The sequence below is a fragment of the Hemiscyllium ocellatum genome, chromosome 35 (assembly GCF_020745735.1).
Source record: "Hemiscyllium ocellatum isolate sHemOce1 chromosome 35, sHemOce1.pat.X.cur, whole genome shotgun sequence".
In the NCBI taxonomy this organism is placed as follows: Eukaryota; Metazoa; Chordata; class Chondrichthyes; order Orectolobiformes; family Hemiscylliidae; genus Hemiscyllium; species Hemiscyllium ocellatum.
The window spans coordinates 45,195,058-45,339,236 of record NC_083435.1 but is presented as its reverse complement, the minus strand read 5'-3'; the positions used below and the strand labels follow the sequence as shown (position 1 = coordinate 45,339,236).

Sequence of the window (144,179 nt, the reverse complement as noted above, 5' to 3'; positions counted from 1 at the left end):
CATACACTCGTCCAGATTCCTTTTAAATATTGTAATTGTATCACATTTTAGGGTTAATCAATATTTGATACAGAATCATGTATATATATTTGGATTCACTGCAAGAACCTCCAGATAACCAAAGAGCTAGATGATATTAATATGACGACGACTGGACTGAGAAGTTACATTTTTGGTATGCAAATGCCAGCAATGACCATCTCCAATAAGAGCATTCCAGCTATCCACATTTGCCGTTCAGTGTGTTACCATCACTGAATCCTTCACTACCAACATCTGGAGGTTATCATTAATCAGAAACTTAATTCACCTTATCAGCACAATGGCTACAAAGACAATTCAGAAACTCGGGAAAAAAGTCGAGTAACTAATCTCCTACTTCCAGAAAATGTATCCATTATCTACAAGTCGCAATCAGAGATATGATGCGGTACACCTTATTTGCCTGGATAGGTGCAGCTGCAACAGCAGCCAAGAAGCTTGACAATAGCCAGTGAAAAGCAACCAATTTGATTGGTACCACATCTCACCACAACCAACTTTCAGTAGCAGCAATGTATACTAGCTATTGCCAAACTTCAACAAAGACTGCACCTTCTAATCTCTGTCTCTTGATCTAGAAAGACAATGTCAGCACATCTTTAGGAAGATCAACACCCGCCAGATCTTTTCAAAGCCACATACCTTTCTTACTTGGAAATGCATCGCAATTCCTGCACGATCACCTGAAATACTCTCCCCAACTGGATAATTGGTAAACCTACAGCACATGGACAACAGCCCTTCAAGAAAGCAGATTTCAACACAACCTCAAAGTCACCGAGGGATAGGCCATAAATGCTGATCCAGACAGTTGTCCACGCGTCCCATGAATAAAGAAAATTAATAGTGGGAAGCGGCTGGAGAGAGACTTTAAAGTTATGAGCGGTCGAGAATGGGAGTGGGGAATACTAGCCTCAGCTTGAAAGATCATAACAAAGACTTCAGAATATTGCAATCAAATCGTATTAAGAAGCAGACCTTGGCAATGTCAAATGTGTTTGAAAAAATAACGATTCTGTGGGAAGCACAGTGTGACAGCTGACATGCTACATCTCGTCAATATTATTGGATGGATGTGGAAGCAATAGAACAAAGGGTAAATTTAAGAGAAAAGAGTTGTGCTGTCTGAATGTTATGATGAGCATTGATTGGAGAAAACACAGAAAATGAATCAAGGAGTATTGAGAAAAGTAGGACTGCAAGGGAAACTGCTGCAAGTAATCCCTGGTATTCCACATTATCTGCCACGAGACCAACGTCCCCCTGTTCCTCTATTTTACAAAAAACTTCATCTGTTAATAGACTCATGCCCCCCCATCCTCCAACATTCGAATAAAACACACCTCTCCCTAGATTAATATCGTCAGTTCTTTCACATTCCAATAAATCGTGTAAAATCTTTAATTCAGAAACTATTAAAGCAATGCCAGTTAAAGCAACGGTTTATTTAAATCCTTATTCATATAGAATATAATCTCTGGTACTAGTGCGTAAAGGCATTTTTTTCAGTGATTGTTGCCCTGTTCTAATATTGTTTACACTGTGATAGCAATATCAGGATTCTATTTCGCAGGTGAAGGAGGTCATGCTTAAGATCAATGAATATAGTTCTGATTTGAATGACTGAAGCCTGCAGATTCATGGCTCCTAGAGGTAGCTGACGTCAGGGTGATAAGGGAGTGAACTGGGAATATGTCTGATTGGGAGGGCGGAAGAGGCTGACGAATATCTCAGGTAGAGGTGCAGTGACATTCAGCACGCAGAATGTAGTTGAGATCCAGTGCGCAGATTGAGGTCTTCAGACTATTCAGTTTGTGCTGGTCCAAAGAAAGCATCAAAACTATCACAATCACATTTTATTGCATTTGGCCAATGCCTTGTATGTAAGTAATCAAGTACAGCAGTGAGGTAAAAACCAAATACTGTATCGTGTGATTTCCAGAAGTATCAAAATTCAGAACAGCAAATGCAACAGAAACAGAGTTAAATATTGTACACAGAATGAGCAGTTTGGATCTCGAGACTCACCAGGAACACCTACAACAGCGAGCAGGGGATAGTAGACAAATTGCACATCAAAAACGACATAGAGGACTCTAATTTCAAATGCATAATTGACACATCGACTCATTCTTGTTACGTTTGAAGGCATTTTCCAAAGATTTTGATCCATTCTCGCACTGCCCAGAGCTGATGTTCCCTGTATGCAAAAAGGCTTAGTCCCATTGATACTAAAGGCTGAGATGCTGAGAGCAACGCATTCTTTATTGCCGAGAGAAAACCTCCAGTGATACAATTAGTGCCAACGGAGACAGACATTAATTACAGTCACTGAACAAACACAGTTCGCTTCGCAGCTTTCATTCCTACATTTTATATCCAAAAAGATGTTTAATTAGATTATATATTTTATTCCAGAAAAAACAATGCTATTTTGTTTACAGTGCATCTGAAACCATTTTATCACTGAACTGGCTTGAGCTGAAGGCAATGTTATTTGTATATTTCACATTGGTCTCACAGTGTCAGAGTGAGACCCTGGAATATAGTTTGGAGATTACTGGTGAGATGGTACCCCAGGTGGAGTTGCCACCAGCAAAGTGGAGGGACAGGAAGGTTAAGACATCTGAGGGAGGTCTGCATACCTATCCTTGTTATAACACAAGAGGAGTAAAAGGAAATGCAGGGTTCTGCCAGTCTGAGTTGGCAGTAGGAAATAACAGCACAGTGGAACCCCCATTATACCAGCATTTAAGGAGCAAAGATGGTGTGAATATAGGTTAAATGCCTACCCAGGCAGAGCATGTGGAATCTAAATTCGACTGAGTAAAGCTGGGATGTAGCAGTAACAGTATAATAATTGCAAAATAAAACACTCATTCCCATTTAGGGAAGAGCCTACATTACAACAATCGTATGTGTCTTGCCTTTGAATTTCCCCAGAAATTGCATGGAGAGAATGCAGCGAAAGTTCATGAGGCTGATAGCTGGGGTGGTAAGATTGAAATAAGATCAGGAGTTGGGTCGGTTAGGGCTTTAATTGTTAGAGTGTAGAAGAATGAGGGTGAATCGCACAGGATCCTCTATAATTCTAATAGGACTAGCCAGGATAAATGCTGGAAGTAAATGTTCTTTTATTGGGGAATCCAGAAGTTGTTTAAGGATGTGGTGTAAACCATTTCGGATGGAGGTGAGTAGAAATTACTTCACCCAGATACTGATGAGTCTGTGGCATTCTCTGCTACTGAAAGTGGCTGAAGTCAAAACATTTAATGTTTTCAAAGAGTCACATCTAGTTTGTAGGGTAAAAGATGATGCGGAAGTGGTAGGGGGTAATTGGAAGCAAGGTATCGAGTTGGATGCATAAACAGAAATCGCTGGAGAAACGCAGCAGCGCCGGCAGCTTTTGTGGAGAGAAAGCGTCCTCTAATGAAGAGTCACTGGACTCAAGATGTTGACTATGCTTCCTCTCCACAGATATTACCATACTTGCTGAGTTTCACTAGCAATTTCTGTTTACGCTTTAGCTTTCCAGCCAATGTAATTCTTGGTTTTATGTCTTTTATTTTACCAATCTGGATGATCAAAGTGAATGGGAAAGTAGACTTGAAGGGCCAAATGACGTACTCCTGCTCCTATGTATTCTGCTTATACTTCAATGGCAGGATCATTGTTCCATTGGCCAACCAATAGTCAGTGGGAGATTATGGAGTACATCTGGAAGGAGTTCACAGACAGCTGCATGTGTAGTAGCGTTGTAATAAGTGGGAATATTAACTTCTCTGACATCGACTTCCTAAGATAGCGTTAAGGGCTTAGATGGAGAGACTGTTTTTAAAGTGTGTTCAGGAAGAATCTGTCCTGAGGTATGTAGGTGATACTATATCAGGGACAAACGTGACCTCCTCTTTAGAAATGAGACAGGGTAAGTGATGGAAGCATTAGTAAGGGATCTGTTTGGAATCAGTGACCATAATTGCATTAGTTTTTAAAGTAGTTATGGAAAACAAAAGTCTGGTCCATACTTTAAAGTTATAAATTGGGGCAAGGTTAACTTTGGTGGTCTCAGACCAAAACTTTCCAAAAAAAATTAGATTTCAGATTTTAGATTTTTTTTTGTCCTGCGCACTCAAGTGCAGTATAACAGTAAAAAGTGTATAATATCGCCAAACATGGCGCCATCGAAGGTACCAAAGTATCTAGTGTACGACATGGGGTAAACCCCTCTGCTAATTTAAAACCCACAAAACAGAAAAGGTTTATATAGTGCAGTAATATGTGAAAATTCGAGTGGCCAAGAACTATTTAAAGTAAAAATTAACAACTTTATTTCTTAAAGTATAACAGAGAAGAATTAACTAGCAACTATATTCCAAGTCATTCCTCTAACCTATCTTTTACCAGCCCCTTCTACAATACGAGCCCAAAACTGCTACAAAATCCCAATTAAGATTTACAAAACAAAATTTCTTATCCAAAAACCAGGCAGGTTTTAGTTTTCTCTGTATTCCTGTCTTCTTTTCTTCTTTTTGGTGATTCTGCTGCACACATTACTGATCGATAAAGGTACCTTTCAAGAAAGCAATTTTTCAGACAGTCTTCATATGCTGATAGATTGGCAGCTCTTCTTCCAACTGTTCACTTTTTCCTGTCTTCTCCCCCAAAGCATTGGATTGCGTCATTGACTTTTAAGATTGTCAATATACTAAATTCAAATGGGATTGACTTTTGGTACTTTTCGGGGTATATTCTAAACTGATTGGATTAATTCCAAACTGCTTTGTCATTTCCAGGCAACCAGCTACCCCAGATGCCCCAGTAGCTGGAGCACATGTTACAGTGTATCTTTTTACAGAACACTTGTTTCTGTCAGGTAGGTTTTGCTAGCTTTTGACTCTGTCAAAGGCACAGTACACCCACATATTCATAACTCCGTACCCCTTAAGAAAAAAAAAGAACTAGCATAATGAAGAGATGGTTTCTCTTATCTTCTTGTGTTTAAACATTACCCTAACATGCAGATAACCTTAATCTAAATTCTACTTAGCTTCTTCCCATCTAACTATATATGTATATGACATTAAATAAATACAAACCTTACCTAAACTCGATCAGCTAAATCCACGATAATGCATCTGTGGTTACATTCTTACAACCCACATAATGTATGATTTTTAAAATAAAAGTCTATAGCAGAAGACTCCAATGAAAGAGTTTTATGTTCTTGTCATTAAAGCGTTCTAAGAATGTAAGCAGATTGTGATCTGTGTGCACAACCGTCTCCGACACTTTGGTGGTGACAAACGCATTCTAATGTTGTAAAGCCAGTAGCAAACTCAATAGTTTCTTTTCATTGTAGAGTATTTCATCTGGTGGATGCTTATCTTCTTCACAAGGTAACCAACTGGCAGTTCAATCCCATCCTCATTTTCTAGTAGGAATACAGCTCCTACTCCTATTTCACTGGCATCGATGGCGACCTTGAAAGGTTTTTAGAAGCTTAGTGGAGCTAAAACTAGTTTAGTGGCCAATATGGCTTTCAAATGTTTGGGTGCCACCTGCCATTCTTCTGTTCACCAAAACTTTGTGTTATTCTTCAGCAAATCGGTTTACAGTGCTACTACACGCTGATGTTTGGAACAAAATTCTGACAGAATCTGCTGAGTCCTAAGAATTGAAGCACCTCTTTCTTCAAGGTTGGTTGTGGAAATTCCTCAATGGCCTTCGTCGTTGCGCTCAGTAGGGCCATAATCGATGTCATTTCCCAAGAACATCAACTCTTCCTTCACGAATTCAGTTTTATTTAAGTTTATCACCAGTTTTGCTTCACGTAGTTGTTTAATTGAACTCTGCCAACTGTGCCATGTGATCTTTCGAGGACAATCTATAATCACTACAACGTTCAAATAGACTGCACACTTTATTAACCCAGCCAGGACTCTGTTCATCAGTTTTAGGAATATGGCGGGTGCGTTCTTCATTCCAATGCGCATCACTTTAAACTGATATAGCCTGTTTGAGGTTACAAATGCAAAGAAACTTTCTTTCACCATTTCTGATAAAGGTACCTGTCAATAACCACGCCTTACGTCCACCTTGGTGATGTAACTGACTTGTCTGATTGAATCGTTCCAGTCTTCCAATCTAGGAATTGGATATGAGCCCAATTTTACAATGGTGTTGACCTTGTGATAATCCACTCTGAATCGTTGAGTCCTAGCCAGTTTGGGAACTAAGACGATCGGTGAATTCCACGCTCTCTGGTTTGGTTTGATAATGTCCTTGTCGAGCATGGCCTCCACCTCCGTCTGGACCTGTCTGGATTTGAAAGGATTAAGCCAATAGGGATGTTGTTTTAATGGAGCAATATTCCCTACGTTTACTTCATGTACAATAGCATTAACCCTCCCCATCTGATTCTTACACATGTCCTTACGCTGCAGTACTCTTTCAACTGTGTCCAACTGGAAGAATTTTGCAGGTTACAGGGGACTTGGATAAACTTCAGAATTGGACTGTGAGGTTGCAAATGGAGTTCACGCAGGTAAATATGGGTGATTCTCTTTGGTAAGAATAACAGAAAGGCATAATACTGGGTGAACAGAAAGATTCTTGGTAGAGTGGATGTGCAGAGGGATGTTGGAGTCCATGAAAGTTGCCACCCAGGTTGTTAATGTTTTTAAGAAGGTAGATAGTGTATTAGGTTTTATTAGTAGAGGGGTTGAGTTCCGGAGCTGTATTCCTGATGAAGGGCTCCGGCCCAAAACCTCGATTTTCCTGCTCTTCAGATACTGCTGGATCCACTGTACCTTTTCAGCAACACACTGTCGACTCTGAACTCTAGCATCTGCAGATCTTACTTACTCCTTCCGGAGCTGTAATGTCATGCTGCAACCATATAAAATGCTAGTGCAGCCACGTTTGGAACATTGTGCACAGTCCTGATCGCCGCATTAAAGGAAGGATGTGGAAGCATTGGAAAAGATGCAGAGGAGATTTGCCAGGATGTTGCCTGGTGTGGAGTGAAGGTCTTATGAGGAAAGTCTGATAGACTTGGTTCTGTTCTCATTGGAAAGATGAAGGCTAAGAGGGGATTCGATAGAGACATTCATGATAATCAGAGGATTAGCTAGGGTAGACAGTGAAAGCATTTTTCCTGAAATGATGCCGTCAGCTACAAATTGAGGGGTGATAGATTTAGGAGCGATGTCACAGTTAGTTTCTTTACTCAGAGAGTGATAAGGTCGTGGACTGCCCTATCTGCCAAGGTAGTTACCTCAGCCACGTTAGCGAGATTTAAACAAGCATTGTATAAGCACATGGATGATGAGGGCGTAGTATAGGGGATGGGCTTAGATTAGTTCACAGGTCCGGGCAACATCTAGGGCCAAAGGATCTGGTTTGAGCTGTATTGTTCTATGTCCTATGTTTTATGCTCCTGAGGCAGACGATGTCATGGAAAGATCACCCAATACTCTGAGAATTACCAGAAGACACAACCAATCCTTCAAGAAGTTAAACTTCTATTTGCAAAGAAAATCTGTGACAATCAGAAAATTGCTTCCCCTCTTTCAATCCTCTGCAGTTTATAGCTCCTACTTCCCCCGCTTATCTGATAGCATTAGCATAATCAATCATTCCAGCTTGCTTTTTCTTTCTAAACTGATCATCTTCTCCCACACCGGTCCACTATTGTACACTTAGCCTATCAAAATTCCCCATCATCGTCTTTAGCATTAGCTCATCTATCAGGGATTTAACTAGCCTATTACAGTGTGCTACCTTAATCTGTTACTGGGACCCTGTAATATGGCCCTGTGCATGCATCACACCACAAGGTTAATTACATAACTGCCAAATTAGCTTCCATATATTCCATACGCCCCCTGTGAGACCAGGGAAAGAGTACAATGAGTCTGTACATAGAAAGGCCAAATTGGTAGTTGCAGTTCCGAAAGCGGGAAAAAAAAACAATTTCCAGGGTCCAGTTCTCAAAGATTTCTCCATCTGCACCATGAGTCACCCAGACAAAAACACATCCAACAATACTAGTACAGGAAGAAAGAGACCCAATACTCCCACACACTCTAAGCACGCATGCAACACACAAAATTGAAGCGTCTTCATTTGGACAAGGCTTCAGCATTTCAGCAGATTTCAGCAGATATCAGATCATAGTAATAGAGTATTGGAACAGGAGCCGAATAGGGGTTGGTCCAGAATCCAGCAGAATTACAGGGAAGTGCCACGTAGCAGAATGCACTAAAAAAAACTTAATATGAGGTACAGCACAGCAAAAGAAATATGCAATGGTAAAAAGCACGATACCTGCAACAATCCCAATCTTGGTGAACCAAGGCCCTCATCTACCCAACACACTACCCAACCAGCCAACAAGCCAATGGCCATGCCCTGCATTCTCCTTAAGCTCCTTCTGTAAATTCCTCAGCTTATCCATCGCCTCAGTAAAAGATCCAACTGGGCTAGTATTATTGGGCATGAAAGTACAGCAATGTTCTCCAAATCTGTACAGGAGTAGAAAGGTTAAGGACTGGGGAGGAATCACTCGTGGCCTTCTGCAACACGTCCCCAGCCACACAATTGTGAGAAAACTCATCTCTCACAGACCCATCACTGATAGCCCTGGAGGCACCAGTATCCCCGAAGACCTCATTCACTGACTACTCAAAATCATGAAGGAGTATAGAGTTCCAGCGCGTCCCTTTTGGTCGTTGTTGCTCCTCCTTCATCCTCACTTACCTCCACTCTGGAGTCTGCCTGCATTTGCGGGACAGCTCTGATGCAATGATTGAGATGATACCATGTAGATCGCCCCTCCATTTGAACAGCAATGGGCGATGCCTTATTTTCTGTGAAGGGTCCTTCTCTTCTGTGCTCATGCCACTTTCTCTGGAAAACCCGGAGGTACACCTGATCTCTGGGTTTAATATTTTATGTTTCTTTGCCAGATGCCGGCTTACTCAGTTTTTCCTGTGTGGATAGGCTCGTGTCTCATGGTTAGCTGTTGCACATACTGCGTAAGTTCTAGCTCCAATTGTTCCAAGCCAGCTCCGTCATACAGACCCCTCCACCTGGGCACTGTCATGTGTCTACCAATAAGCATTTCAAGTTAATCATATGGTTAGTCTGCGTATGGCAGCTCATCGGTGCCAGTCATCAGCCCATTTAAAATTGGTACTTGCACAAATTTTATTCAAATTAGCCTTTAAAGTTCCATTAATACATTCCACCATATCTTGTGACTAGGGATGACACACACATTCAAATCTCTGCTTGATTCTCAATGTCTGCAGCACCAATCTAACCACTCTTTGGATAAAAGCAGACCCGTTAGCTGAACTTATCTCCAATGGTATGCCAAAGCTTAGAATAACTTCATTTGTTAAAAACTTCACTACTGTACTGTCCCAGAATCTTTCGCTGGAGTTGCATCTACCCATCTACTAAACCTGTCGATTACCATAAAATATATATATCTTCCTTCTCACTGCCTTTATCATGTCCACATAGTCGGGAAGCAAGTGCTTAAATGGGCCGTCACGTACTGGTACGTGTCCTATAGGGTTCGCTTCTCCCTTTCTGCATGATTTTGAGCACTGACATCACATTGTGACAATATATTTTCCATTGAGGCCTGCAAGTAAGATGACCTGAAGCCGTCCTTCTTTATCATTCTCAACACTTCCCCTCTCGCACAATGATAGAGCCCATGTGCCCCTGAGATAAGAATGGTCAATAAAGGAGTAAGTGCCACCAACAAACCTTCGTCTGTGCTCCACAGGCCTTCTTGATTTCGCCTAGCTCCCCTTTGTCTCCACAGTGTTTGGTCAGCTAAGGTCGCCTTACCCTGCATCTCAATGATGTCTACTTTGGTAGGCCACAGATCTAAACGCACCTGGGGCGAAATGATAGCTGAAATACACCCAGAGGCTATTCTAGCCGCCTCATCTCCTGGCTGATTACCCTTAACCACCATAGCATTACCTTTTTTATGTGTGCCTGATACTTTATATTAGCTAGTGCTTTTGATTTTATAATGCAGTCATCAACTCTGATGGCAATGTTGTATGTGTTGTCTGGGATCTCATTGCTCTTCCTGAAGTTCCTTCGCTTCTTAACCACCCCCTCCCCTCCAATAGATGGCAGACCCCATAAGCATCGGCTGAATCAGTATCTGCCTTCTCACCTTCGATCAATTTGCATGCTGCTGTTAGTACCTTAAGCTGTGATGAAGAAGGCAGTGGACAGATCTCCAATTTAACTGTCCGAAACTGAGTCTGCTTTTGTTGCACTCCTGGAAAGCCTGCATGATTCCCAAAGCAGTTTCTATAACGTAAGCCATCCATGAACAGAACCTTTTTATCCTCATCAGGCAGCAGCTCAGACAATCAATCAGTCCTCAATTTAGCAAATGTCGTCACTTCCCTTCTGCAATCATGGGGCTCTCCCATGTGCTAATGGAACACAATCTTAATTTCGAGAGCCCCAACTCCTTTTTATTAGCAGTGCCTTCAAATCCCCCATATCCAACAACCGTCCTTTGGTTTCATCTTTAACGGCTCCAATCCACTTCTCTGCTCACTTGTGTAAACTGGGCAACACATTTACCAGCCTTTCCAGATTTTGCATTCCAAAAGAATGCATTGCGGCTGTGTCCTCATTTTGATAAGCATTGGCAGCATCTTCTCCCATGAGGCCATCCTTCCCTTATTAAAATTGCGACATCGTGATTCCTCATCAGATTCCAATTCTGACCCTACCTCTATTTCCTCCCATTCTTTTCCTACTTGCTCTGCACAGGCAAATCATCCTGCCTGTGATACTGCATCCTCTGCTCTTCTCTCCTTTAATTTACCATCCAACTTATGGTTCTTTGAATCAGATACAGCCTCCGGCACTTTCTCTGTACTTTTGTGTTCCGAGGATCTCCCTTACTTGACAGAACAGAGTCCGAATTAACAGCAAAACGTTTACCTTTTTCGTGGTGGACAGCCCTTTATTCTGTCAGGCTCAGGAAACTCCTCAGTTTAACCGGGAAGTTCCCTGCACCTGCCACCACTTTTCAGATGCGGGGGAAGGAGGGTGGGCTGTATCTTTCCAACCTTTTTCACAGGGCCAAGTTTATTGTGCAGGGATCACACAGTACATTGAGAATTACCAGGAGACGCTGAAAATACTCCACGAAGTTAAACTTTTATTTGCAAAGAAAAGCTGTGACAATCAGAAAATGGCTTCCCGACTGCCCACCACCTCCTTCAATCCTAGTTCCTAGTTCCCACGCTTATCTGATAGCATTAGCTAACCAATCACACTAGTTTGCTTTCCTTTTCTAATTTATTCATCTTCTCCCACACTGGTCTACCATATCGCACTTAACTTATCACATTACACCACCATCGCCTTCAGCATTAGCTCATCTGCCAATGACTTAACTATCCTATCACAGTGTGGTACAGTTATCTGTTACTGCAGCCCTGCAATATGATCCTGTGCATGCATTATACACTAGCATAACGACATAACTGCCATGTTAACATCCATATATTTCGTAATAGGTTACTAACCAATCCCACTCCTCATGGGTTTCTTCATTTTCTAATCTATTTTGAGGCACATTAAAATCCACATCATCTAGATTTGATTTTTCACTCTGTGGGGCAGTAAATAACATTTCTTTATCTGGTTCTTTTTCTCTAGTATAATACAGTTTCAACATGTTCATATGACATACTCAAAACCTTTTTTTCCCATCTGGCATCTTTATTAGATCGTTCACCTGACTCAGCTTTTTGTCAATTTAATAGGATCTTTGAAGGGATCTCCTATCACTGGTAACAGTACTAACACATTCTTCCCTTGGGAAAATGTCCATGTCTTAGAGCTTTTATCTGCTGCCGGCTTCATTCTCTACTGTGCCTTATTGTTCAGCTAACTTACCTGCGTGATTTAGTCTCTTCCTCACCTCCAATACATAATGTAAATGTGAGATCTCCTACTTGTCAACTTCTTTTCATGAATTTCAAAGGGCCTCTCACTTCATGACTGAATATGAACTTAAAGGAAGTGAACTGGGTAGATTAATTTGTAGCATCCCTAATAGCGAGCAATATGAAAGAGATTCTTCCATCCCAATCATTCGGGTAATCCTGACAGTATACTCTCAACATGGTCTTCAGGGTATGATGCCACCTTTCTAAAGGTATTTGGAATGATACACATCGGATTTAAAGTGCTACGTACCAAAGCTATCCATCATCTCCTTAAACAGCCTAGCAGTAAAATTTTACCTTTTGTCCAACTGAATCTCTCTGGTTAGCTTATACCTGCTACATCTGCTGCTATCACCCTTTCTAAAAAAATAAAATGCATGTATAATTCTTGAAAAATATTCCCAAGGCCAGCCTCCATTTTCCTTCCAAGTACTTCATCATGTCACTGTATTCAAAATCCAATTTAGCGCTGGGACTCCTTAGATGTCTATTAATCAACCCAATCCCAGGGCCTGTCACGACAAGAATTACTTACAGCACAGACAATCCATTTTCATCCACTCATAATCTCCATTATCACCTGTCAGGGTTTTCTTCTTTTTTGTATGGCCAGATAGCTCACAGCCTGAAAACAAACGGGTAATCTTTGAGCAGCCAGATCTTTCAGAACGTATCACGCACAGCATCAGTACAAAAGAAAGGCAGACAGGAATAAGCCCTGAATTGCTCTGGTAACCGAGATTGTTTTGTGTATTGGAGTAAGGCAAGCAGACTCGCAGGGTTCCAGGTGGTCAATGTGACCGTGTATGGAAAGGTAGGAACATGCTCACAATACATCGGAGGACGGATGCTAAGGGCAACCCGATGTATGTCATCGGGGTTCAATTGGATGCCAATAAATTCAATTGAAAGACCGACTGGCTGAGGGCCAGCGAACATTCAGGAAGGATGCAGCAGGCAGAATAAGAAGGGACAGTTGCCACCTCATATGTTATTTCAGGGAGAGGTTTGCAGACCTCCAATCTGTGAGGGACCATGCCTCAAAGCCGTAAATCTGTATTTTCATCGGCTTTCTGCCCCTACGCAGAAGGTGGGAATTCTAACTGAATAATGTTAGACCAGTAACCTCCTCACCACATTCTAGGGACTCTACTAACTATATGGATAGTACTTCTGCTAGTGTGGTAGCTGATATTACTTTAGATAAGGGTTGTGACATAGACCCCATTGTAATTGATAAAGTATTTAATGTAAGAATTCAGTTTTATTTCAGAAGAGCACAGATTTAGGTAATATTTGAACAATGATATTTTATGTCTTTTTTTTGAATGAAACTGTTGAATCTCAAGTCGACTCAGATACTTTTGTTTGCCTTACAAGTATAGTACCCAATAATTCGACTTTATGTAATACGTGGTCGAAGTGTCCAAAGTATATGTAATATCTGGTTTACTATCAGTATTCTGTTTGTCTGTCTGACAGTTTTCTCTCACCCTGAGCTGCAGTTGCTCTATCCATCACGTTCTTTCTCCTGACCCCCAATCATCTGTATAAATGCTACATTTTTCCAGTTGGTATCCCGATGATTCGAGACTTCAGAGACTGTGTGAAATTTGCACGTTCTCCTCGTGTCTGTGAAGGTTTCCTCCGGGTGCTATGATGCCTTCCCACCGTTCAAAATGTGCAAACTGGGCGGATTGGCCATGTTAAATTGCCCAAAGTGTTCAAAACTGTGCAGGTTAGGAAGATTAGCGTTCAGAAATGCGGGATTATAGGGATAAAGTAGGGGAATCGGTCTTGGGGCTTGCCGTTCGGAGTGTTGCATGGACTCGATGGGAGGTGCATTAGTTAGCATTAAGACTTCACAGACATAGCTATGTTGCCTGGACCAAGGACATACTAAGTCTGTGAAGTACAATAATCTAGTGAATGCCAACCACAGAAAAACCTTTGTGCTCTGTCAATGCGAATGCCACCACTTTCTTCTAGTACCATATGCTCACTCTGTCTGCTAACTAATGCACCTCCCACCATGTCTCATGCTCCACATTACATCGATTACAGATACAGCATCTTATCTCACTCACAATCATCCACACCAACCACCTTTTCCTCCTCTTAACCTGCTGTGCTGTCTACTCACTAATTCGAGTCGCCTTTCCACCTCTCTGCATCAGCGTTCATAGATGTGGCAGACACTTTGTCTCACTGCAATCCTTTTCTTTTCTCTCATTCCAAGTTGTCCTAAAGAGCCAGAATCTGTGCTGGTGTGATTAACGCCTGTTTCTTCATCACCATCCCAAACCCCTCCCACTACCTGCCATGGCACTGGAAGCAAAGGACCGGGATCTCTCCGCAGTAAATGCCAAAATATCCCTGCCCTGCCTATCGAGGGTAAGACCTAATAGCCCTTGCAGTGCAATTCACTTTAACCCGAGTGTTAATGTAGCTTTCACCTACAATAACGTAAATAGCTTGAACATAACACCTCTCTTGCATGTTTGGCAGGCATAGATGTTGGCACCACAGTCTCAGAGGGAAAACAGGTAGTGACTGCAACACATCTCCTTCACCAGCCTCTCTGAGGAGGAAAACAAGGATTACTCTGAGGATGCACCAATCAGTCTTCCTCCTGCACCTCTGCCAACGCTAATGTCTCTAGATCAATGGCCAAGCTAGTTATGGTATGACCAGCTGATGAGCACTTCACTACTGTGTTTCTGCAGTTGATCGAGAAATAAACTTCCAGGTGATTCGTAGAGCCCTGGGACCCTATTCACCGCCATGCGTCTTAGTGTGAACAAGCTGGATACTGAGATTCCTTACTATCGAAGTCAGAGAGAGGGTTCCTGGCAAACCCAGCTCGTCACGCTCACCAACCAACAGTATCTCACGGTACAATCCATGGGCACCAGCCATACATCCCTCCCACCACAGCCGCAGGCGTGGTCCCCTTGTATTTTGCCAATCTGCCATGGCACCTTTCCATTCCACTTGAAGGACACTCTGGAATCACAGACGTGTATTTGCAAAATGCAACAGGAGCTAGTTTTGAGACGGTTCAGCAGGGACCCTTTGTGTGTAGAGACAGATACCCAGCTCACTGATTGGACTAGACTGCATCTAGGGCTGTATATGTGTCCTCTGAGCACTCACGCACTGTGCCGCATATGCTATACCATGCTGTGCTGTACCACGCTTAGCTATTCATTACCATGTCTCCTCGTGCCTATGCCACCTCAGACAGTGCCCGAAGGCTCTAAGTGCTGTCTTATTTACTGTGTGTGCACGGACAGGCTGCTTATCGTAAGGAATCTGTGCAACAGTAGCGGATATCTTATTTGTATAGCACACACGGAGGTGGCAATCGAACACTTGGAGCATGTGCAAGCTTCCTGTGCAGGCCTCACTCTGTTCGTTCATTCATCGAAAGGGCTTAATCAAAATTGAATGGAGGGTAGTTTTTATACTAATCAAAAGTTGGGGGATGGTGTCACAAGCTGATTCCTGGTACCTTCCATCTCTGTGTGCAGTCCAGAGGCTTGCCCATGATGCAGCATCCACTTAGAGCACTCACAATGAGGAAACTGTCGCAATACAGTCCGGGGAATGAGAATTGGATTGTCTGTAAGGCCAGCAGCAGCAGTCCAGGAGAAATGTGTATTGTCAGCCAAGTGTCTGTGAGGGCACCGATCAGAGATCTCTGAAATCATAGTCATGAGCAGCCTGTCAAAGCCAGTCAGAGGTGTGAGTTAGATAAAATCCTGGAGGCCAGAGTGGAGCAGTAGCGACAGTGCATGGTGGAGGTGGAGGAGTGGGGGGAATGTGAAAACGTAAGGGTGTTCAAACAGGTTGGAGCAATGAAGGGAGCTCAACGGTAACTTTTTCACATAGATGGTGGTGTTTCTGCAGATTGAGCTGCCTGAAGCAGAGGAAGCGGCGAGCAAAATTACAACATTAAAAATACAGCTGGTCAAGCACATGAATAAGGAAGGTTTCGAGGAATGTGACTGAACACTGGCAAATCGAACCGCTTCAAGATAAGTTGCCTGGTCTGCACGGACGAGTTGGACAGAAGAGTCTGCTTCTGCGCAGTATGGCTCTTCCGAATCTAAACCATGCTCCTTTCTAGTTTGGTTTTCTGAGTTAGTACAACAGTAGAGCTTCAGAGGGAACAGCAGGCTATGTGGTAATAGTATAGGTTATTATCAGTGACAACCATGCTGTCCCCACAGGGGAAGCATATAGGACCACACTGGGCTTCAGACGATGCATTGTAAGAGCTGGGAGTGAAGTTTGATGTAGTGGGTTTATGCATACTGGGAGATTATGGTAAATGTGCGATTTGGATAGTGCAACGTAAAGTGGGACATGGAAACATATGGGTGCATGTGGAGAAGCAGTACCGGATGATTGGTCATAGCCCCGATCTGACAGTGTTCATCACGATCTGCATTACTTGTCATTACGTGCAGTTAACCAACACAAACTGCAATAGGAAACTGACTGTGACAACGTACATGCAGGGCATAGTCTGTAAACAAAGCAAAATACTGCAGATTGTGGAAAGTTGAAACAAACATAGAGAACATTGGGGAAATTCAGCCAGTCTGGCAGCATCTGTGGAGAGAGAAACATGAATTAACGCTTCTAGTGAAGCTAAACCTAACTTTAACCCTTAAACCTCGCCCATCTCTAAACTGAAGCATGTTGTCCTGTGCACTTGAAGCAGGCATTAAGGTGGTGTTCTGGATGCTGAGAAACTGGAGGAACAGGATAACGAGGAGCAAATTAAGTGGACAAACTTCCCTTACCCAAAGACAGGAGCAGACTGACACTGGGTTTTCATTGATGCGAGCTGTCTGCAGAGGACGACCATGGACTTTGGGCTAGTCACTGAGCACAATGTCAACATTTTGCTTCCATTGTGCATGGGAAGTGGAGCGTTTATTCGTTTTATTTGCTGGTTGTTAATAAGAACACAGTTTTGGATCTGTCTGTTTCATTGTCTGGATATGATGCATCCCTAATGGATAACGACAAAATGTGTGTCTGTAATGGACATTGTGAATACAGTAATGCTAACTACAAAGTTAATTATCCTGGGAGGTAGCTTCAGACAGGTAAGCTGTGTGGCCTGGTGGCTAAATTGGACTGAGAATGATGTAATATCGGGGAGGGAATGGTAACTATGTACCATGAACAGTATAGCTTTGTGGATGTTGTGACATCATGTTCCTAGTGACTGGCAATGCCGGATCGTCCAGGTTTAAATTGGTCTTTCAAAAATGACATAGGAGCCAGTGATGATCATCTCATTGGGATATTCAGTTCTTCCAGGAATGAACAGAGGTGACATGACAATTGTATAAGAGGGAGACCAAAAGAAGAAGGTTAAGCAGTTAACGAGGTGTGTTGAGTCACATATAGAAAGGAAATTCGCAGGCTCTCATAAGCTCAACAACTGACACCAAAACAGAATAAAGAAAGATTCAGCTTGAAACGATGGCTTAAGGCCTGAGATAGCGACAGGGATCTAACCCACTGTTTTGTTCTTCCTCGGAATGTCAGAAACTGAGGTGTGACCTTGTAGAGATTAACAAGATCATGAAGGGCATGGATAGTGTAAATGTACATGGTCTTTTCCCAATCGTTGGGGAGCCCAGAACGAAACGACAAATGTTTAGGGTGAAAGGGGAAAGGTTTAAAAGAGGCTTACGTGGCAACTTGTTCATGCAAATGCTTGAAGCATGGATAGAATGAGCTCCCAGATGAAGTGGTGGAGAGTGTGTACAATTGTAATATTTTCAAGCATCTGAATGGATTTATGAATAGAGAGGGTTTAGAGGGATATGGCCGAAAGCCTGACGAACGGAACTAGACTATTCAGGATATCTGATTGGCAATGATGTGTTGAACCAAAGTGTCTGTTTCCATGCAGGAAATCGCCATGACTCAATGACTCTGGTAAAGTGAGTCGGTGTAACTTGTCAGTGATTGACTCATTTACCTTTTTATTGTGCATGAGGCAGTGATTGCAGACTGACAAGTTCAGTTGGACCAGTAGAAATTCTACCATTTGTCGTCTGTAGTAAGATCAGAAAGTCGCCTCAACTGTTGGTGTAAAATGGGTGACAGATTTTCACAGCACCTGAAGCTTAGTTCAGAGATAGATGAATTTCAACAGTATGAGCTGTATACAGAGGAACCTCGATTAACCAGATGGGATGGCCATGTAGTATTTCGTTTGGATAACTGATGATTCAGTTAATTGATTCAAAGCCTCTCCTCTGGGGTTCAGAGTTTTCTGAAGTTTTTTTTCCCCTCTGCCCACCTTGCACTGTCTCTCTGTCTCAGAGTTTTTTTTTGAGCAGACACACACTTGTTTGTAAGGGACCTGCAGCATTGTTGAAGCATACCGCCTGTCCCCGCCTCCCGCCCCCTCCCATCTGTTCAATGGGATTGACACTTGCTAAGACGGCTCCCATTCCGCAAGCTAGGCAGCAGCACACCACGCACTAGCCCCCGCCCTCCTCTGCCTCCACCCCGCCCCTAACCCCGTGCAACGCCGCATCAGACCCTCCACCCCGCAGCCCATCAGCATTTCCCAGCAGCATTTCAGGAAGGCAAGTTCACTTTTAATCATTGTAAACAAAAGACGCGATCAGTGTTGGTAGCATTTCTTTAATGTAATGTTTCTATTGTGACCTTGAGATCTTCTTTAGGTAATCCAACACTCAGATAATTGATATTCGGATAATCAAGGTTCCTCTGTATAGTGGATTTGCAATATTATGCATCCATCTTCATTGAAAGAATGAAGCCACTTTGTTTATTTTATCTGTTCTCACCAATAATGAGTGAGATATTCTCATCTCGCTTCTCCGTATTTGAAATGTAGCCATGCAGTATTTGACACTGAGTTGCATGTTCTGATACCTTTGAAACTAGTTGGGTCTTTGTTTCCACTGCCGTTTCAGGAAATTGGTTCCAGACTCTTAACATGTTGTGGATAAAAAAAGTATTTCTACATTTCCCCTATCATTTTCATCAATAGTTTAACAATTTGCCCATTAATTACTACCTCGTGTGAACAGATCGTTCCCATTCACTCTATCCTACATCTCCTCACAATGTTGCAGATCTCAATCAGTCAACTCTCAGGCTCCTCTGTTTCAAGGAAAAGAACCCCAAATGTCATTTTTTTTTCTTGATTGATGCAGTTTTCCAGTCTTGGCACGTTCACATATGAAGTCATCTGTCACCTCTCCAGTGCAATGACATGACCAGAACTGCACATGTACTTAACTTGTGGCCTCATGATTCTTGCAATTCCACCATGATCCCCGTGCTGTTAGTTAGTGCCATCTTCTGGGCAGAATTTCCACCCAAGAAGTTGGATTGCTCAGTTTTAAACATAATGGACAGACATATTTTGTATTCCTCAGTCCTACTAAGTTAGCTTTATGTCGGTTATGCGTCCAAACACATGTTCTTACTCTGCATTGAAGGAGAAACATCACAACAGAAGAAGGTGGACAGTTTGGGAAGCGTTGGCAACAGTAGGATTGTAGTTATGTGTTAGAAGAAATCCATCACAGTTTGATGGGTTTAATGCTGAGAGAAAACAAATGCTTTGGTACATTCTTCAACCGCTCTCTGAACTTAGTCTGGGTTATATCATAAATAAAGTTGTCGATACCACAACTCAGAAGCTCGAGCATGAATCCTAATTCTGGAAGGAACGGGGCTAATGTGGCAGAGTAATTTCTAGAATTCAGCAGTCGTCTCCATACTGAACACATTGTGAACACAGGCCATAAGAAAATGAAGTTCCCTGAAATAACAAACAATAAAATGGCAGATTTATTTCGACTCTCCATCTCGAGGTCTTTAGGGCTCTGAACATTGCTGTGACTCCGGAGTTTCTGACAAGATCTGCTGCTCACTAAAATCTGTCTGACAGTTAAAGCATTGAGCAGCAAAACCAGAATAAAACGGACAAGAGGAGTGAGGATATAATGAAGGAATTCCAATGATGTTAAAACCACTAACACCAGAGAACCAGATCATTCAAAAGAAAAATAGGGACTTAAAAAAAACACCTAATAGCGTAACGTACCAGAAAATGTCCTTTAAAGTAAACAATACTGTCATTGTTCCAAGAACAACACTTGCTGTTTTTTTCTCATTAGAATTGAAAATGTGTTGCTGGAAAAGCGCAGCAGGTCAGGCAGCATCCAAGGAACAGGAGATTTGACGTTTCGGGCATAAGCCCTTCTTCCTTTCTCATTAGAGTATTTAGTTTTTTTTAAAGTTTCTGGCAACAAATGGCAACAAATTGATCAAAGGTGAAAGTGTTGGTGAACTAGATAGAGCAGTCTGTGACTACGTAAAGCAGGACAGTGTGAATGACAAATACCTGAACGTGATCAAGAAATCAAAATAGTTTCATTTCCTGATGATAAGCAATAGGAAGTTTGCTCAGTTTCAAATCAATGACAATGACAAGTGGATCTGCCATTGCCATAGCAAGCTAGTAATGATGACACATTTGGAGACCAAATTTTCTTTGGGATAGGATGATAACCGTCAACATTTTAGCTGGAAGGATAGGAGATAAACAAGGAACTGTTACAATCTATTAAGTACAGAATTAGAAAGTACTCCCATCATCAAAACGCTAGTTTGCAGAAGACTAATAATGTAACAAGACAGTGACGGAAATGACACAAAGATTAGTGGAGGGACAGGTAGTGTTGAGGAAGTAGGGAGGTCGGAGAAGAATTTGGATATTCTAGGCAAGTGGTTAAGAAATGATACATAAAACATTGTGAGAAATTTTGAGGTTATGCGCTGACAGGAAAAGCAAAGGCACAGATGGTAATTCGAAAGGTTTCTTGGAATCCTTGAAATACACAGGGACTTGGAATTTATAGTTTAGGCTTCGCTTAAGGTAACATACAAGTTTGGTTGGCAGTTAAGCAGACAAGGGCAATTTTGAAATTTATTTCAAGATGCCTTGAATACAAAGGCATAAATGTACGATTTAGGCTGCATGAAGTTCTTGTCAGACTGTATTTGTAATATTACAAGCAGGTTTGCACCCCATACCTAAAGAATACTGGCATTGAAGGTGGTCCAGAAGAGGCTCACAAGAATGATCCCAGTTTGAAAGACTTGTCATATGTGGAATCATTGAGAACTTCGGGTCTCCAATCGATGATGTTTAGAAGTATGAGAACTTGTAGAACTTGTATTAAAACTTGTAGAACTCTGAGAGGCCTGAATAGACGGAATGTGGATAACATGTTCCCACTAGCAGGAGATTTTAAGACCTGAGGGATCAACCGCAGAGTGAAAGGACAATCCTTTACAACTGAGATTAGGAGGAAATTATTCAGTAAAAGGTGTTTAATCTGTGTAATTTAATGAATAATTAAGTGCATCAATGAAAGTGATAATTATATCTTTAATCAGGAAGGTTAAGTAGGGTTTGGATAGAAAGCATGAGAATGGGATGACGAGTCATATTAATTATGAAAGAATGGGCTACTTCTGCCCTGATATCTTATGGCCTCATAATGTTTTGGATATTAATGAATGGTTCATCAATCAGGACCAGAATACTTGACGATTATCAAGCGCTACTTTACATACCTATATTTTTATTCAGTGTTTGAATTCTACAGTGGTCAGTACACTAGACAAGACAGTTTTGAGGGCACACACATGCACACATATAGTTTTGCAGTGCTCATTGAATACAGAGTCACACACAATATGAAGAGATGCTAGTTTGGGGATCAGAAGACACCCTTTCACTCTGTCCCAGTAAAAGTCTATGTTTTCATGGGAGGAGGTAGAAAGGTGAATTAGCAAAGGGTTTGAGCGCACATATAAAATTTGCATATCTTTCAGAATGTAATGCTCAGAACAGGACACCACAGTTTCCTGAAGATAGACTTGGGATTTACACCTCGATAATATCGGGAAAAAATCCATGTGGACGGAATATATGTACAGAAGGGGGATGGAGGGGGAGTAATGGGATGGATTATTCTAGGATAGTTAGCATTGGTGTCTTAACAAGAAATCGTCTGGCAATTTTGATTTTTTTTTCGCAGGGGTAAGTTCTCAGGAGATTTGATGTGGTCTACGCTTACTTTACCAAAGCTTCAGATGATGAAGATCTGATATAAAATTGGAAATGTTGGAGAAACTCTGCAGACCTTGCAGCATTGGTGCAGAGAGAAACAGAGTTAACGTTTCGAGTTCAGTGCCCCTCCTTCAGAACTTCTGAATTCCTTTTAAAGTCTTGACAAGGTAAAATACCCCCTCACTTAATGCTTGAATTTTCTACAGCTGCTGACATGGGAATTTCATTTTTTGAAAGCCTCGCCTGATGGTGAAATACATCTCTTTACCTGTCAACTTGCCCTTCATGGGTAATGTGCAGTTTGCTTTTGGCGAATTCATTTGGCTTGCCATTTTCTCAAATGTCATGAAGAATGCCTCCACATTCATTTCCTCAAATTTCCATTGGGTCTGTACAAACGTAAGCATTTTCTTACTGGCCATTATTTCATGACTTGAATTTTCTTAATCAGTCTGCCGAATCAAATGGTTCATTTCTTTTTTTAACTGCATCAATTGAAGCATATTTTTCTTTCTCACTTTCCCTTTCAGATCTCTCGTTTAAGCCTGTTCTATCCTCTTTCTCATGCCTTCTCTTCAAACTGCAATCCTTTGAGTTACAATTTCCATACCCTGCATTACTTCCGTGTCCTGCTCTATTTTCATCTTTAATACATTTTTTCTGTTTTATACTACATCAACTGTACTAATTAATGTTAGCTGGAATACCTCAAATCTCGAATATTTCCATTATGCACAAATGCTATGCTAAGCTTTCAACTGCATCTACCTTTATAGTCCCCATAGGTAATCCCATTTCTGGTTTCTTTACAATTTGACGAACATGATTTATTTGGCCTTTTGCATATTTGTCATGGACAGTTCTCCAAGCTCAGGAATAAGCATCGTAGAATAGAATCGTACAATTTTACAATACAGAAGGAGGCAAAGTAACTCATCGTGTCTATATCTCCACCCAAAAGAACTACCTAGCTATTCCATTCTATAGCCCTTTCTCCCAATCCCTCTAAATTCATTAGTTTCAAATATATATCTGGCTCTCTTTTGAAACCTCAATGGAATGTGCTTCAATCATTCTTCTAGCAGTAGATTCCAAATCCTAAGAAGTTTCTTCTCATGTCACTTCTAGCTACTTGCTGGCAATCTTGAAATTGCGACCACTAATTATGGCATACCAATAGTAGAAACAGAAATGGTTCTTTATCGTGTCAAAATTGTTCATATTTATGAGTACCTCAATAAGATTATCTCTTAATGCTGTCTACTCCCAGAACAATAAGCTGAATCCATCTCATCCTTCGTTCTACATAAAATGCCTCATTTCTGGCGTCATTGTAGTAAGTGCCCTTCACACTCTTCTTCTGGACATTAACACCTTTCCTTAAATAAAGTGACCCGAACTGAACGCACTGTTCCATATGTGGTGTGCCCAATGATTTACAGAGGTTTTGCATCATTTTTTTCCCTTTTATACTATTTATAAACCCAAGAATCCTATAAGTCTTTTCACCAACTGTTTCCACTTGCACGGTCAACTTCAGAAAATTATGCACTTGAATCTCGAGGTCTCTCTGCTTCTATGCTCCCCTCAATGTCGCACCTTTCAGCCTGTATTGTTCACCCATATTTCTTCTACAAGTATGCATTAACTCACGGTTCACTGATTTGAAATTCATCTGCCAGGTGTGTCTGCCTATTTGGTCGACTTGTCAATGTCCCTCTGAAGTTGATGGGTATCAACTTCAAAATTCATTATTCTTCCTAACTCCTAACAGATTTTGCCTTCCATGCTCATCTCCAAATAATTTTTGGAAATCGGAAAAGGCAAGGGCTCCCACCACAGACCCCTGGGGAACTCTCCTGTCAAATCGTCTCCAATCTGCGAAGTTCTCATCTGTACCTACCTTCTGCTTCCAAGCTTTGAACCAAGTTCTAATCCATCTGCATAGGACTCATCAATTCCCGCCAACATTTCTAATTTGCAAACTAAGCTGTCATGTGACATCAGGTCTAATAGTGTCTGAAAGAGCAAATATAAAACATCCAAAGCACAACATTCATTCATTACCTAAATTTTCTTGTCAACTCAATCAAATTTGTCAGACATGACCCTTCTTGACAAAGCTGTATTAACTGTCTAGTAGTAATGTTTCTAATTAACCTAATTTTCTCTGCATCAACAGAGAACTGATGATTTGCCTGCAGGTAGAGCATCTTTGGACTGTAATGAATAAACATTGATTGTTGCAATGCTGCCTGTCACGTTTCTAGGCCAGGTCCAATTTGATTTCGCTGCCTGCCTTTCAAAATAAAAGCAACTTCACAGTCTTGTTATTAGATTAGAGTATGGAAACAGGCCCTTCGGCCGAACACGTCCACACTGACCGATTCCCCTAACTAATGCGCAGCATACAATGGGTAATTCAGCATGGCCAACTCACTTAACCTGCAAGGGTTCGGATTGTGGGAGGATTCCCACGCAGCCACATGGAGAATGTGAAAATTCCTCACAGAGGGTCGCCTGAAGTGGGAAATGAACCCAGGTACCTGGTGCTGTGAGGCAGCAGTGCAAACCACTCGCTGTTATTTCCCGGACTGTGCTACGAGGCAAAATCTCACCGTACCCACTGATTTGCTGGAGAGCTGAAATGCATGAGAAACACCCACTACTCAATTCAGTCTCCTTTCTAAAGCAAAGCAGAAGTTGGAATCCAGAGCCTTCAAGTGTGAGGTGATACATTGAGGCAAAACTAACTCTAGAGTGAATTATACAATGAATGGAAGAGCCTTGGGAAAAGTTGATGGGCAGAGAGATCTGGGAGTGCAAGACCATTGTACTCTGAAAGTTGCTACATAGGTGGATAGGGTGGTCAAGAAGGCATATAGTATGCTTGCCTTCATTGGACGGGGTATTGAGTATGGGAGCTGGCAAGTCATGTGAACATTGTACAAGGCATTGGATTGGCCGCATTTTGAATACTGTATGCAGTTATGGTCGCCACATTACTAAAATGATGTGGACGCTTTGGAGAGGGTGCAGAGAAGGTTTACGAGGATGTTGCCTGGTATGGAAGGTGCTAGCTATGAAGAAAGTTTGGGTTTATTTTCATTAGAAAAAACGAGATTGAGGGGGACCTGATTGAGGTTTTTGAAATCATGTTTTTGAAAGCTTGTCTCTATCCACCTTGTCTAGGGTGGATAGAGACAAGCTTTTTCCCAGGGTGAATGATTCAATAACCAGAGGTCACGCTTTAAAGGTGAGAGATGGAAAGTTGTATGGGGATATATGTGGCAAGTTCTTCACCCAGAGGGTGGTGGGCGTTTGGAATGCGTTGCCAGCAGAGGTGGTAGAGGCAGGCACGGTCGATGCATTTAAGATGCGTCTGGATAAATGCATGGGTAGGTGGGGAGTAGAGGGATACAGATGCTTAGGAATTGACCTACAGGTTTAGACACTATTTTTGGATTGACTGAGGCATGGACGGTCGAAGGGCCTATTCCTGGGCTGTAAATTTCCTTTGTTCTTTGTTCTTTGTACCTGCCATTCCCTAGAGCTGCTACAGCAGCAATCCAGACTATGGAACTCAAGAGACCCTGCAAAGGGAAGAACACATATTATGTTAAACAGGCTTGCAAAGGGAAGAACACATATTATGTTAACCAGGCATTGCCAAATTCATTTCTCAAAGAGCAAAGTAACAGCAAAAAATAAACGAGCAAGGATAGGAGGCAGCCAACAAGAAGACTGCACCATTGCACAACTTTTGACTGTGCATCATGACTTGCCATTAGATGATCTGCATAACATGAACAGAGGTAGAGTTAAGTATTGTGCACAGAATTGACACTTGGATCTGAAGAGTTCTCAGCAACACCAACAATAGCTAGCAGGGGATAGCAGAGCATTTGAATATCATAAAAGATGTGAGGAGTTTTTGAAGCTTGGGGTTATATAATCAATAATTGATCCACGGGTTGAGGTATCTCATTCATTGCTGTCAGATTGTGATTCATTCCCTTGCTGCTTTTCGAGCTGTCACATAATATGCCCAGAGTGATGTTCCTACTCAACCAGTGATCTAACATGTTTAGAGAAGCTCAGTATATATAATGGGGATTAAACCCTGGATGTAGGTTTCCACGCTGAGCTGGAAGGTTCATTTCCAGACATTTCGTTACGCAAGTAGGTAACAGCTTCAGTGGACCTCAGGTGAAACAATGCGGAAAATTCCTGCTTTCTGTTTATATTTTTGAATTTCTTTTCCTTGGTGATGTCATTTTCTGTGACAAGTTGGTGTTCATGTATCCTGGTGGCTAGTTTTCTGCCTGTTTGTCCAATGTAGTATAGTTACTGTCCTTGCACAGTACTTTGCTCGTTGTCTGTATAGGGTCTTTCAAGTTCATTAGCTGCTGCTTTAGTGTGTTGGTGGGTTTGTAGGCTGCCATGATGTCAAAGGGCCTGAGTAGTCTGGCAGTCATTTCCGAGATGTCTTTGATGTAGGGAAGAGTGGCTCGGGTTTCTGGGCGGGATTTCTCTGCTTGTTTGGGTTTGTTGCTGAGAAACCGGTGGATTGTGTTCATTGGGTACCAATTCTTTTTGAATACATGGTATAAGTGATTTTCCTTTGCTCTGTGCAGTTCCTCTGTGCTGCAGTGTGTGCTGGCTCGTTGAAATAATGTTCTGATGCAGCTTTGTTTGTGGGTGTTGGGATGATTGTTTCTGTAGTTCAGTATTTGGTCCGTATGTGTTGTTTTCCTGTAGACTCTGGTTTGAAGTTCCCCATTGACTGTTCTCTCTGCTGTGACATCTCGGAATGGCAGCTTCTTGTTGTTGTTTCCCTCCTCTTCAGTGAATTTTATACGAGTAATGGTATTGTCGATGGTCTTGAAGGTTTCCTCTAATTTGTTTAAACGCCAACTTGAGCTACAAATCTTCTCAGAACTCGCCAAGAGAGAAAATCCAGAATGATACAAGCATGGTCCATCGGGAAAAGCGTTGATGACAAGCACTGAACAAACAAGGTTCAGTTACCCTGTCTGCATGTACACTTCTTATAGTCCAACATATATTCATCACATAACTCACTGGATATCATCTTACTAAATATTCAAATTTACAATTGATCCAAATACAGTGCCCTGACTGAATTACATGAGGTCGTCACAGTCATCTTTCCATTGGTTCTTCAGTTCAAGGATAGGAATCTGCTGTTTGGATTGAACCCAGAGAAGCAATTGATCAGATGGGACAGTCATTACTGGTAATGTGCTGGTAGATCTGAGAACTTTTACAAACCGACACATGCCTACTCTCATTCGTGTACACACTGAGAGCATCTTTGTAAAAAAAATTGCTCTGTCCTTATAAATGATAAACCAAAAAACTGGCGAAATGCAACGGATCTGGTGATGTCTTTGGAGAGTCAGAGGGACAGAGCGGCAACGAGTTAACATATCATGTACAATATGAATTGAAATGTCAATTCTGCTTCTCTCTGTGTGTTTGTTTCAGATTTCCAGCAACCGCACTTTCTCTTTATTCTTATAGGAAACAAAATACCTCACTCCATCGCCATTCCTGTCAAAAGCCTTTGATCACCTCAAATCTTGTGCACTAACTTCTAGCAACTTCATGTGTGAATTTTTTCAAACAGATCTGCTTGCTCTCAATGGGACCAACAGCCCTTATTCGTGATGAAGGGCTCCTGTCCGAAACGTGGATTTTCCTACACATTGGATGCTGTCTGACCTGCTGTGCATTTTCAGCACCACTCTAATCTTAGCCCCTATCAGGGTTATAATTGGTTACTTGACTCATTGTTACAATGGTGGACTAACACACTTCAAGTTCATCTATCTGTCTGCAGCTAGCAGCAAAGGTTATTTCCATCCTCTTCCTCCTCCTTTAAGGCCTCTCCTCTGGCAGCCATTTGGGGGAGTTTGCATCATATGATTCCATTTCACCTTATCCATTCTTAGCCAAAGATGGAGTTGCAGTTCTTTATGCTTCTCTTCTTACGTTGCACTCCCGAAAGTTCAACAGTCAGCATATTACCAAATCTCAACTCAATTTAACTGTTCAGTAACATCAACAAAACCACAACACTAGTCTACAACATTGCTATTGTCAGTTTCACATCAGTGACATTTCTGCAGTCACTGGCACACTCCTCGCTTGATGTCAAGCTCTGAATAAAGGATATTTCCTTTGCCCACATTTTTTTGCAGGTTCAATCGGCTGTCTTGATTCTGAGGTTCCTCAGTACAACCCTGGAATATCACAAGTTGAGCTGGGCTAACGCCTGCCTGCTGCATTTGACCTTAAGCTGTCCACGTATTGGTTTCATCACCAAGTCTGCCTCCTTCCACCTCTGTCACAGATCACCATTGCCCTGGTCTTAGCTCATCACTTATGGAAACACTCATCTTTTGTTATCTGAGGGCAATCTTGACCATTCCAACGTTGCCTTCAGTAACTTCTCAAGCCAACTCAATCTCAACGTGCTGTATCTATCCTACCCCATACCAAATCATATTCCCCTCGAAGAGTTCACGGACCTAAGTTGGATTCCTGTGTTGCAATCGCAGAAATGATTGCTTAATTGATTGTGAATTACCCTTTTCGCTGTCTCCACATCTGTTTAAGCACTTCAATCCCACCAACTATTGCTTTCTTCATGCATTCTCTCAGAGACAGACTGTTGTGCCTCTTAATCACTCCAATAGTTGTGGCTATGCCTTGAAGTGGATAAGAAGGGCAGATTGCCTTCCCGAAAAGACACCAGTGCTTCTTTTTACTCATTTATCTGATGAAGGTGTCGCTGGTTATCCATTGCAGAGGGCAGTTAATAGTCAACCACACTGCTGTGGGTATGGAAGCAAATATAGACTAGTCCAGGTAAGGATGGCTGTTTCCTTCCCTAAAGGTCATTGGAGAGCGAATAGGTTTTTTTTGTCTCAATAATCAACAATAGTTTCATGCTTAATATGAGACCCCTAATTCCAGATTTTTGTTGAATTCAAACGGCAGCGACTGCCATGGTGGAGGTCCAGTCGGGGTCCCAGGAACATTACCAACATCTCTGGATTAACAGTCCGGCAATAATACCATAAGGCTATCACCTCCCCTTGTTCCCCTTACACCTGCGTACTGAAACTCCCTTCATAAATCTCAACATCTTTACATGGCTGTCTCGTACTTTAAGATTCTCATTCAACTCCTCCTGTATGAGGTTACTTTCCAATGGATTCGTACTTGGTGTCAAAAAGTGGTTATGCTAGGCATTAGCACACTCGTTTCTCAGATATTTGTCCTGAGAGAGATGGTTTCAAAACCCACCACAGCAGCTTTGGAAATTAATTTCAATTAATTAACCATTAATAGATTAACAAATGCTGGGGGTATATGAAGAGTACAATTAAAAGGTGTTCACGAATCTGTGTTTACTGGTCTCATAACTAATGACCACAAATTACAGCTGGATGAACATCAAATTTCAAATAAAAACAAAATTCTACTGATGCTGGAAACATGGAAAATATTCAGAAAGAAAAGTATGGTATCAGACCTCAAATGATTTGTTGAAGTTCATGGCATAGTCTTCTTTGATGTTTGAGAATTTTATTTTTCTTTATTCGTTCGTGGGATTGGATGTCTCTGGCTAGCCAGCAATTGATGCTCATTGCTAGTTGCCCGTGAGAAAGTGGTGATGAACTGCGTTCCAGAACCATTGTTGTCCCCATGCCATGAGTTGACCCACGATGTCATTTAGGACGGACTTCCAGGATTGTGAGCCTGTGAGAGTGAAGAAATGGCAGCATATTTGGAATCGGTGAACTGGGCAGTGCTCAAGTACTTGATGGAGAATCCAGATGAGTGCTCGACTTCTGTTACAGACTTCATTAAGAAATGTGGAGAGGTCTGTGTACCAAAGAAGTCAGTCTGAGTGCTCCCCAGTCGTAAACCTTGGATGAAGTTGGAAATCCCCGCCCTCCTAAAAGGCAGAAAGGTTGCATTCAAGTCGGACGACCAAAATCAATACATTAAATCTAGAAATGACCTCTACCAAGGCATCAAGGGTGCCAAGAGGCAATACCACACCAGGTTAGAGGCATGTAACTAACAAACTCCTGCCACCTATGGTAGTGTCTAAAAAAACATGACGGGATAAAAAATGAAGGATGCAAGTGCCAAGCAAAGACACGTCCCCCTCCCCCCACAACATCCCCCCCCCACCCCAAACACACTCATTGCTTTCCAAGCTCAGTTTGAGAAGAATGCTAGTAGCGTGGTGACACATTCCTGACAGCTCCAGATACACCTATTCCCAGTCACTGCTGCAGGTATTAGACCGGTCCTCCTAGGAGACAACCCAAGAAAAATGATGTGCCAATACAGCACACCATCTGGGCACTCAGACCCTGTGTGGACCAACTGGCGGAGGTACTCACTGACATCTTCAACCTTCCTCTCCCACAAGACTTAGTTCCCACCTGCTTTAAGAAGACTACCTTCATTCCTGCACCTAATAAAACACTCGCAATGTATCCGAACAACAATTGCCCAGTGGCTCTGACCTCAATAATAATGAAGTGCTTTGAGAGGCTTGTCATGGCCCATGTCAACTCCAGTCTCCCCACCTGCCTTGATCCCCTACAATTTGCCAACTAACTTAACATGTCCACATCGGATGCTCTATCCTCAGGCTTACACTATTCCTGGAGTATCTGGACAACAAGTAAACCTGCCCCAGTCTCCTGTTCTTTGACCACAGCTCTGCCGTCAATGCCATGACCCTATCGAGACTGATTTCAAATCTCTGTAACCTTGGTTACAGTCCATCTTCTACAGCTACACTGGCACCAAACCCGACCTTTTCCTCCGCTACATCGATGATTGTACTGGTGCTACCTCGTGCTCCCACGAGGAGGTTGAACAGTTCATCCACTTTACTAACACCTTCCACCCCGACCTCAAATTTACCTGGACGGTCTCAGACTCCTCCCTCCCCTTCCTAGACCTCTCCATTTCTATCTTGGGCAACCAACTCAACACAGAAGAGCACCCGATGTGGTCTCCTCTACACTGGGGAGACAGGCCGCCTACTTGCAGAACATTTCAGGGAACACCTCTGGAATACCCGCCCCAACCAACCCAACTGTCCCGTGGCTTTAACTCCCCCTACCACTCAGCCAAGGACATGCAGGTTTTTGGCCTCCTCCATTGCCAGATCCTGACCACACGATGCCTGGAGGAAGAGCGCCTCATCTTCTGCCTAGGAACCCTCTTCTATCAGGCAGAAGATGCAGAAGCCCGAACACAAGCAGCAGCATGTTCAGAACAGCAGTTTTTCCTGGGCGTTATTAGACAGATGAAGGGGCAACTGCAAATGTGTTGCTGGTCAAAGCACAGCAGGCCAGGCAGCATCTCAGGAATAGAGAATTCGACGTTTCGAGCATAAGCCCTTCATCAGGAATAAGAGAGAGAGAGCCAAGCAGGCTAAGATAAAAGGTAGGGAGGAGGGACTAGGGGGAGGGGCGATGGAGGTGGGATAGGTGGAAGGAGGTCAAGGTGAGGGTGATAGGCCGGAGTGGGGTGGGGGCGGAGAGGTCAGGAAGAGGATTGCAGGTTAGGAGGGCGGTGCTGAGTTGAGGGAACCGACTGAGACAAGGTGGGGGGAGGGGAAATGAGGAAGCTGGAGAAATCTGAATTCATACCTTGTGGTTGGAGGGTTCCCAGGTGGAAGATGAGGCGCTCCTCCTCCAGCCATCGTGTAGTTGTGTTCTGCCGGTGGAGGAGTCCAAGGACCTGCATGTCCTCGGTGGAGTGGGAGGGAGAGTTAAAGTGTTGAGCCACGGGGTGATTGGGTTGGTTGGTTCGGGCGGCCCGGAGGTGTTCTCTGAAGCGTTCCGCAAGTAAGCGGCCTGTCTCACCAATATAGAGGAGGCCACATCGGGTGCAGCGGATGCAATAGATGATGTGTGTGGAGGTACAGGTGAACTTGTGGTGGATATGGAAGGATCCCTTGGGGCCTTGGAGGGAAGTGAGTGTGGAGGTGTGGGCGCAAAGGGGCAATGTCGCCTCAAACAATGCTGATCTTGCTTACGTTCTTTTCTCTTATAGGGTGTTGTACACCATGTGAAATGTTGCCTGGATGCCTTTGTCTAAGTCTTTTGTTCTTTACATCCTTGCATATTGTGTTCTGCATGTGCTGCTTGGAAACATCGCTTTTCACTGTACTTTGCTTCAACAGTGCAAACATGATCAGTCAAGTGGGCTCCTTCTGTACTGTAAAGTTTATGAGTCTGTGACACTGACAGAGATCTGTACATGTCATTCTATTCACTCCTTAGTATATGTAGTTTTTACAGTGAGGTGGTTGTGATTTCAACTAGAGACATTTCCTTTGCTATATTTTTAAAAGATGCACACTTCTGAACTATCCTTTTTCCTGTGTATAGCCTTCCCCACTGAACTTTTGAAAATTTATTCATAATACCATCAAAATGAATCGAAATGACAGACCTCCAATTTTCATTTCCAGCTATCAATTTCCCCTGATAACTATTGACTCTCGTTTTGGTCGGTCTCTTTGATGCCGATTGGTCAGGTGCAGCTTTAATATCAAGGACAATCACTCTCACCTCGAGTAGTCACTTTTAACTTTGGTCTGTTTGAAGCTCAAAGACCAAGTGTCACAGGAGCCATTTTCATGTGAGTTGTGTTTAGTTCCAAAGCAGACACACGTGAAAACAGCTGATATTGACCAGAACTCCCACCGAAGCTATGTCAGCAGTTTGGTGAAGTCCTGTGGAATATAAGAATCATTACTTACTCCTGAAGTTTTGATAGTGTCTGAAAAGGCAGGACATGCCCAGGGATAATGATGCACAATGTACCCGAGAATGGTACTGACTGGATTGCCAAAAGGCATCCATCTATACTGTGATTATTCTTCATAATATTTGCCTTTTAATCATGTCATGAAGTATTAATTTTGCAGTCCAAATCTTCATATGTATTAGATACAGTTTGAAAGACTGGTGCATGAGGGGAGACTTTTCTACTCAAAGGGATTGGTCAAATGTGAAATGAACTGCTGGAGGAAGTGTTGGATGCAGGTACAGCTACAACATTTAAAAGACATGAATAGTGGTCCAGTATATGGGCCAAACGCGGGAAATGGAACTAGTTTGATTTGGAGATATGGTCGGCATGGGCCAGTTACTGTTCATTTGCCTAATTTAAGTCTGGATTGGGATAGATGGGTAGTCAAGAAATTATCTGCCATTGGAATGGATTCTGCTGGATTGTAAGATATAGCTTTGCCTATAATCACAGAAATCCTGAGTGAGTCTCAAGGGAAGGAACAGTTACAAGTACATGTTTCAAGTATTTTTATCTGGTGTGTAGCAATGGCTGAACAAACTTGATCAGCACAGGTCAATGTAATAAGGCAAAAAGACATTAGGATAAATGACATTCTTCTCATGAATGAGGTGGATTGAAAAGAAGAAATCATGATGTTTTTACTGATTCAGGCTCGGAATATAGATCCGGAGTTAATAAAGTCAGCACCGATAGTTCACACTGAGGCTGACACTGAAGGAGTTTTAGACTGCTGTTATAATTAAAACGGACTTCTGATGAGGGAATGGAAGCATCCTCATGAACCTGCAAATGAAAAATGAACAGTTCTTCAACAAATAGTAGTGTGGTCCAGTAAGGCATTATTGTGAGAAGCACACGAAATTCCTAATGTGGGACATAGAATGCAAGTGTTCATAAGGAGGTATTTTACAGGGCTAAATCATCATATCAATGTAATGCAATTCTGCAAGTATGTCATTTGTGTCAGGTAGTAATGAAACATTACGATATAATTAGTGCAGTTAATGCCCAGATCAATGTTTGAAGAATTTGGGTGTTATTGGATTATGTAAGACCATTACCACGGTAGCAATGCTGCTTCACTGCAAAAGGGATCCAACATCAATTCCATCCTTGGAATACTTTCTGTGCACGTTCTCCCATGTCTGCACGGGATTCCTCTGGGAGTTCTGACTTCCTCCCACCAGACACAAAGATGTTCGGGTGAGGTGGATTGGCCATGCCAAATTTCCAATATTGTCCGGGGTTGTGTAAGCTAGACATATTAGCCATGCAGTGATAGTATAGGTGATGGGTCTGGGTAGGTTTCAGAGTGGATCAATGGGCCGAATGGCTTCCTTCCAAACCGTAGAGATTAGTCTCTGATTAACAAAGACGAAAACAGGAAGTAGTGTCAGATTGGAAGGGCTGCTATTAGCCATGCTGTTAATGGCAACAACAGAGCAAGACAAGTTGTAAGTGTTTGCATTACTCAGGGAAGTCCAAAAGCAGGCGAATAGCTCAGCGTGTCTGGGGTTCAGGGAGCACATATGAGAAAGAGAGAGAGAGAGAGAGAGAGAAAGACAGAGAAAGATAGATAGATAGATAGAGAGAGAGAGAGAGAGATAGAGAGAAAGAGAGAGAAAAGCAAACTGGCTTTGTGCTTGTGAGAATGTTCAACAGTTATTTTCCTGGAACAGAGTGTGAGTACTCCCAGAAAAGGAAGATGGATCACAAGAGCATTATAATCATTGAGGCCATCTATGGTGAAGTAGATCCTGTGTGAGGTAACTGAAAGCGTTGAAGTATAACCTTTGAGTGATTTTAATAGGTTGATTGCCCACAGTGTCATGACCGTCTGCAGGGAATTGCTGAGAATGATAGGGGATTGTTAATTGCATTTACAATATGATCTGTTAATGGAGTGCTCATCTATCGTTTGTCTATCACCTAAATTTGCCTTATGCTGATGTATATGCTTTTGCCTTATGCTTAGAATATTAGAAAACACTTAATTTCTGTCTCTACATTGGGTTAATGTCACAATTCACTTGAAAAAGAGCCGTGATACTTAAGTCCTATTACTCCCAGGGTCATTGCCAAAGTAAAGGACTTGAACAAAAAGACTTAGAGTTACCTACTTTACCTGCCTGACGGATTCGAGTTAAAAGAAAATACTGAACATATTCATATGCTTGAAAAGGACTGTTATTTGTCTCAGGCTAGTCGAAATGTACCATCTCAACATCTAACTCTAAAGTTGATATTCTAAACCCTTTTAAAATCACATATATACCGACAGAATGAGACAACAAAATGAGCATAAACTGCGGAAATATTGTTCAATCGATATAATCCACAGGATTTGATGAGGTGTACTTTTTGCTCCATAAGGGTGGCAAAGTGTCCCAGGGGTTAGCACTGCTGCCTCACAGCACCAGGGTCCAATGTTCGATTCCAGCCTCGGGCGACTGTCTGTGTGAAGTTTACACATTCACCTCGTGTCTGTGTGGATTTCCTCTGGGTGCTCTGGTTTCCTCCCACAGTCCAAAGATGTGCAGATCAGATGAATTGGCCATGCTAAATTGCCATAGTGCTAGGTGCATTAGATAGAGGGAAATGGACCTGGGTAGGTTACTCTTCGGAGGGTTGGTGTGGACTTGTTGGGCCAAAGGACCTGTTTCCACACTTTGGAGAGTCTAATCTAAAAATCAAGACCTTGCATTCTCTGATTTCTAGATCCTTTCACATCTTTGCAGAAGACACAAGATGGGGGTGGTTGGGGTCAGGGATATTTTCACATACTAAGTAAAGTTTTTCATTTATCGGTTAGTGGCTACAACTGGTAGAGAGAGCTGCTTTTCAGGTGTTGGCTACTACACTGCAGACACACACAGACAGACACAGGCACATATAAATACATACAATGCTGGGGCAGCTTCTCTTTCTTCTCCGACTGCATGAACAATGTAATGGTGGAAACACAACAATCAATTAATTTGAGTAGCTTTTTAAATATAAGATTGTGGGATTCACAGGTGAGCAGGCAGGGAGTAGAGGCATACAGATAAAGGGCAGACAGGGAGTTCAACCTGGATAAGTGTGAGGTGATGCATTTTGGAAGGTCGAATTTGAAAGCTGAGTGCAGGATTAAGGATAGGATTCTTGGCAGTGTGGAGGAAACGAGGGATCTTGGTGTGCAGGCACATAGATCCCTTAAAATGGCCACCCAAGTGGACAGGGTTGTTAAGAAAGCATATGGTGTTTTGGCTTTCATTAACAGGGCAATTGATTTAAGAGTCATGAGATCTTGTTGCAGCTCGATAAAACTTTGGTTAGATTGCACTTCGAATACTGCGTCCAGTTTTGGTCGCCCTATTATAGGAAAGATATGGATGCTTTGAGGAGAGTTCATAGGAAGTTTACCAGGATGCTGCCTGGACTGGAGGGCTTATCTTATGAAGAGAGCTTGATGAGCTCGGACTTTTTTAATTGGAGAAACGGAGGAGGAGAGAGGACCTAATTGAGGTATACAAGATAATGAGAGGCAGAGACTATTTCCCATGGCAAAAATGACTAACACGAGGTGTCATAGTTTTAAGCTGGTTGGAGGAAAGTATAGAGGGGATGTCAGAGGTGGGTTCTTTACACAGAGAGTTGTGAAAGCATGGAATGCGTTGGCAGCAGCTGTTGTGGAAGCAAGGTCATTGGGGACATTTAAGAGACTCTGGACATGCATATGGTCACAGAAATTTGAGGGAGCATACATGAGGATCAATGGTCGGCACAACATCGTGGGCTGAAGGGCCTGTTCTGTGCTGCACTGTTCTATGTTCTATGTTTTAAATGGGTTTAGATTAGCATGGCTTCATGGTTAGTGCAGATATGGTGAGCCGCAGGGTCTATAACTGTGCTGTATTGTTCTACCTTCCATGGTCCATAGCCCTTGATTACCCTTTATCAGTTTTCCTTCAGATTGATTTCTTTAGCACACAATTTCCTTGACTTCGTCCTTCTCACTAGGCTCTTCCTTTGACACATTTCTGGGAAGTTCTAAGCCCAGAGTCCTGCTGATGCAGGGGATCTGATCTACAAACAGAAATTGCTGAAGAAACATAGCAAATCAGACAGCATTGGCAGAGAGAGAAAAACAGAGCTAATGTTTCAATCCAGTATGACACTTCTTTGGAAACGAAAAGTGTTGTAAAACAGAAGGTTTCTTTTTTTAATGTTGTTGACAAAGGGGCTGAGGAGGGGTGAATGTAAGAGATAGTGAGAGTGCCCAGAACATAAGACAAAGGGAGTGTTATTCAAGTCAATGAATGATCTTGATGTTAAATATGTGTTCATGATAGCAGTCAATAGTCAAAAATAGACTGGCTTTGCTAAGAGCAAACAAATGGAGACACGACAGGCAATGGAGGTTGTACAATCAAAATAGTGCATAGAGTTCATGGTACACAATTGTTGAACTCTGTTGTGTCCTGAAGGCTGAGAACTGCTTCAATAGGAAATTAGGTGGTTTATTAAAACAGCAAGCAGCTGGAAGGTTGGGTCATGCTGACTGAAAGATGTTTCACAGAGCAATCCTCGAGCCTGTGGTTTGTCTCACCAATGCAAAGGTGACAGCATTGTGAGTAGTGAATGTGGCAGACTGGATCGACCAAGGTACAAGTAAAATGCAGCTTCACCTGGAAGGTATGTTTGGGGCTTTGGACGCTAAGGACAGAGGAGGTAAGTTGGCAAATGCTGCTGCTTCTGCAATTGGGAAAGTGCCATAGGATAGTGAGGAAGTGTTGGCAGTGATGGAGGAGATGACCAGTTTGTTCCAGGAGAATGTTCCCTTTGGAATGGTAACAACGGAGGGGAGGATATCTTATTGGTAGTGGAATCCTGCTGGTGCCGTCTATATGAGGTGGTTGTAGATACAGACAAACACAGTTAGTGAAGAGTTTGCCCTGCATTGTTCCTGATGTTTGCCCCAGAAATGTCAAGCAAGGGAAGATCGGCGCCTTGCATTGCAGACAGGTCTCCTGGGGGTTCTGAAAGATGGAGGTGAGGTGGCAGGGAGAGTGTGTGCAGCTTAAAGAGAATAGTAGTCACACCACCAGTCCATGCCAGCCTGGTCCAAGGCTGGTACCAGATTCAGTGCAGTGTCTGTATCTCGACGAATGTCAAAACACTGTAGATAGAATGGCAACCACCTTCTCCACTCTGCCATCCTCTGCTCTCTGATACCTCACACTCACACTGTCTCTACAACCGTACCCACCTCCCTCCAAGGTTCACTCTCAACCACTCTCAGTATCAACTGCTACATCTTCGCTCATTCATTCTCACCAATGCCAACCCCCGATGCCACCAACCCTGCATGTCCTCTGTACGACCCACTTACTTGTAAAACATCACACCATTAAAAAGACAGCTACGTCAACCACTTTCATCTCCCATAAATACCTGCCTGTTTCATTCCAAGAGGAAGATCACAACAGGGCAGAAAGAATCAAAATAGATGGTGGCCTACCTGTCATTCAGCTCAACATATGAGGAGCAGCATGGTCACTCAATGGTTGGTACTGCTGCCTCAGAGTGTCAGAGATTCTAGTTCGATTCCAATATTGGGTTACAGTCTGTGTGGAGTTTGTACATTCTCCACGTGTCTGCATGGGTTTCTTCGGGGTGTTCCAATTTCATCCAACAATCCAACAATGTGTAGATTAAATGGATTAGCATGTTAAATTGCCCATAGTGTCCAGGGATGTGCACATTAGGTGGATTAGCCAAAGGAAATTTAAGGTTACAGGGATAGAGTAGTGGAGTGATCTTGTTGGGATGTCCTTCAGAGGGTTGGTGTCCACTCAATAGGAGTAATGGCCTGCTTCCACAATGTCGGGATTCCATGAGGAGAAGATCCTGTCTCTGACGATCCTCAGAGACTGTCTGACCGTTTTCAACACCCTGTACTGGTATAAGGTGTCCTTGTGAGGAATTGCTGAACAAAGTCTATCTGCTTTGACACGGCAGAAGACTGCTGCCAACTATGACAAGCTTCCTGGCTTTATGCCCATAAGACCTGAGTTACAGCCTGGACCAGTCTATGAGCTGATTCTCTGTCCCTGAGCACACACTGCAATGTTGTGAAGGTATTTGCTGTTGCATTACGAAATACAGGATTGATGTACAGGAACATGCTCTGAGTGGATTGGAAGTGTACCTTGAGGGTTCTTACAGACTGGCATATGTTAAGATGCTAGCTTGTGTGACCAGTGTCGATGGAGTGTACCATGAGAAGTTGGTGTATTGTGTCAAGTATGGAGGTACTTTGGAACAGAGTCCAAGCCAAAGTTGCCAGATCCCCACTCTGTGATCCAAGTTGAGAATTCTCGCTGGATGGTAAGGTAGAACATGATATATTAATTGGATCAAGTTTGCAATTTACAATGTTATCTATAAGGGATAATACTCCTGAGCAAGGAACTCACAGTTGTCAAGCGATATTGTCACCTCAATGGCAGGAATTTATTGCAAAGCCACAGCAAATTGTTTTGGATGTCAAGAAAGACCTCTTTGAACCTTTTGCATGATTCTGCCACATTTCTCACTGTAGGCCTCGAAAGGGGTTTAATGGTTGTTCTGTAGGTATTTCTGCAGACATGGCAATGTATTTTAAGAACAGAGCGAGAGAGACTTTTCAGAAAGCAATAATGTTTTGTTTTCATTGGTAGAAGTTTTTGAGCTAACAAAATAAACTGTGTGGTCATTAATGTTTCAGTTCAGATGACTGGAGAAATTTTGACTTGAAGGAGAAACCAAAACATGGAGGATTTCTTTTGGGTTTCATTTGGCCAGTCTTGCAGAAGTCTCAGCTGAAGACAGTGGAATCAAACAGTTGCTCCTAGAAATCAGCTTGTTCAGTGTAAGAAGTTCAGTTTAAATATTCAATGTCATTAAAGAAAACAATTGTGATGTTCTGGGTCTTGGGTTCAAATCCATCATCAGTAGATAGTGAAATTTGAATGCAATTTTTAAAATCTGGAATTAAGAGTATAATGACCACCATGAATCGATTGCTGGAGAAAACTTTAAAATCATCTGGTTCACTAAAAATCTTTTGAGAAGGAAACTACTGTTTTTCGGCCTACATATTAACTCAGACCACAAAACGTGGTTGACTCTTAACTGCCAACTGGGTAATTAGGGATAAATGTAGTCAATGCTGACTGAGCCAGGGCATGCTCACCCTGTGAATTAATTAAACGAAAATGTATGTTTAAAAACATGAGAGGCTTTGAGCTGTGAAAGTTGTGTGAAGTATCATACTACCAGATACTCAAGATCAGTGATTGAAACCACAGCCAAGTCAAACTCTATTTGTGATGGAAAAAAATAATTCTCTCTTAAACTCCAGTATTGTAATGCTTTCGGGATGGTATTTTACCATGTGTTATATGTAATTTTGTTTTCTGCTTTGCGCTAATTTCATGTGCACAATGGTCCTTTGTTTTATTGTCAAAACCAAATCTGGAACATTATATACTCATGCTTCAGTAAGAGACATGATGTGGCAGTGCCAGTGTTGGACTGGGGTGGACAAGGAATGAAGTCGATGCCACGAGTTTATGGTTCAACAGATTTATTTGAAATCACAAACTTTTGGAGAATTGCCCTTTATCAGTGAAGACTTCACGTGACAAGGGGCAGCACTTTGAAAACGTATGATTTCAAATAAACCTGTTGGAGCATAACCTGGCATCATCTGACTTCTGACCTTGGTCAATAAGAGATCACGTAATTAAAATGAAAAGAAACCCCAATATTTCAAACCAAATTTCATTTTGGGAGCAGACTTGTCCAATGATAAGATGGTCTGGAAACAGAACTCTTGATTGGATTCAGCACCCATTGAATTTGAGGGAAATATCGGTCATCCCAAAAAGTAATGGCTACTTGGTGGTTCTGGATATAAAGTAGAGGATTCCTGAAAATGTTTAATGTATGGAAAATTTAAGATGATTTTAAATTTCCCAGTATTCCCTTTTTAAAAAATCTCTCATTGGCCATAGATGTCACTGGCTGGACCAACATTTATGGCCTATTCCTATTTCCTTTGAGGTGCTGCTTGTGAGTTGACGTCTTAAACCACTGAAGTCCACGTGTTGTATGTCGACCCACATAGATTCCAGGATTTTAAGTCAACAGCACTCAAGGAATGGCAGTACATTTTGAAGTCAGGATGGTGAGGGGCTTGGATAGGAATGGTGTTGCCACATATTTGGGACCTGCATCCTTCCAGATGGAAGTGATTGTGGGTTTGGAAGGTAATGTCAAAAAAATTTTGGCAAGTTTTTGCAGTTCACCACATAACTATGACACACTACTGCTCCTGTGCATCTGGCAGCAAAGCAAAAAAAAAATCACAAATGCAGATTATTTGAAATATTTGACTGAAGCTAACCTGAGAGAGGTGACAAGCAGGAGGCTGGAACAGCACAGCAAGCCAGGGAGCATCAGGATTTGGAGATGTCGACGTGTTGGATATAACTCTCCTTCAGAAATGGAGGTGGAGATCGAGGGAGCTGCAGCTGTAGGGGATAAAGGGTTATGGATTGGGAGAGGCGGTAGGAGAATAAAGGTTGTAAGTACGACCTGGGAGGTCAATAGGAGGAATGAGCTTGGTAGCTGGATGGAGGGGTCAGTTAGATAGAGGAAAGGGAGGAGGCTGGTCTGGAAAGGGAGTCAGGAGATGGGTAGGAAGACTATTTGCAACTGGAGATCTCAATGTTGAGTCGTCCAGGCTATAAGCTGCCTAGTTGGAAGATGAGGTGTTTTTCCTCCAATTTTCAGTCTGATCAATTGTGGCAAAGGGGGAGACCAATTATGGAAATGTTGGAGAGCGAGTGGGAAGGGAAATGGAAGTTGGCGGTGAACAGGAGGTCAGGCTTGCCTTTATAGACCTGGTGGAGGTGCTAGGTGGAATGTACACTTACTTTACATTTGGTTTCAGCAATGCACAGAAGATCACACTGAGAGCACCTTGTCAGTCTTCTAAACTCAAGGGTATACAACCCCAGTTGCTCCAGTCTTTCAGTGTAAGATAGTCCCGCCATTCCAGGAATTGACCTCGTGAACCTATGCTGCACTCCCTCAATAGCCAGAATGTCTTCCTCAAATTTGGAGACAAGAACTGCACACAATACTCCAGGTGTGGTCTCACCAGGGCTCTGTACAACTGCAGAAGAACCTCTTTGTTTCTATACCCAATCCCTCTTGTTATGAAGGCCAGCATGCTATTAGCCTTCTTCACTACCTGCTGTACCTGCATGCTTACCTTCATTGACTGGTGTACAAGAACACCCAGATCTCTTTGTACTGCCCTTTACCTAAATTGATTCCATTTCGGTAGTAATCTGCCTTCCTATTCTTGCCACCACTGTGGATAACCATACATTTATCCACATTAAACTGCATCTGCCATGCATCTGACCACTCACCTAACCTGTCCAGGTCACCCTGTAATCTCCTAACATCCTCCTCACGTTTCACCCTGCCACCCAGCTTAGTATCATCAGCAAATTTGCTAATGTTATTACTAATACCATCTTCCATATCATTAATATATATTGTAAAAAGCTGCGGTCCCAGCACTGATCCCTGCGGTACCCCACTGGTCACTGCTTGCCATTCCGAAATGTTTACATATTGGGTTTGGCAGTTCCACTCTCAGTGGTTCAATTTTCCCCGGTCTTATACTGCAGACCATGGCATTGTGTCATTGGCGTTTAAGATTGTCAATATACTCAATTCAAATTGGATTGGAGTTTGATATTTTCTTGGGTATAATTTAAACTGATTGGCTGAACTCGAATTTGTGTTTTTGTCTCATAGCAACGCAGTGAATGCTGTTTGTTCTTAATCAAATGTTAGTTTGTAAATTCTCCTGCACTCAGTGTACTTGCCAAATCCTTCACTTTCTTAAAGGTGCACACACGTCATCATAACAATCCAAAGAGATAAGAAAATTAGAGAACATAACCGGTTATGAAACATGTTCGAGCAAGAAGGGTTGGAAAAGATACTATTTTGATAGTATGGACAGTCAAGTAAAACAGGAGCTTGTTTGGAAGCACAAAATGATACCAGGAAGTGAATGGGCATACACCATAATAAGTCTGGAAACATCATAGCCAATTGCTGGCGGTTAAATGTGAACCCAGTTGCAATTATGGGAATGCCTGAGGAATCTTTAGGAAAGGCAGAATTTAGAAAGAAATTTTCTTTAGCGTCAGTACAAAGGGAACACATTTCCCCAAAAAATGCACAAAATAGACAAAAATGTTCTGGACATCATGATTTTCCTTGAAAATTCATTCTTAGAAGTCGGTATCACTGGCTGGGCCAGCGTTTTTCACCTATTCAGAGTGAACTTGAGAAAGTGGTGGTGAGCTACCTTCTTGAACTTGTATGGTCCATATGCTTTTGGTAGAGCCATGATACCCTTTGGGAAGAAATTCCAGAATTTTGACCAAGCGACACAAAGACAGAATGATATACTTCCAAGTCAAGATGGTGAGTGGCTTGGTTGGGAAACTGCCGGTGGTGATCGTGTTCTTATGTATTTGTTACCTTTGCCCTGAGCTTGGAATATTGACAAGGAAAATCAGACCATTTGAGGATTTAAGTATTTCAATGCAAAACAGAAGTATTTCCTTTTGCTTCAGATCGCAGTATGGTTAAGATGCAGAAGGCCATTCAGCTCATCATGCATGCATCAGTTATATTACCTTGTGCCAATCTCCTGCCTTTTGCCAATTTCTATCCAAATAATTATCGAACATCCTATTCAAACTGAATCTACTGTCATCAAATTTCCAGACTGTGTGCTCCAGATCCAAACTACACACTGTGTGAGAAAGTTTTTTTCATCAAAAAGCTAAATTCTGTCTTATTACAACAAAAACAGTTTCTTTTTATCTATTCTGCCCATCCAGCTCATGATTTTGAAAACTTCGGTGAAATCTCCTTTCAGCCTTCTTCTCTTCAAGGACAACAGGCCCAACTTTTTCAATCCATTCTCATAATTGACGTTTCTCGTACATGGAACCACTCTGCGAGTCATTTAGTCATAGAGTCGTAGAGATGTACAGCATGGAAACAGACCCTTCGGTCAAAATCATCCTTGCTGACAAGATAACTTAAACTAATCTATTCCCATTTGCCAGCACTTGCCCCTTAGCCCTCTACCCTTTCCTATTCATATGCCTTTTAAATATTAACATTGTACCAGACTCCACCACTTCCTCTGACAGCCTATTTCAAACATGTACCACCTGCTGTGTGAAAAAGTTGCCCCTTAGATCCTCTTCAAATTATTTCCCTCTCACCCTATGTCCACTAGTTCTGGATTCCGCCACCCCAGAGAAGAGACCATGTCTATTTATTCTACCCATGCCATCATGATTTTATAATCCATAAGGTTACTGCTCAGCCTCCAATGTTATAGGGAAAACAGCCCCAGCCTAATCAATACAAATCCACCAACCCTGGCCACATCCTTGTGAATCTATTCTGAAACTTTTAAGTTTCACGACAACTTAACGATTTGAAGGAGACCATAATTGCATGCAACATTCCAAAAGTGGCCCCACAAAAGCAACTTGGCCTCCCAACTCATAGACAATGTTCAGGCCAATAAAGGAAAGTGTCCCAAATGCCTTCTTCGCTATCCTATCTACCTGTGACTCCAATTTCAAGGAACTATGAACATGCATTCAAAGGTCACTTTGTGCAGCAATATTCCCCAGGACCTTACCATTAAGTGTATACGTCCTACTCTGATTTGCTTTTCCAAAATGAAGTACCTCATATTTACCTAAATTAATGTCCATTTAGACAATAGATAACAGGTGTACAAGTAGGCCATTCTGCCCTTCGAGCCTGCACCACCATTCAATATGATCATGGCTGATCATTCTTAATTAGTATCCTGTTCCTACCTTTTCTCCATAACCCTTGATTCCACTAACCTTGAGAGCTCTATCCAACTCTTTCTTAAATGAATCCAGAGACTGGGCCTCCACTGCCCTCGGGGACAGAGCATTCCACACAGCCATCACTCTCTGGGTGAAGAAGTTTCTCCTCATCTCTGTCCTAAATGGTCTACCCCGTATTTTTAAGCTGCTACGTCTCAGCCCTTGGCATGTCATCCAGATCTTATTCTATTCTGAGCGACCTATCTGCCCTGTCCACAACAACACCAATTATGGTGTCATCTGCAAACTTACTAACTATACCTCCTATGTTCACATCGAAATCATTCATGCAAATGAGGAAAAGCAGTGGACCCAGCACTGATCCTTGTGGCACACAATTGGTCACAGGCCTCCAGTCTGAACAGCAGCCCTTCTACCTTCGAGCCAGTTCTGTATGCAAATGGCTAGTTTTCCCTATATTTCATGAGTTCTAACCTTGCTTACCAGTCTACCACGAGGAATCTTGTCGAACGCCTTACTCAAATCCCAAAATGTCACGTTCTCCACCATGTCCTCATCAATCCTCTTCGCTACTTCTTCGAAAACCTCAATCAAGCTCGTGAGACATGGTTTCCCATGCCCAAAGCCATGCTGACAATCCCTAATTGGTCCTTGCCTTTCCAAATACAAGTAAATCCCTCAGGATTCCCTCCAGCAATTTGCCCACCATCAATGTCAGGCTGACTGGTCTATAGTTCACTGACTTTGCCTTCTCACTTTTCTTAAATTGTGGCACCAAATTAGCCAACCTTTAGTTTTCTGGCCCCTCGCATCTGAAAGGAATGTAGCATGAACACCCAGTTTCTGGTATCAAGATAGCTCAAATATAATCTGGGGATGTCAGGTTCCAAGCGATTGATTGTGATAGGGGATGGTCTGATCGTTGGCATAGACCGATGTCTCTGTGATCAGCAGTGAAAACCAGAATATTGAGTTGCCTTCCTAGTGCCATGATGAAGGATATCTCAGAGAGGGTGAAGAATGTTCTCAAAGGGGACACGGACTGGCAGGACGTCATTGTACATATTGAAACTAATGACATAGGAAGGGAAAAGGATAAGGTTCTGAAGAAAAAATGTAGAAAGCTAGGCAGGAATTTAAAAAAGGGAGGCCCTCGCAGGTCCAACACCGACACCTCCAAATCAGTAATATCTGGGTTACTCCCAGTGCTATGAGTTAGTAAGGGTAGGAATAGACGATAGAGCTGATAAATGTGTGGCTGAGTAACTGGTGCAGAGGTGATCATTGGAATGATTCCTGGATCATTGGAATCTCTTCTGGTGTAGAAGTGACCTGACAAGAAGGATGGATTGCACCTGAATTTGAAAGGGGCTAACATACTGGCAGGGAGACTTGCTCGAGCTGCTTGGGAGAATTTTCACTAGTAAGGTTAGGAGGGGGATGAATGCAAGGTGATACTCGTGAAAGAGATCAATCTGAGACTGGTACAATTAGGAAAACGAGTGAGTCAAACAGTTAGGACAGGCAGGAGCAAAGCAGAGAATAAGGTAAGACAGATAAATTAAACAATTTTTTTCAAAGCGACAGGCCGAACAGGGAAGGTCATAGTTAGGAACAATGAATTGGGATAATATAGTGATTCCAGAGTCGTAGCTCAGAGATGGACAGGACTGGCAACTTTATGTTCTAGGATACAAATGCTATAGGAAGAATAGAAAGGGTGGGGGTGGGGGGGGGGGGGGGGAGGAGGAGGAGCACCGTTTTTGATAAAGGATGGCATGATTGCTGTACTTAGGGAGGATATGCCTGGGAACACATCCAGGGAAGTTAATTGGGTGGAACTGAGAAATAAGTAAGGAATGATCATCTTATTGGGATTGTATTATAGTCCCCCTAATAGTCAGCAGGAAATTGAAAAACAAATTTGTAAGGAATTTAAAGTTATGTGTAAGAATTATAGGGTGGCTATGGTAGGGAATTAGAACTTTCCAAATATAGAATGGGACCACCATAGTGTTCAGGGTTTAGATGGAGAGGAATTTATTACGTGAACAAAAGAAAAATTTCTGATTCAGTTTGTTGATGTACTGACTGGAGAAGGTGCAAAACTTGACATATTATTGGAAATAAGGCAGGGCAAGTGACTGAGGTATCAGCAGGGGGACACTTATGGAACCCCAAAAGTGTGAAAACAGGTTCTTCAGCCCAAAAAGTCCAAACTGACCCTCCGAAGAATAACCCACCCAAACCCATCCCCCTACCCTATTACTCTACATTTACCCCTGACTAATGCATCAAACCTACAATTCCATGAACACTAAGGCAATTTACCATGACCAATGGAATGTAGGAGGAAATCTATGCAGAGAACCACAGGGAGAATGCGCAAACTCCAAACAGACTGCCACCTGAGGCTGGAATTAAATCAGTGCCCCTGGTGCTGTGAGGCAGCAGTGCTAATCACTGAGCCACCATGCTGCCACTTTGGGGCCAGTGACCATAATTCCATTCGTTTTAAACAGTGATGGAAAAGGATAGACGAGATCTAAGTGTCTAACTTCTAAATTGGAGGCAGGCTAGTTTTGACGGTATTAGGCAAGAACCTTCAAAACCTGATTGGGGGCAGATGTTCACAGGTAAAGGGATGGTTGAAAAATGGGAAGCCTTCAAAAATGAGATAATGAGAGTCCAGAAACGGGATACTCCTGTTAGGGTGAAAGGCAAGGCTGGTAGGTGCAGGGAATGCTGGATGACTAGAGAAATTGAGGTTTGGTTTAGAAAAAGAAGGAATCAGATGTCAGAAATGGACAGCAGAGATTGAGTGAATCCTCAGAAGAGTACAAAGGCAGTAGGACTAAATGTAAGAGGAAAATCAGGAGGGGAAAGGGGAACATGTGATAACTTTGGCAAATGGGTTAAGGAGAATCCAGATGGATTTTATAAATGTATTAAGGACAAAAATGTAACTCTGGATAGAAAAGGGCCCCTCAAAGGCCAGCAAGGCAGCCGATGTGTGCATCAATGTTTACTGTGGAGAAGGACATAGAAGATATAGAATATGGGGAAATAGATGGTGACATTTTGAAAAATGTCCATATTACAGAGGACGAGGTGCTGGATATCATAAAACACATAAAAGTGGATAAATCCTCAGGACCTGATCAAGCGCATCCAAGAACTCAGAGGGAAGCTAGAGAAGTGATTGTTGGACTTCTTATTTGCACCTCTGCATTCACATCTTTCCTAAAATGTGGTGCCCAGAGGTGTACACAATACTCCAGCTGAAGTCTCGTAATGAATAAGTCAAGTTCAGTATCACCTCCTTGCTCTTATACTCTATGCCCCGAGAACACTGTATGCTTCATTAACTGCACTCTCCACCTGTCCTGTCATCACAAAGTGCCAAACATCTTTCCAAGCCTTCTTCCTTTTCAGTTTTGAATCCTCCCAGTGACAGAATTACTTTCTCTGTCACTATAACCTGGGCAGTATCCTCTTCCTTGATTAAAAATAAATATGGAAAGTATTTATTGAACACCTCAACGATGTCCCTGACTCTTTACACGAATCTCCTTTTTGGTCTTTGTTCAGCCTTACTTCCTTTGTACTCTGGTTTCTCTTCAGATCATTTTACTTCTCCTATAGTCAACCTCTTCTTGTTTATATGCATACAGAAGACTTTGCATTTCCCTTTATATTAGAATAGTAGAATCACTACAGTGTCAAAGCTGGCCATTCGGCCCATCAAATCCACACTGACCATCTGAAGACAATTCCACCCTGAGCCACCCTCTACCCTATCCCTTTATTTCATATGGCTAATCCACCTAACCTACATATCCCTGGACGCTATGGGTGATTTAGCAACACCAATCCACTCAACCTGAACGTCTTTTTGAATGTGGGAGGAAAGCAGAACTCTCAGATGAAATCCACACAGATATAGGGAGAATGTACAAACTCGACACAGACAGACAGTCACCGAAGAGTGGAATCAAGCCTGACTCCCTGGCTCTTTGAGAAAGTAGTGCTAACCATTGAGTCATTGTGCCACTCAGAATTGCTTTTATCCCCCTATTTGCTTTCTTACCTACATGCCAAACCTTCAATATGCGTGTTGATTGTAAATTGTATTTCTTGTTTTACATAAAGACACATTTTCCTTCTAATATTAATTTCTTCCTGCTTTGTCCTCCTGTGAACTTTAGATTATTTTTATCCTACCTTTTCTATTAGATGGAATACACCTGGACTGCATCCTAACAAATCTCCTTTTTGAAGATTTCTATTATTGAACTATTGGTTTTCCAGGAGAAAGTGAGGACTGCAGATGCTGGAGATCAGTGCTTAAAAATGTGTTGCTGGAAAAGTGCAGCAGGTCAGGGAGCATCAAAGGACATCCTTTGATGCTGCCTGACCTGCTGCGCTTTTCCAGCAACACATTTTTAAGCTATTGATTTTCCAGCCAATTTCTTGTTCCAATTCATCCTGCTCGGTTATGTTCTTGCCTCATTAAAATTATCCCTCTGCTGATTAATCTTACTTATTCTTGAAATGACGCAGCCATTCTTCAACACTACTCTGAATCTTAGCATCCAATGATGCATTGTGTTATAAAATGCTACGCCCACTGAAATTTGATCCACCTGGGAAACTTCATTTCTAAGGACCAAGTCCACCAACTCCTCCCTTGTTGGCCAAGATACAAACTGCAGGTTGAAACTCTTAAACACAATCTGGGAATATTTAACCTTCGCTTTACCTTACAAAAGCAGTATTACTGTCTGTATTTAGGTTATGTAACCACACACTATAACTACTCCAAAAGTTGACATTTCTCTACCTTCCCCTCAGATTTATTCCTCTACATCCTTTCCACTAATTGCTGCCAATGGAATATGTTTGCACTCTTCTTATTCTGTAGCTTAATCCGAATCAGTTTTGACCTTGAACTCTCCAAGACATTCTGCTTCTGAAGCATTGCCATTGCCTCCTGAACCAATACTGCTACCCTTCCTCCTTTTCAATTTTTCCTGAACAATTTACAGACAAGAATATTCAACACACAATCCTTCTTTGCGCCAGATCTTTGTCACTGCTATGTTATAATTCCATTTTGTAATCTATGCCTGTAACATCCCGATGTTATTTACTGTACTCATCTATTCACAGTCATGCACGTTAGTTTGTTTTGGACATTCTTGTTTCCTCCCTTACTGTGCTTTCATCTATCAATTTACTATTCCCAGTGCAAGTGCCAGCTGCATCCCTAGGTATTTTACAAGCCCTGATATTCTACTTTACCGTCTCCCCATACGTCTGCCAATTAGTTCAATGTCTGCATGGTTACAGTAAAAAAAATACCCCATTGGTAATTCAGTCCAACTCTGTTCCGTGATAGTTTGAATAGGTGCCATTTTCTACAGATCCAGTGTCCCAGGAATCTAAATCCCTCCCTCCTGCATCATCTTTCCAGCCACACATCCAGCTGCTTTAACCTATTTCTATACTCGTTTGCACATAACTCTGGGACAAATCTGGCGATCAAATAGCTGGATGCACTGGTAGTCATCTTTCAAAATACTTCGATTTTGGAAAAGCTCCAGATGACGGGAAAACTGTCAATGTTACACATTTTTTTAAAAAGGGAGGAAGACAGAAAACAGGCATCTACAGACCAGTTAGCCTAACATCTGACTGGAAAAAGATAGAGCCTTCTTGTTGAGAATGCAACAGCAGAACATTTAGAAATGCATTACATAATAAGCAGAATGAAAGGGAAATCATGACTGGCAAATTTACTATAATTATTTGAGGGGGTAACCAGTATCAGCAATATATTTAGATTTCCAAAAATACTTTTGGTAAGTTAACTCACATAAGGTTGCTTACTCAAAGATCACAATGCTGGAAACCATAGTTAACTTGAATAGCTTATTAATGTAAGACAGACAGTAGGGATGAGAGAGCATTTTCAGGCTGGGAACCACCAAGTAGTGGAATACTACAGGAATCACTGTGGCATCACAAATTATTTACCATATATATTGATGACTTGTATGATGGAAATGAATTTAATATCATCAAATTTGCAAAAGTCACAAAAATATATAGGATTGTTGAGAAGAATGAGATTAAATAAAAAAGAATAAGCCTGATTAAAATAGGAAACATTCAAAAGGAGTTGACAGATTAGATACTCAAATGTTGTTTCCATCTGCAGAGGATGCAGGTAACATGCCAGAACTACCTGCAATCAGGAAATGGAAGGGTGGATGAACTTAAGAAATGTACAGTGAAAGAAAAGTGCATTGGGTCAATTGTCAAGCTCTGGGCTGACAGGTTCCTGGATCTGATGGTCTTCTCTGAAGGTTTTGAGTGACTAGTGAGAAAGTTGATGCATTGGTTTTAACTTTCCCAAAATGCTGAGATTCTTGAGGGTTCCATTAGACTATAGTGAAAAACTGGAAAGAGTGCAGAATAAATTTACAAAGATATTGCCAAGACTCAATGGTCTGAGTTATATGGAGAGGTTGGACAAGCTGGGACTTTTTTGCTTTTTTGCATTGGGGACTGAGGGGGGACCAGAGAAATGTATAAAATCATGACAGGCATGGATAGGGTGAATGCACCAGCCTTTTCTCCCCAGGGATAGGGAGTCGAGGACTAGAGGGCATCAGATTAAGGTTAGAGGGAAAAGAATAATCAAGGGGACGAGAAGGACAACTGTTTTTGCACAGAGTTTAGTATGTATATGGAATGAGCTGCCAGTGGAAGTGGTTGAGGTGGTTACATTAACAACATTTAAAAGGCATTTAGACAAATATGTGGATAAGGAAGGATTAGAAGGATATGGCCAAGTGCAGGGAAATGGAGTTAGCCTGGATGGACACTTTGGTTGGCATGGGCCAATTTGGGCCAAAGGACCTGTCTCCGTGCTGTAGGACTCTATGAATATGACTCAGTTATTCAAAGAGTGAGATGGAAAATAAGGCCAGTCACCATGACAGCTATCACAAGGATACGAAGGAGTTATTATTAAAGATGCAGCATCAAGACACTTGAAATAAAATCAAAACAATCAGAGACAGGGAGTTTATGTTAACCCAACTTATCACAATAACATGTGCTGTGGATAAAAGAGTGATGTACTATAGTTACTTTTACAGAAGGCCTTTGGAAAGGTGTCACAAAGGTTATAGGAGAAAATAATCATCAAGGCAGATTTTGGCATGGACGAAAGATTAGCTGTTTTATAGAAAATAGGATAGGCATAAATGGATGTTTTTTCAGGTTTGCAAGATGTAACAATGAGTGTACCAAAGGAATCAGTGCTGGGACCTCAACTTCTGACAATTTATATACCTGAATTGGATGATCAAACCAAAATGAGCAGTTACTAAATTTGCTGACAAATGGCTGTCAGGGAAGGATGTGGTGGAAATGTGGAACATTTTCAAGGAACAGATACGACGTGTCCTTGATATGTATGTACCTGTCAGGCAGGAAAGAAATGGTCGTGTGAGGGAACCTTGGTTGATGAGGGAGGTTGAATGTCTAGTAAAGAGGAAGAAGGAGGCTTACATAAGGTTGAGGAAACGGGGTTCAGACAGAGCAGTGGAGGGATACAGGATAGCCAGAAGGGACCTGAAGAAAGGGATTAGGAGAGCTAAGAGAGGGCATGAAAAATCCTTGGCGGATAGGATCAAGGATAACCCCAAGGCATTTTATGCGTATGTTAGAAACATGAGAATGACGAGAACGAGGATAGATCCAATCAAGGACAGTAGTGGGAGATTGTGTATTGAGTTGAATGAGATAGGAGAGGTCCTGAATGAGTACTTTTCTTCAGTATTTACGAAGGAGAGGGATCGTATTGTTGAAGAGGAGAGTGTGAAACGGACTGGTAAGTTAGAAGAGATACCTGTTAGGAAGGAAGATGTGTTGGACATTTTGAACAACTTGAGGATAGACAAGTCCCCCGGGCCTGACGGGATATATCCCAGGATTATGTGGGAAGCAAGAGAGGAAATTGCAGTACCGTTGGCAATGATCTTTACATCTTCACTGTCAACGGGGGTGGTACCAGGGGACTGGAGAGTGGCAAATGTTGTGCCCCTGTTCAAAAAAGGGAATAGGGATAACCCCGGGAATTACAGGCCAGTTAGTCTTACTTCTGTGGTAGGCAAAGTAATGGAAAGGGTACTGAGGGATAGGATTTATGAGTATCTGGAAAGACACTGCTTGATTAGGGACAGCCAGCACGGATTTGTGAAGGGTAGGTCTTGCCTTCCAAGTCTTATTGAATTCTTTGAGGAGGTGACCAAGCATGTGGATGAGGGTAGAGCAGTGGATGTAGTGTACATGGATTTTAGTAAGGCATTTGATAAGGTTCCCCATGGTAGGCTTATGCGGAAAGTCAGGAGGCATGGGATAGAGGGAAATTTGGCCAATTGGATAGAAAACTGGCTAACCGGTCGAAGTCAGTGAGTGGTGGTAGATGGTAAATATTCAGCCTGGAGCCCAGTTACAAGTGGAGTTCCGCAGGGATCAGTTCTGGGTTCTCTGCTGTTAATAATTTTTATTAATTACTTGGATGAGGGAGTTGAAGGGTGGGTCAGTAAATTTGCAGATGATACGAAGATTGGTGGAGTTGTGGATAGTGAGGAGGGCTGTTGTCGGCTGCAAAGGGATTTAGATATGATGCAGAGCTGGGCTGAGGAGTGGCAGATGGAGTTCAATCCTGCCAAGTGTGAGGTTGTCCTTTTTGTGATGACAAATAAGAATGCGGAATACAGGGTTAACGGTAGGGTTCTTAGTAAGGTGGAGGAACAGAGGGATCTTGGGGTCTATGTACATAGATCTTTGAAAGTTGCCACTCAGGTGGATAGAGCTTGTAAGAAGGCCTATGGTGTATTAGTGTTCAATAGCTGAGGGATTGAATTCAAGAGTCGTGATGTTGCAGCTGTACAGGACTTTGGTTAGGCCACATTTGGAGTACTGTGTGCAATTTTGGTCGCCTCACTTTAGGAAAGATGTGGAAGCTTTGGAGAGGGTGCAGAGAAGATTTACCAGGATGTTGCCTGGAATGGAGAATAGGTCGTACGAGGATAGGTTGAGAGTTCTCGGCCTTCTCTCATTGGAACGGCAAAGGATGAGGGGTGACTTGATAGAGGTTTATAAGATGATCAGAGGAATAGATAGAGTAGGCAGTCAGAAACTTTTTCCCCGGTTACAACAGAGTGTTACAAGGGGACATAAATTTAAGGTGAAGGGTGGAAGGTATAGGGGAGATGTCAGGGGTGGGTTCTTTACCCAGAGAGTGGTGGGGGCATGGAATGCGCTGCCCGTGGGAGTGGTAGAGTCAGAATCACTGGCGACCTTTAAGCAGCAATTGGATGGGTACATGGATGGGTGCTTAAGCTAGGACAAATGTTCGGCACAACATCGTGGCCGAAGGGCCTGTTCTGTGCTGTATTGTTCTATGTTCTATGTTCTAAATGCAAAAGTAAGTGGAAATGTACGCTGTGAAGAGAACATATGGAGGCTACTAACGCATATAGATAAGGTAACATAACAGGTAAAGATCTCACAAATAGAATCTAACATGAGAAAGTGTGAAATTGCACACTTTTGCAGGCAGATTAAAAAGAAACAGCATCATAGTAGTGAGAGATTGCAGAAATCCGGGATCTGGGTGTCCTAGCACATTAATTGTATGAGGTTAGCATGCTGGTATGGCAAGTAAATTAAAAACAAACTAATAGAACGTTATTGTGTGGATAAAATTCACACAAAATGAAGGTTTTGTTTCATTTAAATATTGTACTCTACACATTACTGATCATCTTATTAAGGAAGAACATAAATAGCCTGGAAGCAATTCAGAGATGATTTACGAGACTGATACCCAAGATACTCATGTTGTCCAACAGGAATACATAGGACAGGTTAGGCAATACATCTGCTGGAGTTTCAAATGACATAGACTAATTTCTTTGAAACATACAAGTTTGTGAGGGGTCTTGATAGGGTGAATGCAAAGAAAATGTTTCTGCTCAGGGGAGAATCTAAACTAAGACAGTCACTGTTTAAAAATAACAAGTCACCCATTTAAGACAGTTAAGGACAAATATTTTCTCAAAAAGTGTTGAGATTCCTTGGAAAACTCTGCCTCATTAGGAACAGAGATATGGAATATTTAAGGCTGAAATTAAGAGGTTCTGGTTAAGCAAAGCAAGTAAAAGGTTAGTGGGATAAGTGGAAATTCAGAATTGAGGTTACAATACAGATCAGACATGCCTTTATTGAACGTCAGCTGAATTTGGCTTCAAACCAACATTTTATTCTGAATGGATAATGGATTGTAAGCAGTAATTCACACAAGTTGGGCAGGGACTAACAATGGCAAGGTAGTCAAGGAGACAACTTGGAAGGGAGTAAATGTGCCGCCATGACAGCATGGACAGCTCTACACCCTGCAAGGAACTGGTATGATGCCCTGACATAGCAATATTGAAAGTGACTGCTCAGATGAAAGTTTGGACAGCAGTTGCAGAACAATCTTAGAAATCAGTGCACTCCTCAGTAACTGTACGTGACTGCTAAGCCATGTGGACTGGAGCTTCAGTGATGATATTGCAGATTATTGGGAGTCACTAGTCTCAGCCCCAGCACCAACATCACCAGACCCTTTATAAATGTTCATCACACAATCAAACAACATCCCTACCAAGTTATGCCCTGCCTCAACTTTGTCACCATCACTCATAGGAACAGTAGCATTGATTCAAATTTGTTTAAACATTTTGCGTTGACAAAATGGGTGAGAAATAACAGAGGCTTTTATTGCATTCACCATTAAATAAGTCACTGATTTATATTATCAAATGTCTCTGCAGCCCGACTTCAGAGCAGACACTGAGGATGCAATATCTGCACAGCACACATCTGAACATGGGCTCCAAGCTTGGGAAATGAATGGATGGGAACTGGGAGGTTCTGCAAACAATTAATTTGGGTGAGGAGGGAACCAACTGGATCAACTGAAGCACTGGGTGATGAACTGATTCCTCACGTCGTGGGCTGTGAGCTGCTGGCTTGTCTCTTCCTCATCCATTTCTTCCTCTCTATCATCCAGGTCTTCCTCATCGGATGAGGAAACGTTTTCAGGGACTTCCTCCTCTAGCTGCAGCCCCCTCTGCACAGCAAAATTGTGCAGGATGCAGCAGACAACCACAATGCGGGAGACTCTCTGAGGGCTGTACTGCAGAGGACCGCCAGACCGGTCCAGGCAGCGGAAGCGCTGCTTCAGGAGTCCCATGGTGCGTCTGATGACCCTCCTGGTGCTTGCATGACTCTTGTTATACCGCAGCTCAGCGGGCGTGCTAGGGCTAGGGAGTGGAGTCATCAACCACGTGTAGAGAGGATAGTCTCTGTCACCGAGCAGCCAGCCTTTTACATTCTGGCACCTGCTGAAGAGAGGAGGGATGGTGGACTGGTGTAGGATGAAGGCATCGCGGCAGCTGCCAGGAAACCGGGCGCAGACCTGCATAATTCGGTGGCAATGGTCCGCAACGATCTGCACATTTATAGAGTAGTAGCCCCTCCTGTTGAAGGCAGCTGGCTGGTTGTCCGGGGCCTTGATGGCAATGTGAGTGCAATCTATGATCCCCTGTACCCGGGGGAAGCCTGCAAGGGCAGAAAATCCTGACGCCCTATCATCCTGACTGCTTTCATCCATTGGAAAGCAGATGTAGTCATTGGCCCTGGCAAACAGAGCATTGGTGACCTGTTTGATGCATTTGTGTACTGCCGACTGGCTGATGTGGGAGATGTCACCAGCAGCCCCCTGGAAGGAGCCAGAGGCGAAGAAGTTCAGGGCAGTGGTCACTTTCACAGCTACTGGCAGGGCATGACCTCCAGGCCCGGCCGGCATCAGGTCCTGCTGCAGGAGGCTGCACAGATCGCTGACCGCCTGCTTTGAGAAGCGCAGCCGCCTCAGGCACTCCTCTTCGGACAGCTCCAGGAATGTGACCCGGGGCCGGTACACCCGGTTGGCTGGGTACAGCCTCCGCCGTGTCCTTTCCTTGGCCTGAGAGCGCCGGCTGTCACCTCCCACCCGTCTCTGTGCAGACAGCTTGCATTGTCGCTGCTGCTGTTCCCTGTGTCTCCGCTCCAGCTCCTGCTGCTGCTGCAGCAGCTCCTCCTCCTCTTCGTGCAGCCAGATTAAAGTTCCCAAGACAGCCCCCATCTAAGGTGTCCCCAAACCCCGTCGCGCTCTCTCTCTATTCTTCGCCTCTCTACCTGGTCTCTCTCTCTCTCTCTCTCGCCACCCCCACTGCCCTACCGTGTGTATATCTCACCTTCTCCCTCTCTGTCCGCGATCGCTCTCACCCCAACGTCTCTCTGTTTATCCTTTCCTGCCCCGATCTTTTTCTTCCTTAACCCCAAATCCGTAACTGCCACTTTCTCTGTTCGCCCCACCTGTCTATGTGTGTGTGTGTGTGTGTGTATGTGTCTCTGTCTCTCTCTCCCCCTGTCCAAGGTAGACGCACTGACAATGCCGAAACACAACCGCAGCATTGACAGTGCCCATACCAGTCAGTGTCGAACCAATTAGAGACCCGCTTGTGCCTGGGTGCCCCAGCTGAAGGGGGTGAGAGGTCAGAGAAAGCCAGTGGTAAAGGGTCTTACTGAGGGGGAGGGCGGGGTCAGAATTTGGTGACGTCATAACATCGCGCCACCCGACTGCGGCGGCGCTCGGTGAGGGAAAGAGTAAGCCCCGAGGTCAATGACCCCGCCCCCGAAATCTCCACACACGTCCTCCAATCACAGAATAAAACCGGAAACAACCGCGGACGCTGTAAATCACAAACAGAAATTGAAATTGCTGGAAAAGCTGAGTGGTAAGTGATGTCTCCTCACAGATGCTGCCACACCTGCTGAGCTTTTCCAGCAATTTCGGCGAATTGTTCCAAATGCTGATCCCGCCCTCTGACCAACAGGCTCCACCCCCCACCCTGCAACGTCCCACGCCCCCCAAGATCATGCCCCGCCCCTTTTGCTCACAACACGTCAACTCGGGCCCCGCCCCCTGGCACGACCTGCCCGCGAGACACCAAGACCCGCCCACCCACCCCTCTGTTCCGCCCACTTATGGTAGAGTGACCGCGCCCCTCCACCTCAGGCCACGCCCCTGACTAGGCCCCGCCCATTAACAGTCAGGCCACTCCCCCGGCCTGGCTGGCGCCATCTTGCTGGCCGTTGCTATGGCGCGCGTTTCCCAGTGAGTCCGTGTCCCGCCGCCCCGCTGGGTGCCGCCGGTGTGGATTTACTCGGTGTCCGGAGGAGCGGAGCCCTGTGGGGGTGAGGGCGGTCCCTGGGGATGAGCTCAGGGAGATACAGGGGATCATGACTCGGAGAGAGAATTAGGGTCAGCGAGAAAACTGTCCAGAAATATTAAGGCAGACAGTAACAGTCCCTCTGTGTGTCTGAACAAAAAACCCCAGGAAAGTCGACAAACTGTGTTGGTCCGATAGAGAGTGAGTCTGGAGAATTGATAAGGCAAATTTAAGAGCTGGCAGGTGAATTGGACAGGAATTTTGCGACCGTCCAGGGTAGAATAACGCCTGAGAAGGAAATAAACATAGGAGACATGGACTGTGGCGGATCGCACTGACCAGTGATGCTGACCGGGCTGTTTGACCTGCAGGATGCCAAATCTTCATGGACTCCTTCCCAGGGTGAGAAGTAAGTCAGATGTGTTGGTTTTTATTTCCGCTACGCCCTCCATTCGGGGTGGACTCCCGTTAGATTGGATGATGGCAAATATAACTCCCTTATTCAAAAAGAGGAGACAGAAAGCACTAAACTACAGGCCGGTTAGTTTAACAGCCGCCACAGTGAAAACATTACAGACTTATTAGAGAAGTCATAAAGATGTACAGCACGGAAACGGACCCTTCGGTCCATATTGTCCCATACTGGCCAGATATCCCAACCCAATCCAGTCCCACATGCCAGCACCTGGCACATATCCCACCAAACTCTTCCTATTCATATACCCATCCAGATGCCTTTTAAATGTTGCACTTGTACCAGTCTCCACCACTTCCTCTGGCTGCTCATTCCATACACGTACCACCCTCTGTGTGAAAATGTTGCCTCTTAGGTCTCTTTTATATCTTTCCCTTCTCACCCTAAACCTATGCCCTCTAGTTCTGGACTCCTCCCACCTCAGAGAAAAATGCTTTGTCTATTTATCCTATCCTTGCGCCCCATGATTTTATAACCTCTACAAGGTCACCCCTGGGTTTTTCCGTTTCTCCAGGGAAAACAGCCCCAGCCTATTCAACTTCTCCCTACAGCGCAAATCCTCCAACTCTGACAAAATCCATGTAAATCTTTTCTGAATCCTTTCAACTTTCACAACATCTTTCATAGGACGTTTTGATAAATTCAAGGTGATTTGTCAGATTTGTTAAGGCTTTATGAAAGGGAAATCAAGATTCTCCAAGTTATTGGAGATATTTAGAGACAGTTTGGAAACAGACCCTCCATGCCAACACAGTTTCCCAAACTAAACTAGCCCCACTTACCTGCTTTCATCCAAGATCTCTCTTAAACCATACCTATTCATGTACCTGTCCAAATGTCTTTTATATATTCTGACTGTACCTGCAGCTACCACTTTCTGTGGCAGTTGGTTCCACATGTGAAAAAGTTGCCCCTCAAGTTCCTTTTAAATCTTTCTCCTCTCATCTTAAAAATATTCCTGTTAGTTTTGAACTACCCCACCCTAAGAAAAACACCTTTGCTACTCACCTTTTCAATGACTTATTATTTTATAAATCTGTATCAACTTAGATTAGATTCCCTACAGTGTGGAAACAGGCTATTTGGCCCAACAAGTCCACACCGACCCTCTGAAGAGTAACCTGGCCAGACCCACTTCCCTGTGACTAAAGCACCTAACACTTTAGTATTGCCAATTCACCTGACCTGCACGTCTTTGAATTGTGGGAAGAAATGGAACGCCTGGGAAACACCCACGCAGACATGGGGAGAATGTGCAAACTCCATGCAGACAGTTGCCCGAGGCTGGATTTGAACCTAGGTCCCTGGCGTTGTGAGTCAGCAGTGCTAACTACTGAGCCACTGTGCAGCACAAGCGAACTTCATTTGCTCCAGTGAAAAAATTCTCAACCTATTTTAACCTATCTTTATAAGTGCAATCTTCCAGACTCAGCAACACCCTTGTAATTTTTTTCTACAATTTAAACATTTCTTCCTATAGCAGGGTAATCAGAACTCCCCACATTACTGTTTGTACTGTACTTAGATAAAGTGTCATGTCAAAGTTTATTGCTGAAAAGAAAGTTTGTGGTGTACGTGGTAGCATATTGGTATCTTGGAGGGAACGATCCCTGCGAATGTGGACCTGCACACCCTGATCCCTCTATGTTGACGCTACTAAGGGTTCTTTGATTTTACTGTATACTTTGCTCCTGCATTAGATCTTCCAAAGTGTATCACTCACATTTTTCCAGATTATAGTTCATCCACCATTTCTCCAAGTCCAAGTCTCCAGCATTTCTATATCTTGCTGATTCCCCAGGCAATTGTTCTTGCTGTCTGTAGGTCCCCCAATCTTTGTGTCATCCTCAAATTTGTTAATCAGGTCACCTGCATTCCCCTCCAATCGTAGATATTACAAGCAAGGGTCCCATCACCAATCTGTGCAGAACACCGCTGGTCACAAATGTAGAGACAGAAAAACACCTTTCCACCACTACTGTCTTCTCGGATTGAACCTGTATCCATCTTATGAGCTCACTAGTGGGTTCCATGTAACTTCACTTTTCATCTTAGCCTACAATGGACTTTGTCAATGGACTGTAGCAAATCCATATAGACAATATCCAGCAATTATCTTTGTCACTTCCTCAAGAAAAACCTCAATCAAGTTTGAGAGACACAACCTTGCCAGCACAGAGCTATGGTACCTATAAAGGTTTACAGCATGGAAACAGGCCCTGCAGCCTAACTTGTCCATGCAGCCAGTTTTCACAATTAAACTAGTCCCACTTACCTGAGTTTGGCCTATATCTTTCCATACCTATTTCACCCATGTACCTGTCCAACTTTGTAAATGATAAACGTATACTTGCCTCCACCACTACCTCTGGCAGTCTGTTCCATACATTCACTACCCTCTGGACCCGTTTGTATCTCTGCACTCTCACCTTAGACCTTCGCTGTCTTGTTTTAGACTCCCTTACCATGGGGGGAAAAGCTGTTAGCTATCTACATTATCTACACCTCGCATGATTTCAGACTTCTGTAAGGTCAGCCCTCAGTCTCCTGTGCTGCAGGGAGAAACGTCCCAGCCTATCCTTCCAGTTCAGGTAGCGTCTTAGTAAATCTGTTTTGCACTCTTTCTAGTTTAGTAATATCATTTTTACCATAGTGTGACCAGAACCACATGCAGTACTCTAATGTAGCCATGCCAATGTCTTGTACAGCTACAAACAAGATGTCCCATCTGCTATGTTCATTGCTCTGACTGATGATGCCAAAAGCTGTCTTCATTACCCTGTCTGCCTGTGACTCCATTTTCAAGGAGCTTTGATCCTGTACCCCAATATCTCTGGTCTACAATAGTCCCTAAGGGACCTCCTATTGATTGTGAATCCTACCCTGGTTTGCATTACCAAAATGCAACACCCTGCATTTATCTAAATTAAAGCCCATGTGCCATTTCTTGGCCCAGTTAGAACATACAACTCTACGCACAGGAGTTTGTCCAGCTTTTCATTATAGTTCATATCCTCTAATCCAGGCAGCATTCTAGTGATTCCTGATGAAGGGTTTTTGCCCAAAATGTCGATTTTCCTGCTTCTCGGATGCTGCCTGACCTGCTGTGCTTTTCCAGCACCGCGCTGATCTTGATTGTGATCTCCAGCATCTGCAGTACCCAATGGGCAAACTTCACACAGAGAGTCACACAAGGCTGGAATCGGATCAGGGTCCCTGATGCTTTGAGGCTGCAGTGCTAACCACTGAACCAGCATGCTGGAGGCTCACGGAATCTATACTGTACAGTGACAGTGATTTACATGGTCTTTACAAAGATGCCAATTCTCAGTATCGTAACAGAGATGGTGATTCATGAGCTGTATAGAGGTATTGATTCATGCGACCTGCACCAAAATGAGTCTGCTCTGTAAAACAGTAAGCAGACAGTTTAATAGAGAGATTTTTATGACCAGGGTGATTACTGGGCTTGTTGCAGTGTTTCCTGTGATTTCTGTTGCTCTTGTTCACTGACTAACCTTTACCCTGATGTCCACAAACAGCCAGGAGTTTGATCACTTCTTTTTTCCATCTCTGATTAGACACTGTGTGTACACGTGCAGTTTGGATTGAAGGATCAACATGGAACTTCAAGACGAAAGCCGAACACTCAAGAACAATGGACAGGGATCTCAGCGACAGATTAGACGCAGACCATTGGCATCTGGAGGTGGGGGACTGGAGGATCTGCGCTGCAAACTGTGTGGGAAGGGTTTCCGTTGGCCCAGCCTGCTGGACACACCTCCGTGTTCACACCGGAGACAAGCCCTTTGAGTGTGCCATGTGCCAGATGCGCTTCTATACGTCCAGCGAGGTCACCAAACACCAGCGATTTCACACGGGTGAGAAACCCTTTGAGTGCTCGGTGTGCACAAACCGCTTCCATACGTCCAGCAACCTAGTACAGCACCGCAAAGTCCACATTGGTGAGAAGCCACATGAATGTGCGATCTGCAGCAAGCGCTTTTCCCGCTCCTGTGACCTAAGCAAACACTGGCGTATTCACACCGGGGAGAAGCCGTTCAACTGTGCTGTTTGTGGCAAGCGCTTCCACACGTCGAGCAACCTCATCCAGCACAGGCAGGCCCATGCTGCGGAGAGGCCCTTCGAGTGCAGTGTGTGCACAAAGCGATTCTACACCTGCAGCCTCCTGACTCAGCATCAGAAGATTCACACCGGCGAGAAGCCGTTCGAGTGCGTGGTGTGCCAGAAATGCTTTTACCGGTCGGGCTACCTCATTGAGCACCAGCGCACCCACACAGCAGAGAAGAAGTTTGAGTGCTCAGTGTGTGGCAAGAGGTTTCACACATCGAGCAACTTGAACAAGCATGTGAAAATCCACACTGGCGAGAAGCCATTTGAATGCTCGCTGTGCGACAAGAGGTTTTATACTTCCAGTAACCTGACACAGCATCAGCAGATCCACACAGGGGAGAAGGCTTTCAAATGCAGCATCTGCACGAAGAGATTTAAAAGTTTCAGGTACCTGCTGCAACATCAAACGAAGCACACCGACATCACAGAATCGAACATGCTAGGTTAAATTCCACCTTGCAGTCTGTGCATTTTCTGCTGACACAGCGAGCTGCTTTGATGCTTCGGTGTTTTGACTCTGGTCTCCCTTGTTTCCACGGCCATTACAAAACTGAGGTGGTAAAATCACAGAGTCTGTTGCTTCCCTTTCTCAGAGACTTGAGCCTGCTGCCCCATTGCTTCTCATGGTTAAGATCAGATGCCAAGGTGAGTACTGTTGGAGGGGGAAGCTAGCATTCAAGATCTTGGGTGGATGGGGCATTGACCACTCTTCAAGTGAACAATGGGACAATTGATCAAAATGTCCTTTGATGCCGCACCTCGATGAAGGGTCAGAGTTTGTAGCAAATAGTGCGTGCGTGTTGTTGGCATGAGCCTGATCACGCCACAACTTTTCACAATAGCCCTGCCTCCTGTTCTGTCTCAAGCAATCATCCAAATTTCCTATTTTCAGAAAAAAAAGTTGAAGCTTCCTCTCCACAGCACCTTAACTATAAGGTTGCAATTCTGATTCACAGAGGAACATGCAAGCTAGTTCTACTGAATTATATCCATGTGAATGCTGAGTGACCAACAACTGTTCATTCAATATTCTTTCTTAGGAAGCATTTAAACTGTTAGAATTCCTAATGTCTGTGTTCCTCTAACTCTTCCCGCAATCCTAGCACTTAGATAACAACCTGTAACTGATATCTGTTCACTAAATGTTTCCCAATTGGTTCACGCATGTGTTTGCCTATCACTCAAAGTCCAAGATTGTCTCGCATTCCCCACCTCCCATTTCTGTCACTGCCCATTTGAATATTCCCAATTTGTCAATGCTTTCACAGCCTTCCTGCTATCCTGCCCCGTCCCAAGCTTAACTCCTCAAAATATATGACAGCTTCTACTTACGTCTTCCCCGAATGTACCGTCACTTGCAAATGAAAGCTTTGCCACGCTGATGCTGTCAAGGATGTGAATGTCATGGTTGAGGACTGATGTTCTCTGTTTCTAATCGACTGAGCGTGTTCATTTACACTTTTGCTCAACTCATGGTGCTGTTATGTGTAATCATTGCTTCGACTGTTCGCCAACTCTTACATTTGTGTTTGAAATTCTTGGTCTGTACAACGAACTCCAACCCTTCCACCAACTAAGTATTACACTAGATTTCTCCCTGAAATACCCTCTGCACTCTGAAACTCTCTAGCCATCAACCTTGATTCAGCCAGCTGCTAATTCACTAAATGGTGCACACCACACCTTTGTTGATGTTGTTCTCCTCATTGGTGTTATTACAGTTTTCTAATCTTGTGGTTTCACTTGACAAAGCTTAACCTTCACCCTGTTATGTGGAAGAGAGGTTTGATTGATTTTAGCAATGGACCAAAAAATTGATTTTCTAATAGAAACAATGTTAAAATGTTAAAGTTGTTAAATGAGTATTCAGGCAGGTGAAAATGACACCTGTTTTACTTTTTCTAAAAAAGAACTGAACGGGAATAGGCCATTCAGCCCTTTGGGCTTGCCTCTCTGTTCAAATGATCAGGGCTGATCATGCAGCTCAGTACTCTTCCCACCTTTTCCCAATACCATTTGATCCCTTTAGCCCAAAGAACTATATCTAACCCTTTCTTGAAAACATTCAATGTTTTGGCCTCCGAGCTTTCTGTGACAGAGAATCCCACAACCTCACCATTTTCTAAGTGAAGAAAGGTCTCCTCATCTCAGTCCTAAATGGCCGATCCTTATTTTTAGACTGTGAGCCCTGGTCCTGGACTCTGCAGTCATAGGAAACATCTTTCCATATTTAACCTGCCTGGTCCTGTTAAAAGTTCAGAGCAAACAGCACCCACCCCACCTCTTCATTCATCACTGCCAGAGCAGCTGGTGCTTCTATTGTTGCAGCAATTGAGAACATCTCTGTAGTTCCCTCTATTCCCCTTGGCTCACCATGTGAACATACATGCCTCAGCCCTTAGTTTGTATCGTTCTTGAGTTTTAATCAACTTTTCCATTTTGGATAGGAGCTGCAATGTTATGTACAGGACATTGGTGAGTCCACTTGTAGAACACTGTACAATTCTGATCACCCTTCTATAATATGGATGTTGTTAAATTTGAAAGTTTTCAGAAAATATTAACAAAGATGTTGCAGGGATTGGAGGGTTTGAACTATAGGGAGAGGCTGAATAGGCTGGGACTTTTATTTTCTCTGCAATGTTAGAGGCTGAGGGGTGAATTTACAGAGGTTTATAAAATCATGAGGAGCTTAGATAATATAAATATCCAAGGTCCCTTTCCTCAGGTGGCAGAGTTCAAAACGAGAAGGCGTAGGTTTAAGGTGAGAGGGGAAAGATTAAAAAAGGATTAAGTGGCAATGTTTCACATGTAGAAACTGTCAGAGGAAGTTGTGAAGCCTGGTGCAATTACAACGTTTAAAAGGCATCTGGATAGGTACATCAATAGGAACGGTTTCGAGGGATATGGGCCAGATGCTGGAAAATTGGACTAAATCAATTTGGGATATATGATCAGCACAGATGAGATGGACTGAAGGGTCTGTTTCCCTGCTGCATGACTTTGTGAATGATGCAAAGGTTAACAGTGAGGGTGCAATGACAAGGGCGACACCAGGGATAGGGGATTGGTCTGCAGAACTGGAGGTTTGATACAGATGGTCCTTGGGTTGTGAGCATGCAGTCCAGCATTTCTTTTTGTTTTTTTCGAACTTTGAGGCCTCCACCACAAACTCCATTCTCGGACTACTGACTCCACCTCTCTCTTTGGCAACTGTCTGAGGTAAATAATTCCTGTCCCATTAGACCCTGAGACATATTTTTCCATTTAGTATTGCTCAGTCCCATCGCAACCTGTGCTGATCTGCTGAAACCTTCCTTTATGACTTCATAATCTAAACTAAGCTTTTTCTACATTCTGCATTTAGATCAGAGTGGTGCTGGAAAAGCGCAGCAGGTCAGGCAGCATCCGAGAAGCAGGAAAATCAATGTTTCGGGCAAAAGCCCTTCTTCAGGAATAGACTCCTGATGAAGGGCTTTTGCCCAAAATGTCGATTTTCCTGCTCCTCGGATGCTGCCTGACCTGCTGTGCTTTTCCAGCACCACTCTGATCTAAACTCTGGTTTCCAGCATCTGCAGTCCTCACTTTTGCCTAGTTTTTCTACATTCTCCAATTCTACCATCAATAAACTCCAAAGCCATGCAAGATTCTGTCTATATCCCTGCATTGCAACAAATTCTGTTTTCCCTTATCCATGTGCTCACTGACCTACATTGATAGTAAAACAAATTTAAAAACTTTTTTTTGTATTTTTGATTTTGTATTGAAATGGGAAAGGGGCTGGTTTAAAATCCAAGGATTGTGGAAGGGCGACAGCACTTTTTAAGAGCAAATAACTTGACTCTCAAATTGTAAGTGCCGCTGACTCAACTGTTTGCTCATTCAGTGGGAGAATTCCAGTTACTGATCAGCTGGGGGGTGTGGACAAATGGAGATTTGGCTGACAACAAATAGCTGATTGGTCTCTGGGCTAGTCCCATGACAATGACCTTCTGCCTGCCAACAACTATGTGATTCGCTCCCAAGGAGCTGAACAGATGATGGGTGTGTGCATTTTGGGAAAAGCCATTAGATCCCTGAAAAAGAAAGAGCATCTTTACTCTGTGGGAAAGACCATTTCAAGCCGGTTAAAGAGAATCAATTTATTTTTCTCTTTTCAGTTGCTTCAAGCTGTAGGTTTAGAGCCGAGAAGAATACAATGCAGAACAGATCCTTCGGCACTCAATCTTGTGCTGACCTGTGAACTAATCTAAGCCCATCCCCCTACACTATCCCATCATCATCCATGTGCTTCTCCAAGAATTGTTTAAATCTTCCAAATGTGGGGGGGTTAACTACGGTTCTGCTCGCCGAGCTGGAAGTTTTTGCTGCAAACGTTTCGTTCCCTGGCTAGGGAACATCATCAGTGCTGTTGGAGCCTCGTGTGAAGCGCTGCTTTGATGTTTCTTCCGGTATTTATATTGGTTTGTTCTTGCAAGTAAGTCAGAGACCTTTCAAGTTTTGAACCAGCTGCCCTGTGTTAGTGAGTGAAAAACCCTGGAGAATGTAGTTCAAAGAACCGTGTCCTAACAAACTGAGAGGATCAGTACAGTGAACTCTGGGGATTGAACTGTTTTGCCATCTTTACCTCCAACCATAACCTTTTTTTTTTGGGTGGGTGTGTGTAGGAGAGTTACTGGAAAAAAGGGATAGAGTTTTAACAATATTAGTTATTTGTTGATGGTTCATAATGCAGTATCTGCAGATAGATTCTATTTATTTGTAATAAATTCTCATTCTTGTTGCATGCAGAAACCTGGTCTGTGCTTTCTGTCAACCATGGTCTAAAAGACAAATACATTGGGGAATCCTGTGTAACTTTTCAAATATTTAACTTCTGGTACAGCTCCAGGAATTCGCAGCTTGATTTCCATCACGGTATCCCAGTGAGGCCTAACACAGTGGCAGTGCATGTGTGTGTTTTTAAAAGTACATGTACAGTTGCATGTATTCACACACACAACAGGAGTGTGTACACAGACTGCAGCCCTGTTTCAGCAAACAGAATTGGTGACACAAATTCTTTGGTTAATTTCTTGGCAATGCATTTACAAATAGAGTCAGACTGCCTGGTTTAAATTTAACAAAGTGTGTCAGTTAACTGTTGGTCTTCATAACTAGTGTGCTTTTAGTTATCTGACTTCATATCTCCCTACGTGATTGGGTATCAGTGTTTTTGTTTCATGATGCTCCAGTTAACTACCTGAGGCACCTTACTGATTTATAGGTGTTATATGAATGTAGGTGGTTGCTGCTTTGTTAATATTATGGGCGTGGTGAATGGTTGATCAGTACTGTCCAAGCATTGCAACTCCTCACCTTGTCCCACAAAAGTGAGCTCTTCTTTTCCATGATTCATAGAGTCTCTGCTTTGTTCTTCACTCTAAGACATGTTTCTATATGGATTACTTACGACCATCAGTCTGTCTGCCAGAAGTGTGTTTGTTTGTGAATCCTGCCGGATCACATGGACCAGTTGGAGCAGCAGTTAGAGGCAGTGAGGAATTTAAAGAACTATGGGGTGTGATGGTTGACAGTTATGGGAAGGGAGAAAAGCCACAGATCCAGTTAGGTTGATGGGTTAACTCCAGGAAAGGTGGGAGAGGTAAGCAGGTAGTGCAGTGGCTATCCCCATCTCGAATGACTATGCTGTTTTGGAAAATAAAGGGGGTGTTAGAGTCTCAGGGCAATGTAGCACCAACAGCCAGGTTTCTGTATCAAGACTGGCTCTAAAGTAATGAGGGGTACATCGGCTTCCAAGCGATTGATTATGATAGAGGACTCTCTAATCAGAGGCACAGGCAGATGTTTCTGCAGCCAGCAGCAAAAAATCAGAATGGTGTGTTTTCTCTCTGGTGCCCAGATCAAGGATATCTCCAGGTGCAGAATGTTCTCAAAGGTGAGAGGGACCAGCAGGAGGTCATTGTGTACATTGGAACTAATGACATAGGAAGGAAAAAGGATGAAGTTCTGAAGGGATAATATAGAAGTTTAGACAGGAATTTAAAAAGGTTCTTTATAAAGGTCTGAATTACTTCAGGTGCTATGAGCTAATGAGTGTAGGAATAGGAAGATAGAGCATATGAATGTGTGGCTGAGGAGCTGGTACAGGGGAGAAGGGTTCATATTTTTGGATTGTTCTCATACATGTCACTTCCGCCCTAGAAGGAATCTCTTCTGGGGTGGAAATGACATGTATGAAAACGACGGCTTGCACCAGAATTGAAAGGGGACGATTCGACTGGCAGGGAGATTAACTAGAGCTGCTCGAGAGGATTTAAACTCAAGGTGGGGGCGCTGGGACCCAGGGATATAGTGAGGAAAGAAATCAACTGAGACTGGTACAGTTTGGAAAAGGAGTGAGTCAAACAGTCAAGGCAGGCAAGAACAAAGTAGAGAACAAGGTAGGACTGATAAATTAAACTGCATTTATTTCAATGCAAGAGGCATAACAGGGAAGGCAGATAAACTCAGAGCATGGTAAGGAACATGGGACTGAGACATCATAGCAATCACAGAAACGTGGCTCAGGGATGGACAGAACTGACCTGTTCCAGGATACAAATGCTATAGGAAAGGTAGAAAGGGAGGCATAAGAGGGGGAGTGGTGTTTTTGATAAGGGATAATATTACTGCTGTACTGAGGGAGGATATTCCTGGGAATATGTCCTGGGAAATTATTTGGGTGGAACCGAGAATTAAGAAAGGGATGATCACCTTAATTGGGATTGTATTATAGACTCCTTAATAGTCAACGGGAAATTGAGAAACAAATTTGTAAGAAGATTTCAGCTATCTGTAAGAATCATAGGGTGGTTGTGGTAGGTAATTTTATCTTTGCAAACATACACTGGGACTGCAATTGTGTTAAGGGTTTAGCTGAAGAGAAATTTGTTAAGTGCGTACAAAACAATTTTCTGATTCAGTATGTGAATGTACCTACTAGAGAAGGTGCAAAACTTGACCTTCTCTTGGGAAATAAGGTAAGGCAGATGACTGAAGTGTCAGTGGGGGAGCACTTTGGGGCCAGTGACCATAATTCCATTAGTTTTAAAATAGTGATGGAAAAGGATAGACCGGATCTAAAACTTGAAGTTCTAAATTGGAGGGAGGCCAATTTTGACAGTATTTGGCAAGAATTTTCAAAAGCTGATTGGGGGCAGATGTTCACATGTAAAGGGATGGCTGGAAAATGAGATAACGAGAGTCCAGAGATGGTATATTCCTGTTAGGGTGAAAGGAAGGGCTAGTACTTGTAGGGAATGCTGGATAACTAGAGAAATTGAGGTTTGCTTAAGAAAAAGAAGGTAGCATATGTAAGGTATAGACGGGATAGCTGGAGTGAATCCTTAGAGTATAAAGGCAGTAGGAGTATACTTAAGAGGGAAATCAGGAGGGCAAAAAGGGGACATGAGATAGCTTTGGCAAATAGGGTTAAGGAGAATCCAGAGGGATTTAATAAATACATTAAGGACAAAAGGGTAACTCTGGCTAGAATAGATTAGATTAGATTACTTACAGTGTGGAAACAGGCCCTTCGGCCCAACAAGTCCACACCAACCCGCCGAAGCGCAACCCACCCATACCCCTACGTTAACCCCTTACCTAACACTACGGGCAATTTAGCATGGCCAATTCACCTGACCCCTCAAAGATCAGTGTGGCAGCCTTTGTGTCGAGTCACAGCAGATGGGGCAAATACTTAACAAGAATTTTGTATCATTGTTTACTGTAAAGAAGGAGGAGAAAGTGAGGTCTGCAGATGCTGGAGATCAGAGCTGAAAATGTGTTGCTGGAGAAGCGCAGCAGGTCAGGCAGCATCCAAGGAACAGGAGATTCGACGTTTCGGGTATGCCCGAAATGTCGAATCTCCTGTTCCTTGGATGCTGCCTGACCTGCTGCGCTTCTCCAGCAACACATTTTCAGCTACTGTAAAGAAGGACATGAACTATTCGGAGGCCAACTATTCCCAGAGATGTAGAGGAAAGGATAGCAAAGATAATTCTGCATATGAGTGAGAGTAACAGGGTAGTTGTTATGGGGACTTTAGTTTTCCAAATATTGACGGGAAATACGATAGTTCAAGTACTATAGATGGGTCAGTTTTTGTCCAATATGTGCCTGATTGTTTCCTGACACAGTATGTATTCAGGCCAATTAGGGGTGAGGCCACATTGGATTTTGGTTCTGGGTGCTGAACCTGGCCTGGTGTTAGATTTGGAGGTAGGTAAGCACTTTGATAATAGTGACCACAATTCAGTTATGTTTACCTTAGTAATGGAAAGGGATAGACATATAAAGCAGGGCAAAAGTTATTGGTGGGGGAAAGGCAATTATGGATGTGATTAGGCAAAATTTAGGATGCGTGAGATGGGGATGGGCACAAATGAAATGTGGAACTTATTCAAGGAACAGCTACTGTGTGTTGTTGATAAGTACAGGCAGGGTGGAAGTGGTGGAACGTGAGTGTTGTGGTTTACGAAAGAAGTTTTATTTCTTCTCAAGAAGAAGAAGAAGAAGAAGGCTTATGTTAGGACGTAATGTGAAGACTTAGCTAGGATGCTTGAGAGTTACAAGTTAGCCAGGAAAGACCCATAGGGAGAGCTAAGAAGAGCCAGAAGGGAGGACTTGAAAAGTCATTGGCAGATAAGATCAAGAAAAACCCTCAAGCTTTCTATAGGTATATCAGGAATAAAAGAATGACGAGAGAAGGATTAGGACCAATCAAGGACAATAGTGGGAAGTTGTGCGTGGAGTCTGAGGAGACAGGGGAAGCACTAAATGAACATTTTTCGTCAGTATTCACATTGGTAAAAGGCAATGTTGTCGAGGAGGATACTGAGATACAGGCTACCAGAATAGATGGGATTGACATTCACAAAGAGGTGTTAGCAATTCTGGAAAGTGTGAAAATAGCTAAGTCCCCTGGGCCAGATGGGATTTATCGTAGAATTCTCTGGAAGCCAGGGAGGAGATTGCAGAGCGTTTGGCTTTGATCTTTATGTCGTCATTGTCTACAGGAATAATGCCAGAAGACTGGAGGATAGCAAATGTTATCTCCATGTTCAAGAAGAGAAGTAGAGACAAATCTGATAATTATAGACCCCTTACTTTGGTTGGGGTAAAGTGTTGGAAAAGGTTATAAGAAGTAGGATTTATAATCGTCTAGAAAGGAATATGTTGATTAGGGATAGTGGACACAATATTGTGAAGGTTGGGCTGTGCCTCTCAAACCTTATTGAGCTCTTTGAGATGGATGAGAGTGAAGCAGTTGATGTGGTGTACATGGATTTCAGTAAGGCGTTTGATAAGGTTCCCCATGGTAGGCTATTACTCAAAATACGCAGGCATGGGATTGAGAGTGATTTGGCGGTTTGGATCAGAAATTGACTTGCTAAAAGAAGACAGAGGGTGGTGGTTGATGGGAAATGTTCATCCTAGAGTTCAGTTACTCGTGGTGTACCCCAAGGATCTGTTTTGAATCCACTGCTGTATGTCATTTTCTGAAAAGAGCTGGATAAGGGTGTAGAAGGGTAGGTCAGTAAGTTTGCGGATGATATTAACGTCAGTAGTGTTGTGGATAGTACTGAAGGATGTTGCAGGTTACAGAGGGACAAAAGGTAAGCTGCAGAGCTGGACTGAGAGGTGGCAAATCGAGTTTAAAGCATAAAAGTGAGAGGTGATTCACTTTGGAAGGAGCAACAGGAATAAAGAGAATTGAGCTAATGGTAAGATTCTTGGTAGTGCAGATGAGCAGAGATTTCTGTGTCCATGTACACACATCCCTGAAAGTTGCCACCCAGGTTGTTAGGGTTGTTAAGAAGGCTTATGGTGTGTTAGCTTTTATTGGTTGAGGGATTGAGTTTCAGAGCCATGGGGTCATGTTGCAGCTGTACAAAACTCTGGTGCGGCCGCACTTGGAGTGTTGCGCACAGTTCTGGTCACCACATTTTTGGAAGGATGTGGAAGCTTTGGAAAGGTTCAGAGGAGATTTATTGGGATTTTGCCTGGTAAGGAGGGAAGGTCTTATGAGGAAAGGCTGAGGGACTTGTGGCTGTTTTTCATTAGAAGAAGGTTGAGAGTTGATTTATTTAAGACATATCAATTAACCAGAGGGTTAGATAGGGTGGACAGTGAGAGCCTTTTTCCTTGGATGGTGATGGCTGGCATGAGGGGATATAGCTTTAAATTGAAGGGTCATAGCTACAGGACAGATGTCAGAGGTAGTTTCTTTACTCAGAGTAGTAGGGGCATAGAATGCCCTGCCTGTAACAGTAGTATACTCGCCAACTTTAAGGGCATTTAAATGGTACATGGATAAACGAGTGGATGAAATGGAATAGTTTAGGATAGATGGGCTTCTGATTGGATTCACAGGTTGGCGCACCATCAAAGGCTGAAGGACCTGTACTGCGCTGTAATATTCTATGTTCTAAGAACAGAATGAGTTACTATTCATCTCCTGGGCCTTTTCTTACTCTAAGGGGTTAACTGTCTCTGAGTTGTTACTATCAGATTCTGAAGTCATCTTATTTGAATAATTCACAAATAAATGGTGATCTGCTGAGAGATTTGCCATTGAGCTCACATGTGCTGTTCAGTCACGTCATGTGGCAAGGAAAGAAGGTATTGCATAGCCCATCAGCTTTTGGAACAGAAAGGGAATATTGTCAAAACTAGGGCTGGAGCAACAGTGGAAGATATGTAAATGTAAGTGATCAATGGACAGCATATAAAAAGAGTAAAATACCAGGAATGCAGGAAATGTAAATGTAATTGTCAAGTTTAAAACAAATTAAACCCGGTGCCTGGGAATATTTTTGTGAAGCAACAAAGTTTAAGAATTAGAATTAGAATTCCTGCAGTGTGGAAACAGGCCGAAAAGTGCATACTGACCCTCTGAGGAGTATCCATCCCAGACCCATCCCCTTATTACTCGACATTTACCCCTGACTAACACCTAGCCTATACATCCCTGAACATTGTGGGCAATTTAGCATGGCCAATTCACCTAATTGCACATCTTTGTCTGTGGAAGGAAACCAGAGGACCTAGAGCAAACCCACGCAGACAAATGGAGAAATGGTCATCGTGCTGCCCCTTTTCTTTCTCCTAACCCCTCCACAGATGCAAGGTGTCTCTAGCATTCTGTGGTTGTTTCAGTCTTCCACCATCTACAGTGTTTTATTTTTCTCCAAATAATCACAGACTTATTATTTGGAAAATGACTATGCAGGGGTTACAGGGAGTAGGCAGGAAAAGGCACTAAGTCATAAAACTTAAATTCTGAGGCTTTGTTGTTAAAAGTAGGAAAATCATCAGACAGAATTGATTGATGGAAACTATTTCTTCTCGTGGGCAAGTCCAGAGAATACAGATTCCTGCCAAAAAAAAAGTTGGAATTAAATCAATAAATCTGGAATTAAAAACTAGTCCATTGTGAGCATGAACCATTGTTAGTTGTTATAAAAATTCACCTGGATCACTTATTTCCTTCAGGGAAGAAAATCTGCCTTCCTCACCTGGTCAGACCTACGTGTGATTCCAGACCCACAACAATGTAGTTTCCTCCAAAATGGCCTGACAACATACTCAGTGCTATCAGATCTTTACAAATTTTCAGGAAGGAAATGAAACAGTGTGGACTACCCAACAGCAATCTAGACACCAGAAATAAGAGTGCCAGCAACAGCACTGTAAACTTTGCAAATTCAACTCTACTTACTACTGCTCCAGTTGGGAGAACTGCCTCACAGACTCATCAAGCAAAAGTCTGATATAGTCATACTCAGAATCATACCTTACAGAAAATGCCCCAGACATCACCATCGCTGATATGCCCTGTCCAACCAGCAGGATGGATCCAGCAGGGGTAGCAGCAGTGCTATACAATTGGGAGGGATTTGCCCTCAGAGTCCTCAGCATTGACTCCAAACGTTATGGGCAATTAGCACATACCATCCTCCTTCAGCTGATGAATCAGTACTGCTACATGTTGGCCAACACTTGGAGGAAGCACTGAGGGTAGCTTGGGCACAAAATGTACTCTGGATAGGGGCTTCAAAGTCTGCCACCAAGAGTGGCTCAGCAGCAGCACTACCAATCAAGCTGGTCCACTGTTAAAGGGCATAGCTGTGGACTGGATAATTGGCAGGTGGTGAAAGAACCAACAAGACGCAAATATATACTTGATCCTCGTGGGTGGTGTAGTGATTAGCATTATTGCCTGTCAACACCAGGAGCCTGAGTTTGATTCCATCCTCAGGTGTCTGTGTGGAGTTTGCACATTGTTCCTGTGTTTGTGTAGATTTCCTCCAGGTGCTCCAGTTTCCTCCCAAAAGTCAAAAGATGTGCAGGATTAGCCATGGGAAATGTAGGGTTACTAGTATAGGGTAGTGCAGTGCTTTACAGAAGGTTAGTGTGGACTTGATAGGCAGATGTGCAAACTCCACACATAGTCACCCAAGATGAGAATTGAATCCAGGTCCCGGGTGCTGAGAGGCAGAAGTGCTAATCGCTGAACCACTGTGCAGCCCCTTAGATGAGAAGATCTTTGTTTACTGAAAAGATGTTTTGAAGTTTGGAATGCTCTTGGACTGTGAATGTTCATGTACCGAATATATTCAAGAATAAAATAATTCACGATTTCCAGCTGGGTTTATTGAGAGATGGGAGGTCATTTCAGCATCAGATTGACAGGTACTTTAACTAATTCCAGATTTTATTTCTCTTAATCTTCTGTGCTTCTGTCTGTAATGTGTCCCACTCTGTGAATCATCAGGGCTTTGTGTGTTCTTACGTTGGTCAGTTAACTGAACTTGTTCGTTCAATTTTCAAAGTTATCTGAAACATTTGCACTTTAATTGTGCAAGTACTGATCCACTGAGAGTACATTTCCATTGAGCTCTCAGTTGTCTCGGGGAATGTGGCTCCAGGTTACAGAATGAGGGTGTTGGCCCAGAATAACCTTGAAGCTAACAGAGTTAAATTCTGGAGATCTGTTGTTTGCCCTGAATTTTGACAGGTTAAATGGTGAGGGCTATTCATATAGTCTGCGCATTTGAGAGAAATGATTAAAAAAAGTTATGTTTTCTCATCAGTGAGCCCAGGAGAGAAGCAAGTCCTCTAAAGTGAGTGTCTCGTCCCTCATTTCTGAACGTCAGTGATCAATATCTTTCTGATAGTCTCTATCCTCATTATCCCTCACTCTGTGTGTGAATTTCTCTTCCTCTCCAGCCCGCTCACTTCCTTACTATCACTTTTTTTTTCTGCATCTGTTATCATTCTACCTCTCTCCTACATCCCTCATCTTCTCTTCCCTTTTTTACGCTACATTCTCAGTCTGCTATTTTACATTTTCTTTTGAGAAATGTCTTTCTTTCTCTTTTAATTTAATCCATTCTCAGAATGAGCCAGTATTTATTGTCCATCGCAGGGGCAGTTAATAGTTAACCACGTTGCTGTGGGTCTGCAGTTACATGTATGTCAGAGCAGGTAAGAATGGCAGTTTCCTTCCCTAAAGGACATTGATGAAGCAGATGGGATTTTCCCAACAATCCACAATGGATTTACAGTTGTCATTAGATTCCTAATTTCCATTCTTTTATTGAAAAGAAAATTCACCTTCAGCCACGGCATGATTCGAACCTGGCTGCCTGAACATTAGCTGGGTTCTGAGATTAACAGTCCAGATATAATACCAAACGCCATTGCCTCCCTCTGTGCCATACTCCTTCAACATTATCTAACCTTGTCTTTTTTATGCTAATTGAGTGAAAAATGGCATTTTGCTTCTAACAGTGGACTCAGCTCCACATGTTCATCTCACCCAGTCACTTCCACAAGATGTTCGATTACATTTCTGCCAATAACAATATAGTCTCCTGCTCATGTACATGTGTTGCTTGTGGGTGGGGATAGCACTCATATAAAGAGTCAGATTTTTAGGATGAAGATATGAGCAATTTATCCGTTCAATAGATGAACCTTTGAAATTCTTTCAACCTAGAGGTGTATGAATGCTCTGCCACTGACTGTATTCAAGAAGAGGTGCTAAATATTTTGCTGCCAGGTTTGCTGAGAGATAGGAATGTAGTTTGGAATATGGAGTTCAGGAAATAGATCACTCATTGACATGTTGAAAGTTAGCACAGCCTCGAAGGGGAGAATAGCCTACTCCAGATTGTATTTCTCATAATCTGATAGTCACATGTCTCTAATGTGTTCAATTTTTGATTCCCTTGTGTGTGTTCCAGGGTGGGCCTGCATTTATTGCCCGTCCCTAGTTGCCCCGAGAAGATAGTCGTAAGCTGCCTCCTTGATCTGTTGCAGTCCTTATGCCATAAGTAGAGAGGGAATCCCTGGATTTTGACCCAGCCATAGTGAGGTATTGGTTAGGATGAGTGGCTTTGAAGGGAATTGTCAGTTGTGGTGTTCTCTTGTATCTGCCACCCTTGCCTTCAAAATGGAAGTGGTTGTGGTTTTGGAAGGTGCTCTCTAAGGAGCTTTGGTGAATTTATGTTGTGCATCTTGTAGATAGTACACACTGCTGTTATTGAGTCTTGTTAGTTTAGCAAGAGGATGCATGTGGCTGTAGTGTTAATCAAGCAGGCTGCTTGGATAGTGTCTTGTTTCTGTTATTGAAACTGCACCCATCTAGGCAACATTCCATCATACTCCTGACTTGTATTTTGTCAGTACAGACTTTGGGGAGTCAGAAGGTGGGCTACTCTTTGCAGGATCTCTAGACTCTGACGTGCTCTTTTAGGCGCTGTGTCCATGCGGAGAGACCAGTGAGTTTCTGGTCAATGGCAAAACCCCAGGTTTTGATTATGGGGAAATTCAGTGATGGTAATGCCATTGAATGTGAAGGGATGGTGATTAGATTATCTTACTGGAGATGGTCATTCCTTCGTGTTTGTGTGGTGCGATGTAATTTGCGACTTGTGGACTGAAGTCAGGATATTATGGGTTAATAATTTGCCTACATCAGTTTGAATCAGTTTGAAAATCAACTTATCGATTTGAAAACTTCGTAAACAACTCCTGATCTGCTGACAGTAGTCAAACTCACAGGTGCCTCAAGGACTGTGACTCCAGCCTGACAAAATATAATTCATTTTACAGCTCATCAAGTTTTGAACGAGAAGTCGAGGGAATCTTGATGAAAATAAGGTCAAAAACAGCGGAGAACGTTTACAACATCAGTCAATAAACCTCTGATTGAAGAAAAACAGTACACGATTTTTAACTTAATCACATGAACGAATAAAGATAAGGGTTAATGTTAAACTAAGGTAAAGATTTTGCAGTCAGCACTGAGAATAAAGGAGAGGAGCTGGAAAACCAAAATTGTTAGAGTTGGAAGGGAGAGAAATATGTAGAGAAAAAACTGAATTATGTATTTCAGTAATCTGAGTAAGATAAGACACAATATCATCTAGATGCTTAAAAAACAAAATATTTATAAAGATAGGAACATGCTCGGCAAAGTGTGCACAAGGTAAACCCACAGGTAACGCCAGTGAAATGACAGAATTATTTGCTTCAGTTTTGACCAGGTGGATTTATAGTGAGCATAACTTTGTTAAAAAGATAGTCATTAAAGATAGGAAATGTAAATCTAATTGTCAGTGTTACGAAGTTTCAAACTGTGAACCTGAACGTGCAACAAAGATTCTCCAGAATAACATTGAAGCAAAACGTATCACATTCTGAGGGCTTATTACATTGTCAAGCCTTATATCCCCTTCATCCTGATGAAATGGATTAATCACTTGCACTCAACACTTTCAGAGTGAGCTCTATTGTTCTGGTGATCCTAGATATCAGACCTAAAGATTGTGTTTCAGCTTCAGAGATCTGTTACAATCTATGTGTCCTCATGAGTTTGCACTGGATGACCACAGGTAGTTTTTGGGGATATGAATGTAGAAGGGTAGAGTTAAGTTGACGGAAGGTGCAGTTGAGTGTAAAACTGAGTCTATAGGCACCATCAGTGGCTGTTACTTGTGAGTAAGCAGCAGGATAACTGAAGTGGGATGTGGGAAGGGTCTCAATGCAAAAATGTCGTTTTCGTAAGTGTTCTGAACAGGGACAGCTCGCTCCATGGTGCACCGTCTCCTTCAGATTCTTGTGGTGATGTAGGGCCCCATGTCCAGGTCACTTTGCCTCTGCTCCCTGGGGCTGTAGGTCACTTTGTCTGGCTGGAGGAGGTGCAGGTTCAGTGAGCATATTTCACTGATGTGATTCCCACAGCCGGGGTTATATGAAGTCTTCAAAGAGGATCTGAGTGAGGTTGGCAGAAGTGGTAAGTTCCTGAGGGTGAGGAGTAAGCCTGTGCATGAGATATGAATCCTGGCGCTCAGGACTGCTCGTGACTGAAAGCTGACAGATTAGATTAGATTCCCTGCAGTGTGGAAACAGGAAACTGTTCGGCCATCCGAAGAGTAACCCACCCCCTCTGACTAATGCACCTAACACTATGGACGATTTAGAATGGCCAGTTCACCTGACCTGCTCATCTTTGGATTGTGGGAGGAAACTGGAGCACCCGGAGGAAACCCACGCAGACACGGGGAGAATGTGCAGATGGCCCTCGTGCTGTGAGGCAGCAGTGCTAACCACTGAGTCACCGTGCCATCAGGTTGACATTTGAAACAGTGCATTAGATTGGTCACTGAATGGAAGGGGGTGTCATGTCAGTCTGCCCCTTGGAGATGAGCAAAACAGGGAGAGTGATACTCCCTTTGATTGCATCAGAAAACAGACAGGCTGGTCTAGTGGGCACATGGGGTGATACCAAATTACTGCATTTGGCTACATACATTTGGTGGAATGCGCAAACTCAAGGTAGGTAGAGTTTAAGTGTGACTTGAAGTGATGCATTTTACCAAACAGCCAGAGAAAGTATATTGACATAATCGTGTCAGCGTAAGTAATGTGAGGCACTGAGGGAACTGCAGGTCCCTTGATCTTAGAAGGTGACAGCACATACTGAGACTCTAGTTCACAAAACAGATAGGGTTTGGGACTTTGTATCCACAGGTATGGAACACCCAGCAGGTAGATTATACTCAATCAATATATAGCATAGATGAATCCTCACTAAGAATTTACTGTCGAGTTCTGATCCCTGCACTTCACTAAATGACGAAGAATTTATTTTTTACTTCTTTCTTTTGTGGGATGTAGGTATCACTGGCTGGCCAGCATTTATTGCCTGTCCTAGTTGTTCCTCAGAAGGTTCTGGTGAGCTGCATTCTTAAGCTGCTGGCATCCACCTGCTGTGGGTTGACCCACAATGCCATTAGGGAGGGATTTCAGGATTTTAACTCAGAGACAGTGAAGGAATGGTGATATATTTCCAAGTCAGGGGGCAAGTGGTTGGAAGGGGAACTTGCAGTTAGTGACCTTCCCATGTACCTGCTGACCTTGTCATTTTTAGATGGAATGGGACATGGATTTGGAAGGTGGTGTCGCAGGATGTTTGGTGACTTTCCGCAGTTCAACATGCAGATTGTACACACTGCTGCTACTGAATGCTCTGAGTTTGGCAGGAGAATGGCACCTCATCCACAAGCAATCAGCGGGCTGCCTTTTTAATCAGAAACAAAATTAAATCAACAATAAGAAATGAAGTAGGGTCAGATGGTGTAGAATCTAGGTAGAATTGACAAACTGCAAGAGTTTTTTAAAAAAAAAAATCATTGTTGGAATTATGTACAGGCCTCCAAACAGTAGTCAAGAGCTGGGGTGCAAGATACACCAGGAGATAGAAAGGATCTATTAGAATGGATGACCATGAAGTCATTTTTGGGATGTGAAAATGGAAAGTAAGAATGGGAGGGTTACAGTGAAGTTATAGTGCTCTATTTTTGCAGCAGCAGCGAGAGTGAGAACTGGGGATTGCCAGGAAGGTGAATTAATCCTTTAAAATTTACCTCATGTAGGCGGACTGCATGCTGAGCAGGAGCAGACACGGGACGGCTAAGTAAGTAAGGTCATATATTTGGATGGTTGCTTTACCCGAAACCCTACTTCAGTAGTATCTCCCACGCATCCTCTTCCTCTATCCAAAAAAAATGTTCTGTGTGCTGATTCGGTAAAGTTACTAGTTTTTTCAACAGTCTCATTGGGAATCCAGAACAGTGGGAATGGATGTTAGGGCAGTTGCATGCTTCTCCTGGAGGATGTGGGAGGTAAGAGTCACCAGTAGTGACCCTGCTGACTTCATCTGCAAGAAGTGTACATAACTCCAGCTCCTCGGAAACTGCGTTAGGGAACTGAAGCTGAATGAACTTTTCACCATTCAGGAGGCGGAGGTGGTAATAGAGAGGAGTTACAGAGAGGTGGCCTGTGGCTGACAGCATGCTGTTTGGGGCGTTGCATGAGGTTGTTCACAGAATAGGAGATGTCATGTCAATCTGCCCCATAGACATGGACAACTAGGGGCGGCACGGTGGCACAGTGGTTAGCACTGCTGCTTCACAGCACCAGAGACCTGGGTTCAATTCCCGCCTCAGGCAACTGTCTGTGTGGAGTTTGCACGTTCTCCCCGTGTCTGCGTGGGTTTCCTCCGGGTGCTCCGGTTTCCTCCCACAGTCCAAAAATGTGCGGGTCAGGTGAATTGGCCATGCTAAATTGCCCATAGTGTTATGGAAGGGTAAGGGTGGGTTGCGCTTCGGCGGGTCGGTGTGGACTAGTTGGGCCAAAGGGCCTGTTTCCACACTGTAAGTAATCTAAAAAAAAAACACGGGCGATTGATACCAAACAATTAAATCAGGATACAAAGTTAAAAAATCACACAACTCCAGGTTATAGTTCAACAGGTTGGACTATAACCTGGTGTTATGTGATTTTTAACTTTGTACACCTCAGTCCAACACTGGTATCTTCAAATCATATCAGGATACAGACAGGTTTGTGGAGTGGGCACATGGAGTGTTACCAGTTATGCATTTGGACATGCACACTTGCTGAAATGGGCAGACTTGAAATTGATGGAGTTTAAGTGTGACGTGAAGTGATGCATTTTAAGCCAGGGAAGGTATACTAACATAATCATGCCAGGTAGATTAAATTGAATCACCAAGAATACACCACACCAAGAATATAGTGTCCAGTTCTGTTCACTGCATTTTAGTAAGGGACACAGAATTCATTTATTTACTTATTCCGTTTTGGGCTGTGGGCATCGCTGACTGGGCCAGCATTTATTGCCTGTCCCTCATTCCCCTTGTGGTGGTGGTCAGCTGCCTCTTGAACTTCTGCAGTCCAGCTGATGTGGGTTGACCCACAATTAGGAAGGACATTTGAGATTTTGGAGACGATTTGTAGGTCAGCTTGTAAGATTGCTTGCTGAGCTGGTGGGTTTGTTCTCTGATACTTCGTCACCATGCTCGGTAACGTCATCAGTGAGCCTCTGAAGCATTGGTGTTCTGTCCCACTTGCATTTTGGTTTGTTGTGGTAGATGATATTGTTTCTGATTCTGTTTCTGAGAATGACAGGATTTTGATTCAGCGACAGTGAAGGAACGTTAATATATTTCCACATTAGGATGGTGAGTGGCTTGGAGTGGAACTTAATGGTGGTGGTGTTCCCATGTATCTGCAGCCATAAATGGAAGTGGTTGTGGGTTTGAGAGGTGCTGTCTGAGGATCTACAGTGAATTTCAACAGTGCATCTTGTATAAAGCACACACTGCTGCTACTGAGCGTTGATGGTGGAGGGAGTCGATGTTGGTGGGTGTCATGCCAATCAAGCCAGCTGCTTTGTCATGGTGTCATGCTTCTTGAGTATTTTGGGGTCTGCACTCAAATAGGCAACTAGGAAATATTCCGTCACACTCCTTACTGGTGCCCTGTAGATGGTACACAGGCTTTGGGGAGTCTTGTGGTGAGTTACTTGCTGCAGGGTTTCGAGCCTTTGACCTGCTCTTGCAGCCACTGTGTTTATGTGGTGAGACCATTTGAGTTTCTAGTCAGTGATAACCTCCAGGATATTAATAGCGTGGGATTCAGCAATGGTGACACAATTGAAAGCCAAAAAAGGGGGGTGTTTAGGTTGTCTCTTATTAGTGACGGTCTTGAGCTGGCATTTGTCTGGCGCAAATATTACTTGCCACTTGTCAGTCCAAGTGTGGATGTTGTCCTGATCTTGTTGCATTTCAACATGGACTGCTTCAGTATCTGTGGAGTCAGGATTGGTGCTGAACATTGTGTAATCATTGCCAAACATCCCCACTTCTTACCTTAGGGTGGAGGGAAGGTCACCTACCACAACAAACCAAGACACAACTGGGACAGAACATGAGTGCTTCATGGAGGCTCACTGATGATGTTGAATAGCATGGTGACGAAACATTTGGGAACAAACCCACCAGCTCAGCAAGCAATCGTACAACCTGATGAAGCAGCTGAAGATGGTTGGGCCTTGGACACTGGCCTGAGGATCTCCAGCAGTGGGCTATTGGACCTGATGTGACTGACCACCAATACAATTAAGTGACAGCATTAGTTTAGAAAAACTTGGACTGCTTTTTAGTGGAGAAAAGAAGATTGACAGGATGTTTGATAAAGGTGTACAAGATTCCGACAGGTTTAGCTAAAACAGACAGAATCTGATCCCGCTGCCAGGCATAATCTGTTAGTGTCTATTGCCTGTGTACAGTCAGCCAGCAGGGAGGGTCATCCTAGGCTCAATGTTACAATCCTGGAAAAGAGGAGGTGGCTAATAGAGAAACCCCTCCCTTGATGATATCACTCAGAGGCAGAGCCGCTCCCCCTATCTGGGATTATAAAGTCGCAAAATCTCTGCGATCAGAAACTGAGTATTTCTACACTGGTGTCCTGATCCTTACTATGAGCAACTTCACCAAAGATGATGAAGACATTACTGTTTATCTTTGTGGTTGTGGTGCTGTCTCAGCCCATAGCTGTTAAAATGTAAGGAGGTAACTGGCTCATCGGGAAATGTTTGTAAATGTATCCAGTATCTCAGGTGATAGCATTCACAATTTTATTTCAAATCTATTTTATTCTCTTTTGACGTAACGGTTTGATTGTCAGAGACAAGGTGCTTGTAAGGAAGACTGATGGGTTTGTATGTAATTAACAGTCCACGTAAAGCCCCTGAAGGTTCAGTCACTAACTGAAGGGCCAGAGGGGACAGTGGGTGTTGGGAGCTGGTCCAGCAATGAACAACAAAGGTGCAGCTGAGTTGTGGGATATCATTGATTCAGCTGACTCTGTAATTGGCCTCAGTATCCAGGGAAGCACAGTTCTTACTGGTTAGCACTGCCGCCTCACAGCGCCAGTTCTCCAGGTCGATTCCAGCCTTGGGTGACTGTCTATGTGGAGTTTGCTCATTCTCCCCACGTCTGTGTAGATTTTTGCTGGGTGCTCCAGTTTCATCCCATACAACAATGACTTACAGGTTAGTGGATTGGCCATGGTAAATGCAGGGTAATAGGGTGCAGTGGGTCTGGATGGGATGCCCTTCAAGGGTCCATGCAGACCAGATAGGCTTAATTGTCTGTTCCTGCACTGTTGGGAGTTTATGATTCTGTACGACAGCGAAGAAGGTTGCAGCCATTGCTGTTATCTACTACATACTGTTCGAGTGAGAGGATAGGATCAGAAGCTCCGGGCGAGAGTCAGGGAGTAGTGCTGCAGGTGCCTGTGGAATTGCTCCCAGGCGAGAGTCAGGTAACACAACCTGAGAGGAAAATAGATAGGGTTACTGATCTGGATTCGAACTGTTGTCACTGAGATAAGATTGTGAGATCCCGGACTGAAAGATGGTGACAGGCCGTGAACTGTCAGTCACTGGGTGCTGCAATTTTGATGTGATCGTTTTGTGGATAAAACATGAAAAGGGGATGGAATAGGTAACAATGAATGTCAGAAAATTGGTTTCTTTCAACCTGATCTCAGATAATGGGCATGATCAGATCTACATTGAGAGTACACCTCTCAGACTACAGGCCAAGGAGGGAGCTGTGGGGTTCCATTCAATACAGAAGAGACAATGTTGACCAATGTCAGAGCAAGTCTCAGTGACACTGACAGACTGTTTTTAATGTTTGTTCATTATTCTTCCCTCCCGCTGTCTGTAAACCTGATATCTTTGTTTTAATAAAGTGTTAGACTTCTATGATGACCTGCAACATTATGATGAAGTGCAAACAGTAGTTCGGGGCAATGATGAGAGCTCCTTATGGAAGGAAAATGCCATGTCACATGATGTGAACCTACACTGGGGGTAAACTTGTTAAAATATCCAGAGATGGCCCAACAGCCAATGCGACCTCTCCACCTTCAAACCAAATGAATCATTTCTTCGGCTCTATTTGAACCCCTGATCCTCTATCACTGCTCTCTGAATAATGGGCTATCCCAGAAATAAAACTGAAAATACATCAAGCACTGCTTCGTACTTTGCCTGAATTCTAAAAAGAAATTGGACACCAGTGCCTGGGCTGTAATGAGGCTGGGAGAAGCTGTGGGTAATGCAGGAATGGGAATGGGAGATCATGGTAGGGAATCTCTGAAAGTTCAATCAGAAACCAATGAAACACACCAAGAAAGGATGCAACACAGGATTCGGTGTGGAGTGAGGCTTCCTTTGCGGTTTTAAACTGAAAGTAAAGATACCTCTTCTCTTTAAAACTGAAAGTTAAGCTTGCTCCACACTGTCCCAAATGGCCCTGAATCTGGGACAGCATGCAGTTAGACACAGAGTAAAATTCATTATCTTTAACTGAAATTAAAATTCAAGCAACACTGCCCCTATCAACATTCCCAGGACAGGTGCAGCAGGTGGGTGGGGGGAGGGAGGGGGAGGCGGGGTGGTGAGATACAAAGAAAAGCTCTCTCTACTCTTGTAAACTGAAATAAATGGTAAGTATTTGTGCATATTAATCTTCACTAGGCAAGTAGACTGAGGACAGATTCCAACATTGGGTGTCCTTGAGGGGCAGTGAGCCATCAGCAGCATTGTATTCCAGCACAATCTCATAGATCTCACTTTGTGATTTTTAGCAAACAAATCCCTCTGTGTAACTCTAATCTCTCATGAATATACAGTCTCTATGAGAAGCTCTCAGTTGACACATCGATAGTTCCTCAAAAGTGACATCACAGGTAGATAGGGTGGTGAAGAAGGCATTTGACACATTTCCCTTCATCAGTCAGAGCACTGAGAACTGGAGTTGTGACATCATATTATGGCATATAAAACCATGATGGGCATCGTTAAGCAAGGTCTTTTCTCAGGTGGGTGAATTCAAAACTAGGGGACATATTCTTCAGGTAAGAGGAGAAAGATTTTCAAGGAACCTATGGGGCAACGTTTTCACTCAGAGGGTGGTTCATTTGTGGAATGTATTACCAGAGGAAGTGGTGGATGCAGGCACAGTTACAATATTTAAAAGACATTTGGGCACCTACATAAATAAGAAAGATTTGGAGGGATATGGGCCAAACACAGACCAGTGGGACTAGTTCAATTTAGGAAACTTGTTTGGCATGGTAGAATTAGACTAAGGGTCTGTTTCTGTGCTGTACAACTCTGTGACTCTATGTGACCTTAGCAGTATCTTGTGTATATGATTTCTGAAGTGATTTTGTGTTATAAAGTACAGAACCTGGTCAGTGTTTAATGTTCATCTGAGATCACTACACAAGAAAATTTAGGACTTTGAATAATTGGATCAAATCTTATTGTTATGACTGTGGGAGTACTGGGACTCGAGCATCAGCACACTTTCCTGAATGGATTGTGACAAGTGTAAATTGATCGTTTGTGATCTTTGTGGCTGGTTTTTGAAACATCAGCCAGGAAGCTATCACTAACCACAGAAATGGCCATGGCCTCAGATGGAAATAAAGAGAGTTCTGACTTCCTGATGATTGAGCCTTGTTAGTGGAGAATCACAAAGACTATTTCTGCAACATCTCGAGTTCATTCCAATCAGTAAATGGCTTGTTTTACGTTGGCGGAGACCAAGTTGCTGGGTACACCACGTGCTTCACCACCGAACAAAGGAAATTATATACTTCTTTAGCCTTTACTTCAGCCCATCCTGGCTGCTTACAAACCAATTACAATATCAATTTATTACGTGCTTTCCAACCAAGGTAACGATCAGATATCCTGTGGCTGTGTGTTCACCTCTGGACCATCTGATCATATTCACTAAGACACTTTATCAACCATCTTTGAGCTTTCACGAAGGATCTCACTGCTCAACAGTTCTTAATCATCACCACATCCTTGACACTTTAAAAAATATTTTCTAATCAATCTATTCAGAAATATTATTATACACCTCTGCATTGGTGGGACTTGAACTAAGGCCTCCTGACCCAGAGGTAGGGCCACTTCCATTGCTGTCATTCCTGATGAAGGGCTTTTGCCCAAAATGTCGATTCTCCTACTCTTTGGATGCTGCCTGACCTGTTGTGCTTTTCCAGCACCACATTCTCGACCCACTTCCATTGCAGCTCAGGAACCCTCCTGACATTTTTACATTCAGAAGTGCTCTTAAACAAAACTGAATATTTTTTCTCACCACCAAATCACTGTATCTTTTTCCATGTATTAACCACCACCCATAAAACACCCATGTTCTCCAGTTGAATAAATTTGTGCAAGGTTCACTTAAGGCCAAAGCAAACCATCAAAGGTGGGGTATAAATAAAAACAGGGTTGGAAAGGCCTGAGTTGTAACTATCTGGGAGGTGCAGAGTTCCTCTGGGTTTTTCAGCAGCTACCAGGCGTTAATGCTGGAGTTCATTGATCTAGCTGTTTGATCAGTCACAATGCTCAGAAGTGACTTTCTAATTTGAAATCGATCTTTACAGAGGAGGTGATTGGAATCTGATTTGTTGAAATGAAATGATGAACTGGTACACTGCTTTTGTCTTGTTTCCTGATCATTTGTCTGTCTTGTGGAAGTGAAATTAGCTTGTTGGTCTGTCGAGTCAGAGAATCTCACAGCACAAAAACAAGCTCTTCGACCCTGTTTGTCCATATCAACCAGCTTTCCTTATCAGAACCAGACTCCATCTGTCTGCGTTTGGGCCCATATCCTTCAAACTCTTTCTTGTCCACATACATGTCTATACTCGTTTCCAACACGTCCTTGGGAAGTCGTTCCATATAGGCATCACTCTGTGTGAAAAAGTTAACCCTCAGGTCCCTTTTAAATCTTTGCCCTCTCACCTTAAACTTATGCACTCTAGGTTTGGACTTCACAACCATTGGTTAAAAGACCTTTACAATTAACTTTCTGTCACAAAGTCAAAAGCTTGTATGTTCACTTTGAAATAGAAAGTGTTTTCTGAAATTTTGAAGTAAACTTGAAGTACAGGCTCAGCTGGTTGAATGGAAAGGCTGGGAGATGAGCTGTTCCAAAATAGACAGATGTAGCAAATGGCTGTTAAATGGATATCTGAATTTTAGTTGCTGTTTTGACAACAATTCAAATTTGACCAATCAGTTCAAATTATGCTCAGGATACTAAAACCCAATGGAATTTGAATTTTATTGTTTTGACACCTTGAAACCAATCAAATTATAAGAATCTAATGTTTCATGGGGGTGTATAAAATTGTGGACATTTTGAAAATTGGTTCAAGAGTAACTGCTGTCGAATTAGAGAGCTAACTGCCCATCTAACATCTTGCTGTCAAAGAAATTAGAAAAACAACCTCTATATGAAAGGTACCTTTTCATGTAAAACATAATCACAGTAAAAAGAAAGAAAGAAGATGACTTAGAGGGATCAGCAATTGCAAGGTTGAAGATAGCAGAAAAGACAGAGAATGTGTGGCCTTGAGATTAAGTTAATGTAATGTCTTATAATTGTGTTTCAGATTAGATTAGCTACACTATGGAAACAGGCTTTTTGGCCCAACAAGTCCACACCGACCCTCAAAAAAGTAACCCATGCAGACCCTATATTTATACCTGACTAATGCACCTAGCACTATGGGCAATTTAGCATGGCCATATCACCTAACCTACACATCTTTGGATTGTGGGAGGAAACCGGAGCACCCGGAGGAAACACACGCAGACATGGGGAGAATGTGGAAACTCCATACAGACAGTCACCTAAGGCCAGAATCCAACCTCGGCCCCTGGTGCTGTGAGGCAGCAGTGTTAATCACTGAGCCACCATGCCGCTCCATATCTTTTAACAACTTCACACTCCAAGTTACCTTTTCAAATTAAGGGACATAGCTTTCAACAACATGTTCTCTAATTTAAAGCATGCTGTGGGCACTGCTGGATAGGCAAGCATTAGTTTTCTCTTTGTAATTCCCCTTGAACTGAATAGCTAGGGCATAGGTTATTGGAACAGCATAATGTTTGTAGAGTTGGGGTCAGATGGTAAATAGTTAAGACAAGGGTTGTGGGGGGGGGGGGGGGCTTGGGTTTGTGAACAGTTGTTTAGTGTTCACTATTAAAGTTAAGAAAATAAATGTTTTTTTTAAATAGTGGAATTTAGGAGTTTTCTGTCATTCATATTTTAACAGATTACAAGGCGAGGTGAGTTTTTCTGGGTATTTGGTATAATTAACGGAGGGGTTCAACCACTGTGTCGTAACAGTTTAGAGGCTTGTCTTCTGGGATTTAGATTTGAACAGATTCCGGGCACAAAAGGTCCCAGCACATTTATACACTTAGTTATTAGTGTCCTACACCTTTAAATAAAAATTAGGTGAGAAAAGTGGAGGAAATAGTTGCTAACATTGCTAAAGAGGTTCTGAGGTTTGAAGATGCTTCCCAAATTTGTCAGGAAGGTTATGAAAGACAGAGGAAGAGTATACTTACAGAATTAGTAAGCAGGTTAGAATTGGGTTTAACCAGGGACATGTGAAATTGTAATGGAGTTGGTCAAGCACTTAGGTGTATCAGAAAAACAGGTAATTAGAATTAGAAAAAACTTAAATTGAAAATGAGGCAACGAGAGTTTGAGATAAAAGGGAGAGAAGGTTCTTAGCTGAGCAAAGAGAAAAGCGAGAAGAAAGAGAGAGCATTTGAACTTCTGAAGTTGCAAGTTAGTCAGGAAAGTCAAGATAACAGGATTAAGATGAAGGGAGATGGTAGCGATGTATACAAATATGTTAGAACATTGCCACATTTTGATGAGAAAGATGTCAACGTTTTCTTTATTTCATTTGAAAACTTGGCTAGGCAGGTGGAGCGGCCAGAGAACGTGTGGGTAATGCTAGTTCACGCTAAGCTAGTAGGCAGAGCTAGTGAGGTATCCGCACTGCTGTCAGATGAGGAGTCAAGAGATTATGCAGATGTCAAAAGGCTATTTGCAATGCCTATGAATTGATACCAGAAGCGCATAGACAGTGGTTCAGAAACAGAAAGAAGGTACCAGGTCAGATTTAATTCTTTTGAACACAACATAAATATAGTAATTTTGATAGGTGGTGTTGGCCTGAAAATAGACAAGAAATATAAGTCTCTAATCCAGATTATTCTGCTGGAGAAGTTTAAAAACTCACTTCCAGAGATAGTAAGAATTCATGTGACTGAACAGTAAGTTCAGGCAGTGAGAAGAGTGGCAGAGATGGCAGATGAATATGCGATGGTACACGATGTGAAATTTAGCTTCCGACAGGAATTTTGTCATGTGAGGAATAGAAATTGGGAGAAGGGGAGATCCTTCACTCCAAAACAAAGAGTAAAGCACACTGGTAATAGTTTACCACAGGAGAAAAAAGAAGCTCAAGGGGGTGAAAAGGAGATGAAAGGCCTCAGCTGTTTCTACTGTGGTAAGGTGGACACAAAAGTCACAGTGCTGTATGTTGAACAAAGGCACTGTGGGAAAAGATGTGGAAAAAGAGGCTAAACCAGCAAGATGAGTGAAAGTAGTACAGGAAACCTCAGCAAAGCCGAATTGCTGCAGGAGAGTGCACAGCCCAGGCAGGGACTGGGTATTAAGTTAGTGACAGATCTCGATAAAGACTTCACCTCTATGGGTAAAGTTTACTCAGGAAGAACAGGAGGAGAAGGGAAAGAAGTTACAATTTTATGAAATACAGAATCTGGTCAGTCTCTGATAGTAAGATATGGAAATATTTTCACTCCTTCTGACATTTTACCCGAGTGGATGATAGTTTATGGAACAGATAGAAATTTAGCATTCCAACGTAAGATCAGGATGGAGAGCCAAATCAACACTGGGGAAGTAACAGTCTGATAAAGTGTCTGTTAAAGATACTGAATAGAAAAAAAAAGGATCATGTATGTCATCTGAATATGTTGAAAGCGTACTGTTTGAGAGACAAGATACTGGGGAAACAGGTGTTAGTTACTGCCCCGCAGAGTGATGAACCAAGTCTAGCTGGTGTGGATTTTGATGTGCCTCAAAGAACCTTAAATAATGAGGTCCTTGGGGAATGGGATAGGATGGTGAGGTATTTGTCTCAGGAACAAAGAACCAAGTTGAAAGGTTTGTTGCAGCAGTATGAGGATATATGCAGGAATAAAATGGGGTGGACTAGTACTATTGTGCATGAGGTGGAAGTAGGGAATGCTGTTCTGATAAAATAACGCCCCTTTAAGCTTTGTCCTCTCAAAGCTGCACAGGTCCAGAAGAAAGTGGATGTGATACCCAATGAAGACATCATTGAACTTAAGTCAGAGTGAACAGAGTTCACTGATCATGTTAGGTCCCAAACCTGACAGGACTCAATGATTTTGTGTGGACTATTGGAAAGTTAACGCCGTAACTAAATTGGACTCTGATGCAATACCAAGTTTGGAGGACTGTATAGAGAAAGTTGGTCAAGCCACTTACATCAGAAAGTTGGATTTACTGCGTGGTTATTGGTAGGGACCTTGATCAAAGAAAGTGAAAGACATTTCTGCGTTGTAACCTCAAATGGGCTATCTCCATTCAAAGTGATGCCCTTTGGAATGAAGAATGCACCAGCCTCTTTCCAAAGACTCATGAACAAAGCTATGGCCAGATTAACAAATTGCACAGTTTATCTGGATGATGTAGTGATCTTTAGCAAGTCATGGAAAGATGGCGTGGTACAGTTGGCAGAGCTCTTTCAATGATTACGAGAAGCAAAACTGGTAAGAAACTTAAAGAAAACAGAGTTTGCGAAGGCAGAGGTGATGTTCTTGGGACATAACATCGGACATGGAAGGTTGACATCAAAGAATGTGAAGACGGAGGCCATTGAGGAATTTCCATGACCATCCTCTAAGAAAGAGGTACTTCGATTTTTGGGACTGAATGGATTCTACTGTTTCATTTGAAGTTTCTCCAAACTTCAGCAGCATGGTGGCACAGCTGACAGATTTACTAAAGAAGAACATGAAATTTCAATGGACAGAACAATGCCAGGAGGTATTTGAGAAGTTAACAGCCACATTAAGCACAGCACCAGTTTTAGCTGAACCAAAGTTTTTGAAACCTTTTAAAGTTGGAGCTGTATTGGTGCAAGAAGATGATGATGGAATTGAACAGCCAATGGGTTGCTTTTCAGAATGAACTCAATATCCACCACAGAAATACTCCACCATTGAAAAAGAACTATTGAGTTTGGTACTAGCCATACAACATTTTAATGTTTATATGATGAACAGCGTGTTGGAGACAGTGGGTACACGGACCACAATCTCACACTTTTAAAAAGATTTAAAGACAAAAATATGAGACTGTTTCATTTGAATCTTATGTTACAGATTTTTAAGTTACAAATTGTACATGTTGCGGGTAGTCAAAATGTGATAGCAGATGCGTTATCGCGGATTTAAAGAAAAAAGTGTAGATAAGATTTAACTGATTCTAATGTTATCTATGTGTGCCAAAATAGAATGAAAGATATAATTGAAGTTAATGACATGTGCATCTCATTTAATGGTAAGAATTAGGAAAAAAAAGTGAAGCCATCTTTTCATTATGATGGTTCACTTTTTTCCTAAAGGGGAGGTGCTACAAAGTCAAAAACATGTATGTTCACTTTAAAATAGAGAGTGTTTTCTGAATTTTGAAGTAAACTTGAAGTCCAGGCTCAGCCACCCGAACGGCTGGGAGATGAGCTGTTTCAAAATAGATATCCATCACAAATGGCTGTTAAGTGGGCAGTTGAGTTTTGGTTGCTGTTTGACAACAATTCGAATTTAACCAATCAGTTTAAGTTATGCCCAGGATACTAAAACCCAGTGGAATTTGAATGTTATTGTTTTGACACCCAGAAACCAATCAAACTGTAAGAATTTAATGTGTCACGGTGGGTGGGTATAAAAAAAATGTGGGCATTTGGAAAATTGGTTCAAGAGCAACTGCCGTTGATCAGGGAGCAACTGCTGTAAAAGAGAGCTAACTGCCCATCTAACATCTTGCTGTCAAAGAAATTAGCAAGAAAACCTTTCTATCAAAGATATCATTTCATGTAAAACATAATCGCGTATTAAAAAAAATGACACAGGAAGTTCAGCAGGTGGAAGACAGAAGACAGATAGTGTGGCTTTGAGAGTAAGTTAGTGTAATGTTTAAGAAGTGTGTTATTGGAACAGTTTTTTTTATAGACTTGGGGTCAGATAGTAAATAGTGAAAAAAAGGAGGGCTCACATTTGTGAATAGTTGTGTTTAGTGTTCACTGTTAAGAGTTAAGAAAATAAATTGTTATTTTTCTTTCAATAATGGAATTGAGGAGTTCGCTGTCATTCATATTTTAACAGATTACTGGGCGAGTCAAGGTTTTCTGGGGTTTGGTTTAATTAAGAAGGGATTCAACCTCCACATTGTAACAGTTATCTATGCCCGTAGGATTTTCTAAACTTCTATACAATCACCTTTCAGCCTTCTATGCTCCACAGAAATAGGTTTAAGACTATCCAGCCTCTCCTTCCAATTTAAACCATCCAGTCTCAGTAATATCCTTTTGAAGGTTTTTGGCACCTTTTCAAATTTAATAACATCCTTCCCATGGCATGACTATCAGACTTGTACGCAGTCCTTCACATGTGGCTTTACCAATATCTTGGACGTAATATCCCAATTCCTGCACTAAGTGCATTGACTATGGCTGCAACATGTTAAATGCATTTTTCACCACCCTGTATTCTTGTGACACCACTTTTGAGAAACTAAGTGGACTGAGTCTTGCTCATGGAGATGATACTCAATCTGCTTGTTGCAGAGAGGCTGAGCTGGCCTGGGGAGCGTTCAATGCAGAATTTTAGAGAGGGTACGGAAGAAATTTACAACACTTCTGGGATTGAGGGATTGTAGTTACACGGAGAGTTTTTTTGTGAAAGTCATGGAATGAGAACTTTGCTGGGCTCTGAGATTATGGTGGAATACAATGCTGCTACTCCTCCTGATGGCTCACTGCTCCTCAAAGACACCTAGCTCTGGAACCTGTCCTCAGTTTAGTTCCCTAGTAATGATTAAAATGGTTTCCATTTACTGACAGTTTAAAAGAGCATCAGAGAATCACTGAATCTCTGCAGTGTAGAAGCAGGCTATTCATCTCATTGAGTTCATAGTGACCCTCCAAACAGTGGCCCATGCAGACCCCTTCACTATCCCTATAACTCTGCATTTCCCAGAGCTAATCCACTGAACCTGCACAACCTTGGATCTATGAACAATTTAGCAAGGCCAATCCAGAAAATCTGTACGTCTTTTGACTGTGGAAGGAAACTGGAGCACCCAGAGGAAATCAACCAAGACACAGGCAGTGTGTGCAAACTCCACATATACCTAAGGTAGAATCAAAAACAGGTCCCTAATGATGTTGGGAGCGGTGCTAATGACTGACCCTTCATTCCAAGTGGATGAAGCTTTAGTCTGTATCTTGCCCTACACTATACCTGTCCTGGGAGTGTTGATAGAGCTTGAATTTCTCATTAAAAGAGTAGAAGGAGCTTTATCCTGTAAGTAGGTCCATAGTGTCCTTGTGCTGGAAGTACTGATGGGACACTTTAGAGAGAAACCTAATTTCAGTACAAAAGAGAACAGCGAGCTTTACTGTCAGTTTAAAAGAGTTGAATGAATTTTATTCCATGTCTAACCTTGTGCTGTCTCAGACCTGGAACTGTTTTGGAGTACTGCATTCAATTCTGGTTGCCCTTCTATACGAAGGATGTTATTAAACTTGAAAGGGTGTAAAAAGATTTCAAAATATGGTACCAAAATTGGAAGGTTTGAGTTATAAGGAGAGGCTAGGTTGGTTGGAAAATTTTTTTCCCTACAGTGTAAGAGGCTGAGGGATGACATTATAGAGTTTTACAAAATCAAGGGAGGTATCATTAAGTTAAATTGCCAAGTTGTTTTCCTGAGGATAGGGAATCCAAAACTAGAGGCAGAGTTTTAAGATGAGAGAGGAAAGATTTAAAAGGGGCCTCAGGGACAATTTATTCACACACAGTGTGGTGCATATATGGAACGAGCTGTCAAAGAGGTGGAGGCTGGTACAATAGCAACATTCAAAAGCCATCTTGACATGGATAGGCAAGGATTAAGAGGGATATGGGCCAAATGCAGATAAATGTGATTAGTTCTTTTCAGGAAAACTGGTCAGTAATGGATGACTTGGTCCAGATGTTCTGTTTCCATCTATAAGACTCTAACTCAAGACTTCCTTCTACACTACCCCCATCAAAGAGCATGGAGTGAGATACAGAGGAAAGCTGACTCGACTGTTTTAAACAATTAGTAATTTAACAAAAAGAAAAGTTACAAAACAGAAGTTCTTGGAAAAGCTCAGCTGGTCTAGCAGAATCTGTGAAAATAAAGTTAATGTTTCGTGCCCAGTGAGCTTTCCTCAGAACTGGTGTTAGTTGGAAAATCTGAATGGCCTTACTTCCACTCCTATGTCTTATGGTCTTATATGCAGAAGATAGGTGGGGGAGGGGGTAAGAAGTAAACAATAGGTAGGGATAGAGCCCAAAGAGAGACAACAGTTGGTTAGACAAAGAAGTCAATAACAATCTGGCTGGGAGAGTGAATAGTTGTTAATGGAGACTGTTAGTGGCTAACAATGTGTAGTGTGTCTTGGCAGATTGTGTGATAACGAGGCCTGGTGTGTGTGTGGTAGGGGGCTAGGACATGGGGGAGTTCAAACTCTTAAAATTATTGAACTTGATACTGAATCTGGAGGGCTGCAGGATCCCCAAGCAGATAATGAGGTGTTGGTCTTCCAGCTTGTCCTGAATTTTGCTGGAGCACTGCAGCAAGCCTGAGACAGTGATCTCGGCCAGGGAACAGGGTGGGGTGTTAAAGTGGCAGGCAACTGAAAGCTCAGGGTCATTTTTTTGTGTGGGCAGAAAGTAGATGTTCTATGAAATGGTCACCCAGTCTGTGCTTCATTTCCCCAATGCTGAGGTGACTACATTGTGAGCAGTGAATGCAGTAGACTTGATTGTGAGAGTGTAGGTAAAGTTCTGTTTGGGCTCTTGGATACTGAGGAAGGTGGATGGAAATGAGCAGGTGTTACACCATCAGTGTTTGCAGGGGAACTGCCTGCACTCCATGTGCTGAGATCCAACCCAGACTTTGTTATGAAGTCTGCTGATAAAGGTGGTGCTGTTGTACTCTGGTGTACTGATCCCTACATTACAAATGCTGAGCACCAGCTCTCAGATACCCCTTCCTAGCTTCCCTTCTACCATAACCTCACCAAGGCACAGGAGACCATGTATCAACTACAGTCACTGACCTCATTTCATCTGTTGATCTACCCCCACCATCCCACCATTGCCTAAAGCTGATCATCCTCCAGCCACGTCCAACTCGTTTCTATCTCGTTCTGAAAACCCAGGACAGCCACAGTAGACCATTGTTCTGCCTGCTCCTGCCGCACAGAATTCATCTCTTCTGACTTTGACTCAATCTTTCCTTCCCGATCCAGTCCCTGTCGCGTCCCTCTGATGCTTTATGCCAGTTTCGGAATTTCTGGTTTGCACGCTCCGACTGCCTTCTCTTTACCATGGACATGCAATCCCTTTACCAGGATGGTCTCAGGGCCTTCTGCTTCTTCCTGGAACAAAGACCTCAACCATCCCCACCCACCACCACTGTCCTCCACTTGATTGAGCTCACCCTCACCCTAAACACCTACTCTTTTAACTCCTCTCATGTGGCCATGTGTATTCGCAGCACTCCCCGTTATGCCTGTCTCTTTGTGGAGTATATGAAACATTCCTTTTTCCAGTCCTATTCTACTCCCACCCCACCCCTCCGATAACTCTTTCTCCGAGATATTGATGAAATCATTGATGTGACTTCCCTATTTCATCTGAAGTTGGAAAAGTTCATTGTCCTCACTTCCAATTTCCACCCACTCTCACTTTCATCTGGTTTATCTCTGACTCCTTCCTTCCCTTCCTTTTCTCTTTCAAACTGAAAGTAAACCTAACTTCACACTATCACCATCAAATAGTCCCAGGACAGGGACGGCACAAGATTAGATACAGAGTAAACTCTCTCTATTTTTTTTTAGGTCGGAGCAGCCGGGATGCAAGCAGGGTCACAGTGACCAGGAGGGAAGTTGTTGCTCGCTGCTGCAGGAACACGGGAGACTCTTCAATGCAGCTCCTACTTCCATCATGGAGCTTCAAAAAGCTAAGAGAGGTTTTCAGTGGTAAGTATTGATAAGTCACCACACTTATACACCCTTTTTCATCCTAGCAGATTGAGAACAGCAGGAACTTACTTACAGTTAAATGTTACATAATTTTAGTGATAGAGGAGTAGGAAAGTTACTATCTCATGAGGATTAATGCAGTAAATAAAGCTAGGTGTATCGTAACAACTAAAACCTTAGAGTTCAAACCCTTGAAGTTTTGGAATAGTGGAAACTGAGATTGCACAGAACCAGGGTAGAAAATATTTAATAAAATTAGTCTAATGATTCTAGTCGATGGTGTTAATCACAAATTTACAGCAGGAGAGGCCAGCCAAGTAGAATGTGCAGCTTGTCACACGTGGGAGTCTTGGTTGTTGCTCATATAGATTTTTGGTTTATAGATTTGGAATACTGTGTACAGTTCTGGTTATCACATTACCAGAGGATGAGGATGCTTTGGAGAGGGTGCAGAGGAGGTTCACCAGGAATTTGCCTGGTATGGAGGATGCTGGTTATGAGGAGCTAGGTTTCGGGCGGCATTGTGGCTCAGTGGTTAGCACTGCTGCTTCACAACACGAGAGACCAACCTTGGGCGACTGTCTGTGTAGAACTTGCACATTATCGCCGTGTCTGCATAGATTTCCTCCAGGTGCTCTGGTTTCCTTCCACAATCTAAAGGTGTGCAGGTTAGGTGAATTGGCCATGCTAAATTGCCAATAATATTCAGGGATATGGAGGTGAGGTGCATTAGCCTGGGGTAAATGTAGGATAATAGGGTTGGGGAATAGGTCTGGGTGGGTTACTCTTTGGAGGGTTGGTGTGGACTTGTTAGGCCAAAGGGTCTGTTCCAACCTGTAGGAAGTTTATGATTCTATGAAGTAAGGTTGAGTATATTAGGATTATGTTCATTAGAAGGATGAAAGTTGAGGGTTCACCTGATTGAGGTCTACAAAATCATGAGAGATATAGACAGGATGAATAGCAAGAAGCTTTTTCCCAGAGTGGGAAACTCAATTACTAGAGGTTGCGAGTTCAAAGTGAGAGGGGAAAAGTTAAAGGGAGATAATGTGTGGAAAGTTCTTTACACAGAGGGTGGTGGGTACCTGGAATGCGTTGCCAATGGAGCTGGCAGAGGCGGGCACGGTAGAGTCATTTAAGATGTATCTGGACAGGTGCATGAATGGGAATGGAGCAGAGGGATACAGATCCTTCCTATAACAAGGTTACCAAAATTGAACAAAATACTCCAAGTGCGGCTTCACCAATGTCCTGTATAACTGTGACATAACTTCCCATCTTCTATACTCAGTGTTCTGACTGATGAAGGCTAGTGTGCCAAAAGCCGCCTTCACTGACCTGTCTACCTGTGACTCCACTTTCAGAGAACTGTGAACTTTAATTCCAAGATCCCTCTGCTCCACAACACTCCTGAAGGCCCTACCATTCACCATGAAATTCCTGGCTTGATTTGACTTTCCAATATGGAAGACCTCACACTTATATATATTAAACTCTATTTGCTATTTCTTGGCCCACTTCCCCAGCTGATTAAGGTCCTGCTGCAATTTCTAATAACCTTCCGCACTGTTCACGATACCACCTATTTTAGTCATCAGCAAACTTAATGATACCTTATACATTCTCATCCAAAGCATTGAAATAGATAATAAACAATAAAGGGCCCAACACCAACACCTCATGCACTCCACCAGTCATAGACATCCAGTCTGACAAGCACCTTTCCACTATTACTGTCTGCATCCTACCGTAAAGCCAATATGCCACCTCGCCCTGGGTTCCATGCGATCTAACCTTCTGAGCAACTTGTCACGTGAAACCTTATCAAAGGCCTAACTGAAATCCATATAGACTATGTCTACTGCCCTGCCCTTGTCAACCTTCTTGGTCACTTCTCAAAATTGTGAGGCATGATCTCCCATTCACAAAGCTATGCTGACTACTCTTAATCAAACCCTGTCTTTCCAAATGCATCTATATCTTATCTCTCAGAATCTTCTCAAGTAATTTACTCACCACAGATGTTACGCTTACTGGTCTATAGTTCCCAGCTTTTCTTTGCAACCTTTCTTGAATAGTGGCACAACATTCGCTACTCTCCAGTCTGCCCTAAGCCATGACTAACGATAATGTAAATATATCGCCAGGACCCCCTCAATTGCTTCTCTACTCGCCTCTTGCAGTAATCTTGGATATATCTGGTCAGGATGAGGAGATTTATCCACCGTCATACATTCTAATATATCCAACACCTTCCCTGCTGTGATATGGACTGACCCCAAGATATCACCAGTAACTTGCTCAGTCTTCAAGTCTTTCTCCATGGTAAACTCAGAGGAAAAATGTTCATTTTGATTTTTCAAATTATTTTTACTCCCAACTACCTGTTTGCATTTTGTTTCAAGCTTTACCTTCAGGCATGGCTTATCTTTCTTCTGTTACTAACAGCTGCTCTTGAGCAATGCACTCCCACGCTTGTTGTCTTTTGTTCAAACAGCTCTGACCTTTAACCCCCACTGCCCTGACCATTCCCTTTGTCCTGCCTGCTGCTGCATTTCACCTTTCGTCTGAGGGAGGTGAGGTGTCAGATGAGTGAGGGAGGTAAGGTGGCAAGTGAGTGAGGGAGGTAGGGTAGCAGGAAGGTGAGGAAGGGATAGGGTACCAGGTGTGTGGAAGAGGTAGGCTGCGAGGTGGGCAAGAGAGTCAGGGTGACAGGAGGGTGAGGGGGGTGGGGGGCAGGGTAACTGCTGGATTACATGGCAAGGGTGTCAAGTGAGGTGCTCAAGAGAGGGGTTTGGAGGGGGAAATTTTTTCAGCTTGAGGAGTTGGTGTCAGGCTCAGCAGTGTGGGACCGATTGGACAGGAGACCTCGGAGAGGGGTTTGGTCTGTTGGGATGTCGGCAGGTTGGACTGATGGGTTGAGGAGGTCAGGTTCAGAGTTCTGGGTTGAGTTGGGGTTGGTGGGGGTGGGTCAATGACAGGTTGAGTTTGGGGTTTGCAAATTGTTTTTTTGGGAGGGGTGGGTGAGTGGGGAGTAACACCTCATTCGGAAAGTTTTGGACTTGAGTGGTCTTCAATTTCCCGGGCATTTCCCACGAGCTCAGTTTTTTGTTTGAGACAACTCTGAGATTAAACATCTCGAGCACAGCTCAGTGAGCACACTTCAGCAGAAGAGGAAGATTCACTATCACTGAGCCCTCATGGAATGCTGAAGGTTTCTGTAAGCACCAACACCATTACACTCTGGCATTCGTATCTGAAGTTAAAAGTCACACAAAACCAGGTTATAGTCCAACAGGTTTATTTGGAAGCACTAGTTCTCGACGCACTGCTCCTTCATCAGATAGTTGTGGAGCAGAACCATAAGACACAGAATTTATAGCAAAATATAGCTACATCATGAGCAGTATCTGACACTCTAGCAGCCGATAGCAGGCAAAGCCCCAGAAAAATATTGGCAACAAAATCTTCAGAATATCCTCCAAATCCAGTGGCAGCAGGAACATTCCAACAGCTCTCCTAAGAAAACCTGGCTAACATTGAAATGTCAGTCACTGGGAACCATGTCATTCACTGGTCTCACATCAGACCTCCTCAGACATCAGTTTCTCAAAACTAATCACATCATATTCAGCCCAGGCGCTCTCACTCTCTCCAAACAGCACCAACCCCAGTCGTCAGACAATCTGCAGATTTCAGGCATCTCTGAACCCATGAGCCGCAGAGGAAGCAAGTCATCCTCAGTACCAGAGGACAGTGTGTTGAAGGAGGAGGATCACATTCTCTTGGATTGTCCCTTGATTTAGGATTCCAGATTACATGGTTATGTCACAAAGCAATGACAGGTTGACTGCCAGTTACGCAATCTCTCCAAAGGGTAAAGTGGAAAACACGACGACTTGTTGCCTGTGCTGCCCAGGATTTAGCTATTGCTTTGGAGAAATTTCACTGACGTGAGGTAACCTTTCAACCAGAGAGAGCAACATGGACTTTGGGAGATTGGCTGTCCGTTATACCTGTTACCAATTCCATATCCTCCGTGCATCCTGTGCCCTGGCCAAGCTGGTTACTTTCATTGCTTGTGTTTATTCCAGCAGCGTTTTAAAAAAAATAATTCGGGGATATGGGCATCCTAATAGCTGGCTAGGCTAGTAGTTATTACCCATCTCTAATTCCCTAGATGGCAATGAAAAGAAAACCAGATAGCTGTGAATCTGGAGTTACATACTGGGTAAGGACGGCAGTTTCCTTCCGGAAGGACGAGTGAGCCAGATGGGTTTTCAGCAATTGACAATGGTTTCATGGTCATCATTAGACTCTTAATTTGAATTTGAATTAGGTTTTTGTCTTATGTCCTCAAGAACAGAAATACAGGAAAAGTTAACAATATCACCTCTCATGGTGCCATCCTAGGTAGAAAGTACCTAGATACAAATCTTAGATACAAAAAGAGGAATAAAGAAGAAAACAAGTTGATTCATCGCACAAGTTAGAAATAAGACATAGTTAAAAGGATAAGCATTACAATCAGATAAACAGATTACAGATAGATTGCTGTTTATCAATGTATGGCTTCCACACGTGGACTAACCGGTCTGACAAGCAGCTGACTGCCTGTGCCAGAGCCCAGTCTGTCTGAATACACAAAAGATTTATGACCATCTGGAAGAGCATGGCTTGATGAAATGCAGTCAACACAGCTTTGTGAGGGGTAGGTCATGCCTCACAAACCTTATCAAGTTCTTTGAGGATGTGACTAGAAAAGTTGATGAGGGTCGAGATGTGGACGTGGTGTATATGGACTTCAGCGAGGCATTTGAAAAGGTTCCCCATGGTAGGCTCATTCAGAAGGTGAGGAGAAATGGGATACAGGGGAACTTAGCTGTCTGGATCCAGAATTGGCTGGCCAACAAAAGACAGTGAGTGGTAGTAGAAAGAAAATATTCTGCCTGGAAGTCTGTGGTGAGTGGTGTTCCACAGGGCTCTGTCCTTGGGCCTCTACTGTTTGTAATTTTTATTAATGACTTGGATGAGGGGATTGAAGGATGGGTCAGCAAGTTTGCAGATGACACAAAGATTGGAGGTGTTGTTGACAGTATAGAGAGCTGTTGTAGGCTGCAGCAGGACATTGACAGGATGCAGAGATGGGCTGAGAGGTGGCAGATGGAGTTCAACCTGGATAAATGCGAGGTGGCAGATGGAGTTCAACCTGGATAAATGCGAGGTGATGCATTTTGGAAGGTTGAATTTGAAAGCTGAGTACAAGATTAAGGATAGGATTCTTGGCAGTGTGGAGGAACAGATGAATCTTGGTGTGCAGATACATAGATCCCTTAAAATGGCCACCCAAGTGGACAGGGTTGTTAAGAAAGCATGTGGTGTTTTGGCTTTCATTAACAGGGGATTGAGTTTAAGAGTCGTGCGATATTGTTGCAGCTCTATAAAACTTTAGTTAGACCGGACTTGGAATACTGCGTCCAGTTCTGATCTGCCTATTATAGGAAAGATATGGATGCTTTGGAGAGGGTTCAGAGGAGGTTTACCAAGACGCTGCCTGGACTGGAGGGTTTATCTTATGAAGAGAGGTTGACTGAGATCAGACTTTTTTCATTGGAGAAAAGGGGGAGGAGAGGGGACCTAATTGAGGTATACAAGATAATGAGAGGCACAGATCGAGTCGATAGCTAGAGACTATTTCCCAGGGAAGTAATGACTAACACAAGGGGTCATAGTTTTATGCTGTTTAGAAGAATGTATAGAGGGGATGTCAGAGGCGGGTTCTTTACACAGAGAGTTGTAAGACCATGGAATGCGTTGCCAGCAGCAGTTGTGGAAGCAAGGTTATTGGGGATATTTGGACATGCATATGGTCACAGAAATTTGAGGGTGCATACATGAGGATCAGTGGTTGGTATAACATCGTGGGCTGAAGGGCCTGTTCTATGCTGTACTGTTCTATATTCTATGTTCTAACACACTCAAGAACAGCTTCTTCCCCGCTGTTATTAGACTTTTGAACAGACCCCTCAAGTGTTCATTCTGATCTTTCTGCACCTTCTCTGTGGCTGTAATGCTGTATTCTGCACTCTGTTCTGCTCCCCTGATACACTTTGTATGGTATGATCTATCTGTGTAGCACATAAAACAACACTTTGTAGCTTGGTAGAGGAGACAACAATAAATCAAACTCAAACTTTTTCTCACAGTGGATGGTGCCAGAAGAAGTGGTAAATGCAGATACAATTACAACATTCAAAAGACATTTGTATAGGTACATGGCTAGGAAAGATTTTGAAGAACATGGAAAAAACGCAGGAAAATGGGACTAGGTCAGTTAAGGAAACCTGATCAGCATGGACCAGTTGGATCAGAGGGCCTGTTTCTGTGTTGTATGACTCCAGGACTCTATCTGGAGGGTTTCGGCACTGGCCGTCAGCTAAGCACAGCGCATATCTGGTGAGGTTTTGGGGTCAGCATTGATTTGTGGTGCCAGGTCCACGGTTGTCATCCCAGCTGGAGCTCGGATGTGAAATTTCTGCAACAGGTTGGTGAAGGACAGGAAGAGCTTGGTCTTTGCAAGTGCCTCACCAGCACAGACTTTCCTACCTGAGAAACAACAGTGGATTGTCAGTGCAACACAAACACTCTCACACAGCCAGTCATTTCACAGTCTACAAACTGTTCCCCAAGTAGCTACCATCAGCCATGATCTGTAATAACAGGTACAGTGGTATTGCTGATGTCTGCAACTCACCAAAGAATTGCAGCATGCTGCTGTGGAGAGGGTCTGGGTGTCCTTGTGCATGAATTGGTTTGCAGGTACAACAAGTAAATAAGAAGGAAAATGACATTTTGTCCTTTACTGCTAGAGGGATTGAGTTTAAAAGCAAGGAGGTTATGTTGCAGCTGTATAGGGTGCTGATGAGGCCACTACATGCAGTTTTGGTCTCCTTACTTTAGAACGGCACTAGAGGATGTGCAGAGGAGGTTCACCAGGTCAATTCTAGAGTTGAGAGGGTTGGTTTATGAGGACAGACTGAGTAAACTAGGATCATATTCACTGGAATTTAGAAGAATGAGGGAGAATCTTATCAAAACATATACAATTATGAAAGGGATAAATAAGGTAGAAGCAGGGAGCATTTTCCACTGGTGGGTGAAACTAGAACAAGAGGGCAGAGCCTCAACTTAGGGGGTGCAGATTTAGGTCAGAATTGAAGAGGAATGTCTTCACCCAAAGAGTTGTGAATCTCTGGAATTCCTTGCCCAGTGAAGTAGTTGATGCTTTCTCAGAGAATGCTTTTAGAGCTAAGATATAAGGTTTTGAACAGTAAGGGAAATAAGGATTATGGTGAGAGGGTGAATAAGTAGAGCTAAGGCCGTGAAAAGATCAGCCATGATCCTATTGAATGGAGGAGCAGGGTCTAAGGGCCAGATGACGTACTCCTGCGCCTTATGTTCTTATGAATTAAAATCCACTTTGACTCTCTGGATTTATGTTTCAAACAAAAGTCAATTATTTCAAATGAATTTATCAGTGCTGCCGGAACTGCATCTTCATGTCAGGAGAGGTGTTCTGGAGTCGAATGAGCTTTCTTGTATCTTTATGATAGTAACAGAGCAAAACTCACATTCATTAGCTCAAGAAAGCAGTCAGAAAGATTCTGCTTTGTATTCACTGGTGTTAAAGAGGGCAAACTGCACGCAACCATATAAATTAGGAGCAGGAGTGGGATATTCGTTCCCTCAACCTGCTCCGCTATTCAGTACGAGCCTCGGTGAACAGCTTATAGCGTCAACGGCACATTCCCACACATGCCTCTGCCTTAAACTTCAATGACCCAGCCTCCGCTGCTGATGGAGATAAAGGTGTACAAGGGAGCAGCCGTTAACTGGACAGAGTGAACAGAATTAGCGTGGAAGTTCTGAGGTGCTTGCTCGAGAGTTTTCGGTGTGCACTGAAGAATGGATCATTGAGGGCCTGGCGTCAAGGAGTGGGTAAGGCCTTGTTTTCAGAGTCAGATGGCAGAACAGAGCTGTAAGTACATAACTCATTTAACTTAGGGTGTAAGTGAAACCAAACTGATGTTCCAGGAGAGCTGTGACCTGATTGACTGATAGGAAATCTGTTTAGGATTTGAAAAAAATAGACACTCCAAAACGAACTAGATTAGCTATCAGGAATTAACTAACTAATAATTTAATTAATTAAATAGAGATGGCTGGGCAGGTGATGTGCTGTAGCTGTATGTTGTGGGAGCTGGCTGATCCCATTGCGAAATGCAGTGTCCATGTCTGCAGCAGGTGATGTGGAATCTGAGCTTCAAACACTGCAACACATCCGGAGGGGGAGAGTTACCTGGACACTTTGTTTTAGTAGACACTCACACCTCGTAGATTGAGTATCACAAATTCGGTCAGTGGCCAGGGATAGTGAGGTGTGATTGCAAGTGACACAGTAAAGGGATCCAGGTAGAGGAGCCTCAGCTCTTGACCTTGAACAATAGGTATGAGGTACTTGCTCCCTGCGTGATGAGGAACAGAGCCACAGGGAGGATGTGCCAGCTGACTGTGGCACAGGAGACCATTCAAAACGAGGGAGAGAAAAGACAAATGGTAGTTGTGGGTTTTTTTTAAATTAGAGGGAGAGATTGTATCCTTTGGAAGCAGGATCAAGATGGTATGTTGCCTGTCTGGTGCCAGGGTGTAGGACATGTGTGACTGGCTTGAAAGAATATTGGAGCAGGAGGGGGAGGATCCAGTTGTGGTCAATGTCAGGATGAACAACATAGGCATGACTGGGAAAGAGGACTTGTTCAGGGATTATCAGGAGCTGGGGACCAAATTAAAAGGTCCTCAAGGGTTATAATCTCTGGATTACTACCAGAGCCATGTGAAAATTGGTTTAGGAAAATTAGGGAAGTAAACATGTGGATATTTGAGTGGTGTGGGAAAGAGGGGTTCCATTTCATCGGGCATTGACATCAGTTTTGGAACTTGAGGGATCTATACCAATGGGATAGTGTCCAGTTGAACTGATCTGGAACCAGTGTTCTAGCAAAAAGAATAAATAGGGTGGTCACGAGAGATTGACGAGAAGGGAAGGGGATAACAACATAAAGTGTGATGGTAAATAGAAAGGAAAGCAGCAGGTTAGCATGTGTGTTGCAGGGTTTGATTACACTGCAGAGTATTTAAAAAGTTAAAAGGAAGGAGAACTCAGGAGATATGAATAATGGAGCTGCTAGAATTCATAAAGAGGTTATAAAAAAGTTCATAATGGCACTTTACCTGAATGCTTGTAGCATTTGAAACAAGGTTGATGAGTTAACGGCACAAATCATTGAGAATGAACATAATTTACTAGTCATTACAGAGACATGGTTGCTGAATGGCCATGACTGGGAGTTAAACATCCAGGGGTATCAGACTATTTGGAAGGACAGATTGGAGGGTGAGGGAAATGGTGCAGCTCTGATATTTAAGGATGACATCAGGGTGGTGATGAGAGATGACATAGGTTCTATGGAGAATAAGGTTGAATCCATTTGGGTGGAAATTAGAAATTCTAAGAAAGAAAAGTCACTGATAGGGCACCAAATAATAACATCACATTTGAGTGGGCAATAAACAAAGAAATAATTAGTGTGTGTAAAAATGGTATGATAATTAAAATAACATTTTAATCTACATGTTAATTGGTCGAACCAGGTCTGGCAGGGTAGCCTTGAGGAGGAGTTCATTGTATGTATCTGCGATAGTTTTCTTGAACAGTATGTAATGGAACCGACGAGGGAGCAAGCTATCCTAGATCTGGTCCTGTATACTGAGACAGGAATAATTAATGAGCACATAGTTTGGGATCCTCTTGGAAGGAGTGATCACAGTTTGGTTGAACTTACAATGCAGATGGAATGTGCAAAAATAAAATCCAATCTGAGAGTCCTGTGATTTAACAAAGGACACTACAATAGGATGAGGAAAGAGTTGGCTAAAATAGACTGGAAGCAAACACTTTATGGTGGGACAGTTGATGAACAGTGGATGACTTCCACAGCCACTTTTCAAAATGCTCAGCAAAAGCATACACCAGTGAAAAGGAAGGACAGTAGAAAAAGGGGTAATCTGCTATGAATGTCAAAGGAATTAAGGGATGCTATCAAACTGAAAGAGAAAGCACACAAAATGGCAAAGACCCACAGGAAATTAGAAGATTAAAACCACAAAAATATTGATGAAGAAAAGTGAGCTAGATTATGAGAGAAGACTATAACTCAGAATATAAAGACAGGTAGCAAAAGCTTCTATACATATGTAAAATGAAAAAGAGTGGCTAGGGTAAACATTGGTCCTTCACAGGGTGAGAAGGGGGATTTAGTAATAGGATATGAGGTAATGGCTGAGACATTGAACAGGTATTTTGTGTCGGTTTTCACAGTGGAGGACACGAATAACATGCCAGATACTGACAAGGAGACGAAGGCAAGTGAGGACCTGGAATCAATAATTATCAGGAAAGAGGTAGTGTTGGACAAGTGATAGAGCTAAATGTGGACAAGTCTCCCAGCTCTGATGGAATGCATCCCAGGGTACTAAATGAAATGGGAAATAGCAAATGCACTTGCGGACGTTTTCCAAAAATCACTGGACTCTGGTGCAGTTCCAGCAGATTGGAAAACAGCAAATGTGACGACACTGTTTCAAAAAGGAGGCAGACAAATGATGGGGAATTATAGGTTGATTAGCTTAACTTATGGTGGGGAAAATGCTTGAATCTATTATCAAGGAAAGAACAGCAAGTCATCTAGATAGAAATTGTCCCATTGGGCAAAAGCAGCATGGGTTCATGAAAGGCAAGTCATGCTTAACTAATCTCCTGGAATTCAATTGGAACATTATGAACACGGTGGACAACAGGGAATCAGTAGATGTGGTAGATCTGGATTACCAAAAAACATTCAACAAAGTGCTGCACAAAAGGCTGCTGCATAAGATAAAGATGCATGGCATTATGGGTCATGTATTAGCACGGGTAGAGAATTGGTTAACTAACAGGAAGCAAAAAGCGGGAATAAATGACTGCTTTTCTGACAATCGGTGACAAGTGGTGTGCCTCAGGAATCAGTGGCGTGACTGAAATTATTCACAATTTACATAGATAATTTGGAGTTGGGATCATATGTAGCATGTCAAATTTTGCAGATGACACTAAGATGAGTGGTAGAGCACAGTGTGCAGAGTACTGTGAAACTTTGCAGTGGGATGTAGATACTTTAAGTGAGTGGGCAAAGATCTGGCAGATAGAGTACAATATTAATAAATGCAAAGTCATCCATCTTGGTAGGAATAACAGCAAAAAGGACTATTATTTGAATGGTAAAAATTGTTGTGCAGAGGGACCTGGGTGTTCTTGTACATGAATCACAGAAGGTTAGTCTGCAGGTGCACAGGTAATTAAAAAGGGAAATGGAGTTTTGTCCTTCATTGCTAAAGGGATTGAGTTCAAAAGCAGGGAGAGTATGCTGCAGCTATATAGGATGCTGGTGAGGCCACACCTGGAGTACTATGTGCAGTTTTAGTCTCTGTACTTGAGAAATGATGTACTGGCACTGGAGGGGGTGCAGAGCAGGGTCACTAGGTTGATTCTGGAGTGGAGAGGGTTGGCTTCCGAGCACAGATTGAGTAGAGTGGGATTAAATTCATTGGAATTTAGAAGAATGAGGGGGGAACCTTATTAAATACATGTAAAATTATGGTGGGAATAGATAAGATAGAGGTTGAGTGAATGTGTCCAATGGTGGTTGAAACTAGGACTGGAGGGCATAGCCTGATAATTAGGGGGGGGGCCAGTTTTAGGACTGAATTGAGAAGGAACTTCTTCACCCAAAGGGTTGTGAATCTCTGGAAATCCCTGCCCAGTGAAGGAGTTGAGGCTTCCTCAGTAAATGTTTTTAAAGCTATGATAGATATTTGTTTGAACAGTAAAGGAACTAAGGGTTATGGAGAGAGGGCAGGTAGGTTGAGCTGAGGACATGAAAAGATCTGCCATGATCATACTGAATGGCAGAGTGGGCTCAAAGGGCCAGATGGCCAGTTCCTGCCCAGAGTTCTTAGGAACAGAATTTCAAAGCCTCACGACCCAACTGAGAGAAAACAATTTGCCATCAATTCTGTCTAAAATGCGAGAGCAATTAATTTTAAACTGGGTCCTCTAGTTTTACTCTGTCTCACAAGTGGAAACATTCTTTCAGCGTTCAGTCTATCCAGCGTGTCTCAATAATGTCACATCTCATTCTTCTAAACTCAATGGATATAGGCTAATTCGGACCAATGCTTCCCCATAGGACAACCTTCCTATCTCAGATATCAGTAAAGCAAACCTTTTCTGAACAGCCACTAAGACATTTAAGTCCTTCCTTAAATAAGAGTAAAACTGTCACACAGTTATCTGAGGAACAACTTTTTCACACAGAGGGTTGTTTGTATGTGGAATGAAATGCCAGAGGAAGTAGCAGATGCAATTACAATAATTAAAAGACATTTGGACTGGTACATGAAGAGAAATGGTTTAGGAGGTTATGGGCCAAATGCAGGCAAGTGAGACTAGTTTAGTTTGGGTAATTTGTTTAGCATGGCTCTATTCCTGATGAAGGGCTTTTGCCCGAAACGTCAATTTTCCTGTTTCTCAGATGCTGCCTGAACTACTGTGCTTTTCCAGCACCACTCTAATCTGGAATCTGGTTTCCAGCATCTGCAGTCCTTGCTTTTACCAAGCATGGACGAGTTGGACTGAAGGATCTGTTTTTGTGCTGTATAACTCATGATATTCCAGATGCTTCTGGAAATGCACAGCTGGTCAGGCAGCATCCAAGGCGCATGAGGGTCAATGTTTTGAATCAGTAGATGTGGTATATTTCGATTAACAAAAGGAATTCGACAAAGTCCTGCACAAAATAGTGCTGCATAAGATAAAGATCACTCTTCATCAGGAGTGAAGTTGTGGCCCAAGGGAGCTGAGAGATAAATGGTTGGGGTGGGGCTGGGGGCGAAGGTAGTTGGGAATACGATAGGTAGATGAAGATGGGTGAGTGATAGTCATAGGTCTGAGAGGAGGGTGGAGCGGATAGGTGGGAAGGAAGATTGAGTCTCTCAGCGACTCTCTTGTTAGGTCCATGCTCCTCACCAACCCACCCTCTACTCCTAGCACCTTCCCCTGAAACTGCAGGAAGTGCAAAGCCTGTGCCCATACCTTCCTCCTCACCTCTGTCCAAGGCCCCAAAGGAGCCTTCCACATCTGATAGATTTACCTGTACTTCCACACACGTCATCTACCGTGTCCGTTGCACCAGATGTGGTCTCCTCTGCATTGGGGAGACACGCTGCCGATGTGCGGAACATTTCGGAGAACATCTCTGGGACACACACATTAAACAACCCCACTGCCCTGTGGCCAAACACTTCGACTCCCCCTCCCACTCTGCCTGGGCCTCCTCCATTACCAAATCCAAGCCTGGAGGAAGAACACCTCATCTTCCACCTTCGGACCCTCCAACCACACGGGATCAACGCCGATTTCACCAGTTTCCTCATTTCCTTTCCCCCCACCTTATTCTGGATATAACCCTCCAACCCAAATGGACGGTCTACATCTGAACCAGACCGGAACCAATGTCCTTGGGAGAGTTTTTGCTACTGCTGTTGGGGAGGTTTTAAACTAATATAGCAGGGGGCTGGGAACCAGAAGAGAAAGCAAGTAGGCAGTGAGGTGGGGACTGGAGACTGTTAAAAATTATGAAGATAGCTTTAATAAAGGGAAGAGTAGGCAGACAGCAGACAAGTCCAAAAGAACTGGTGGCCTGAAATGCATCTACTTTAATGCAAGAAATATAGTGTGTAAGGCAGAGTGAACTTAGAGCTTGGACTGGTGCGTGGGAGTATGACTTTATTGCAATCACAGAGACTTGGTTGAAGGAAGGGCATAATGATTGGCAACTAAATGTTCCAGGATAGAGACGCTTCAGACAGGACATGGAGGGAAGTAAAAGGGGGATGGAGTTGCATTGCTGGTCAGGGATGATATCACAGCTGTGCTAAAGGAGCACACTATGGAGATCTTGGGTAGATTAGATTACTTTAAGAGATGATGGGTCCTTGAGGTACTCATGAATGATCAATATTGTACGCGAAATTCAGAGATTTCATTACACATTTTCAACATATTTACTAATTATCACACTGAGAGCATTGAGAAAAAAAATGTCAGCTACAATGAATGGTTTGAGCTGCAAATTGGTCTTCCTTTTCTTCAACCATGAGGGCTATCTGATATAATAACAGAACAGACTGATAGAAATACCACATTTTCTTCACAAGGAGCCCTAGCATCTACCTTCACTGCTTGAAGGGTGAGCCACAGTATCTGCTGGGGGGGAAATATGTTGCAGGTTACAGAGGGATATATAATAGCTGCAGAGCTGGGCTGAGAGATGGCAAATGGAGTTGAATGTGGAAAAGTGTAATGATTCACTTTGGAAGGAACAATAGGAATAAAGAATACTGGGCTAATGGTAAGATTCTTGTGAGTGCAGATGAGCAGAGATATCTCAGTGTCCATGTACATAGATCCCTGAAAGTTGCTACCCAGATTGATAGGGTTGTTAAGAAGATATATGGTGTGTTAGCTTTTATTGGTTGAGGGATTGAGTTTCAGAGCCATGAGGTCATGTAGCTGTACAAAACTCTGGTGCAGCTGCACTGGGAGTATTGCGTACAGTTCTGGTCACTGCATTATAGGAAGGATGTGGAAGCTTTGGAAAGGGTTCAGAGGAGATTTGCTAGGATGTTGCCTAGTATGAGGAAAGGCTGAAGGACGTGAGGCCATTTTCGTTAGAGAGAAGAAGATTGAGAGGTGATTTAACTGAGACATATAAGACGATCAGAGGGTTAGATACGTTGGATAGCGAGAGCCTTTTTCTTGGATGGTTATGGATAGCACTAGGGGACATATCTATCACTCCTCAGTTTAAAGTTATAGGACAGATGTCAGAGGTAGTTTCTTTACTCAGAGAATAGTAGGAGCATAGAATGCACTGCTGCAACAGTAGTAGACCTGCCAACTTTAAGGGCATTTAAATGGTCATTGGATAAACAAATGGATGAAAATGAAATAGTGTCGGTTAGATGGGCTTCAGATTGGTTCCACAGGTTGGCACATTCTCAAAGGCCGAAGGGCCTGTACTGTGCTGTAATATTCTATGTTCTAATGCAGAAGGAAAGTATACAGTAAATGGCAGAACCCTTAGTAACATCAACATACAGAGAGTCTAGGGGTACAGGTGCACACTTCCCTGGAAGTGGCAACACAATTGGATACGCTGGTCCAGAAGACATATGACATGCTCCCCTTCATCAGTTGGGGAACAGAGTATGAAAATTGGCAATTCATGTCGCAAATGTATAACACTTCAGTGAGGCTTGGAAGGTAGTAGCAATGAAGAAAGATTGGGCAGACTTTGTTTGTTTTCACTTGAATGTTGAAGTATGAGAGACAACCTGACAGCAGTTTACAAACTTATGAGAGGCATGGATGGAATGGATTTTTCCAGGGTAGAAATGTCAATTACTAATGGACATAACTTAAGGTAAAAGAGGTTAATTTTAAAGGAGATGTAAGATGCAAATCTTTTATGCAGAGGGTCATAAGGACTTAGAATGCACTGTTAGAGGAGCTGGTTGTGGTTGAGGCAGATTCATTAGCAATGTTTAAGAGGCATCTTGACAGATTATGATTTGAAGAGCTGTTGCAGGCATATTGGGCTGAATGGCCTCGATCTGCACTGTAACAATTCTGTCATTCTGTGACACACAAACCCACTGCATTATTAATGAGGAGATATGTTAAAATGGAACAAAAGGATCTCCCGAATTATGGGATGTGTTTCAGAGTCCAGTTCCATTCTATCTATGAATTCAGTGAGGAGAATTGTGAACTGAGCTGCCACAGGAATTCACCATGGGGGACAGTCATAGAGTCATACAGCACAGACATGGTTCTTTTGCTTCAACTTATCCATGCCAACCAGATTTTCTATAGATCCATTAGAATTTAGCATTTAACCCATATCTCTCAAAACACTTCCTATTCGTGCATCCATCCAGATGTCTTTTAAATGTTGCAATTGTATTAATCTTTACCACTTCCTCTGGCAGCTTTTCCTTACACGCACCACCTTCTGTGTGAAAAAGGTGCCTCTCAGATCCCTTTTAAATCTTTTCCCTTTCACTTTAAACCTATGCCATTTGGGTTTAGACTTCCCCATCCTAGGAACAGGACCTTGATTATTCACCATATCCATGCCCTTCATGATTTTCCAAATCTCTGTAAAGTCACCCCTAAGCCTTAGATGCTCCAGGGAAAAAAAAAATCCTAGCTCCACATAAAAAGGTCGTGTTGAAAGCTGTGATTGTGTCCTTTCCCTCTCTGGCTCCGTGAGACTATCACCAGGGACACCCTTAAGTACAAACGGTGGCAAAATGATCTTCAACAGCAGCAGTTGGCAGTGAATTGATATCAGCATCTTAAATATAACCACCTGTTGGACCATCACAAATCTAAATAATTTTCTATGCCGAGGGATGGGTACTTGATTCTTTGCTGTGGGCACCACTCTTTGAGAAGGATGTAAAGTTATTAGAAACAGTACAGAAAAGATTCAAGACAGTGATTCCAGGGATGAGGAACTTCACATTCAGACAGTGTGTGGAAAGCTGGGACTGTTCCCTTGGAGAAGAGGTTGAGGGGAGATGTGAGAGGTCTGGACAGAGTAGGCAGGGAGAAACTGTTTCTATTGGTGAATGGATGGATGAAACACCAGAGAGCTCAGATGTAAGGGAATTGATGATGAATCAATGGTGACCTGAGAAGAAACCCCTCTACATTGTGAGTGGTGAGGATCTGGAATAACTGCCAGAGAAACTGGTTGAGGCAGATTCACAAGACATTCAAGGGGGAATTGGATGATCGTTGAAAAAATAAAACATTCTGCTCAAGGGAGAAGGCGGGGGGTTGGGGGGGGGGGGGAATGGTGGCACAAGATGAATTGCTTGTTTGCAAAGTTAACACACAGCTGAGTGGCTTCCCTCTTTGCTATGACCATTCTTAGATTCTATCAAATTCTTGATTCCAAAAGATATCAGCAACACCAGAACAATAGTTATAATTTCAGCATTATCCCTAGGTGAAATATTCCTTGAGCACTACATTTGAAAATGCTCATATGGGATTTGATCGATGCTCTTTAAAGAAATGTCACTGAAAAAAATATTCAAGACTCATCTCAGTTAAGAGACAAATTGTGCATAAAAACTTGCAAGTGATTGAAACTGCCCACTTTCCCACGAAAGAAACAGATAATTACATATACTGAAGCTGTTCCAAACAATCTAGTGACTTCATTATTCATGTCCATTAGGCTGATAAATAATTTCTCGTCATATTCAAAATGGTCTCCAAAATGATTGAACAGATGATATTGCTCACGGCGGAATTCAGAATTTCTGGGGTTTCAAATGGATGACCTATTAAAAGCAAAATATTGAATGTAAACAGAAGGCGAGAAATGGTTTTATAAAAACAAAGGTATATCACAGAACTGTCGAATTCTCAGTGCAGTAGGAGGCCATTGTGCTGCACCGGCTCCCAAAACAGGTACCCAGGTAATCCCATTCTCCAGTCTTATCTCTGTCACCCTCTAAATCCATCACTTTCAACTATATATCCAGCTCTCTTCTGAAATCTCCTTGGAATTTGCCTCCACCACTCTCCCAGACAGCGCATTCCAAATTCTACCATCTCTCTGAGTAAAGAAGTTGCTCCTCACCTCACGTTTAGCTCTCTTGCAGGCAATCATGATATTGTGTTTCCCCTACTTATGATGTAACAACTAGTGGAAACAGAATATCCTTCTTTATCCTGTAACATTGTTCGTAATTGTGAGTACCTTCATAATCTTCTCTGCTCCAAGGCAAATAAGCTCAATTTCTCGAATCTTTCCTTCCATCTAAAGTCCCTCATTCCTGGTGTCATTGTAGTAAATCTAGTAAATCAGGAAGCACTAATTTGCCAGTGCAATTATTTCGTTTTGAAAGTCTGAATGCTGTGGGAGGAGAGCAAATAAAGGTAGGTTAGGGGAAAGAATATCTGTGGATCTGTTATGATTGAGTGTCATTAAAATTTTTATTACAATGCTTTAAATCAAAGAGGGAAGACAGGGCAGACCATAAAGTGAAATTCTCCTTGTTGGATAAAACAAGCAAGCTTCATCTCCACCCTGACAGGAGAAGAGTGGAAAACAGGATGTCAATGCACCCATGAACATAGAAAAATACAGCACAGAACAGGCCCTTTGGCCCATGATATTGTGCTGAGGTTTAATCCTAATGTAAAATATAATAACTTAGCCTACGCACCCCTCAACTCACTGCTATCCATGTGCATGTCCAAAAACATTACCACCGAAGCTGAAGGAGTGTAAGGAGCAAGAAAATCACAGAATCACTGAATTCTTGTGGTGTAGGTGGCCATCAAGTTTTCATTGGTTCTATCGTCTAATGCTAATCTTCTCTCTGCACCTCATATCTCTGCACACTAGTTCTATCCCAATAATCATCCTTCACCTTCTTGCTCTTTTACTCTAAGCCCATTAATAAGCTGGAGAATATTCTGTTTTATTTGCTGCTCTGTCCACCTGTCCTGTCACCTTCAATAATCGGTGCACATATAAACCAAGGTCACTCTGCTCCTGCACTCCCTTGAGAATTCTAGCCCCCAAGTTATATTCTCTTTCAGTGTTCTTCCAACAGAACAGTTTTCAAGAAGAGTCACTAGACTGAAACATTAACTCTGTTTCTGTCTCCACAGATGCTGCAGACCAGCTGAGTTTCTCCAGCATTTTCTGTGTTTGTCTCCAAAGACCGAATCCACCTGACCCTTCTATCACCTTCTGTCCCAGATGTTGGGCAAGGTCTGCTGATGACATATTGGACTTATCAGCCATCCCAAACCCAAGTGAATCAGAAAGGAATCAAGTCAGCTTTGATGCCAAGGGACTGCTTATGGAGATACAAGAAGCAAAATAAAAGGCAATGTAGTGAATGTTCACTTTTAAAATCAGGCAAGGGCCACACACCCTTGGATCTTAAACCAGTTTAATTAATACAATCCAAAAAAAATTCATTCCATTATCTTCAGATGAAGTGAAAAATCAGGCTGAGAAACAGAATGGAAGAAAGTAGGAACTGCAGATGCTGGACATCAGAGTTGAGTGTGTGGTGCTGGAAAAGCACAGGCAGATCAGGCAGCATCTAAGAAGCATGAGAACTAACATTTTGGGCATAAACATTTCATCAGGCTTATGCCCAAAACATTGATTCTCCTGCTCTTCGGATGCTGCCTGACCTGTTGTGCTTTTCCAACACCACACTCTCGACTGACAGATAGAATGGACAGGTGAGCTGTTCCTATCCATTTTCTACCAGAAATAAAAGTGAAAATACCATCACTACAGAATTTATTGTACTGAAGGAGTCGAATTCTCCCACTGCACATATTCTGGAACTACAAAACAACGATTCACATTATTCAAGTATCATTTCCTTTACTTAGTGCTCATTTCTCTTTAAAAGTGGTTTTGGAGTCAGTTTCCACAGTCCAACAGAATATTCAACATCATGAAAGACTCAATGGCAGAACAAAACCTTTGCTTATTTTGGTCACATTCATAAATGGACATTTCTTATTAACTCACCATTCAATTAAGGGAGAATTTGTTTTCAAAATTTCTTCTGTAAAAGCTTCCTACTCAGGGATTTAAACACCTTTACTAGCCCTCCATTTACCCTGCCTTTTCCAGCTAAAGAGATTCTGGGTTTTAGTCGTCTGATCTGCCCTAAAGCATACAAATCCTGCCTTCACTAATGCAAGAAATCTTTCTGTAACTTCTCATTTTCACTCGGCACAAATGAAGCTTCCATCAAATCAATTGCACATGGACTAATTCTTACTTGGTATCAGTGCAATAAAAAAAATTGCCATCTTTAAATTCCACACAGACTGGCAAATCTAGTGACATGTGTCAAACTTGTTGCATCAGCATTTCAAATGCATTTCGTGAAATCATAGTTTTACTCAAGTGAGAGTCATTCGTACAGATCAGAGTTTCAAATGAATAATTAATCACAACTATTCACATGTGTGTCTTACTCACAAGTGCTCACCTTTATGACGTTCAATCATATTAACAAGGATGTTAACTTCTTCAGTAATCTTCTCTTCAATGGACTTCTTGCCCATCCCAAAGCTGCGAAGGCTGATATCACAAACTTTCTGCCATTTCTTCCCTTCTACTGAATATAACACCTGAAAGTCACACAACACCAGCTGAGTAACCCTTATACACAATGGGAAGTTTATGTGAGCGTAATGTAAGGTTAATTTAATTCTGCTTTCAGAGGGTTCACGCCCCAAATCTCGATGATCCTTCTCAAATTGGTTTGTCGAATGTAAAAAGGAATAATTTTCAATGAGAACATCTTACAGTCTAGTCGGAAGGCTATTCAGCCCACTGTGTGCATTCCTTCTCTTCGGAAGAGTAATCCACTTGGTCTGATTCTCCCATAATCCTGCAATGGTCTCCGTTATGAGGCCAATTTTTAAATTCATTCTTGAGATGTGAAAGTCACTGGCCAGCATTTAGCACTCACTAATTGCCCAGAGGGCAGTTAAAAGTCAATCACGTTGTGGTGGGCCGGGAATCAAGTATAGGCCAGAACAGGTAAGAAGGACAGTTTCCTTCACTGCAAGACATAGAAGTTAGAACAGTACAGCACAGTACAGGCCCTTTGACCCTAGATGTTGTGCCAATCTTTTATCCTACTCTTAAGATCAAACTAACCTACATACCCTTCATTTTACTATCATCTATGTGCCTCCCCAAGAATCACTTAAATGTCCCTAATGAATCTGACTCTACTACCACTGCCAGCAGCACATTCCATGCACTCACCACTCTCAGTGCAAAGAACTTACCTCTGACATCTCCCCTGAACCTTCCTCCATTCACCTTAAAATTATACACTCCATGATAGCCTGGGAAAACATCTCTGGCTATGCACTCTATCCATGCCTCTCATCACCTTGTACACCTCCATCAAGTCACCTTGCATCCTCTTTCGCTCCAATGAGAAAAGCTCTAGCTCCCTCAACCTTTTTTCATAAGAAACGTCCTCCAGTCCAGCAGCATTCTGGTAAATATCCTCTGCACCCTCTTCAAAGCTTTCATGTCTTTCCTATAATGAGACAACTAGTACTGAACACAGTTTCAAGTGTGGTCTAACCAGGGCTCTATTGAGCCGCAGCATAACGTCATGGCTCTTAAACTCAATCCCCCTGCTAATGAAAGCCAACATATCTTATGCTTTCTTAACAACCCTATCAACTTGGATGGCAACTTTGAGGACATGGACCCCATGATCCCTCTGTCCCTCCAACTGCCAAGAATTCTGCTTTAACCATGTCATCTGCATTCAAATTCAAACTTCCAAAATGAATCACTTCACACTTTTCCAGGTTGAACTCTATCTGCCACTTCTCTGCCAACTCTGCATCCTGACAATGTCCCTTTGCAACCTCCAACAGCCCTCCACACGATCCACAATTCCACCAATCTTCCTGTCTACCCTTCCACTTCCTCATCAAAGTTATTTATAAAAATCACAAAGTGGATCACCACTGGCCACTGAGCTCCAAGTTGAATACTTTCCATCTATTACCACCCTCTGTCTTCATTGGCCAGCTAATTCTATATCCAGTCAGCCAAATTTCCCTGTATCCCATGCTTCCTTACTTTCTGAATGAGCCTACCATGGGGAGCCTTATCAAACATCTTGCTAAAATCCATATACACCACACCCATTGCTGTACATTCATCAAAGTGTTTTGTCATATCCTCAAAGAATTCAATTAGGTTTGTGACTCTCTTTAATCAAGCTTTGCTTTTCCAAATAATCATAAATCCTCTTTGTTGGAGTCCTCTCCAATAATTTGTCCACCATCGATGTAAGACTGATGGTCTGTAATTCCAACGGTTATCCCTATTCCCTTTATTGAACAAGGGAATTACATTTGACACCATCCAATCATCAGGTACTACTCCAGTGGACAGTGAGAATGCAAAGATCATCATCAAAGGCAGAGCAATCCCTTCCCTCACTTCCCTGAGTAACTTTGTGTGTATTGCATCTGGCCTAGGGGACTTACCTTTCCTCATTGTTTTCAAAATTTAGCACATTCTCCTTCTCAACATCAACCTGTTCATGCACATCAACCTGTTTCATGTTGTCCTCACAAATAACAAGGCCCCTCTCATGAGTGGATCCTTGAAGCGAGGTATTAAGAACCTTCTCTACTTTTTTCGACTCCAGACTCAAGGTTCCCTCCAATATCCTTCATCGGTCCTACCCTCACTCTGGCCATCCTCTTGACGCACATCTTAGGATTTTCCTAAATCTTACCCGCCAACGTTTTCCATGCCCCCCTTCTAGCTCTCCTAAGTCCATTCTTCAGTTCCATCCTGGCTACCTGTAACCCTCTGAAGTCCTGTCCGCTCCTTGCTTCCTCAACCTTAAGTAAGGTTCCTTGTTCTTCTTGACTCGATGTTCCACATCTCTTATCATCCAGATTCCTTCACCCTGCCATACTTTCCTTGCCAAGTGGGAAAAATCCAGCACTTGCAGCAAGCGCTCCCTAAACAACCTCCACATTTCTGTTGTGCATTTCCCTGAGAATATCTGCTCCCAATTTTTGCTCCACAATTCCTGCCTAATAACATTGTAATCTGCCCTCCCCCAATTAAATCTTTTCCTGTACCATCTGCTCCTACCCCTCTCCATGACTATACTAAAGGTCAGGGAGTTGTGATCACTATCACCGAAATGCTCTCCCACCGAGACATCTGACACCTGATCTGGTTTGTTGCCAAGCACCAAATCCAATATGGCTTCTCCTCCAGTTAGCCTATCTACGTATTAAGTCATGATTAAACTTAATCATATTTTACTGACAATTGACAATGGTTTTGTCATCATTAGATTCAGAATTACAGATTATTATTGAATTCAAATTCCACAACTTACCAGGCAGGATTGAACCCAGGTCCCTACGACATGATCTGGGTCTCTGGATTAATAGTCCTGCAATAACATCACTTCTCCATTCTACTTTCACCAACTCTCCAGGCACTGCATTTCAAATCAGAACAACTTACATTGACAAAATCTCATATTCTGTCTGATTCTTTTCTCTTCATTAAATTATTTTAAAATTTAATATGAGTATTCACACGTTGGAAGGTGCCAGAATAGAACTGGACAATGCAGCAAGTATTGTCGCCTTGTAAGTATTATACAGACAAGCACAAATGATTCACATGAGATTCAATATTTGTTTGTTTGCATTTAAACAACATTGCATTTTAAAGTCCACCAGAATTGTTAGCACAGTAGTGTTTGGATGAAGGAGGCCATAAAAAAGTTTACAAAAATGACTTAAAAGATTGGCAATATCTAGACATTTTTGAGGAAGGAATGCAATATCTTTAGCCAGGATTGCACTGACCTCAAAAAAATAACAACAGTGTTCAGGCTGCATAGCAGGACATAAGTGAGATGGGAATGTGGAGCCTGTCATCAACTCAAGCTCTGATCTCTATAACTTAGTAGTGATTTGTTATTTGGCTCAAAGGCAGATATTAGGATTGTGACTGTGCTGTTATTACCTGAGTGTCACACCTATATTTTAATGTAATGGTTTTAATATTTTGTAGATTGCCGTTTTAATAGGTTCGTAAACAATTCATGCAGTTCAGTCAATAGTGTAGATCAACAATCTGTAACTCAGTTCCAGCATGGACTACATCTCTAGGAACAGCATTGCCTGTAAAGAACTTTGAGCCATACTGTGGCTGCGAAAAGAGCTTTGGAACTGCAATATTTTCTTTCTAATTTGATCCACTTGATTGTTAGTGACAGTCACATTACACCATGACATCACAAGTTGATGATAAATATGATGCAAGTGGATGCAGTGTAAAAGCAGAGAAATCTGATGAGCTTGCATCTAGAGTACAGTGTACAGTTTTAATCTCCTCACAGAACAAAGCGTATAGTTACACTGGAAGTACGCTCAATAGATTGATTCCTGGGATGAAAGAATTGTTTTATGAGGAAATGTTGAAGTAGATAAGGCTGGGGACAAGGTCCATCCATTCTTTCTGTGGCTGATGTCACCATTTTGGGAATCCTCACACTGTTTCAGGTACTGGCTAGACCTGGGGTGGATCACAGTATTCCCCACAGAGAGAGAGAGAGAGAGTGCAAGAGAGAGAATGGCCACAGTCATCCTAATGTACTGCATGCTGAACAATATCACTCTCAAACAAGGTTAAGCCTGGGACAGCTTAGCAGAGAAACTAGGAGGGGTGAATAAAGCGGGAATCACCACAGAGGTAAGTAGACCAAGGCATCTTGGGAGAACGGAATGGACTAGAACATCCATGGAGAGGAAAATGGACTGGAACTGTTTGGAAGAGAGGAATGGTCTGTCACATTCCCTTGGTGGGAATGAACAGGAACATCCCAGGTGAGGAGAAAGGACTGGAACATCCTGGGAGAAGGAAATGGACTGGGACTTTCCTGGAGAGGAATTGGATGAGGTGAATGTTGAGGCTCAGAAATTGAAGGTGAGGAGAGATGAATCTCCATAGAAGGTGACCCCACGACAGGACGCAAGTGTCAGGTCTCAACTCAGGCAGTCTCCCAGAGTGAATCACTTCACACTCCCTGAATCTTTCAGGCAGTCTGAAAATCTTGGATACATCCTCTAAGCACTCAGTCAATCTTCCCTCCCTCTTGTGTTCTGCTCTCCTGTACATGTGCTGATCCCACCGACCAATCCTCTGAACTACCGCCTTGGTTACTGTGGGTGTTTCTTTCCCAATCTAAAAACATCCAAGGCTACACATCCCAACTGATGCTGTCAGTTTGAGAGCCTTCATGATGAAAAATGCTAGTCGCACTAGAAAACATTTACTGGGGAACCGAGACAGCAACTGCAATAAGTGAGGTTTTATTCAGATGGAACAGTAACAAGTTTAAATTCCCACCTGATCTGCTGCTCAAAGTCACCTCCATTTCCTCGGTCAGTTTCCCAAATTTCGGGAAACTCATGTTGCTCCAGAAATATTTGGATTGACTGTGAGAGACGTCAATCAGAGAGCCCACCCACTCTGCCCATTGTCTCCTCTTCCTCTTCCAGAGCTGGTTCACTTCCTATAGGGACTGAAAACCAAGTGAGGAGATGGTGAGTGAAGGAGCAGCTTTTATACAAATTGTATCCCATAATATCCACACCAATCTTCAGGCAGTCTGACTATTCTGTGGGCAGTCAGGGGTGGAAATGTCCCTTATGCTGTGTGAGAAGATCCAGCTGAGAGAGCTGTTTACTCGGTGCTTTGTGCTGAACTGTGTGACTGGAGCTGTGTGTTGGATATTGAGTGTGTTTATTGGAAGCGTTTCCGTCTGATTTCCAGGCTGAGTTTTGTTGATGGTTTATTCCTGAATATGAGAAGTTGAGGTGTAGTTATCTGGTAAGAGGTGCAGTGTCTTAGGATTCTTACTGATTTCCTATTACTGAGTTTTGTTTGTGTGTGTTCGGAGCCGCCCGTTATCCTGGGAACTGTAATTTATACAGTTCCTCTGAGAGAGAGTTGCCTGCTTGGACGGGCTGGACTGAGGTACAGATACCTCATTGGGTGATGGTATATAGAAATTAGCTACATTGAAATAACACTTTCCTCGGCTTCTGGCTCCTCCTGCTCAGGGTTTTTTCAAATAATTTTGAAATACAAGGGAAGAAATTTTGAAATTTACAATGAATTAACATTTCTCCCAAGTGCTTTTTATTTGAAACGCACATTTTCAGGCTAAAACTGGCCTTTGCCAGCACAATACAAGCTCATTGTGATTTACTAGCCCGTTTTATACTCTGCTTGACTTGTTTTTTCTACTGCCCTCATGGTGCCTTCGGAAGGTGGGCGGGTGTGGGTGGAGGAGAGAAAGTAGCCACATTGTCTGCTCCTGATTACTAATCTGTGTCCGTGCTAAAAACACAAGGTGTATGATAGTCAAGTGTGGAAAAAGGAAAGGACTTTTTATCTGATTTCCCCGCAAAAGGGAATAGCAGATGGCACTCGCTATGGTACTGTGTATTCATCAAAGCAGGACAGGGAGTTGAAGGAAATCATGTTTCCTTTTCCTGTTTTACAGAAGGATTGCACCACATTGCATCAGAGAATACAGAGAGGATAGACACCGCAATAGATCCTGACCATCATCCAAGGAAGAACTGCACAACTGTGGGAAGACATTCAGTCCCTTCGCAGTTTTGCTCAATACAGACAAAGTTGGACAGTGAAAGCATCATCTGGAAATCAGTCAGGTCAGGAACTTTGACATATCATCAGATCTGAAAGTGGTCAGTGGTGTGGAGCCTTCCTTCAGAACCAGCCTTTCTGAAGGTTCGGCTGGGGATGATTGGTCAGGGTGAGACTGGGAAGAAGTGTGAGTAGCTCAAGGTGTGGTGAGAGCGTCAATCATTCATCGTTGCTCATGAACCACTGACTCATTCCTACAGGAGAGAGGCTGTTCCAATGTAAGGAGACCTCCACAGGCTTGTAGGACCCTCAAACACACAGTGATGAACAAATGTTGATGAACGAAAGTAACACAAGGATAGCTTCATGGAAGAGAAACCATTTAAGTGTGAGGTTTGTGATCAAGCCTTTGCACACTCGTCAACACTTGTGAAACACCGACGGATCCACACTGGGGAGAGGCCTTTCAGGTGTGAGGTGTGTGGCAGGGCCTTTGCCCAGTCTTCTGGTCTCATGTATCATCGGCGTCTTCACACAGGGGAGAAACCATTTACTTGTGAGGTTTGTGACAAATCCTTCTCGCACTCTTCCCACTTTCGAAGGCACCAACGCATGCACACTGGGGAGAAGTTGTTCAAGTGCGAGGTGTGTGACAAAGCCTTCACTAGCTCCTCGACTCTCCTGAATCACCAGCACACTCACACAGGGGATAAGCCCTTCAAATGTGAGGTGTGTCACAAGAATTTTGCACGACTATTGACCTTGGTGAATCACCAGCGTGTCCACACTGGAGAAAAGCCATTCACATGCGAGGTGTGTCACAAATCATTCTCGCAGTTACCAAACCTCCGCACGCACCAACGCATTCACACAGGGAAGAAGCCATTCCGCTGTGAGGTCTGTGAGAAGACTTTCACCCGGTCCTCTGATCTCCTGAGGCACCAGAGGATACACACCGGGGAGAAACCTTTCAAATGCCATGTGTGTAACCAAGCGTTCACACAGCCATCAACACTGCTGCAGCACCAACGCACTCACACCGGGGAGAAGCCATTCAAGTGTGAGGTGTGCGATAAGGGATTTGCACAGTTATCAGGTCTTCTGTATCATCGGCGCATTCACAGGAGATAACTATCAAAGTGTTAGCTGTGACACCAAACTTTCTGACATCATGAAACACTGATGTATCTACAATGAAGGAAAGATAACAGAGTGCAAGGTGCATTTGGGAAGGCAATGGCCTAATGGTATTATCACTGGATTATTAATCCAGAGACCTAGGTAATGCCTTGGGGCTTGGATTCGAAGACTGTCATGGGAAGTGTGGTATTTGATTTCAAAAACAAATCTGGAATTAAGAGTCTAATGGTAACTGTGAAACCAGTCAATTGTCAGAAAAACCCATCTGGTTCACTGAGGCCCTTTAGGGAAAGAGTTCTGACCTGGTCTGGCCTCTGTGTGACTCTAGACCCACAGCAGTGTGGTTGACTCTTAAAACTGCCCTCTGGGCAATTAAAGATGGGGAATGTAGCTAACCTAGCCATCCATGAATAAAAAAAAGGTGCATGACAAAGACTTTACAAACTCATAAAACCACTTACGCTTTCAGAGAATTCAAACACCGTTCCAGAGAGGGATTTACAGAAAAGGTTTTCTGAAGCTTTCAAACCTCTAGAAACATCCAGGATTTGCACAGGGAGGAACCGTGTCAGTGCGATCTTTGTGCTGAGGCCATTCAGAAGCCATTCAAGAATGCTGTACTGACAAATCAGTGTGTCGCTGGTCCATCAATGCATTCACAAAGTTCTAGAATAAACCCAAGACACAGTGGTCAGACCTTCCAGAATATCAGTGAACCCACAAGATACACCAAACTCTTCTAGTGTGATGTATGCCAAGATTGTTTCACCACCTCTTCCTCCTCTCTCAACAAACACTGTGTCCACACAGACATGGAGCCAGATGACCTGGTTCCACTACACTGAGAGTTGACTCTGCTGTTTACCATCCACTGCTCTCAGAAAGGAGTCGTTGTTCCAAAGTACTGTCTATTTCAACAGTGTCTGTTTCAAACCTCTCCCACCATCTGTTTAATTGTGTCAAGAATATTAATTTATCCTTTGACCAGGTCACAAAAAGATATCTAAATGTACAGAAACTTCTGCATATATTCAGCATCCTTTCAGTGCAGCATCAGGTACAAGACACTTACTGACTCTTACTCTGACCAAGACAATTGGATACTCAGTCAGGTGGTAGGTTTGCTTGCCGAGCTGGTAGATTTGTTCTCGGACGTTTCATCACCATGCTAGGTAACATTATCAGTGAGCCTCCGATGAAGCACTGGTGTTCTATCCTGCTTGCTATTTACGTGTCTTAGTCTGTTGTGGTGTGTGAAATCATTTATGGTTCTTTTTCTGAGAGGTTGGTAAATGTGGTCCAAATTGATATGTTTGTTAGTGGAGTTCCGGTTTGAATACCAGGCTTCTAGGAATTCCCGTATATGTCTTTGTTTAGCCTGTCCCAGGATGGATGCATTGTCCCAGTCGAACAGATGTCCCTCTTTGTCTGTGTGTATGGATACTAATGATAGTTGGTCATGTTTTTTGGTGGATAGTTGGTGTTATGTATCCGAATGGCTAGTTGCCTGCCTGTCTGTCCAGTGTAATATTTGTTGCATTTTGTAAATGACATTCGTTCTACTGGTTGTTGGTCGGGGTTCTTTAAGTTCATCAGGAGCTGTTTCAGTATGTTGATAGGTTTGTGGGCTACCATGATGCTTAGAGGCCGGAGTAGTCTGGTCGTCATCTGCAGGACATCTTTAATGTATGGCAGAGTGGCTAGAGTCTCTGGGCGTGTTGTGTCTTCTTAGGTCTGATGTGTTGGAATCTGCGGACTGCGCTTATTGGATACCCATTGTTCCTGAATATGTTGTACAGATGTTTTCCCTTGGCCTCTCATAGTTTCTGGGTGCTGCAGTGTGTTGTGGCTCCTTTAAATAATGCCCTGATGCAGCTCCGTTTATGGGTATTGGGATGATTGTTCCTGTAGTTGAGTATCTGGTCAGTATGTGTTGCTTTCCTATAGAGGCTGGTCTGCAGCTCTCCATTGGCTTTTCATTCTACTGTGACATCTTGGAAGGGGAAGCTGTTGTTGTTCTCTTCCTCTTTGGTTAACTATATACCAGTAAGGATGTTGCTTATGTGTTTGTAGGTTTCTTCTGATTTGTTGCATTTCGTGGTGACAAAGGTGTCACAGTGGACCCAAAGCTTGGGTCGGATTGTGGGACCCTGATGAAGAGCTTATGCTCCAAACATCCATTCATCCGCTCCTCAGATGCTGCCTGACAGGCTGTGCTTTTCCAGCACCACACTTTCTGATCTCCAGCATTTGCAGTCTTCACTTTCTCCTTGTGGGAAGGGCTGTTTGTTTTAACGTCTGCAATATTGGTGATTCCCATGTTCAACATCAAGATCTACAAACAAATCAGTGGGACGCCTGTGTGATCACTCAATATCAGGACTCTTCGCAGAAACAATTCTGCAGAGTTTACAACCAACAGCCCTTTCGAAGATCCAACCCAAGCTTTGGGTCCAATATGTGGATGACATCATGACCTTTGTCATCATGATATGCAACAAATTAGAAGAAATCCACAAAAACATAGACAACATTCTTACCGGTATATAGTTCACCAAAGAGGAAGTGAACAACAACAGCCTCCTCTGCAGAGATATCACAGTAGAATGAAAAGCCAATGGAGAGCTGCAGACCAGCATCACAGGAAAGCCACACACACTGACCAGATACTCAACCACAGTAGCAATCGTCCCAACACTCACAAATGGAGTTGCATCACAACATTATTTATGTGAGCCATAACACACTGCAGCACTCAGGATATATGAGAACGCGAGAAAATAACACCTATACAACGTATTCAGGAACAATGGGTACACGATAAGCGCAGTCCACTATTCCAACACAACAGAGCTGAACAAGAAGATGCAATATGCCCAGAGACTCTGAGCCACCCTGCCATACATTAAATACATTTCAGGGATGACAACCAGACTACTCCGGAACCCTAGGCATCATGGTAGCCCACACACCTAATACCGCACTGAAACAGCTCCTTATGAATTTAAAGGACCCCGTACCAACAACCAGCAGGATGAACTCATTTACAAAATACCCTGCAAGGACTTGCACAAACATTACATTGGACAAACTAGCCATCATAATACATGAGCACCATCTAGCCACCAAAAGACATGACCAACAATCATTAGTATCCATACACACAGAAGAGGGACACCCATTCGACTGGGACAATACATCCATCCGAGGACAGGCTAAACAAGGACACACATGGAAATTCCTAGAGGCCTGGCATTCCAACTGGAACTCCATTAACAAACATATCAATTTGGACCAACCTCTCAGAAAAAAGATCCAGAAGTGACATCACCCATCACAACACATAAATAGCAAGCGGGACAGAACACCATCGCTTCATCGGAGGCTAACTGATCATGTTATCTAGCATGGTGACGAAATGTTTGAGAACAAATCTACCAGCTCAGCAAGCAAACTTACAACCTGATCCACAACCTGAGCTATAAATTTTCACCAAAATGGATACTCAGTGGTTAGAAAGGTTTCAGTTTCTGATTGACCAGCACAAGCTTTCAGGGAAGGGTTAGAAATGGAGGTACTTCAATTAGCCTCAGTCTCTGGTCTATGGAAGGGGAGCATCAGACAACAGTCCCCTTCCTCATCAGTGAACCCAGTGCAAAGTCAGCGGGATGCCAGGATATATTTCAGCTGTAACAGTTTTCAGTGTCTCACAACATTCACTGATGGGCTGTTCACATGCTGTTTGGGCAGTCAAAGAGAGCAGTAGAGACCAGTCAATGTCCGCAGTCTGTCCTCCAGGTTAGTACCTTGAGGTTTGCAGGCAATGTGAGGAGACAACAGCTTGCAATCACACAGTGTCTTAATATAGTGAAGCATTCTGAGGTATTGCATAGAAACATAATCAGAAAAAACATGAATGAGACAGAGGAGAGATTAGAAAGGATTTACCAAAAATATGGCTAAAGAAGTGGATTCAATAGGGTCCAAATAGCAGAGAGAGAAGATGATGCAAAGAAACTTAGGGAGGGAATTCTAAGGATCCCTTGCCACCCAAACAGCATCTGTTGTATGCACTGTCAACACTTCGTGCCTCATACCCCCTTCACCACCTTCTCCTTATACATTCATCCTTCGTAGATAATCAATTCTCTCTTGAATGCCTCTATTGACCCTGCCTCCTCCACACTCTCAGATGGACCATTCCAGATCCTAGCCAGTCACTGTATGAAATGGTTTTCCTCATATCATGAGTGTCCTTTTGCCAATCATTTTAAACTTGTGTCCTCTGATTCATGATCCTTTCTGTGAAGTGCCTCAGGACCTAAAAATCCTCTCTCAAATGCACTCTTAACCTTTCCAATGAGAACAGTCCTCTCTTCACCAATCTTGCGCTGTAACTGAGATCTGTGAATCCTCGAGCAATTCTTGTGAATTTTTATTCCACTATCACTTATGTCTTCATCCTTTCTAAAATATGATGCCAAGAATAGGACACAGCAAGTTCACTTGAGGCTAAGCCAGTGTTTTATCCAGGTTTAGGATAACTATCTTGCTTTTGTACTCTGTGTCCCTGTTGATAAACCCTGGTTGCAAATGGTGCCAGTTGCTTTATTAAGTGATCTGTCAAACTGCCCTGCCAGCTTCAGTTATTTTGTCCAGGCACACCAAGGTCTGTCTGATTTTGCATCTTTTTGGAACTGTACATTTATTTTAGATTGTTGTTCTACATTCTTCTAATAAATGTCTTCTGATTTCTCGGTGTTAAATTTCTTCTCCCACCTCTGTGCCGATTTCACAAACCTATCTCCTTTTGATATTTTACACTAACCTCTGCAAAGCTCACAATACTTTAAACTTTGGCACTGTTCAAATGTTGTTCTGTCCCGTACAGCAGGATCATTATAACTCAGGAAGAGCTTTAACACAATACTGATTCCTGGAGAATTTCATTCTCAACCTCCCTCTAGCCTCAGAAACATCCATTCATCATTCCTCACTGTTTCTAGTCACTCAGTCCATTTTGTATCCATGAAGTTACTTTCCCTTTGATTCCATAATTTGTAACTTATGTAACAAATCTGTTGTACAGCACATGTTCAATTTTTAGAAGCCCATATGAATCAGATCAACCCTTTACTTAGCTGTTTTGCATCTTGTTAATTAGTCCACATTGGCCCAAGTAATTTAATTTTGTCCTCAATTATTCTTTCTGGAAGCTTTCCCATCAATAATGTTAAATTAACTGACCTGACTAGTATTTGCTGTGTTTATCTTTGCACCCTTATTTGAATGAGGGTGTAATATGCACAATTTTCTTGGTCTCGTGCTCCACTCCCAGTTCTCAGGAAAACAGGAAAATTATGGCCAAGCCTCCCCAATTCTCATTCCAGCCAAATAAACTCCTTTTTAAAGGTAGCCCATAGTTCATTTACTGTTTTGCCTGACAATGTTTGATTCCAACTTCTCAGGTCAACTTATCTCATTGTAGTTGGGGTTCGTTCAATTAGCTGTTCTTATTCTGAATTGTTCATAGTCTTGTCCAGCGCCATATTTAAACCTTATGATTTAATGATCACTGTCTCCTAAAAATACTGAGTGACACTTGAATTCGTTCAGTGACATCCTTGATCCTGGCACCAGAGACGTAACATGACATCCTGGAGTTGCAGCTCCAATTGTAGCAATTTCCGTTGTCGGTTTCCAGAGCTTCAATTCTTCAATCACTATTGCTTTGTTTTTGGTGTACCTCCTTGTACAGCAGAGTAAGTTATAGTGCCAAGAAGTCCTCAGATCACCCATTGTTTTCATCATTCACAGCTCAATACTGGTTGGAGAGTGAGATACATTCAGGGCTCCTGCACTACCTTCCTTCCTGATATTTCCAAAACACATTCCTGAGTAGCCCGGCTCCAATTTTCATATGGTGGGCTATACATTTGTAAAATGAGCCAGCTCTCAGGAGCTGGTAAGAGGTGGAATCACCTGCTTTGATGTGAACTATAGTTATATCCTCTTCAGGTGACGGGTGTTTGACTAATACCATGGGGAAATGTTTGTAAACTGATGTCTGGGAGGACTACTGTCCTGAGTATGGGGAGGGAGTGGGAGGGAGTCTCTTCAGACCGGAGTTCCCTCAAACCTTCATTCCTTGATGTCTTAAAGATGTGATATGTTCACGTTAAACTCTGCCAAGATTCATTTCATGTTCTGGGAAAGATCATGAATCACTTTCAAACGTTTTCTTATTTTGATTGGTTTAGAGTTTGGAGGTAGAATATTACGTTTGTCTGCTCAATGAATCTTCTGTACAGATTTATAACACAATGAATTCACTGTTTAGCTTAAGCCAAGCCATCTAATTTCTAAGCATGGTGTGTTCCTCTTCACTGAGACACTCAGCATCTAATGAAGAAGCAGCACTTCGAAAGCTAGTGCCTTCAAATAAACCTGTTGGACTATACCGTGTAATTTTTTAACTTTAATACAGATAAATGTGAGGTGTTGCAGTTTGGTAAGGCAAATCAGGGCAGGACTTATGCAGTTAATGGGAGGACTCTGGAGATTGTTGCCAAAGACATTTTGGGGTGTGGGTTCATAATTCGTTGAAAGTGGAGTCGCAGGTAGACAGGGTGATGAAGAAGGCACTTGCTTTCTTTGATCAGAATATGGAGTGCAGGAGTTGGGATGTCATGTTGTGGCTGTACAGAACATTGGTAAGGCCACTTTTAGAATATTGCGTACAATTCTAATCGCCCTTCTGTAGGAAAGATGTTGTTAAATTTGAGAGGGTGAAGAAAAGATTTACAAGAATTTTGCCGGGACTGGAGGGTTTGAGTTACAGAGAGAGACTAAATAGGCTGGGGTTTTTTCTTCCTTGAGCATCAGAAGCTGAGGGTTGACCCGATTGGCATTTATAAAATCACGAGGGGCACTGTGAATAGCTATGACCCTTTTCCTAGGGTGAGGGGTCCAAAGCTGGAGGGCATAGGTTTAAAATGTGAGGAAAAAGATTTAAAAAGGACCTGAGGCAACCTTTTCACACAGAGGGCGATGTGTGTAAGTAATAATCAGCCAGGGGAAGTGTTGGAGGTGGCTGCAATTACAACATTTAAAAGGCACTTGGATGCATATATGAATAGGAAGGGTTTCGAGGGATATAGGCCAAATGCTGGTAAATGCGACTAGGTCAGATTGGGTTGTCCAGCTGGGTGGATGTGTTGGACCAAAGGGTCCGTTTCTGTGCTGTATGACTCTAAAATGCATTTATAACTTCAAGTTCACAGGGAGCATTTATCTCCTAAGTTGTGACTTGACAGCCAAGAAGTTAAAGGTTGTAAATAGCTAATTTCATAAATCATGTGCTCCCATAAACAGGAGTAGGTAACCTTCAGTGCTCAGGTCTTTGGAGTGAGACTTAAATCCACAACCTTCTGACTCAGGGGTGACAATGAGAGCTAAGACACAGCTGACAGCATGAGATAATATTTCTGTTCAATAGGTTCAGTTTTGAAATGATTTAGTCCCAAGGCTGTATACAGAATGCTTTTCTCTCTGGAAATGGGCATTCTGAAAGTTTGATTTGATTTAAAGTGTGAACTAGTTTGAGCTGCAGTGTTGTCTTAGTGTTTGGGTTCCTGAAGTTATGAAAGATTGTAAAGACCCTGAGGTCAGGAAAACTGAAACTGATGGAGAAAAAGAATGAGGAACTTCCTGCAGACAACGTATTGATAGTGGATCTCCACATCAAACAAGCCCAATAATCCTAAATCCAACTGGTTCAAATACATTGGCTCATTGGATAGTACTGCTGCCTCACAGCACCAGGGATCTGGGTTTGATTCCAGCTTCAGATGACTGTGTGGAGTGTACAGATTCCCTGTGTCTGCGTGGGTTTCCTCCAGGTGCTCTGGTTTCCTCTCACAATCCAAAGATGTGCACATTAGGTGAAGTAGCCTGGCTAAATTGTCCATAGTGTTCAGGACTGTGTAGGTTAGGTGCATTAGTCGGGTAAATCGAGAGTAATAGGGTAGGGGAATTGGTCTGGGTGGGTTAATCTTCAGAGGGTTGATGTGGCCTCCGTGAGCCAAATAGCCTTATTCCTGTAGGGATTCTATGATTTTATGATACAGTATCATTTCAAAAAATCTCTGGTGTTCCTCAATGAGACTGCACTGCAGTGTGCTCTCCCAGCAGTAGATGTACTCTGTCTAGAAGATTCTTTCCCTGTGTTTACCCTGGTGTTGCTGCCAAATGGAGAATCCAGTGACACAGAGGTTGATAAAATGGGAGCATCTCAATATCTGAGGCAGGTGAGTCTTGATGATAGTATGAAATTGTAAGTGACCTGAGTTAGTGTTAGCTAATATTATTCCTGTCTTTCTTCAGATATTGTTCCTCGTTCCATTAAATCTTCAGTTTTCACTTTGTAAAGTCCCCTTTGTAGAGGCCACTTGGCCCATCAAGTCCACACTGACCCTCTGAAGAACATCCCACCCAGCTTCAGCCTTTTCCTTATTCCTGTAACCCTGTATTTCCCATGACTGCACACCTAGAAACTTAAGGCAATTTAGCATGGCCAATCCATCTAACCAACACATCTTTGGACAATGGGAGGAAATAGGAACACGCGGAGAAAACCCTCACAGATACAGGGAGTAGGTGCAAACTCCACACGAAGTCGCCCGAGGGTGGAATCAAATCTGGGGACCTGGCGCTTTGAGGTGGCAATGCTAATCACTGAACCACCGTGCTGTCTTTTGTCTCATAATAGCAAACCTCGACCCTTCATTCCATGTAAATAGGTGACCCATCTCCAGCCTCCGTTACCCAAAATGTCATCTCCAAATCGTGAGGGAGGGGTATTTGTCAAGTTGATGGAGGGGCAAGCGAGATGTCATTGGAAAGGGTGTTTCATCGGACAAGGGTCGAAAAGATAGCAGAAAGTTTTGCTGCGCAGTGACGGATCATTCTAATTGCTTGGACACAGTCATATCCCAGAGTGACTGCACGGACATGTATACTCAGTCACACCTAGCGCCTCCGTCTCCTTTGCCCCTCACTGATGTATATTTGCTGATCCCACCATTGCATATTATCGCTGCCTTGGATGCTGTTGGTCCTCATCTTCTGGTCTACTGTCAAGCACAACAGAGGATGCACACACTACGGTGATGTCAGTTTAAAAGCCTCTGAAGATGAAGCATGCTATTCCCACAGTAGAAAATCTGTCAGTTATTGAGAGAGCAGCTGCAATAAGTGAGGGTTTATTCAGATGGGACAACGACAAGTTTAAATTCCGACCTGATCTGCTGCTCAAAGTCACCTCCATTTCCCCGGTCAATTTCCCAAGTTTCGGGAGATTCATGTTACTCCAGAAATATTTGGATTGACTGTGAGAGACGTCAATCAGAGAGCCCACCCACTCTGCCCATTGTCTCCTCTTCCTCTTCCAGAGCTGGTTCACTTCCTATAGGGACTGAAAACCAAGTGAGGAGATGGTGAGTGAAGGAGCAGCTTTTATACAAATTGTATCCCATAATATCCACACCAATCTTCAGGCAGTCTGACTATCCTGTGGGAAGTCAGGGGTGGAAATGTCCCTTATGCTGTGTGAGAAGATCCAGCTGAGAGAACTGTTTACTCGGTGTTTTGTGCTGAACTGATTGACTGGAGCTGTGTGTTGGATATTGTGTGTGTTTAATGGAAGTACTCACCTCTGATTTCCAGACTGCGTTTTGTTGATGCCTCATTCCTGAATATGAGAAGTTGGGGAGCAATTATCTGGGAGAGAGATGCAGAGTGTCTTAGAATTGTTACTGATTTACTAATGTTGAGTTGTGTGTATGTGTGTGTGTGTTGGGAGCGAGTTATTATCGCGAAGACTGGTAATACAGTGTAGTCAATTTTGTAAGTGAGTATTGGAAATTGGTTATCATCCTGGATACAGCAATTTACACAGCCCAAGGGACTCTTTCCCCATTCAAATTGCAGTACTAAGGGACTTTTGTAGTGGCAGTATATAGAGGCAGGTATTTATACCTCAAAGTATATTCCGTAACTCAGTGAGATCATGATGTATCTGTGATTGAACTTCGTATTCCTGGCTTTTCTTTGATGTTTCGCAAACCTTTGTCTTAGATTGAATGCGAACAATTAATTTCCCGTTGATTTAGTTTGTGGGAGTGAGTCCACTGTTCTCCCACCCCTTATGTTTCTTCATTTCACTTCTGAAAGGTCTGCCTCTAATTTGTCCTGGACTCCCCAACCAATGAAATCAATTGTAAAATAAATCAACTCTAAATTTCTAATAGTCTTAGGAACAGAATCACAGTTTTGATTAGATTAGATTAGATTACTTAGATTACTTACAGTGTGGAAACAGGCCCTTCAGCCCAACAAGTCCACACCGACCCTCCGAAGAGCTACCCACCCAGACCGATTCCCCTACATTTACCCCTTCACCTAACACTACGGGCAATTTAGCATAGCCAATTCACCTAACCTGCACATTTTTGTGACTGTGGGAGGAAACCAGAGCACCTGGAGGAAACCCGCGCAGACACGGGGAGAATGTGCAAACTCCACACAGACAGCTGTCTCAAGGCGGGAATTGAACCCAGGTCTCTGGCGCTGTGAGGCAGCAGTGCTAACCACTGTGCCACCGTGCTGCCCAAATGCGATAATATCGCATTTCCAATGCCCCTCCCCCAAATCCCTCCTCCCTACCTTTTATCTTAGCCTGCCGGACACACTTTTCTCATTCCTGAAGAAGGGCTCATGCCCGAAACGTTGATTATCCTGCTCTTTGGATGCTGCTTGACCTGCTGCACTTTTCCAGCAACACATTTTCAGCTCAGACAGTTGTAGCAGGTACACTTCCCTGAAGGATAATGTTTGGGTGTTTGGGACAATTTGAAGTTTTCACATTTATACTGATGCAATTCAACTAATAGCCATACTTAAGTTCCCCTTTATAGCAAGGAGTGGTTGAGATGAGCAGCAGAGATCGCCTTAAGAGGAAACTGGAGAAGCACATGAGGGAGAAAGGAACAGAAGGATCTGCTGGTAGGCTGAGATGAAGAGGGTGAGAGGATGCTCGAGTGTAAGGTAAACACTGACATGGACCAACGGGACTGAATGGCCTGCTTCTGAATGCAGTTTAAATCTGAAACTTTCCATAGTTAGATTTGAACATACAATCTTTGAATGGTTAAGCCAACACCATAGCATCTCAGCTGCTAAACCTGGAGTCATGTTTACTGAAATTCTTTTTAATGCCTTCCTTGAAGATTCTATCTGAAGGCCTCAGCCTTTCCAAAAAGCCTGCACTTCGAATTGATGGCTTTGACCATAGCTATGGCTGAGAGATGAATTTGAGATGTGCAGTCTGAGTGAGTGCAGTGTACCTAATTTCTCAGGATAATCCAGGACCCTTCATTCAGCTGTACTGAATCAACATTTTCCTCAGTTTTTAGCACTTACTGTACACGGTTTCTTCAACTAATTTTGAGAAATATAGGGAGAACTTTCAAAAATCTTCATTCTATTAACATTTCCTTTGAATGTCTTTTAACAGAAACATATTCTAAAACTGGTTTTTGCGAGGATAACATAAGCTCAGTGAATTGATAACACATTTTATACTTCAGCCAATGTCTTTCCATGGTACCCTCATGGTGTCTGGGCAGAGGAAAAAAAGTAGCCACACGACTGGCCCTGGTCACTATCCAGTGTTCTTGCTAGAAACACAGCGTGTGAAAATCAAATGAGGAAAATGAAAGGACTTGTATTTGATTCCCCCACACAGGGAACAGCAGTCTGTCACTCACTGTGCAACAGTCTCTAACTGAGGAGTCAGCCCTTTCAGTAAAGCAGGAGAGGGAGTTGGGGGAAATAACGTTTCATTTTCTGTTTTACAGAAGGATTGCACCGTACTACACCACAAAATACAGAGAGGAGAGACCACCACAGATCGATTCCGACCATCACCCAAGGGACAACTGCACAACAGTTGTTGATTCGGAGACATCTTCACATTGTTTAACACAGGAAATCAATCAGGGTCAGGGGAACTTTAACATATCAGCGTATCTGAAACTGGTCAGTGGCCTTCTGTCAGAACCAGACTTTCTGAAGGTTTGGGTGTGAGTGAATGGTCAGGGTGAGCCTCGGAAGAAGTGTGAGCACCTTCAAGCGTGGTGAGAGCTTTGATCATTCATTGAGTTGTATGAAGTACTGACTCATTCGTAGAGGTGACAGGCTGTTCAAATATGAGGTGTGTGTGAGGAGGGCTGACAAACTGGTGAGATCTCTTCCACAAAATGTACATGTGTTGCAATTCTTTTTACACAAGCACAGTTTCCTAGAATGGAAAGTTTCAACTGAGATGTGCAACAAAGCTTTGTCAAAGGCATTGATGCTGATGGATGACCAACACATGTACACCGGGGAGAAGCCATTCAAAGGCGAGATATTTAACCAGGATTTTGGAGGGCAATCAGACCTGGTGAATTATCAGCACATTTGCACAGGGAAAAAGGCATTCACGTGTGAGATGTGTGAAAAATCTATCTCCTCATCATCAGAACTCCACATACACCAGCGTATTCATACAGGGGTGAAACCATTCATGTGCGAAGTATGTAACAAATCATTCTCGTCATCGTCAAACCTCCGCAAACACCAACGCATTCACAAAGCAGAAAAACCATTTCAGTGTGAGGTGTGTGATAAGTCATTCACACACTCAGGAACTCTTCGCAGACACCAACATATTCACACAGGGGAGAAGTTGTTTAAGTGCGAGGTGTGTTGCAAATCATTCTCCAATTCATCAAGACTCCTGCTCCATCAGAGGATTCACACAGGGGACAAGCCATTCACATGTGAAGTCTGTGATAAATCATTTTCGGACTCATCAAACCTCCGTAGGCATCAAAGCATCCATACTGGGGAGAAACCATATCGGTGCGAGGTATGTGACAAATCATTCCCCAGTTCATCAAGACTCCTGCTGCATCACAGCACTCATACAGGGGATAAACTATTTACCTGCAAGGTCTGTCACAAATCGTTCTCGCAGTCTTCAAGCTTACACACACATCAACGTGTCCACACAGGCGAGAAACCATTCACTTGTGATGTGTGTATAAAATCATTCTCAAATTCATCAACTCTCCGCAGACACCAACGCACTCACACAGGGGAGAAACCATTCACATGTGAAGTGTGTGATAAATCGTTTTCGAGGTCCTGGAACCTTCTGCTCCATCAGAAGATCCACACAGGGTAGTAACACTTCAAGTCTGAAGCTGTGATTAACCTTTCATTATCTCTTCAACCATCTGGGAATACATATGATTCACATGGGTCAAATTCGTCAGATAGAATTTTGTGATTGCCTTTGTACAGTTGGTGTACCTCCTGCTCCATCAACACACTCACAAGGGAGAAAGCCTTTAGGAGTGAGTTTTGTAATAAAGCCTTTACAAAGTTGTCAGACCACCTGGAATATTGGACCTCTTGGAACATCAGTGAATCCACATGGTACACCAAACCCTTCCAGTGTGATGTGTGTCAGGATTGTTTCACCTCCTTCTTTCTCATCAGATAACAATTTCGCCACACAGATTTTGGACCTGTTTCCATTGTACTGAGAGCTGTCTGTGTTGTTTACCCTCCATTGTTCACAGAGGGGAGCTGTCATTCCAAAGTTGTATCGGTCTCAGCAGGGTCTGTCTCTAACCTCTCCCACGATCAGTCCTGTCATTTCAAGAACGTTACTTAACCTTTAAGCAGATCATCAAACATCACCAAAAAAAAGGTACCTGCTGAGGATCACTTCAGTTTTAATGTTTGTAATGAGCTCACTGCAGGGTGTTCAATGGGACTGGGACACAGAACAAGAAGCAGCTTTCACTCCCATCAAACAACTAGTGATGACATCACCAGTGCTGAGGGATTATGATGTAACAATGGAGTCACCCTGCAGTGTGATGTCAGTGAAACAGGACTTGGAGTAACCCCCAGGCAGTGAGGACAACCCGTTATGTTTGTATCCAGAGTGTTTACACAAACTGAGTTACATTGTGTACAGAATGTTCAGTGGTATTGGGACTTAGAACAAGAAGTAGGATTCACTCACATCAAACAAGAGTGACGACAACACCACAATCAGTTGAGAATTCACCAGGCCAGGGAATTCTCACTGATCATTGCCTGGTTCATGTTCTCCTAAGTAGTGTGCTAACAGGACTGAGGGACAATGAAATGAATTTTATAAACTTTTTGAGAGATTTAAAACAAATCCTTTTACTTATACTGCTCACTTGTATCAATAGATTTTTGTTACTCTGACCATATTACGAACAATGCTGTATTAGACCAAGTACTCTGTTTCTGTTCAGGAATAGAAAGTTACTACAATCCTGTTAAGTTGAAAATTGACTTGTACTTTGATAGCGCCTTTGACAACAACCATATGTCTGCAGTCCTCAACAGACAATGAGCTACTTTTGAAGGTCAGTCATAATTGTACTGAACATGCACACAGTTTCCACAAACATCATTGTGACAGTACCTGACAATCTGTCTTTCTGTGGTGTTGGCTGAGGCAAAAGTGCAGTCCAGAACATCAGGGGCAACTTGAAAATGTGATATGGGACTGTGTTACTCCATAGAAGAGAGCAGATAGGGCGTTGGTTTAAAGAGTCACCTAAAAGATAACCACTGATAATGCAATGCTCTCTACAGGGACCTGAGTGTCACATACAATAACACACCATTAGACGCATATTCCAGCTTCGTGTGTACATTGGGTGTGTGTTTGTTCGAGAAAAGAACAGATATGAATGGTGATGAGTTTTCTAGTTTCCAGAAGAGAATAGGATTCTTTCCTGTGATATCCATTTTTGGGACATTTACTTTGTTAAAATCTGTTGAGAATTCACCAGCTCAGGGAGTTCAGAGAGGTCTGTGCTCAGTCATAAAATTAAAAATAGAAAATGCTGGAGAAACTCAGCAATTCTGCTAGCATCAATGGAGAGAGAAATACAGTGAATGTTTTGAGTCTGGACTGGTTCAGAAGAGGAATCATATCGGACTTGAAATATTAACTGTTTTTCTCTACCAGATGCAGTACACCTGCTGAGTTTCTCCAGTATTTTCTGTTTTCACTTCAGCTTTCTAACATATACATTATTATAATTTTACTTCAATTTTCAGTTAATTTGATTCACTCCACATAATATCAATAAATGTCACAGACCACAGCAAGAGTTGTATCTCAGCTGGAATTTTGAAGAGTCAAGCTCTGGAACTAGTCATAACCCGGACCAAGTGATAACACTGGCATCCACCCAAGAATTGCTCAGGTATGTCCTGCAGAAATGCCCTGTACAAACTCAGAATGTCTGAAAACATCTCCCATACAACTGTGTTTAGTGAAGTTTATTCAGTTATTGTAATTTAGGAACAATAGCAGCCAATTTTCACAAGACAAGCTCCCAGAAACCTTAATGTGATACTGACCAGATTGTCTGTTTTTCTGATTTATTGTTGGATCCATACTGCCCCGGACATAGGGTGATATCCCCTGCACTTCTACAATGTGGTCTCAAGAGATGTTCTACGTTCACCTGAGAGGGCAAAAGATATCATGCATTAACTTATCTGAAAGATTATTTCGTCAAGAGTGATGCACTCCCTCACTCTCACACTCAAGCATAATGCTTATTTGCAGCAGTATTTACTATCTGCAAGATGCACTGCAGAAATTCACGAAAGAACCTCAGATAGCATCGTCCAGACCCACGATCACTTCCAGCTCGAAGAAGAAGGGCAGTAGATGCATGGGAACACCATCACCTTTATCTTACCCTCCAAGCCACTCACTGCTGACTTGCAAATACATTGCTGTTCCTTCACTGTCCTGGACAGGTTCCCCTCCAAAACACTTACCATACTGACTTGTAATGTTCCTTCATTGTCCTGGAATTCCTCCCATTTTGCTGTTGTGGGTCAACTCACAACAGGTGAACTGCAGTGGTTCAAGAAGGTAGCTCACCACCACTTTCTCAGGGTCAACTAAATACTTACTAGCTAGCGATGCCCACATCCCACAAATGAATAAAAAAAATCCAGGATAAGTCCTGACAGATAGTTGCTCATCAGTTACAATATTGGTATTTTACTGAAATCAGTTTCTCAGGGTTTAAGTCCCAAGGCTGTCTACAGATTGCTTGTCAACCTGAAAATTTGATCTGATTTAAAATGTAACTAGTTTGAATTGCAGACATCAGTGTTGTCTTTGTGTCTGAGTTCCTGAAGCTGTGAAAGGGGGTAAAATGTCTGGGCTCAACTGGAATGGTCATTTTAAGAGGTTGTCTTAAATCAGTACAGCTGATAAATCATTCTGCTTTAATTCATTATTCATTAAAGTTCTTCTGTTTAGACACAATTCTAATACTGTGTCAGGAGTAAAACTGGAGATGTAAGTCACTTATATGGCAGACTGGTGTTAGTTTTAGTGAGGTTTTTGTTCTTGTTTTCAAATTCCTCCATGCCCTTGCCCCATCCTTCCAAGAATCTATTTCACTTCCCAGTGCTGCACTAGAGTGGTAGCCAAGAGCTTTTTAGCTCAAGTCCTGGAATGGGATGGATTACAGTTGCTGCCAGAGCCATACAAGTAATTCATTAGGTTATGTGTCATCTCCCATTGTCATTTATTCAAATAGAAGCATGTTGCAAAATGAGTGAAGACGTTCTCTGCTACACACTGAATTTACACACTGAAGCCAATCAGATCACAATGTACCAAACTGAAATAAAAGAGAAATTGAGTGGTCACATAGTTTAAAAGTGTTTGCTTCAGTAAAATTCCACAACAAACAGGCAACAAGCACAGGCTACGGCCAAGAATTTATTCATGTTTTTGTTGCATTTATCAGTTGTACTGGCTGTAATTGATCACACTCAGAATTTTAAATGAACTTATATAAATTTGTAAAAACCATGTTATTTTTGATTTCTTTATTTTTGGGCCGTGGACCAAAGTGGAAAATGGCTACAGCTTTAAACCAAAAGCTGTGGAAGGAGATGATGCAGTTTTAATACAAGTTCTTGTAGTTCACTGTATTTATATTGTTGCTCTGTTCAAACAGTGGGAGAAGCAGCTGGTGACTGATTGACACCGTGGGTGTGAATTCAGGCCAGTTCAGCCCAGAGACAGCCTGTTTGTTGACTGTTTTTTCAATCAGGACCAGTTGTATAGGTCAGGAATACTCAGCACACAACTCGGTGATTGGCTCCTGGGCAAGTGGACAGCCTGTCTGAACAAACCAGTGGCAGTAAGCCTCCAGGCAAAAGACAGCAGCTGTCTGTCCTTGAAGAGAAGTAACAAAGAACTGGAAGATAACTATTTGCCTATGAACTGCTATCTAACCAGTGACAGAGAGTGAACAATTAATGTACCAACTACCTTGTGTCTGCAGCCAATCGATTGGAAAAAGGAGGATTGATAATCAGAAGGACTTGGAAAGAGACAGGACACATTGTTAAATTCACTGGACAGATGTTCAGTTCCTGAAATGTTTTTCTCCACCCATAACATCAATGATCTTTTGTTTGTCTGACTCTGTCTATATGTGTGCAGAGGTAAGAAGAGGTACAATTCATTCAGAAATTTAAACAATTGATATTTCATATTTTGTTTGCCTAAGGTAAGAACTGAATTAATAGATAGAATTAATACATAGTATTTTCCTATTAAGTACTGAACCTGGTTGTTTTCTGTTAACCTGAGATCACTGAACAGGAAAACTGGGGCTTTGAGTAATTGGATTATATCTTAACATTTTGTCAAGACCCTGGAAATAGTGAGACTCGAGGACCAGCACTCTTTCCTGAGTGGATCATGGCAAAGTGTAAGTTGATCATTTGTGATATTTGTCACTGGTTTACAATTCACCAGCCAGGAAGCTGGTATGAACAATAGAAATGACCTGATTTTAGATGAGAATAAAAAGAATGCTGACTTTCTGATGATTGTGCCTCATTAGTGAAGAATTACTCAGACAAATCCCTTGATATTTAGACCCATTCCAATCAGAAAATGGTTTGTTTTACACTGGCACGGAGCAAGTCACTCGGCTTCACTACCAAACAAATGAAACACTTCCGAAACCTTTACTTCAGCCCATCCTGGCTGGTTACAAGCCAATCACAATACTACTTAATTACATAAACATCCAACAAAGTTAATAATTAGACATCCCGTGGCTATGAGATTATCTCTGGACAATCTCATATTAACTACCTTATCAACCACCTTGGATCTCAATGTGCAAGAGTTCCTAAATGTAACCACATCCTGACATTCCTTTTCACATTTTCTAATCAACCTATTCAGAAATGTTGTTGTACATCTCTGGACAAGGTGGGACTTGAACCTAAGCCTCCAGGTCTAGAGGTTGGGACACTACCATGGCAGCTCAAGAGCACTTCTGACGTATTTTTAAATATGCTCTTACACACAACTGAATATTTTTACCCATCGCCAAATCACTGCAGTATTTTACTTTTATGTATTAACCACTAGCTAAAAAAACCCATATTTTCCAATTGAATAAATTATGTGTGAAGACGATTAGAAGCAAATGTAAACCACTAAAGGTGAGGGGGTGGGTCTACATAAACAAACAGGGTTGGAAGGGCCTGAGATATAATTATTTAGGAGGTGCAGAGTTCCTTTTGGTTTTTCAGCAGTTACTCATTGTGACTGATCAAAGGGTTGGGTCAGTGCTCAGAAGTGACTTTCCAGTTTGAAATCTATCTGTACAGAGAAGGTGAATGGAAT

At 42.7% G+C, this 144,179-nt stretch overlaps 4 protein-coding genes across 5 annotated transcripts; 3 read left to right on the top strand and 1 right to left on the bottom strand.

Annotated features, from left to right (window-relative positions):
- Positions 1 to 56,112: 56,112 nt before the first annotated feature.
- On the bottom strand, positions 56,113 to 57,324 carry LOC132832658 (putative nuclease HARBI1). Its single transcript, XM_060850737.1, has one exon. It carries the CDS (start codon positions 57,322 to 57,324, stop codon positions 56,113 to 56,115), a length of 1,212 nt encoding a protein of 403 aa, XP_060706720.1.
- Positions 57,325 to 57,863: 539 nt separating this feature from the next.
- LOC132832891 (zinc finger protein 501-like) lies at positions 57,864 to 124,551 on the top strand. Its single transcript, XM_060851094.1, has 4 exons — positions 57,864 to 57,979; positions 62,471 to 63,668; positions 97,557 to 97,697; positions 124,080 to 124,551. The coding sequence occupies exons 1-2, from the start codon at positions 57,865 to 57,867 to the stop codon at positions 63,469 to 63,471; spliced, it is 1,116 nt and encodes a 371-aa protein (XP_060707077.1). The 5' UTR covers position 57,864; the 3' UTR covers positions 63,472 to 63,668; positions 97,557 to 97,697; positions 124,080 to 124,551.
- Position 124,552: 1 nt separating this feature from the next.
- On the top strand, positions 124,553 to 125,317 carry LOC132832657 (zinc finger protein 271-like). Its single transcript, XM_060850736.1, has one exon. The coding sequence runs from the start codon at positions 124,553 to 124,555 to the stop codon at positions 125,315 to 125,317; it is 765 nt and encodes a 254-aa protein (XP_060706719.1).
- On the top strand, positions 125,313 to 143,037 carry LOC132832892 (zinc finger protein 271-like). Of its 2 annotated transcripts, none has more exons than XM_060851096.1 (2): positions 125,313 to 126,383; positions 137,245 to 143,037. In XM_060851096.1, the coding sequence occupies exon 2, from the start codon at positions 137,712 to 137,714 to the stop codon at positions 138,615 to 138,617; it is 906 nt and encodes a 301-aa protein (XP_060707079.1). In that variant the 5' UTR covers positions 125,313 to 126,383; positions 137,245 to 137,711; the 3' UTR covers positions 138,618 to 143,037. The 2 variants fall into 2 exon arrangements, with proteins under 2 accessions (XP_060707079.1, XP_060707078.1); XM_060851095.1 differs by lacking the exon at positions 125,313 to 126,383 and adding an exon at positions 134,797 to 134,823.
- Positions 143,038 to 144,179: the final 1,142 nt, after the last annotated feature.

Bases quoted from the DNA above. Each gene is read 5' to 3' on its own strand.
- LOC132832658 (XM_060850737.1), bottom strand. From the start codon at position 57,324: ATGGGGGCTGTCTTGGGAACTTTAATCTGGCTGCACGAAGAGGAGGAG.
- LOC132832891 (XM_060851094.1), top strand. From the start codon at position 57,865: ATGACCCCGCCCCCGAAATCTCCACACACGTCCTCCAATCACAGAATA. The intron at 57,980-62,470 runs GTAAGTGATGTC...ATCTCTGATTAG, and splicing joins ATTGCTGGAAAAGCTGAGTG to ACACTGTGTGTACACGTGCA.
- LOC132832657 (XM_060850736.1), top strand. From the start codon at position 124,553: ATGGAAGAGAAACCATTTAAGTGTGAGGTTTGTGATCAAGCCTTTGCA.
- LOC132832892 (XM_060851096.1), top strand. From the start codon at position 137,712: ATGTGCAACAAAGCTTTGTCAAAGGCATTGATGCTGATGGATGACCAA.